Source organism: Sorex fumeus, unplaced genomic scaffold (genome assembly GCF_029834395.1).
Source record: "Sorex fumeus unplaced genomic scaffold, SorFum_2.1 ptg000009l, whole genome shotgun sequence".
Classification (NCBI taxonomy): Eukaryota; Metazoa; Chordata; class Mammalia; order Eulipotyphla; family Soricidae; genus Sorex; species Sorex fumeus.
Genome location: NW_026606066.1, coordinates 19,370,309 through 19,514,487, shown reverse-complemented (window position 1 = coordinate 19,514,487; position 144,179 = coordinate 19,370,309). Strand labels below are relative to the sequence as shown.

Here is a 144,179-nt window from a genome sequence, read left to right as displayed (position 1 = left end):
TATTTTATTGACAAATATGAATCCTGACTTTATGGATATTTCATGACTCAATTGTTTCTTACAGCTGGGTATCAACATTCACAGTGATTCCTTTGAAGGTGTGTGAGATTAATGGTAAAGAATCATTCAATGGTATTAGAGAATTAGTATAATGTTTATACTAAGAAAGCTTGTGTATTTATGCCCACTAATTTACAGGAAGTAGATCAGTATGAATCATGTATTATTCTATCAGGTCCTAGAATGGAAACAGATAGTTTTACTAATGAAGAAAAAAAATGAAGTTTTTCAGGGACCATGTCAGATGGAGGGATCAAACTGCTGCTAGGCATGTACAAAGTAAGTATCTTACATGCTCTACTATCTCTCCAGCCCTAGTTTATCTATATATATAGAGAGATATATATATCTTATATATATAATCTTATATATACATATATATAAGATTTTTGAATAGTTTCTTGAAAACCAGGTCTAGGAAGGAGAACTCAAGAAGAACAATTTATAGATGGCTTCTAGAAGATAAAAAATCCCTTCAGAACAATGTGATAATTCCTACCTTTAGCTAAAAATGAAATTCTTTAAGCACTTCTTCATAAATAAAGAGGAATGATGTATGCACCTAATGCCAAAAGCAGTGCTTCATGAGAAAGAATTAAATACTTTTAATGAGAAATAATTTGTTGAAAGATTCCTAAAACCACTAAGAGTCTAAATCTTCATGAGGGCAGCTATAACAAGAGGAATAAGCAGATTAAAGATATATCTGTGGAGCTTTATGCAAGAATAACTAATATTTCTGATAAGATTTACAACTGTTGTCAACTATTGAAGTAAGTGACTAGCAATTTTCCAAAGACATTTATTTATTTATTTATTTTTTAATTTATGTAGGAGTATTGCTATTTATTCAGCCACTGATTAGCTGATTGAATTGGACATGACTCTACCTTAGTTTTTTTTTTCATTTTTTATAATTTTATTTGTTAAATCGCCGTGAGAGCAGTTACAAAGCTTTCAGGTTTAAGTCTCAGTCATACAATGAAACACCCGTACCTTCACTAGTGCCCATTCTCTACCCCCCAAAACCCCCACATACCCCCATCCCACACCCTCCCACTACCTGTGGGGCAGATGATTTCCACATTACTCTCTCTCTACTTTGATCACATTCAATATTTTGACACCAGACCCACCATTATTATCTGAGATTTTACACCAAAACTCAGATCTGCTGAAAAGCCAATAGTAGACCATTTGTTTTCTATTGCTGGTTATGAATAACACATGCTGTCACGTGGCTGTAGTAGTGGCCACGGGATTTTGAAATTCTGAAATTTTAACAATTAAATCTGGAGGGATTTCTGCCAAAACCTGCTGGGTTTCGAGAATTGTTCCTGAGTCTCTTGGATCATGGCCATTAAGCAGGTTGATAAGGAGCCAGAAAGGCCGTTCATGGGCGCTGACTCGGGGTCTTGTTGGGGTGGAGAGGAAAGGGCTGGCTCCACTCCCATCCCATAAGGCCCCGCATGTCTCGTCACTGTGGGCCCAAACCTGATTGTCCATTGTCCTCTGGAGGATGGCGACCACTGGGCCGCCAGGGGGAACAGGCCAAGGCACAAAACCTATTCCCACCTGTGGTGGCCCAGGACCAGTAATCTACTGCAGGGATTGGATGCATTTCTGCTAAAAGCCGTTGGGTTCCATGATTTGTTTCTGAGTCTCTGGGATTACGTCCATTAGGCAGTTTGATCCGGAGCCAGAGAGGCCGTTTGTGGATGGCGACTTGGGGTCTCGTTGGGGTAGGGAAGAAAGGGCCGGCTCCACCCCATCCAGTGAGGCCCCATGTGTCTCGTCAATGAAGGCCCAAATCTGACTGTCCAGTGGCCTCTGGTGGATGGCGGCCACCGAGCTGCCTAGGGGGAGGAGGCGAAGGGACAGCACCCTTACCCCCCTGGGGTGGCCTGGCGACAGTAACCTACTGCACAGTCCTGACTCATTTCTGCCAAAAGCCGCTGGGTTTCAAGATTTTTTCTGAGTCTCTGGGATCATGGACATTAAGAAGCTTGACCAAGAACCAGAGAGGCTGTTCGTGGGTGGCAACTTGGGGTCTCATTGAGGGGGCATGGAAAGGCTGGCTCCACACCCATCCTGTGAGGCCCCACGTGTCTCGTCACTGCAGGCCCAAACCTGACTGTCCAGTGGCCTCTGGAGGATAATGGCCACCAGGCCACCAGGGGGAACAGGTCAAGGCACGAAACCTATTTCCACCTGGGGTGGCCCAGCCCCAGTAATCTACTGCAGGGACCGGACACATTTCTGCCAAAAGCCATTGGGTTTTGAGATTTGTTTCTGAGTCTCTGGGATCAAGGCCATTAAGCAGTTTGATCAGGAACCAGAGAGGCCATGCCTCCAAGTATATAGCTGAGCCCGAGGTGGTTTGTGGCTGTGTCTCCTACATACCTAACTTTTGGCCGTTTACTTTCTTGGTAAACTTTGCCCCAAGTTTTTGAGGTCTGGCCAAAGGCACAGCAGCAATTTTGGGGTATCTGCAAGTCTGAAGGTGCCATCAGGCTGCTGATGCACTTGCCTCACAGGTGCAGATTGACCTGCCAAAGACATTGATTTAATCTCATTAGATACATCCTTCATATTTCTGGAGTAAATATTTTAGGCAATTAAGGACTTTGTTCTAAAATCTTAAATTTTTAAGTTAATTGTATCTTTGGTACATATTTATTCAGTAATTTTTCTTACTGATATTTTTATTTGTCACATCACATCACATTTCCAGTCCCTTTTTAAAATTTTATTTATTTATTTATTTATTTGGTGGTGGGAAAGCTTCACCAGTTTTCTCAGGGGCTGGCCACTCCTGGTGATTCTCCTGGCCTTTCCTGGCCAATAGGATAACAGTTCAGTGTTAAGGCCCAAGAATGCGAAGCTTCTTGGGCTCTGAAGTGTGGAGGATTACTAAAGCTATGCCAGTTATTTTCAGGGGCCTCCAAGGCCACACCTAATAAGGCTTCAGGGACTGTGTATTGATATCAGGAATTGAGCCACCATAGACCTGAACCCTGTCTGGAGCTCCAAGTTGCCTAACCTTTATAACATAATTATAAAGTAGACATCAAAATATATCAAATTTCAGAAAATGTGAATTGCTAGAGGGCTGAGAATGTGGCACAAATGGTAGGGCATATGCCATGCATGTGTGAGGTCCTGAGTGCCACCTAGCTCCTCAACACCACTGTCACCCCTCTCTTTTCACACCCCCAATCCCACCCCAGAATTCCCAACACAATAAAAAGAGTTATCATCCATTATTTGGGATGGTAGAGTATTTTTTTATGACTGCTGATACTGTAACACCTAATTTCTTCCCTTAGAGAATAGTTGGATTCATTAAAATAAAAATAATTAAAAAAAGAGAGAATAGTTGGAGTATTCAGTCCTAGAGTTGAAGCTTAGAATCATAGCCACACGAGGAACATAGAACCTATTTCCCTTGCCAGAATACTTGAATTTTCTATATAGAAGGATATTTAAATTTTATTCTTTAATTTTTTTTAAAAATCAGATGGGCTGGGCATGTAATGAGATTTGGAGATGACTGCTGGACTAGAGCCATTCCTGACTGGATTCCACAGGAAGTCAAAAGATCGCATGGCCGCCCACCTATGAGACGGTCAGACTTCTTTGTCAAGACCCTAAATGATCAGTTTGAGGCTCTTTCTGCTCTTTGTGTTCCTAGAATGAGCAGACACCATTGGGCTACATTAGCACGTGACAGTGACAAATGGAGACGTTACGGGCACCTGCTCGAGCAACTCGATAAGTAATGGAATGTCAAGTGATCAAGTGATCAATTCTTCCAGATTTTTAAGTGTCAGATTCCCTTTGCCTATTTTATAACCAATCTGAATCAAACATTTTGTTGCACTTCTGGTTTTATTCTATCTTCTGAGAAACACTGAGAAGCAAACTGACAGGTTAGTTAGCTTTCAGTGACTAAAAACCTTGAGTTTCTTTTTATTTACTTAATTTTTTTCTATATACAGCAGGCATATCGTGTACAGCAGGTATACTTGCCTTGCATGTGACCAACAGAGGTTCTGTCCCCACTCTGCACACAGTTCCCTGAGCATCACCAGGAATGATTCCGAGAACAAAGCTATGAGTGAGCCCCTGGATACCGCCACGTGTGCCTCCCCCCGCAAAAAAAAAAGAAAAGAAAAATCTCTTCTCTGTAGTCCTTTTATCTTTTAACTCATGTAAGAGAGAGCAATACAATCAACACTGTACTGTCTTATATTTTAATGTATTTTATAACTTTTAAAAAATTAGATATTAACATTTAAAATAACCTTTTATGTTTGGCATATGAGGATCAATAAAATGGCACAATTACAAAAGCAACAAGTTGATGTGGTGGCGGGAACAGAAAGTCCAGATTGGTGGCACATATGAGAAACGTTAAGTGAAAGTTTAGCACCACCTAGTGTTGGATAGGAAGATCACGTCTTGGAAATGTAAAATGGTACTGAGAGTCATAATTGCAGCTAAGCAAGACTGGATACTGTGTCATGGCCGAATAGTCAAAGCAGTGATTACTGGCCTGAAAAAATAGTCATATTAAAGAAGTTACCCCCACAATCAAAATATCTATGAGAAAATTATAAAGTTCCAATAAATATAGCTTATCTGCTTTAAAAAAGAAAAGAGTGAGCAGGGAAGAAGCTCAGTGGCTGGAGAATATGCTTTCCACACAGAAGGTTTGACCCTGGCACTGTGTCATTCCCTGAGCACCAGTGGATGCTCAAGGTGTGAACCCCCCCAACATTTTTAAATAAAAATAAATTTAAATAAGAAGAGGATAATTTGAGTGAAACCCTGATTTCAAAGAAACAAGAAAGGGATGATGTTTTAAGTCACTATGACCGACACACTTTGGGAAAAAAGCTTATGCAGAGACCAGGAATGTAGTCCTGATTTTGAGTCCTAGAAAAACACAAAAAAATATATATTATACACATGTCAGTATAATTTTACATGAGTGAAAATAAGGTTATGCCATATATTTTCTTTAACATTAGAACATTTTAAATAAATAAATTTGGAGTTTGAAATAGGAGACCAAAAACAACAACAAAAAAGAGACATGAAAGCTATAACAAATGTGATTAAAATAGTTGATTATATAAATATGACCATCTCGTAGGTCTCATAGGTGACCTACAAGATGGTCAGACTTCTTCAAGACCCTGAACGATCAGTTTGAGGCTCTTCATGTTCATGGAGCGAGTAGATGCCATTGGGCTACACTAGCTCGCGACAGGGACAAATGGAGACGTTACTGGCGCCCGCTCGAGCAACTCGATGAGTAACGGGATGTCAAGTGATCAAGTGATAAATATGACTATATATGAAGGAGAAAATAAAAAATTCACAAAAACAAAAAATAATGCTTGGGGCCAGAGTTATAGTACAACAGGTAGGGCACTTGCTTTGCACAAGGCCACTCTGGGTTAAATCCCCAGAATCCCATGCGGTCTCCTGAATCTTTCCAGGCATGATCCCTCAGAACAGAGCCAGGAATAAGCTGTAAGCACTTCTGTATATGGCCCAGAAAAATAAACAAAGAAAAGAAAAAATATATATTTATATAACATTTATAAAAATGAACCATGTAGTTATTAAACATCTTTATGCCATACACTTACTATATAAAAAACTAAATAAAATATTTTAAAATATATCATTATTACTTGGAAATGAAAAAGCACACTCTTAACTCAAATTAAAAAAATAAATCGCAAACTAAGACAACATAATGTTTTTTGAAACATTATATTGAAAACATTATTTTGAAATATTATAACAAAAAGTAGGATGTGATTGAACAACAGAGCACTTGACTTGTATATGTAAAATTCTGGTTTAATTTTTGGCATCACGAAACCAAAATCACAAAAAAAAAAACTATAAGGTGAAAGGAGAATATTTTGTAATAGAACCTAGAGTGTAATGAAAACTCAAAATTGAGAAAAAAATTGTTCTCTCACATTATTGCATTATTAAGAAAAATGAAGAGTTGCATTTTAAATTATTAGAAAAAAGAAAGGTAAAGGCCCTCCCGTTGATCGTCGATTTGCTCGAGCGGGTCCAGTAACATCTCCATTGGAGACTTTGTTGTTACTGTGTCTGGCGTATCGAATACTCTCGGTATCTTGCCGGGCTCTCCGAGAGGGGCAGAGGAATACGAACTCGGGGCGGCCATGTTGGCCGCTTGTAAGGCGAACGCCCTACCACTGTGCTATCACTCCAGCCCCAAAGGTAAAGGCCCTCCCGTTGATCGTCGATTTGCTCTAGTGGGCCCAGTAACGTCTCCATTGGAGACTTTGTTGTTACTGTGTTTGGCATATCGAATACTCTCGGTAGCTTGCCGGGCTCTCCGAGAGGGGCGGAGGAATCGAACTCGGGTCGGCCATGTTGGCCACTTGTAAGGCGAACGCCCTACCCGCTGTGCTAGAAAAAAGAAGATATCTAAGAAACGAGGGAACAAATTAGTAAAAATGAAAAAACACTAATATTTTTATTAAGAAAAGAAAATATAATAAAAACTTTTCTATTTGTATCTACTTGATGGATCCAACTAAATTATCATTTTAGGTTCATCGAGAATAAGTTTTCAAAGTCTGGCAAATTAGAGGCCACTTAATATTTTTGTCATTATCTTTTTATTAGTATACCCATACTCTAATTTTAAATTTTTATGTTTATTAAGAATCAGGTTGGGCCCTTTTGGTGCTCACATGTTCCTGCACAAACATTATGCTTTTGGAGCTAGATGGTACCTACTCAGTACCAACTTCTTGATTCTGCCATTAATTTTCTTACAAGCAACCATCAACTACACATAAATAGATGTGTCTGTATAGATACAGTTGTTAAAGAAAAAAAGTTATTGCAGATGAATTTGACTTCTGAATTGTGCTTTTTGACCATGGGTTAAAATTAAATAACAAATTCATCAAGTAAATAGGCTTCATTGAGCTAACTGAACATATAAGCAAGTTTTATTAAAAATAAAGTTATTTATTTGAGAAAATGATAATAATGATAAAAATTTTCACACAATTATTATTATAAATGTCATAATCTTAAGTCTTTGTATAGGTGAGACACTTTGAACAGTGTCTTTCTAATTTCTAATTTAATGATTATACCAGCCTTGTAAAATAGTAATATTGCACTTTCCTAAATGAGGTAACATTGTTTAAACACTTAAGGCACTGGAAACTGAATTATTTACAGTTCTAATTGAAAGTGGCGGTTCGAAATTTAAATTCATATCTGTTGAGTCAAAGTTCCAAACGGTTTCATAGCTGTAGAAATAAAGCTGCCGTACACCAGCATGTAAGAGCACTGTTTCTGGGTTCTGTGAGCTGTTTCTCCAGACAGTACAGCAGGGAGGGTGTTTGCCTTGCATATGGCCGACCCGGGTTCAATTCCTCCCTTCCTCTCAGAGAGCCTGGCAAGCTACCAAGGCTATCCCACTTGCACGGCAGAGCCTGACAATCTTACTGTGACGTATTCGATGTGCCAAAAACAGTAACAATAAGTCCGTGTTCCTGGAGCTAGTAGATGCCATTGGGCTACACTAGCACATGACAGGGACGAATGGAGACATTACTGGTGCCTGCTCGAGCAAATCAATGAACACCAGGACAACAGTGCAATAGTGCTACAGTGAGCTGTTTCTCAAGATATATATATATATATATATATATATATATATACATATATATGTATATATGCATATATGTATATATACATATGTATATATGTGTATATATATATGAAAAACTTACTGTGCGTCGTATTCCCTTTTCCCACAATTCCTCTACTATGGGAGGTTCACTTCATAGTAGAAATCAAATTCTGATAAAGTGTATGCCCTGAATCATATTAACATGAAGTTATGCAAGTACTGTCATGTAGACAGCATCTTTAGTCCTTTTGAAGAGAACTGAACCCCGTGTTAGAGTAAATTGCAATTGGCTTGTGAGTGGGTTCCAAGGACTATGTGTAAAGTTAGTGCACAGCCACAGATGTATTCTTCTGCCTTCCATAGGCACAGGTAAGAGGTTAAAGAGAAAGTTACCTGACTGATGCCTTCTTTATGTCTTAATTCTTCCCTGCCCTAGTAAATCCCACTATGTGTTAGACGATCTACACCACATGCAGCTGAAATGTTAAAGGGCCAACTAGAATAACTAGATTAGGTGGTGTTCCTCTTGCCTCTCTCCCCATTTAGTTCCTGGTAACACAAACACAGCAAATACTCATGCAAAATTTAAGCATTTAAGAAGTTGGGGCCAGAGACTGAGGTCTCAATTTCTAGACTCAAAAAGTCCCTGCTTCCACTTTTCAGTCCAACTTTACTTGTGACATTTTAAGTCTGTTTTAATACTTTCTGGCGCCATGTAGGAACTTCAACTGGTTAAATTACCAGTGATGGAAAGAGTGATTAATTAGGCATATTCAAAATTCCTGATAATTAGAAGCCATCTAAATTATAGTACATGCCTGAAGCTTACTTGAGAGTAAGTCCAGGTTGTTTCTGGAATGTTCTCATCTGTCTAGAGACCTAAAGGCAGAGTAATTGTAAAACCTGCTGAATTTACCCTCACTTGACAGCTGTTTAAGAGTAGTCTTAAAATGATTGAGTATAATGAAGTCAATAGAAGACTAACAATTACAGTCTGATTGGGAAACAGGCTGGAACTGAGCCTAATGAGACAATGTGAAATTGCAAAGAACTGTTAAATGAATCACAAGGGTCAATGCCAGTCACCACTTAAATGAATTGTTTCACATGAGGAAGTTCATCTACAACATGAGATGACGGATGCAACAATAAGTACATAGAAGAAGGGGTAGTTACCAACTCTTCCCTGTTTTCCTAGAGTTCAAATACACATTTTTAAGAAAGAACTTTTTAACCTAACCACAAAAATATATTCCTTAGCAAAAATAAGTAAGTAAACAAAATAATGGTGGTAAGATGTAGGAAAACATTGTTTTGTCCTACCTGCATAGCCTCAGGCAGTTTAGGTTTATGGGGTTGCTCCCATCACAATGCTCCCATTCTTCTAAGTTTATTTGTAAACTTTGTGCTCTGTTGACTTGTAAATATTTTTTCATCTTCTCCATAAGTCCTTTGCATAGTTTATTCAGAGCAATGTCCTTTTTGTATGGACAAAAAGAAGACTGTATATGCTATGCTTTTGTAATGTGACTCTCAATGTTATTTTCCTCCTGGTCACCTGTTCTTTCTCTCTAAGACTCAGCTGCCCTTACTTCCTAGCACCCTCAAAAGCAGGTCCCAATTAGAGACTAGATGGAACTAAGATAGACGGTAAGTTATGTGCTACCCTGGCAACAAGATGGGCCTGGCCAAAGTGCCATAATGCTTAACTACAAGTTAAGAGCTTGGTCATGGACAAATGTTGTCATGATCCAAAAAGTAATAACTAGATTCGGACCCTGCTAGGATTAGGAATCTGGCCTGGGCTCTGTAGCCTGAGTCTGTGGCAAGATGTTCCCAGGAGAGCTGCCTTACAAGCCTCAATGTATCTCTTACTGTGTCCATACGAAAATAACTAGTATTAAGTTGATGAGGGTGAGAGACTGTCTGAGTTCATCATATTGACCAAGACCATCCATAGTAACTCACCATTCCAGAAGGCCAAATCTAAACATTGGACATGGGAGTCTCGCAGTGGACGGTTCCACAATGAAATAGACCACATCATATTCAATCAACAGTTTTGCCTGACCGATGTCGCTGTTGTCCCAGAATTCCAAATGGGATCGGACCACTGTCTCCTTCATGCAAAATTCTACTTCACAGGGCAGGGAATAGGGGCTGCAAAGTTTAAGAAGAGAACTCCCAGAACTGGGAGTTCTTTGGCAGTTCTTTGGCACCATTGCTGCAACATGGGAAGATGCTATTGTTGACAACATTGATGAGGAATACGATAAACTGGTTCAGAACCTCCATGATTGTGCGAGGAATGCCAAGAGAGAGATAGTCACAAAAAAACACCTGTCTTCGAAAACTCTTGAGCTTATTTGCCAGCCTGGTTTGGCGAATGCCTCAGGCAACTGCAAGCGAATGTCCAAGCTCACAAAGCAGTGCAGAGATGCGATCAGGGAAGACTTAAAAGAGAGAAGAGCAGAAGTTCTGGCAGATGTGGCAGAAGCCAGGAAAAGCATTCGTAATGCCTGCCTGTCCTTTGCCAACTACAAGACCAAGATGACTGCCCTCTGACTTCCTGATGGATCTATCACATCTTCCAGAAGGGCAATGGAGAAGATTATCCATGACTTCTATTTGTATCTGTTCAATAGCCATGTCCACCTGCCCACATACCAAATTCCACAGGATGGATATGTCGTTTCCAATGTTCTCCCTTCCGAAATCCGACATGCCATTTTGTCAGTAAAGAAATGAACAGCATCTGGCCCAGACAAGGTCAGACCTGAACACCTGAAGAACCTGCCATCAGTACTCATCAATATGCTGGCTCCACTCTTCACATGCTACCTGTCTGAATGCAAGGTTTCGTCCCAGTGGAAAACCAGCAGGACTGTACTACTGTATAAGAAGGGAGTCATCCACGACATTGGCAACTATCACCCAATATGCCTATTGTCTGTCATCTACAAGCTGTTCACTCGAGTCATCCTGAACAGGATTGGCAGAACACTAGATGAAGGACAACCATGCGAGCAAGCCAGGTTCCAAAAAGGATTCAGCACCATCGACCATATCCACACGATAACCAAACTCATTGAGGTTTCTCAGGAGTTTAAGATGCCGCTCTGTCTAACATTCATTGATTTAAGAAGGCCTTTGATTCTGTTGAGACGAAAGCAGTCACTGAATCCCTAGCCAATCAGGGCATTCAAAGTCAATACATCAGGATCCTCCGTGAGATGTATTGCGGATTCACTACCAGGATCTCACCATTCTACAAAGAAGTAATCATTGATGTCAAGAGAGAGGTTCGTCAGGGTGATACCATTTCATTGAAACTCTTCAGTGCCACCCTCGAGAACATCATGCGACTACTGAAATGGTAAGGAATGGGAGTGAAGATAGATGGTCGGCAATTACACCACCTCCGCTTTGCTGATGACATTGTTTTAATAACACCAAACATCAGCCAAGCGGCACAAATGCTGGCCGACTTTGACCGTGAGTGTGGAAAGGTAGGACTACAGCTGAATCTTATGAAGACAATGTTTATGAGAAACAGCCTTGTTCCTGATGCTCCTTTCGCTCTCAACGGAACGACCATCTCCGAATGCAACAGTTATGTGTACCTAGGTTGAGAAATCAACATGATGAATGACCTGGCACCTGAGTTGCGCAGGAGGAAAAGAGCGGCTTGGAACACCTTCAAGAGCGTCGAAGAAATAGCTAAGAGGATGAAGAACCTCTGGCTCTGGGCACATCTCTTTGATTCCACTGTTCTTCCTGCATTAACATACGCCTCAGAGACCTGGGCCCTATACAAACAGGATGAGAACGCTATTCAGGTCTCCCAAAGAGGAATTGAAAAAGCTATGCTTGGAGTATCACGTTTCACTCAAATGAGAGAAAGAATCCAGAGTTCTGACCTCCATGGACCATCAAGAATCAGGGATGCTGTCTCTTTCGCCAAGGTGTCAAAAATCAGATGGGTTGGACATGTAATGAGATTTAGAGACGACCGCTGGACTAGAGCCATTACCGACTGGATTCCACAGGACGTCAAAAGACCACGTGGCCACCCACCTACCAGATGGTCAGACTTCTTCATCAAGATCATGAAGGATTGGTTTGAGGCTCTTTGCATTTCTAGAACGAACAGATGACATAGGGCTATACTAGCATGTGGCAGGGACAAATGGAGACGTTACTGGTGCCTGCTGGAGCAAATCAAGGGAAGTCAAGTGATCATGTGATTAAGTGATTAAGTTGTTGATTAAACTTTTGGACTGAGGAAAGGAGAAAAAAATCCTTAAGAGGTATTTTGCCCAAGGCAGTCAGGAAGGGCTTTGGAATACCTCCTAGGTTGTGTTTTCTTTTAACCTGGTGGGCTCTCAGGAAGGGCTTTCTTTTTTTGTGTGTGTGTGTGTGTGTTTTTTTTTTTAAATAATTTATTTATTTATTGAATCACTGTGGGAAAAGTTACAGAGCTTTCGGGTTTAGGTCTCAGTCATGTAGATACCGAACACATTTCCCTTTACCAATACTCATTTTTAACCCCGAACCCCAATAGACCCCCACCTCCCACCCCTCCCAATTCTTGTGAGGCAGATGAGTTCTAGTTAATACTCTATCTACTTTGACTAGATAGATTATTTCGATAGAAGATGCACAATTATTGTTTAGAGTTTACGACCCACCCCCCACAATCAGACATGCTGAAACAGCGTTGTGAAATGATTTGCTTTCTACAACTTGGTTTAAGAATAGAATGATAGCGGCCGCGCGGTTTTGAATTTCTGCTATTTTACTTATTGGCCCTGGAAGAATTTCTATTAAAAGTTAGCTAGTTAAGAGATTGGTTTCTGTGCCCTGGAGTCGTGGCCGTGCCGGAGAGCCGCTCGTGAGGGGCAGCTGGCGACCTCGGTGGGGCGTGGGGGACGGCCCACAAAGCCCCCCTTCCCATGAGGTCCCCGCCGCTCCCCCGAGCCCGGCTCAAACCTGCTTTCCACAAGGCTCCCATGCGGCCGCCATCTTTCCTTCCAGAGAGGAGCGGGCGGGCCAGTCAACGCCCTTCCCCCTCCGGGCCGGCTTGGTGGCGTGGTTCAACACAAGTCCATTTGCTTTTCTGCTCCAAGCGGCTGGTTCTCTGTGCTAAGTCCTTGTGCCTCCGGGGCCGTGGCCGTGCCGGAGAGCCGCTCGTGGGGGGCAGCTGGCGACCTCGGTGGGGCGTGGGGGACGGCCCACAAAGCCCCCCTTCCCATGAGGTCCCCGCCGCTCCCCCGAGCCCGGCTCAAACCTGCTTTCCACAAGGCTCCCGTGCGGCCGCCATCTTTCCTTCCAGAGAGGAGCGGGCGGGCCAGTCAACGCCCTTCCCCCTCCGGGCCGGCTTGGTGGCGCGGTTCAACACAAGTCCATTTGCTTTTCTGCTCCAAGCGGCTGGTTCTCTGTGCTAAGTCCTTGTGCCTCTGGGGCCGTGGCCGTGCCGGAGAGCCGCTCGTGGGGGGCAGCTGGCGACCTCGGTGGGGCGTGGGGGACGGCCCACAAAGCCCCCCTTCCCATGAGGTCCCCGCCGCTCCCCCGAGAGGAAGGGCTTTCTTATGTTTATTTAGATACCAGACTGGGTGGAGTCTCAATACAGAGTGCTGGGGAGTTGGGGTGACAAGAGAGCTGGAAAAAGGGAGAGAGCTGGAGAGAGTGAGAGAGAGCAGGGTAACATAATGGAGTGAGGAGAGACTAGCAAGGGGGACAGAGGGAGAAAAATGTAGAAGAAGAATACAGGAGCAGGCACGTGAAGAGAGAGAGAGCCCAGGTTGCGAGATGGAGCATGGAGAGATGAGCGGGGAGAGACAGGAGGAGACGGGAATGAGGGGCAGTGTGAGACTAGAATGGGAGGCTCAGAGAGACTTGGGCAGGCCTATGGGGAGAATGGAATAAACGGAATCTGATCAACCAACCAGCTTGGCCTCGTTTCGTCCACCATCTGTCCCATGACCGGGTCTGCTGTGACTGGGCTAGTGGCCCGGAGACCCCCAGAACCCGGGCAGTTAGGGGAAGAGCAGAGCCATCAGGGCCTCACCCTGGCCGCCCGGGAGATGTTATACAGCAAGCCAGTAAGTTATTGAGACAAGGGAAAAATTTACCTATCTACAGTCATTCCTGCATAAACTACCTGGGGTATACATTTAAATGCTGATTTCCTTTTCCATTTGAATGCAGATTCTGAAATTCTGCTTGTCTGACTAGCTCCCAAGCTGTTGCTCTAAATAACACTCTGGACACTCACACAACAGGAAATTAAACAGTCTTACTTCTCTCTGGGGCTAGAGAGATAGCACAGTGGTAAGGCATTTGCCTTGTGTGCAGCCGGCGCAGCCAAGCCGAGTTCGATTCTTCCACCCCTCTCAGAGAGCCCGGCAAGCTACTAAGAGCATCTCGCCCACACGACAAAGCCTGGCAAGCTACCCGTGACATATTCAATACTCCAAACACAGTAACAACAAGTCTCAAAATGGAGACATTACTAGACCCTCTAGAACAAATCGTTGAACAACAGGAGGACAGTGACAGTGACATTTTAGTGTGCATTTTAAATGTCTTCTTACTTCAGAGTTCCAATTCTAGAAGTCTTGCATAAGAATTATGCTTTCAGTCAATCAGGTACAAATAGAAGATTCTCTTGACATCACCTAATGAGACCATAGCCTACCGGTTTGCTCTCTACAATTATTATGAAAGCAAAACATGGGTTTGTGAGAATTCTCCAACTGTAAGTGTAGGTGAGAGGGATGTATGGCAAATACATTTTTTTCTTGAATTACTTTGTACACTGAAACTTACAAATAACACATCACATTACAAATACATTCATAAGATACTTTAGAAATACTCTTGGCTTATCTAACATCAGTTATAGAGAGAGAATATAGTCCTTTATAGTGTCACTCTCAGTATAGGTACTCTAAGTAGCTTGCAGGACTCTCCAAGAGGGGCAGAGGAATCGAACTCCAGTCCGCCATGTTGGCTGTGTGCAAGGCAAACACTCTACTCGCTGTGCTATACTACTCTGATATATTTGAATATAGGGTTATATAAAGATGTTAATCCCTTCTGCTATTATTTTTGTTGTTTTCTTTTAGAGACATGTCAGGGTACTCGGTGTCTATTTTCAGCAAACTAATCTGAGCTCATTCCCAGCAGTGTTCAGGGGACCATGTGGTACTGCATTTCAGGCTCCCTGTATGCAAAACATATACTCCAGTTCTTTTACCTATCTCCACAGATGACCTTCATTATTATTTAAGTGTACATTCCATCAGCCTTGAAAAAGTTTTTATCAGTAGGTAGCTGGAGTAGGTGTGCAATAAATGGAAAAATATGAATATGTATTGATCATACACAAATAGAAAAGTATTTGTATTGTGGGTGAGATTGCACAATAGTAGAAAATATACAATTCTATTTTATGATATGGATAAAAGTAGCAATTAAAGCAAAATAAAATGTAAACTTAAAAAATTGCTGGGAGACATTGACTTGAACAATAAAATTTCAGGATACCTTAGGTAGATATAATAAGGTTTATATGTTAAACTGTGATGTGCTTGAAAATATCATTAGCCCTCAGGAGCTATTCTTTTCTTTCAATAATACTGTACAATGAAATAAAAAGCTACTTTAAAAATTAGGCCGTCTTCTAAATCAATGATAATATGTATTCACAGTTTTATTGCCCCTACTCCCCACTCTCACAATGAATTTCTTACTCTTCCAGCAATAGCTTCAAAACTCCTCTAGTTCTGAATAACAAACATATATTGAAGGCACTTAAATCATCTCTCAACAAATTTTGATTTTTTTTTAACTTTAGAGTGTACAAGAATTGCTTTGATTGTTTCTGTCCTAGGCAGTAGCAAAATAATTGACTTGTTGTGAATTATGTATGAGTTACAACTATCTTTTTCCAGATATGTAAAGGGAAGTAAGAGAAAATATTTAAAAGTACTTGACAGTTAAAAAATTTTATAAAATGTTTTTTTCTTACCAGCTTCATAATTATATTCTAGTCTAAGTTCACTCCTTTACAGGTACACTTTTATAAGTTTTAGTTACTAGGTGTTTTTTTCTTTCAAGGTTGTCCTCTGCCATTTTCCTGAAAATTGTTTTCCTTAACACATGAAACATCAATCATTTTGTTATTTCAGCCCCTTAAATCATGCCATTTTATGCAATAATGCATCAGATGATCAGTTCTCTTGTTAGTTCCCTAAACTGATATTTTATTGGCCATTTTCTGAAATTTGTGGTAGACATCATGGGAAGGAAAGTAGATCCTACCCATTATTTCCTAGTCCTTACTGTATGGACCATCTAAAATACCTTGGATAATCTTTTTCTTCTCTAAGGATTATATCCTAACTATAAATTCCCATGCCTAATTACAAATAAAGAGAAAGCTGAAAAGGGATATATGGGATTTGCTTTGGTTAGGCAATTCTCTTAGGAAATAATCATGGGAAGGAAAAAGAATCAGGGATGACCAAGCAGTATAAGGTCTAAGTAAAAAAAAAAGAAAAAGAATTTTCAAGCATAGCTCTTTGTAAGAATGTGAGTCTGTGCTTTAAACATTTTATAATAGAGTAGCACTGCACTGTCCTCCCATTGTTAATTGATTTGCTCAAGTGGCAGTGCCTGAACTGGAGATCAAACTCTTGTCTCACTTATGCAAGGCAGTTGCTCTGTCACTGAGCTACACCCTTTGACCCCAGGTCATTTGAATATTAATAATTATTTTAGTCTTTTTCTTTAGGAGTAATGGATTGATATCATGAATTCTAGCAGGAAAGGATTTTTTCAAAACAGTTCAAAATATAAGAAGGTTTGTGGATTGATTAGGAATAAGTCATAGCATTTAGACTAGGATGAGCTAATCGTAGGTACAAGTGAATGTATATGGATTGGAAAATACATGTATTGGGGCAGGAGATAGCACAGCTAGATTTCCAGCACTATGTGGTGCCAGAAGCACTGTATGGTGTGGCCTGGGTCTTCCTGGCACGACAGGGCCAGAATGGTATCCTCAAACCCTTGCAGTGAACTGCTGACTCAGTTTACCAAGAATTGCTGGTGGGAGCCTTGAGTCTCCTGACCACCTCTTGAACTCACTCTTTCTAATAACAAGAACATGTGTTTATCACTGCAAAGATAGTTTAAAGGGCCTGGGGACATGGTTTGCATGCAGAAAGCCCAGTTAAATTCCCAGCATTGTATGGTCCCCTTTGCACCCTGAAGAGTGGCCCCTCAGTCCCAGAGAGAAACACCATAATGGGAGCAATGCCCAAGCACCTCTGGGTATGGTTCAAAAGCAAAAGCAAACTAAATGTATTTAAAGGCCATTTATGAAACCTTCAACAATCTCTGTAATAACAATGGAACAAAACTGAGGGTCAAGGATAGGAAAGTGTTGGGACGACCTCTATATTTCATGCTTGTCAGTAGTTGAATAGATAGCAACTGTTTTCTTGAAAAGACTAGAAAAGTCTTTGGCATTGGAGTGTTTTTGTCTATGACAAATTTCCTTATGGAAGCAAAATTTATGTAAGTAAACTCATTACCTTAGAGGTTAGCCAAAGTACTGATTAACTATGAATATATAATATTGAAATTTTATATTACTGGCATGACTTGAGTTGTGGTTTAAAGAAAAAGTTGTTTGTTATGATCAAAGACAAAGAAAAGTTTTATATAATTTTTTCTTTCTATTTTTTGCTTGTAGTATTTACATAGAAAATCTTCTTTGTCATTTTCAAACTAATCTGCTTATGAATTTAAAAAGAATTTTCTCTGACTCACAAAAGAATTTTCCTGACTCAAGGGGAGACAGTATTTTGGAAGACCAGTACGAAGATGTGGAGTAATCTTTCTCAAAAAAGAAATCTGATTTTTCAAATTTCATACATTTTTAAGAATGGCTGTGGCTGGTTCTGGAGGTCTTTAGCTGCTGGGGCTCTGTTCGGGGCAGGGAGGGAAACTCAACCCACTCCCCTCCAAGGTGCCCTAGTGAGGACAGCCAGGCACGGGGCAGGAGACTGCACTGTTCTGTTCCGGGAGCTGGGTTTTATAGTCCCTGGGTCTTGGCAATTGATGGGATAACACAGCGCTGGGGGCAGTTGGTGGGTGTAACGCCTAGCTGCTGGAAGATGGGGGGAATCTGGTTGGAGAAGGCCCAGTCTCTATTCAAGAAGGCTTGCAGATTTCAGCTCCGGGTCATGCAGCCATGTGTAAGACCACTCTCCACACATTCAAACAAGCCTCATACAAGAAGGAACCAGCAGAGGAACCCAGGTGTGCAGGACCTGGGGCTGAGATCTCCAAGCCTGCTCGGATCGGGACTAGGCCTCCTCCACCCAGATCCCCCATCTTCCAGTAGCTAGGTGTCACACCCACCAACTGCCCCCGGTGCCATGTAATCTCAGCAACAGCTAAGACCCAGAGACTATAAAATCAAGCTCCCGGAAGCGACCTCTTATTGTCTAGTTCTCACTCTTGGAGTACCCGACAAGCTACCAAGTGTATCCTGCCCACACAGCAGAGTCTGGCAAACTCCCTGTGGTGTATTTGATATGCCAAAATCCCAAAACAATGATGGGTTTCATTCCCCTAACCCTGAAGGAGCCTCCAATGTGGCACCTGCTAAAATCTCAGGGCTAGGGCTAATGGAGATGTTACTGGTGCCTGCTTGAGGAAATTGATGAACAACAGGATGCCAGTGATACAGTGATACATTTTTAAAGTCTGGGATACCCATCACACTATAGTATGGTAGATAAATATCCCCAATTAATTTATTACTAAAAATAAGTTATGTATTAAAATTTAGAATCTATTAATATGACTAGCATTAATAACCAAAAGGAATACTCAAAGTTGATAACTGTCAGTTTTACCGAAGCTAAAATAGCCTTATTTGAACATATTTTTTTCATGTTTCTCTAGCACATCCTAGAGCACACTCCATTGCTAACCTTTCTTAGTACACTAGAATTTTATAATTCTCAGGCGTTATAAAATTTTGTGTGATGACGCAATGTGGACTCCTTTTATGTAGTTGCAAATAAAATTTACTACATTGTAAATTTAATTTAGAAATAAAATTTTTAAAAAATAAACAACATACTATACTGGTTTTATTAGTTGCTTAAAACTCTCTTATTATTCAAGTCACCTGTGAAATTGGATATTATGTTATATAAGAGGTGGCTACTTCCAATTCCTTTTAGCCTCTGTTTAATCATATTTAGAAAATGGATTAGAATTTAACTTGTCACTTATGGCTCTTTTAGTAAAGCTTGGAAAGAGATGCTTTCCAATGCTCTTCACTCAGCAGTCCCAGTGGGGCTGTGAGGAGTATTATGTTCTTCTGTCTCTTGGCATAGTATTCTAAGAAGATGGCAGTGCTTAGCCGAAACAGTTACATTAGGAAAAATGAGACTTGGAAGAAGCCAGCATCGCGCTTCTTGAGCAATACTGGAAGGGAGCCTCTGTTTTCAATATGGAAAACAGAGTGGCCCTGGAGGGGAGCCTGGCCAGAGCTGGGCCATTATGCCTGCAGGAAGCCGGGGGTAGGAGGCCAGGGCAGACTAAGTGGAAAACCTCACTCTCCCAACAGGAAAAAGCAAACAACTGACAAGGACATATGCAAAGAAACCTCTCTTATTGCAAACACATTTGCTGCCAAACTAGAATAGCACAGCACTTTAATATGTCTAAGTGTGTGTTTGAACTTGTGAAGTTAAAAATGCAGATGTCTGCACCTCACTCCACATCTACTATATTTGCAGTAAGTTCTTCAAGCTATTTTAATGAAAACTGGCCTGTGACAACTATAAGTGGACTCAATCTAAAAATAAAAGGCTATTCATTGTAGGTTGAAGGTATAGACCATGGTTATTGGAGATAGTACAGAAGGTAGTATACAGGCCTGGCATGTACCAATCTTGGTTGTATCCTTTATGTGGTCCCTGAAGCATAGCCTGGTGCAAGCGTAGAGTTGCCACACTTTCCAAACACCACTGGGTATGGCCCCAGAGGCCTCAGAGCACTGCCATGGTGGCCCAGGTAGTTCCCAGCAGCACTGCTTTTCAGGCTCAACATTGATCCTTTGACCTGGTTTACAGCCCTGGACCACTTGAGCACGACTCCAGGTCTAAAAAGAGGACAGGACCAGTAAGTAAATACACCTAGTCTCACTACTTAGATTGGGGTGATTTTCCTTATGAGCCTTTAGCTTAGGATAGAGTGTGTGCTCAATGACTGCTAGCTGTGGCAGTTGTCAAGGCAAAACTCTTTTCGGTGACTCTGGTCCTGTGTGCTGCTTTTTAACATACTTGTCCTTTAAGACTGTTCTGGAGGCTGGCCCTTCCCTCACCACCACCCTCCAGAGCCATAGTACTGCTAGTCTAAGAGGATTGCCTTGCACACTGTCAAAGCTGGTATGATCTTAGAGGAGGAGGAGCAGAAGGAGGAGGAAAGGAAGATGAAGATGAATTATTGTTTTGGTTTTAGTTTTTGAACCACACCCGAAGATTCTTGGGAGTTATTCCTGGTTCTGCACTCAGGAATGACCTGACAGTGCTCAGGGAACCATATGGGATGCCAGGGATCATACTCAGGTCAGCCTCATGCTAGGCAATTTCCCTACCAGATGTACTGGTATGGAATGCTGAAATACTCCAGCCCCAGATGTTTTTTTAATTTTATTGAATCACTGTGAGATAGTTACAAGCTTTCATGTTTGGGTTACAATCACACAATGATCAAACACCCGTCCCTCCACCAGAGCACATTCCCCACCACCAATATCCCCGGTATACCCCCCCTTTTCCACCATCCCCCAGCCTCCATGACAGACATGATTCCTCGTAATCTCTCTCTACTTTTGGGCATTATGGTTTGCAATACAGACACTGAGAGGTTATCATATTTGGTCCTTTATCTACTTTTTGCACACATCTCCCATCCCGGCTGATTTCTCCAGCCATCTTTATCTTAGTGATCCCTTCTCTATTTCAGCTGCCTTCCCCCCTTTGCTCATGATGCAGGATTCTAGCTATGGAGCAATCTATCTGTCCTGTGTATCTACTATCCTTAGGTGTCAGCCTCATGTTATGTTGTTTTATACTCCACAAATGAGTGCAGTCCTTCTATGTCTGTCCCTCTCTTTCTGACTCATTTCACTTAGCATGATACTCTCCATGTCTATCCATTTATAAGCAAAGTTCATGACTTCATCTCTCCTGACAGCTGCATAGTATTCCATTATGTAGGTGTACCAAAGTTTCTTTAACCAGTCATCTATTGTAGGGAACTTAGGTTGTTTCCAGATTTTGGCTATTGTGAACAGTGCTGCAATGAACATATAGGTACAGATATCATTTCTACTGTGCTTTTTTGCTTCTCAGGATATATTCCTCCAACTCCATCAGGAAATGGGGAGAAGAAATGAACAGAAGTTTCCTCAAAATAATGCAAATGGCCAAAAGGTACATGAAAAAAATGCTCCACATCGCTAGCCATCAGGGAGATGCAAATCAAAACAAAAATGAGATATCATCTCACACGACAAAGACTGGCACACATTCCAAAGAACAAAAAGCAAGCAGTGCTGGCGTGGAATTGGGGGAAAAGGGACACTCTTTCACTGTTGGTGAGGATGACCACTAGTTCAGCCTTTTTGGAAAACAACATGAACAGTCCTTCAAAACTAGAAATTAAGCTTCCATATGACCCCACGATACCACTTCTGGGAATATATCCCGAGGACCCAGATATTTTAAGAAAAAAATCTCTGCCCTTGAGGAAAAAAAAAAGCATTGTACTGTGAGTCCTATTTAACTGTATACTGTATTGTGCAATTTTCACAGTCAGAAGGAGCATAAAGTTTTCATGAAGGCATAAGGTTTGCCTTATGCCTAATACAAGATCTGAAGTATAGCTCGCATTCTGCAAATATATGTTTACAAAATTAATGAAGAAATTCTCTTTCTGCTTGCCGTTGAATAATTAAAAAGGAAAAAGTCTAAATCCTTGGGCCCATAGATCATGTGGTCTGGTCCTATTACATGACTGGACAGACGTAATGTATGCTTTTCATTTGCTTCTTACAGGCCATCTATCTGTATTTATGACCTTAAAATCATGTTTTAAATACACGAATGGAAATAAAACAGCTTCCCCATGCCTGGACGGTGGGCAAACCACATATAGGTATATCATAGGCACTCTATATCCTTGTTTTCTTATAAAATAATCATGAATTATACAATAATGAAGTCACATAATATTGAGAGGCCATTACCATCTCTGAATATCTAATAATATCTTATTTCTTCTGTCCTGTTTGTTTGTTTTGTTTTTGTTTGGGAGGCACACCTGGCAGTGCTCAGAACTTACTCCAGGCTCTGCACTTAGGAATCACTCATAGTGAACTGAAAGAGATAATATGGGTTCCAAGAATTGAACCCTGGTTGGTCATGTGAGGGTCAAGAGCCCTACCCACTGTACTATCTCTCTGGCCTCTCCTATGTTCTTTATAATTAATTTGGACTGGAAGGACAAGAAGAAGCTAAATTAATAAATAACATTCTTGGCAATCTACATGACTATAAACATAAAGGTGATCAATTAACGAGATAATGAGAAAGGAATTATTTTAGATGAGGAGAGAAAGTAAAATAAAGAGAAGGCTTACATAGACTCTGAAAATAGATTTTAGATAAGAATTATTTCGAATATAGCAACTAAATTGACTAAAAAGCATAATTATTGATATCACCAAAGTCACAGGTGGAATAGAAATACATCTATCTGAATTAGAGAACTGTACAACATCATGTCACAATAAGAAAAGGTTTAATAAAACAAACGGAGTGTGTAGAAGCAGGTACACTTTGGAGCAGATATGACTGATTTGATCACAAGGGGGCAGTACAACATTTTCTTATTTAAAATGCTATCATAGGGAAAAGTTAATTTGACACATTTTCAGTCACAGTCACTCAATATCCACCATCTGAAAAGACCCCTGAAGAATGTGTTGGGGGAATTTCTTAAGTACAAATGCACACATTTAATAAACATTTAAAATGGAAAAATTATATTAAATTCATCATTGGTTTTAAGCTAACCTTAATTGAGTCACTGATCCCTTAATTAAAACTAAAGCAGCTAATACTTATATGTAATGCAACGGCAAGCTATGATTTTTAAAATTAATATATAATTAACGCATGATATTCATTTAGGTATACATCAATTATTTTATATGTGTGTGTGCATATGTATAATATGAAATGATCACCCTGAACAAAAAAGTCACATATAGTTATAATTCTTTTTCTTGTGATGAAAACATTTGATATTATTAGGAATGAGACCAAATTTTATTTCTCTATTTTGTTGAAGCATAATTTATACATAACAATGATTTCATGTGTATGACAACTATATATAGTCATAATTATATCCATCATATCTCCATATCTTTGGATATATTTTCATAACTGGAAATCTGTGGTTTTTGATATCTTTAACTTTTAAATTAATTTGTCCCCATTCTTTCAACCACCAGTATATTTTCTGTGTCTATGAGATCTACTCTTTATATTTGAATTCCACATGTAAGGGGGATCACAAACCATTTGCAGTTTTCTGCCTGACTACTTCACTTAGCATAATACCTGCAAGTCTCATCCACATCACTGTAAAATTCAAAACTCCAATTTTTATGCCTGAATAATATTACTTTTTAAAAAACCATATTTCATTTGTTCATTTATATATTGATGGACATTTAGTTTCAACATCTTAACAACCATAAAATAAACTGAAATGAACATAAAGGTTCATGTATATATCTTTTTGAGTTAGTGTTTTAATTTTATTGAGGTAAATACAAAGAATTGTTAGATCAAATAGTACTACTTTTAATTTTTTGAAGATTCATATTGGTGTGGGTTTTGTTGTTGTTGTTGTTGTTGTTTTGTTTTAGTGTTGGATTTTGAGACCACAGCAACAGTGCTCAGAGATTATTCCTAATCTGCACTCAGAAATCATGTCTGGTGTGGCTTGGAGAACAGTAGGTGGTGCTGATGATCGAACATGTGTGGGCAATGGGCAAGGCAAGCGCTGTACTATCTCTCTAGCCCCATATTAATAGTACTATGTACTACTATTAGTACTATGTACCCTAATATATATATATATATATATATATATATATATAGAGAGAGAGAGAGAGAGAGAGAGAGAGAGAGAGAGAATATAAAGCACTGTCACTGTAGCACTGTCCTCCCATTATTTATTGATTTGCTCAAACGGGCACCAGTAATGTCTCACAACAAATGGTGAGACTTGTTGTTACTGTTTTTGGCATATTGAATATGTCACGGGGAGCTCACCAGGCTTTGCTGTGTGGGCAAGATATTCTCGGTAGCTTGCTGGGCTCTCCGAGAGGGGAGGAGGAATCAAACCCAGGTCGGCTATGTCAGCCACATGCAAGACAAACGCCTTACCCACTGTGCTATCACTCCAGCCCACATATCACGGTCACGCTCCTCCCGTTATTCATCGATTTGCTTGAGCGGGCCCAGTAACATCTCCATCGTGAGACTTGTTACTGTGTTTGGCATATTGAATACGTCATGGGGAGCTTGCTGGCCTTTGCCATGTGGGCAAGATACTCTCAGTAGCTTGCCGGGCTCTCTGAGAGGGGCAGAGGAATTGACTCGGGTCGGCCATATTGGCCACGTGCAAGGCAAACGCCTTACCCACTGTGCTATCGCTCCAGCCCTAGCCCACATATACATAAAAACATATAAATAAAATATATATAAATACATATATATTTTAAATGTCTAACACTAACTAAATTTCCACCAAGGGTGCAACCCTTTCTCCACATCCTTGCCAACACAGATATTTCTTGACTTTTATACAAGGTGAGAAGTGATACATCATTGTGGTTTGGGTCTGTATTTTCCTCATGATTAAAAATTTTGAGTAATTTTTCATATACCTGTTTGTCATTGCTTCTAGCAGTTCTTGGGGGAGCATATGGGTTTGGGGGTTGAACGCCAGTTGACCATGTTCAAGGCATATGCCCTAAACACTGACTTCTCTCTGTCTCTCTCTGGCCCTTCATCAAGATCTTAAGAGTTTCCACTGGACATGCCTTTCACCTCTTATTCCCAGTCATTTTATTCTTTTTAATGTTTTAAATGAGGCTTTAACTAATTATTCTTTCTAATAGTATGTTATTAGTGAATAGAATCACAGCAAGTATTTATTGATTTTATCTTCCAAATCTTTACTTAGTTTATTACTAACAATATTTTGTGGACGCTTTAGAATTTTATATGTAAAGTACTATGTACCCTATAATAATGGCAGTATTACTTCTTCCTGCCCAAAATGGATGCCATTTACCTATTTTTCTTACATATGGCTGGAGTGATAGCACAGCAGTAGGGCGTTTGCCTTACAAGTGGCCAACATGGCCAACCCGAGTTCGATTCCTCTGCCCCTCTCGGAGAGCCCGGCAAGCTACCGAGAGTATTCGCTATGCCAAACACAGTAACAACAAAGTCTCCAATGGAAACGTTACTGGGCCCGCTCGAGCAAGTCGACGATCAACTGGAGGGCCTTTACCTTGTATATTTTTATCCCACACTGGATACATCATGTTGATTGATTTGCAAATGTTGAACCCTTTCTATTTATTTATTTGGGTTTTGATGCCACACCTGGTGGTGCTGGGGGCTTACTCCTGGTTTTCTGTTCAGGGAATACTCTTGGTGGGCTTTCGTGACCATATGTGGTGCCAGGGATCAAACCTGTGTTGCCCTCATTCAAGACAAATGTTCCACCTGCTATACTGTCACTCAGGTTCCTGAACCCTCTTTAATGAATTTAAGTTCATTACCATACATTCTTTTTTCAACAATCAGTTAAATTCAGTTTGCTGTCTTCAATTAATAATATTCAAAACATATCTTAGGAATGTTAACTTCTAATTTTCTTTTCATATAGCTTTTTTTGTCTAGTTTTGATACTAGAGTAATATAAGTTATAAAAAATTAAATTTATGAAAGTTCTTTATTCTATTTTTTGAAAATTTTTAGAAAGAGTTTTTATTTTACTTTTGTTTCTACTTTATTTTCTTTTCCTTTGACCTTTGTTATTTCCTTCTAGAAACTTTATGTTTCTTTTGTGTGGTGTGTTTTATTTTCCTTTTTTTGGTAGGATGGAGGATCTTGGAGTGATTTATTTAGATTTTTTATGCTTCTTAAGGTAAGCATTTATTGTTATGAACTTCCCTCTGAGAAGTGCTTAAAATGTATTTTCTTGAAAAACATTCTACTTCCTTTGTGCAACTACTACTGGATAGATGCCAATAACTAATTGAGTGCTAATTCTTTTCTCCAGTATTCACAGTTCTTTAAATCTGAGAAAGAAAAAATTGGGGGATTATGTTTTCAGGAAATCAGCGTATTTATATGGAGGAATCTAATTAAAGCTTTAAAGTTAAAAAGGCAGGAAAAAGCATTGAAGCTAACCAGCCATTCTGACTCCTTTATTTTTGCAGATGAAGCAACTGGGAGACAAAAATTCCTTTCAAAGTCCACACTCTTCAATGATAGCCACTAACTACATGTCAACATTGGAATTTTAATAAATTATAATAAGTGTAATTTTATAATAAATTTCATCAATCCCTGATATATTTAAATGTTAATAGCTACATATGACTATTGAATACTATATTAAACAGGCTGATATGGCATATTTTCTAGGTGCGAAAGTTATTTTGGATAGCAGTAGATTATAGAGTTACTATACAATCAGGTATCTTCAGATGATGTGCAAGAAAATTTGAATTAGGAAAGGATGGTGCCTGATCCAGAGACTCATATATGAATCTCAGAACCGATCAACTTGCTGCAGAGATGTCTCCAGATCCCAATTATTTAACATTTTATAATTCCAGAAAATCTCAAACTAATATTTTTTTAACATTTTTGTTGAATCACTGTGATAGGCCCTTAGAGATATCTCATACTATTCATAACAAGAAATACAAAATAAACTATCTAGCACCTACTTGTAGGGCAGGATTGAATGGTGAGGGGAAAATTCAAAATAATGGTGGTAGGAAAGTATACAGTGATGAGATTGGTGTTGAAATATTGAATATAATAAATTGTTACAAACAACTTTATGAAAATAAAATTTAAAATTTTAGAAAAATGAAAGGATGTACCAGCAAACATAAGGTAATGATAAATCCAAAAAATAATAATATAATAGGTATTCACGATCACGATCATCCTGTTCGTCGATTGCCTCAAGCAGGCCCCAGTAATGTCTACTTCATCCTAGCCCTAAGATTTTTAAAAAGTGCCATATTCAAGGCTCTTTCAGGGTTAGGAGAATGAGACCCATCATTGTTACTGGTATTTGGCATATTGGGTACACCATGGGGAGTTTGCCAGACTCTGCCGTGTGGGCAGGTAACATACAGTAACCTGCCAGGTTGTCCAAAGTAAGAATGAAATAATAAGATGTCACGTGGCCTCATTTCAGGATCTGGGTTTTATAGTCTCTGAGTCTTGGCTGTTGATGGAATTACACGGGCGCTAGGGGTCAGATGGTGGGTGTGACCCCTGCCTACTGGAAGGTGGAGGATCTGGGTGGAGGATGCTCAGCCCCGATTCGAGCAGGCTTGGAGATCTCAGCCCCGAGACCCGCATGCCTTTGTTCCTCTGCTGGTAACTTCATGAGTGTGGAGAGTGGTCTCAGCATGGTGGTGGCTGGTTCTGGAGGTCTTCAGCTGCCAGAACTCTGTTCAGGGCGGGGAGGGAAACTCAACCCACCCCCCACCAAGGGGCTCTGGTGAGGACAGCCAGGCGCTGGGGCAGGAGACTCTGTGCTGTTCTCCTCGGGAGCTGGGATTATGGTATTAGGAGGTAGAAATTGTGTGCCAACCAATTCTAGCTTTATGAACTCCCCCCCAATAACTCCTAATTTCTAAAGTGCCCCTTAAAGACAAGATCTTTTGTTTATTTATTTAGTTTTGTGTTTGTGTTTTTGTTGTTCGTTTGTTTTTAACTACCCTCAGCTATGCCCAGGGTTTACTCCTATCTCTGTGCCCCACCCTACTGGTGAGGTTTGAGGGATCATATATGATGTGAAGGATTAAACATGGGTTTGCTTATGCAAGACAAGCAACTGATCTATTGTAGGTTACTTGTCTCTCCAGTCTCAACTACTGCCCAGATCTTACTATAGTATTGTGTATTATTAGAAAAGAAAAACAATAGTAATCCAAAATTGTAAGACTGATAAAATTTAATATTAATCTTATTGAAATATTGAATATAATTTGTGTAGCACAGACTTTGATTAATCTCAGGACTATGGTTTAATATTCTTATGTAAGTTTATTTGATTAAGACCTATGATTAAGAACTATACAAAGGGAAATATAGTGCAGTACAAGTTTAATCATTTGGATATATTTGGTCTATAGCTAATCTTATATTATTATTTTTATTTGTCATGAATTCCTCATCGAGGCCCCTTGAAGGGGTGCAGGTTGAGTTTCCCTCCCCTCCCATAGCAGAGCCCCAGCAGCTGAAGACCTCTGGAACCAGCCACAACCATGCTTAAGACCACTCTCCACAGGGTTGGATGAGCCTCATGCATGAAGGAACTAGCAGAGGAACCCAGGCATGTGGGAACCAGGGTTGATATCTCCAAGCCTGCTCTGATTGGGACTGGACCTCCTCCACCCAGATCTCCCATCTTCCAGTAGGTAGGCATCACACCCACCAACTGCCCCTAGCACCATGTAATCCCATCAATGGCCAAGACCCAGAGACTAACCTCCCGGAAGCGAACTATTATTGTCTAGTTCTCGCTCTTGGAGAACCCAGCAGGCTACCGAGAGTATCCTGCCCACATGGCAGAGTCTGGAAAGCTTCCCCTGGTGTATTTGATATGCCAAAACCCAGCAACAATGATGAGTCTCATTCCCCTTACTCTGGAAGAATCTCCAATGTGGCACTTGCTAAAATCTCAGGGCTAGGATGAATGGAGGCGTTACTGGTGTCTGCTCAAGGAAATCGATGAACAACAGGGTGACAGTGATACTTCTCATGGATAATTGTTTTCAGGCTTTTTCCAATGTGTCTAAAGCCATTTTTATACTTTACATTAAGTTGTCAAGATTCCTAAAAACCTAATTAAAGGATAATCCTATTTGCTTTCACCTCTCTATATTTTACTCTAAAGTAGGTGTTCAGAAATGGCACTGTTGCTCTTTTATTGTTCTGATTATTCCTAAATAATATGTAGTAAATAGGTCAATAAGAATAAATAAGTAAATAGGTCAATAAGAATAAAACCTTACAGTATTAAATTTAAGTAACTACTTTATCAAAAAGCCCTATATTCATGGCATTATTTGATAATCCCAATGACTTTAAACTTAGGTATGTTTTACAGATGAACATACGCAATGGTTCTTGAAACTGCCAAGCTGATAATAAGACACAGGGACAGTATATTTTCCAATTACTTAGAATATAGAGTCATCAAAGAAGATATAAAGTAAGCAGCTACTGAAATGATTAATAGCAATTACAGTAAGTAGAAAGTCCGTAGCTTGGACAGTTAACTCCTGTAAGAGGCAGAAAAAGGTTACCTAAGGATTTAAAGAAAAATAAAGGACAAATGAAGGGGAAATAAGCAAAAAGGCACAAATGGTTGAGCTTCAGTGGGAGAAGCTGCCTTGAAATGAAAAGAGTTTTATCTATCTATTTATTTATTTATCTATTTATTTATTTATCTATTTATTTATCTATCCCTGTTTTCCCTTGCTCAGCCAGTGGTGTAACATCTTTGAAGATATCATTAGCTTCAATGTCATGGAGGCTTTTGCCAACTTTGTCGTCAATGTACCTTATGGATTCCGGTCTGATGTTGAGGTCTTTAATCCATGTTGATCTTACTTTTGTACATGGTGTTAGGCAGAATTCTGAGCCCATTTTTTGCATGTAGCTGTCTAGTTTTGCCAGCACAATTTGTTAAAGAGGTTTTCCTTACTCCACTTCACATTTCTTGCTCCTTTATCAAAGATTATATGATCATATGATTGAGGAGAGATGCCAGTATATTCAACTCTGTTCCATTGGTCTGCAGCTCTGCCTTTGTTCCAGTACCATGCTGTTTTAATTATTAGTGCTTTGTAGTAGAGTTTGAAGTTAGGGAGGTTGATTCACCGAATACACATCTGACAAGGGGTTGATATCAAGGATATGTTAAGTACTGGTTGAACTCCACAAGAAGAAAACATTCAACCCCATAAAAAATGGGGCAATGAAATGAACAGAAATTTTCTCAAAGAAGAAATCTGAATGGCAAAAAGGCACATGAGAAAATGCTCTACATCATTAATCATCAGGGAGTTCCAGATCAAAACCACAATGAGATATCATTTCACAGCACAGAGACTGGCCACATCCAAAAGAACAAAAGCAACTGATGCTGGCATGGATGTGGCAAGAAAGGGACATTCCTTCACTGCTGGTGAAAATGCCTACTGGTTCAGCCCTTTTGGAAAACAGTATGGCCGATTCTCCAAAAATTAGAAATTGAGCTCCCATTTGACCCAGCAATACCACTCCTGGGAATATATCCCAGAGAGGAAAAAAAATATAGTCGAAGTTACATCTGCACTTGTTTGTTCACTGCAGCACTCTTTACAATAGCCAGAATCTGGAAAAAACCTGGGTGCCCAAGAACAGATGACTGGTTAAAGAAACTTTGGTACATCTACACAATGGAGTACTATGTAGCTGTTAGAAAAGATGAAGTCATGAAATTTACATACAAGTGGTACTACATGGAAAGTATCATGCTAAACAAAATGAGTCAGAAAGAGAGAGATAGACATAAAAAGATTGCATTCATCGGGGGGACATAAAGTAACAAAATAGGAGAGTGATAGCACAGCGGGTAGGGTGTCTGCCTTGCACGCAGCCAACATGGCCGACCCGAGTTCGATTCCTCCGCCCCTCTCGGAGAGCCTGGCAAGCTACCAAGAGTATTGGATATGCCAGACACAGTAACAACAAAGTCTCCAATGGAGACGTTACTGGGCCCGCTCGAGCAAATCGATGATCAATGGGAGGGCCTTTTAATACCCAAGAATAGCCAAGATCAGTACCAGAAGGATTACTCCATGGCTTAGAGGCCAGCCGGGCATTCTAGGGGAAAGGGCAGCTCAGATAGAGAAGGAAGCATCAAATAAAGGGTGTTTGGAGGATCCTTTCAGGATGGGAGATGCATGTTGAAAGTAGACTATGGACCGAACATGATTGCCGCTCAATGCCTCTTTTGCAGACCACAACACCCAAAAGAAGAGAGAAAACAAAAGGGAATGCCCTGCCACAGAGGCAGGTTGGGATGGGGGGCATGGGGGTGGGAGGGATACTGGGATCCATGGTGGTGGAAAATGGGCACTGGTGGAGGGATGGGTCTTTGATCATTGTAAAATCGAAACCCAAGCACAAAAATTTGTAAGTCTACAACTGTACCTCATGGTGTTTCACTTTTTTTTTTTCCCTCCCGTTGATCATCGATTTGCTCGAGTGGGCCCAGTAACGTCTCCATTGGAGACTTTGTTGTTACTGTGTCTGGCATATCGAATACTCTCGGTAGCTTGCCGGGCTCTACGAGGGGTGTTTCACTAATAAAAATTAATATAAATAAATAAATAAAAGTATAAAAAAATGAAAAAAAACTGCATCTAGATCTGAATCCTCTTTCACTGCCCTTTTCATGAAAGCACTCTTCCAGGATGGTTGTGTAGCACTGATTCAAACCACATCAGTTGTTTTCATAATGAGATTATATGGCCAAGGAGACCACTATAATCATATGTCCTGGCATGGATTTATTTCATTTTTCCTAGAGGCAATACTTGGATAAATTATCATATCTTTCTACTGTTGGCTAAGTATTCTAACACTGTTCAACATTCAGTAACAATATCATATGTATTCCATCTCCAGTATATAATGGGTTTTCTTGGAGCCTAGTGTGCATCTTGCATTCTGGCACATTCATTCATATCATTAGGAAATGTCTCTGAATTTTTCATATGTTGAAATCCTTTTTATTGAATGCCAGAAGCTTTTCTACATTGTTTCCTTTTTAGACTGCTCATTTTTTTCCAATAAGTCTTGAGTAAGAATGAAAACTGCATGAAAAATACATTTTTTAAAATTTAATATCTAAAAACTATTCATATATTCATATATGGTATATTGACTTAATGGTGTGGTTGTGTACAGAACACTAAACTAGAGATTATTTTTTCCTAGAAATTTGAATACATACTATATTGCTTTCTGTATTTCAAACATGTTATTTTACAATAATTGACTTGGGGCTGGAGAGATAATATAAGGGTAGGGTGCTTTCCTTCCACAAGGCCAACCCAGGTTCAATTCCTTATACCCCTGTATAGTCCCTGGGCCCCACCAGGAGTGATTCCTGAGAGCAGAGTCAGAAGTTAACCCTGAGAATTACTGAGTGGACCAAAAACAATCACACACAAAAAAATCAGTTACCATTTATGGATCACTTGTATCATTTGTCATCCCATTGATCATTGATTTGCTCGAGTGGGTGCCAGTAACATCTCCCTATCATGTGCTAGAATAGCCCAATGGCATCTGTTTGCTCCATGAACACAAAGAGCCTCAAACATTTTGTTCAGGATTTTGACGAAGAAGCCTGACCATCTCATAGGTGAGCGGTCAGGCATTTTTTTGACACACCGTGGAATCCAGTCAGTAACAGCTCTAGTCCAGAGGTCATCTCTAAATCGCGTTATGTGTCCAGCCCATCTGATTTTCGACGCCTTGGCAAACAAAACAGAATCCCTGATTCTTGATCATCGATGGTGATCGGAACTCCAGATTCCTTCTCTCACTTGAGTGAAATGTGATATTCCAAGCATAGCTCTTTTAATTCCTCTTTATGATACCCAATTAGCATTGTCATCTCCACCCCTGTTTTTGTGGTGCCCAGGTCTCTGAAGCATATGTTAGTATAGGAAGAATGGTGGAGTTGAAAAGATGTGCATGGAGCCAGAGGTTCTTTGTCCTCTTAACAACTTCTTCAATGTTCTTGAAGATGTCCCATGTTGCTGTCTTCCTCCTGCTCAATTATGGCACCAAGTCGTTTCTCATATTGAGTTCTCGAGCCAAGTACACATAACTGCTGCATTCGGAGATGTTCGTTCCATTGAGAGAAAATGGAACATCAGGGACTAGTTCGTTTTTCATGAACATTGGCTTGGTGAGATTCACCCACAGTCTGACCTTTCCACACTTACGGTTGAAGTTGGCCAGCATTTGTGCCTCTTGGCTAATGTTTTGTGTTATTAGAACTATGTCATCATCGAAGCGGAGGTAGTTGCCGACTGTCTATCTTCACTCCCATAACTTCCCATTCCAGTCATTTCATGATGTTCTTGAGGGTGACACTGAAGAGTTTTGGTGAAATGGTATCACCCTACTGAACCCCTCTCTTAATGTTGATGATTACTTCCTTGTAGAATGGTGAGATTCTGGTGGTGAATCCAAAATACAACTCAAAGAGGATCTTGATATACTGAATTTGGATGCCCTGTTTGGCTAGGGCTTCAATGACTGCTTCAGTCTCAACAGAATCAAAGGCCTTTTTTAAATCAATGAATGTTAGACAGAGCAGCATCTTGAACCTTCATGAAACCTCAATGAGCTTGATCACTGTGTGGATATGTTCGATAGTGCTGAATCCTTTTCAGAACCCGGCTTTCTTGCATGGTTGTCTTACATTTAGTGTTCTGCCTATTCTATTCAGGATGACTCGAGTGAACAACTTGTAGACGACAAACAACAGGCAGATTGGGTGATGGTTGCCAATGTTGTGGATGTCTCCCTTCTTGTACAGTAGTACAGTCCTGCTGGTTTTCCAATGGGACGGAACCTTGCATTCAGACAGGTAGTGTGTGAAGAGCCGAGCTAGCGTACTGATGAGTACTGGCGGCAGATACTTCGGGTGTTCCGGTCTGACCTTGTCTGGACCTTGTCTTTAAAGAAGTCTATTTGTTTCTTTACTGATGAAATGGTGTGTTAGATTTCAGGAGGAAGAACATTGGGAATGACATATCCATCCTGTGGAATTTGGTATGTGGGCAGGTGGATATGGCTATCAAAGAGATCCGAGTAGAAGTTGTAAATAATCTTCTCCATTGCCCTCTGGAAGATGTGATAGATCCATCAGGACGTCGGAGGGCAGTCATCTTGGTCATGTAGTTGGCGAAGGATAGGAGAGCATTGCAAATACTTTTCCCGGCTTCTGCCACATCAGCCAGCACTGCTGCTCTTCTCTTTGAGGTCTTCCTTTATCACTTCTCAGCAGTGCTTTGCGAGCTTGGACATTCACTTGTGGTTGCCTGAGGCTCATGCCAAGCCACGTTGGCAAATGAGCTCAAGAGTTTTGGAAGACAGGCATCTGTTTGTGGCTTTCCCACTCTCGGCATTCCTTGCACAGTCATGGAGGTGCTGAACCAGTCAATCATATTCCTCGTCGATGTTGTCAATAACAGCATCATCCCATTTATGAATAATCTTTGTTATTTTTTTAAATCAATAGACATTATATCAGTATCATTAGTTTTACTCCCAAGATCATTTTCTTGCTTCAGAATCTAATACAGAATTTCATGTAACATCTACTTTCTATTCTTAGTCTCCTATAATCATTACGGTTCCTTGATATTTATTTCTCTTTAATAACTTTTGAAGAGTACTAATCATTTGTTTTGTAGAATAACTCTCAAATTGGGTTTATATAATGTGTCCTTTCGATTAAATTAAATGTGTATATTTGGCAAAATATCACAGAAGTTGATGTATTCTTAGTACTATCCAGGAGGAGCACAATATCTTATAATGGTATAACGGATGATATAATAAATTATCATCAGATAATTTATTATATCATTCAGATAATTTATTATATCATTTCCCCCTTTCAACTAATACTTGTTTTATAACCAAAATTATGTGACTATGGGAATATCCCCAAATATTTTATCCCCAAATTATAATTATTTTAGAACATTTTATTAATAAAAGTATTGATGGTTTGGCATATCTAATACTCTCGGTAGCTTGTCAGGCTCTCCAGACACAGTAACAACAAAGTCTCCAATGGAGACGTTACTGGGCCCGCTCGAGCAAATCGACGATCAACGGGAGGGCCTTTACCTTTACCTTTTTATTGATGGTTAATTTAGAAAGCTCCCATATTACCCCCAACAGTTTTCCCTGATAACCATCTTACATAAGCATATGTTTCTTATAATAGCAAACCAATATCAATACATATAGATGACAAACTATAATAAACTTATATTTTTTCATTTTTGTTTTCATTTTTGGGTCATATCTAATGGTGCTTGGGAGTTATACCTGGTTTGTGGGCTGCTCCTGGCTTCGGGAGACTCAATTGCTGAGGAACAAAGCTGGGTCCTCCCATACAAAATATATACTGTAGACCTCTGATTTCTACCTCAGATTTCTTTAGTTCTGGAATTTATTCTAGAATCTTTCTGTTCCTGTATCTCATCCAGCCTGAAACATTAAATAGTCACTTGTTGCATTCTTAGTCTGCTTTTGGATGGGACATTTTTAGAATTTTCCTGTTTTGATGTCCTAAAAAACTTTGATAAACAGTGGTCAGATATACTGAAGTCTTGTTTTCTCTATTGGAATGGATCTGGTGTTATTTTCTTAGCTGGAATTAAGGATTTGGGCAGGATGATCACAGAAGTACAGGTTTGTTTTATATTAAGTCCGATCATATCAATATTGCATACTATGCACAAGATCTAAGCTGTTATTGATTGACATTGATCTCCAAACTGAGATAATAACTTGTTGGTTTTCTGCACCTAAAAATATTCTTTTTCTTCCTTTCCTTATTGTGTGTTTTGGAAGAAAGTTTTTGCCCAGTCCAGACTTAAAAGAATAAGGAGTTATGTTCACTCTCTTTTAGTGTGGAGAAACTACATAAATTATTTAGAATTCTTCTGCATGGGAGATTTTTCTCTTCTCCCACATTTATTAATTTATTAAATTATTTATTTATATCAGTTTGGACTCATAGATAATTTATACTTTGGGTTATAATCCAACACTGCTTTATTTTGTTGCTCAAATTGTTCCAGCTTTGGCCATTACTAATTTTTAAAGTTTATTCCCATGTCCCTTTGCTTTGACAAACTCATTAATGTGAGTGATTTTTTTTAGCACTACATTATTTTCTGTAACTGCAAAATCATTTAGACTCAACTTGTATTTTTTTCTAAAATCAGCCATTTCTCAAGGGAAACGAGATTGAACTTTTCTTGAAGAAGTATATTAGATTCTCTATTTGAGCAATAGATATGCTTAGCATGCCTGATTTTAACTTTTTTTTTCCTCTTCAGTAAGCTTAAAATTTTAAAATTGCATCTTTAGCTTAGTCTTCTAAAACTGCATGATCTGTTGTTTTCTTTTACTTGAGGGACTGTTTTTTTTTTTTTATCTAAACTGATTTATTTGTAGGGCCATTTAATTAAGAGACCTCCTTTAAATCTGAAAATCTTCTAGTATTACTTATTTGACAATTTACTTTCACTACTTCTCTTCATTCTCTGGATTTTCTCTCAGTTAAAGCCTAGAGTTTAAACTTTATTTTCTAATTTCATTTTTTCTAGTATATTGTACAAAGATTTTGCCTTTCTTCCTACTTATTATTTCAACATTCAGCTCTATCATCATCATCATCATCAACATTATCATCATCACCTCACTATATCTATAATAAATTAATATTCCCAGAGCTCTTTTATCTACTATTTCTACTTTAAAGTAGTTCATTCTGTTCCTGTACCTTGATATATTTGCTCTTATTTTTCACATTCATTATATTGTCTTTTGATTGTCTTCTATATCTTGCTGTCTCTATTTCCAAAGAATTATTTCTTCCAATGCCCAGGATGTGCTGAAAATATTGTTGAGTGTCCAGGGATCCTTATTTCATGACCACTAAATAATCAGTTGGATATGCTATACATTTTTCATGTTGAATGTTGGGAAAGTAAATCTTGCGTACAAGATTACTTTAACTAAAGTGATCTGTTTTGTTGATGACACTAAAATTTCAACAACAGTGGATCTATCCTGTGAGACAGGTCAGGTTTTTCCAGAGAATCTTCAAATATCAGTTCTGAAATGTAGCAAGTGACTTCCAAAATTCTTAGAGCAATTAAAGAATTTGGAAGAAAGGGTAAAGAAGAGTGAGCAATTCAGTAAACAAGATTTTTAAATGTTGTAGTTCTCAATCTCTCATTTCTTCTCTGTGTTTAAAGTTCTTATTTTAAACCACTATGATTCAAATTTTCCAGAGAACATACTCCCTACTTAAGTTGAGTTTGAAGGCAGTTATCAGGGTGGGCTATAACTGAACCTCCGCTGACCTAAGTTGTTCTCAAACAACTTCCTGTTTTCGCTCTCTGATTATCTTGCCCACTTGCAAATTTCTTCAATTCTAAGATTTTCTAGATAGGATTAGCGTTACTATCATCATTCTTACTCTTTAGAGGCATGCATTTTTTTTTTGCTTTACTTAAAATGTTATGTATTATTTTCCCTGAAAATTATGCAAATTTTATAAATCCTTTTTTGATTTTCAAATGTTTCATAGTTTCACTGAAGATCTGGTTGACAACTATCTATTTTTTATACATTCTTTCTTGAAAATTTGGGAAAAGGGATCAGAGAGATAGTACAGCAGATAGGGAAATTGCCTTGCACTTGACTGACTCAGGTTCTATTCCTGGCACCCTATATGATTCTTTGAGAGCTGTGCTAAGAATGATAGCTGAGAACAGAGCCAGAAGTGAGCACAGCTGGGTGTGGCCAAAAAAAAGGAAAGAAAAAAAGAAGAGAGTAGAGGAGAGGAGAAGGGAGAGGTGGAAAGAAGTAGAGAGGAAAGGAGAGGAGAAGGGAGAGATGGGAAGAAGTAGAGAGGAAAGGAGAGGAAAGGAAAGGAGAAAAGAGAAGAGGAGGGAAAGGGAAAGGAGGGGAGGAGAGGAAGAGGAGAAAGCTGACAGCTTTTTAACAGGGTTTTTATCCACTTTTAGGTGGAAGATCCTGTTCATTTTCTAGGAAGAGACTATGGTCTGTTTTTTCTTTTTATTTCAAAGAATCATTTAAGACAAGCTTTTAATTTTATTTCTTTGGCTGTTCAACCACTCTTTCTTGTTCTAGTTACTTATTATGATATTCAAATTTTTACAATAATGGAACATGGACAGAATTGTAGATTATAGTAAGGTTTTGTAACTGTTCTAAGGAATTTAAACATAAATAGAATCATAATTAGAATCATTATATTATATAGTTAAAAATAATGTTTCTAATTCAAATTAATTTTTTCATAAAATTCAGGGTTTTATTTAAAGAAAAGTTTGCAAATTCAGAAATAAAAAGTGTTTTAAAAAGAAAACAGAAAGAAAATAAATGGCATTGAAAGTTTGAACAGGCCACACTTGTAATAGTAGCTACCATGTCTTCTTGAAAGCCACGTGACACATATAACTGCCAGCAAATAAGAGAATAAGGGCCACTGAATGACTCAGTATTTTACAAAATGCGTCTGGACCTTAACATTTCACATGACTTATTGTTTAGGAAAAAGGGAGAGGTTTTGCTAAAAACAAAAAAGACTTTGTGACATAAAACGTTGTTTCTTTGAAACTTTACCAGAAAGTGGGGCCAGAGACATAGTATAGTGGAAAGTTGCATTTCTTGCATGTAGTTGACCAGGGTTTAAACCTTAGCATCCAATATAGTCCCTTGGAGCATCGCCAAGAATAATTCCTGGGTGCAAGGCCAGGACTAACCCCTGAGTGAGCATCTCAGGGTGTTACCCCAAAAAACAAAAATCTACTTAACCACTTTCCCAGAAAGACATAATTTTCTTAGATTGGGGACATTTAAAATGGAGGATGGGGACGTCTAAAGGGAAATAGAAAAGAGAAAGAGACACAAAGAAAGGAAAGACTTTCAATGTTGAAACAGTGACATATGAGTGAGAATTCCTTGTAAATTTACAGATTAAATTGAGCATTAGTTAAATCATCACAGAAAATATAAGGCTTAACACTGACTCAAAAATTTAATTACAGATATATTTATTCTGAGGATAAGACTATTCAGATTTGACAATAGGTAATTATGTAATCCTTTAAATTGTTTCTTGGGACAAGAGGAGAGAATAATAATGACCTTTCTCTCTAAAATAAAGAACATCTTATGCTCAAATGTTCTTTATATAAAATAGTTTCCCAATCTGTCAGTGTGAAATCAAATATCTTATTGCCAGAGGAATTTAAAATATCATATATAACACTTCACTTTCAAGAGGTTTTTTCAATAATCTTGGAATGTCAGTCACCTCTGAAAACAATTTAAAACTTTGGAAATTGGAACATATACTAGCATTATACATGTTGGTTTATGTCAAAAACTTCAAAATAAATAAATTTATCAAGTTTAGTATTTTTAATTATATTTAATGACCGTAAATGAAAACTATTTTTAAAATATGGCTGTATAATTAATACAGTAGATTGTAAACTTTGGCTGATGGAAGTATCACTAAGATCACTTTATTCTCACTTCTGTCTTGTAAATTTGTTAGTATATTAGTGTTTTACTACCTTCATGGCAAGAATTATACAAATTTTGAGGAAACCACAGGTCTCTAATACAAATAATAAGGTTTTTTGAAATTAGAAGATAAATTGTTATTAAAATAATGTTCCTTAAGCAAATATTTTAGTGGAATTATTAATAATATAAAATTAAATATATATGATAATTCTACAAACCCCACAGTATGCTGAATTACAGAATAAAGGGCATGTTTCCAGATGTTGCAAACCATAATTTTATGATATTTTAAAAAACTTAAATATCCTTTTAGGTAAAAATTAAATTAAGTCAAAGTTCAATAGGATAAACGGGAAAAAGATTTGGTATCCAGGAAAAATGTTCATATCCATGAGTTATAGAAATATTAAGGTGTTTAATATCAGGGTATTTGAAGAATAAAAGCAAATCAACAAACAATTTTCATGTGCCCCACATTCATATCATATTCATGGTACATGTACTAGAATTTTTCTCAGTAAACAGCGCATTCTTCCAGGAAGCACATCCTAGATAGGTGGCAACTTATTGGTTACATCTTCAGCAATTTTACCACCTCCATTCTAAACACTTCCTTATAGCAAGGACTTTACAAATCTGTGTTGTCAATCATCATGTGTGCAAGTGAAAGGAGGCAAAAAAAATAAACAAGCAGTTGGTATTTAAAAATGCTAAAGTAGTTACTTTAGCTATGGCCAAGCTAAATTATGTTACCATAGCTATGGACAAGTATAAATTTGGAAATTTACAGCTACAGGAAGAGAAAACTGGGCTTACTGGATATTCCATCCTCATGATTATCTACATTGAAACAGATAATAAAGTTGTTTAAAACAATAATAAGGCTTAAGATGGAGGAGAATTGGGGGCAGAATGATAATATAGTGAGTGGGGTGTTTGCCTTGCACATGGCCAACCTGGGTTTGATCCCCAGCATCCCATATAGTTTCCCAAGCACCAGCAGAAGTAATTCCTGAGTGCAGAGCCAGGAGAAATCCCTGAACATTGCTGGGTGTGGTCCCAAAACCACAATAAATAAAGGAAGATGTCAACCAGAAAAAAAATTCTTAATAAGAATTTCACAAAGTCAGAAGATTTTATGCTAGACTGCCATAAAAGAAGAAAAGAGTGACTCACACAGGGGATAAAGTTTCAAAGGAAAAGTTTTAGCTTTGTTTTATATTTGTAAAGACTTGTTCTGTTGCATTTTTATTTTCTTCCTTTTCCTTCTGACAATGGTTTACCAAAGAAAGACATGATGGTGTGGAATAGGAATAAAAACAGGACTATTAGTGCTCTTGGCATGGACATTTTGCGGTTAGGGTACAAAGTAATTCCCCCAGAGGACTAGTTGATTCAAGTGTTCTTTAGGACACACAGATGTAGAGTTTCTGCACACCTGAATAAATACTTGGGAAACATGGCTTTTAATAAGTGACTATACAGTTCTTAAAGCAGACCTGGACAGCTGCTGGGCCGTTCCACCACACACTCTTCCCCTTGATGAAAAATTCAATGGGCTCAGTCAGATTAGCTCATCATTATAAATACAATAATTGCTATGATTAAGCAAATCTAAACTAGTAATATTATCTAACAGTGGTGGGAGAAAAGTCATTCCTGAACATCATAAAATGGTTCATAAATCAGTAGACAAATACAGTATCATTGTTTCTATTATTGATTTGTATATCCTGGGATTAGCTGTTCAATACAAATACAAAGCTATACTATTACTGAAAATATCTTATTTAAGCTTTAAAATTTTTAATTCCATTTTTAAAGCAGTTAACTAAATACTAGATTTGAAAGTAGTGATTGATGCTCAGAAGGATTACCTAAGACAGGTTGGTCCAGAAATTTCTTTTTAAGTTTCACTAGGAACTTCACTTCTATTAATTTGACACCACAAAATGTGGGAAAGAGAAATTGATTATCCATTTGCTGTCTATTAAAAATAAACCAAAGAGTTGCTTCACACTATAAAATGAGTATTAATAATTTTTTAGCGATCATCATGGTATTCAGTTTCATGTTTTAATTCAGAAACATATTATGATGAGATTTGGGACAGAATGATATGTCTTGACAATTTTTAAATCAATCCCAGCTGGAAAGAAGAATATGGATAAAATTAAGTTGGCTACATTGTGACAGTATTGAGACTAAGCACATAGGAATTTATTATTCTCTTTTGTAATTTTATTTATGCTTTAGAAAATTTCCATAACAATGTGTAATTTAAACAACGAAAATCCATATACCTATTCTGTGAATTATTAGTAGACCATGCTGTCCCTAACCTGGTTTGCATAGAAACAATATTCAGTAGTTCTGCTTTCCTTGTGTCTGCTCTATCTATACCTTGAAAAATAGAACTGAAATCTAATAAATAAGCATGAATTTTAAAAAATCATAATGAGTTGCAAAAATCTTAATGGGTTGCAAGAATCTTTTTAAAGGAAAACAACTTCTTTTGAACAAGATAGGGTTATTAAATGATTTATGTTGTCGCAAATTTTCCTCTAAGGAGGAAGAAAGCCCATTCTTCTTCCCTTCATCCACAAACTATACCGTTGTGAACCAGAAAATGCATCACTGATTGCTCTGTGCCTTGTGTTTCAAATCAGAAGAATGGAAAAGAAATTAGTGGTTCCAGTCCATTCTTTGTTACACAACTACACCCCCTCCCCAACACACACACACACACACACACACACACACACACACACACACACACGCACACACACCTCTCTCTCTCTCTCCAGTTTTAAATACTGCTGGCCCCATCAATTGCCTCTAATAAGCTCTACTGGGCTAGCTAGGCAGAGATCAAGCAACTGGAGGCAAAGCAGAGTTTGCTACTATCCTCCATCCCCGCTCTCAGGTCCGGATCACATACCTTTTCCCTCCCCTCTCAACTACCCCGCTAACCCTTCCTCTCTTCTCTTGTACGCGCGCCGCGGTCGACCACACTCGGCATCCCCCTCCTCACTGATCTGGCTTCTCTGTCCCCCTCCCTTCCCGGGCAGCTGGTGGAGACACCGCAGCTGCCGCGGCTCCCGCTGCCGCCGCCGCAGCCCGGGCAGTGGCTGGTCTCTGTCAACATCACCCCGCCCACGCCCGGTCTGGATGCTGAAGTCGCGCACTGGCCGGGAGATGCGAGGGGGAAAGGGTGGCGCAGCTGGGAGCGGGGAGGGGGCTGGGAAGCACACAAAAACAGCTTGCTAGAGGCAGGCGCTGCTCCACTACGCATCTGGCAGGTGGGGGTCTCCGGGTCAGTGGCTGGGCAGCTGCCCAGGGCCACGGTTTCTAGAGGGCAGTACGGCGGGGCGCGTTTTCTGCGGAGCCGTCGTGGTCTGGGTGGGATCAGCTGGTGAAGGCACACACCAGCCTAGCAACACCTCCTAAGCAACCAGAGAGATCAGCAAAGAAAGAGCAGCCCAGGAAGAGAAAAAATCTCTCAGGAGCCCTGTTTCTCTGGCTTCTTTCAGGTGCCGGTGGAGACCCTTCCCACGGTGGCAAGTAAGTATCTTTTTTCTTGTTCTGCATCCAGTGCCAGGATAGTGTCAGCAGCCATAGACTGGCTACCAGTCTATCCCACCACCTGGCCTACCCCTCCTCCTCACACACTGCTTTAGGGTTCCCAGCAAGAGGTTAAGATTCTGGGCATGAATTAAGAGCTTCTTCGAGAGCATCAGTGGTCTGCGGATGTTTGCTCTGCCTGTATGTGTGATCAGCTCTGCTTTCTCATTTCACCAGGTAAGCTCCTGAAGCCATGATGCTCTGTTAGAAAAAATTGCTGGAAACCTTGTATGATAATGACTTTTAGATTACGTGACACAATGACAAACTACCAGGAATAAAAGTTTATGCAGGATGGGGTATACTCCTAGAAATCTTGTCTAGTGATTTCAAGATTATGCTGTTCTTGTAAAAACACTCAGAATCAAACTACAGGCATGGATTTGATGGAAAACAGTGTTCTCTGTCTAATTTTCTGGGTGTTTGGTATTATCTCCCTCAACAGGTTTGTTGTTGTTGTTGTTTGCATTGTTTGGCTTTGTTAAATGCATGCCACCTGGAGGTCCTCCTTGGAAAGTGACATGCATTTATTGTGATTACGGTTATATGATGCTTCTAACATTGATCAGCAGGATACATGATGCACTCATGTGTGCATGCAGGACAGCACACTGGTGTATCCTAAGTGATGAAAAGGATGGACCCAAGTTTAGATATTGGCCAGAAAAACCTCTTGAAGTAGGAAAAGCATGTTAATGCTTTTGGTGGAACATTTTTCTTCCTCTTATTCATGAGAATAGTTTATGGCAAAATGGAAGGATGGTAGACTCTGAAATAAACAGAGTCCTGAGCACCATATCTGCTGTAAGCTTCTCAATTTAAAGTTTCTATAATCCACCTGTATGTTTTATAAGTAAAATCATTAAGGCCCATATAAAGAAATTTTATGACATAATTAATAATGAGCTAGAAGTCTAAAGAAGAAGCTTTTGGCATTTAGAACAATCAAATTTTATATTTTTATGAAAATGATGTAAATTATTTAACTTTTGATTAAACTATTTTATATTTGTGAGTAATCCATCTGAAACATACATATACTGATTAGGATAAGTGACAAGGATTACATAAAGGATTTTGTGAAGGTACTATATATAACTGTTGCTTGTATAAGCGGTTGTACTGTGTTTTTGTCCACTTATCTTTATTCTAGCTCTCATTTTAATTCCAGTTTCAGTATAAAAATAAAAGAGGCTTTGACAAACCTCCTACATGACAGCAGAGAAAGTGAATTGCTTTAGGTACATGGTCTCTCATCACTTTTACAATTTAGAGTCAATTCTAGACTGTAAACCTCCACCATTCCCAAATTGTGTTTTTTGGCTAAGGAGTCATATTTAAACATTGCATATTCTCAAAATATATTTTACTTTATCTTTAGTTTTATATTTTCTCTAATGTTTGTGGTATTTTAGGGATGAAACTATCAGGAATATTGTATCTGCTTGAAATCTCTAAGCCCACTAATAAAGAAAAAGTCAAAATTTAGGCATACATATTCTTAACTACTGGAATTCATTAAAATCCAGAATTCAGGGCAAAGGTACTTCTTTTCCAGTGATATTTTTCAAAAGATAGGAGGAAAACCTGAAATTTGATATAGTTTGAGAAAAAGGAAGCAACAGATCCCAGATGACACGAGAAAATCCCAGTCTCCATGACTGCATATTGGTGTCCCTTGCAGAGCAGGAAGGTGAGCAGAGCACCTAGGAACTGGGCCTTCTGTCACCAGGCCCCCGCACTGGAAGGGACTCTGGTAGTATAGTCCATAGACACTCCCAGTGATTTCCCAGGTGGCATACATACAGGCTAACATACATGAGAAATGAAAACCAAATTCAATTCTTCACCCAACACCCCTCAGCCCCAGATACCCAGTGATCCACCATCATTCAACTCTAATTTATATGAACAGAACTCATTTCTCCTGAGTTGGTCCACTTCTCTTCTATTGGTGTAAACTAACCCAAGTCAAGCAAGGGTTCAACTCTGCAATAATGAAAATGAAAATCGTGTAAGGTGAAAAGAAACTTTGCGCCCAAGGAATTTTAAGGATGGTTTTCAACTGCCTTATCTTCCTTGACCCAGCTGATTTAATGATTTCCATGTATTTGTTTAATCATTGTTCTTTATGTACTGAGCTTAATCTGGCTATAATTCTAGGCTTATAGGAAAAGCCCTAGTACCTTAGCAAGCAAACATTCTTATTGTAGGCACAGCATCTCTGACTGGGTTGACTCAGTCCATGGCCGGCTAGGGATAACCAGTTCTGTGGACAGGTTCTTTGTGTTGACATCCAGGTGCCAGACAAACTGTATCCAGCCTTAACAAAAACTGGATGAAAATGCTAAGACTAAGACCCAGGGATAACCTAATTTTAAAAGTCTGAAATTAAGATATTTGGTATGTGATTGAAAAATAATGTATCGAGAGTGCTGATTTGGGAACCATATTCCCTAATTGAATTCATGGTGTTGAGAGGAATATTTCTTCCCTTATGATTCAAATGCCAGAGCAAGATTTCTTACCAACTAGTCTTTCTATGTATAATGTATTCCACTCTCCCCAGCCATGGTGTGTGTGGGAGGGGGTGGAAGGGTTGGTGTGAATGAGGGATTGTATCTATAGACCCAAGATAGGTTCACATAACTAAGCTATGTCCCTGACCCTTACCAACCTCTAATTATCTGAGTTCTAAAGGGTGTCTAAGCTCCTGAATATAGGCTATAACCTTGGCTATGAACATATCTATCTAGGCTAACCCTAGCAAGTCACAAGGTTTCCCTCTACTTGCTTTCTTATTTGAAAACAGGTTCCGTATCAGTGATTGCTTCTCCAATTGAAAAGCTAATTTTTAGGGTGGGACTAGATTCTGGAAAACAACATAAACTAAGCAATCAGGAGCAAATGTAATTAGTTATAAGAAGCCTCTGGGAGGTGTAGTACTATGTTCTGGGATGTTTAAAAAAGTATTCCACACACATGGTATCATCTAAACCTATAAGTTCAAATGTCTCAGCATTGCTGATGAATACCAAATTATCCCACTTATGGGGTGAGGCGATATCTCACAGTGCTGGAGTTCATGTTTACCATTGGTCTTGACTTCAAGTTTGATCTCTGGCACTAAATGGTTCTCTGAGCACCACTGGGTGTAGTGCAAGAGGTTTCCTGCTGAGACCACTGGGTGATCATGGTGGACAATGGCCCAAGTAACATCACGTCTTCTGCCTAAGCTTTGAACTATCCAGCTGTGGGAGAACCCCCAAGGCCCCCTGAGCATTTCTTGAGAGGTCCTTCACACTCCTTGCCCCCAAGATAAAAACAAAGAGAAGTTAAATGGATAACAATCTCTTCTTTGTATTCCTCTAACAGGGGCAGCAGTACATTCCTCCTTCTTGAGCTCTCAAATGACCTCTGACCAGATTATTCTAGTCTAGAGTCTGAGTAACTAAGCTAGTGTCACAAGAACATTTTGTTCTGGGAAGATTCTGGCCTTTCCCAACATTCTTGTTTTGGTGGACCAGACAGGCACAATTTGGAAGATGTTGTAATAGTTATAGAAACATGAGATCCTGCTAGTGAACCATGAGGTTGCCATAGAGAAGATTGAAGTGGGCATACTGAAAACCACAGAAGCTTTCTTTTATGTTACTGATACCTTTCCCTGTGCCATTGTTTCACCAATCCTAAAGATTCACACTGGTGCAATTTCTTTTCCCACAAAGACTTACTGTCCTGCATCCTATACTCTAGCATCTACTGAGTTTTCCCTAGGTTCATTTTAAAAAGAAAATTTTAAATATTCAAATATGTGCTATATGTGCAAACATATAGCACAGTCTTGAAACCAGGTTTTAAGACTGTGCTATATAATGCTCTTGTATAGAATTCTTTCCTTCAATATAAGTTGTACTACTAAATGTTTGTGACCTGAAATCTTCCTCCCAAGAAAACAACAGGGAAATAAAAGCAACAAGGGAAATAAAAGACTTCTTCAGATATCAACTCCTGATTATTTTAATGATATAAAGTTACCAAATATGGAGGAAAGATAAGATTTTCCTCTTTCAGTCTTGTTGGTGCTTATTTATATGCCATTTGTTTCCCTATTCTTTGAATCTAAAGAATACCTGGGTTACTCTTTTTAAGAAATATAGGCAGATCAAAATGGAAATCCACAATTAAGTTTCTAAGAGTTACTTATTTGCAGTTTGCTCTGCAAGATGACATATTCTAGGAATGTGTTGGTTGAAATTATCAGAGTTAGGGACTTGAGTCCAAAATTAAGTTAACATATTGAAAGCCAAAATAGTCTGACCTGGGAGCACACTACAGCTGCAGGCAGAATCCAGGCCCAAGGACAAAGGACAAAAAGTCAATTAGCCTGGCAAGATAAACTGCCTGAGAGAAGCTAACAAGTAGGAGTCAGATAATCAAATCTAAACAGGAAAGAAGTAAGCAACTCAAGTGGAAAATAATCCCAAAGCAGAAGTAGTTTGACTATGAAGGCAACAGACAGCTGCAGAACTCCAGGTGCCATTTTGAACAATCTGTCCTTTATTACCAAGCCTTCAGTTTGTAATATTTCCATTTCTGGATTTTAGTGCTATGCATATGCTATAAATTATGCTTAACTAACATAGAAATATTTAACCAGAAATCAACAGAATTAACTTCCCAATACCATTTCAGTCTCTCTTTTTTAGAGAAACTATAAGTAGAATTTACTTTGAGAGAGAAATAATTATTCTTGCACTAGTATATATAACAATGTATATAATCCATGCAATACATTTTATTCTCAGCACCACAGTCTTCAATCAATAATTTATTTGGAAAGTCCTCCCATGAAAATACAGTCATATCTATCTCATTATATTTTACTTATGAATAGAGGTTCATGTGAACAACACATTGGAATTTAGTGTATTAACTCAGAGTATAATGTTTTATTGATTCTAGTTTTTGAATTGGGCTGGAGCAATAGCACAGTGGGTAGGGCGTTTGCCTTGCATATAGAAGATCTGGCTTTGATTCCTCCGTCCCTCTCGGAGAGCCCGGCAAGCTACCGAGAGTTTCCCACCCACAATGCAGAGCCTGGCAAGCTCCCCATGGCATATTCAATATGCCAAAACAGTAACATCAAGTCTCACAGTAGAGATATTACTGGTGCCCACTCGAGCAAATTGATGAACAAGGGGAGGACAGTGCTATAGTGTTACAGTTTTTGAATTAAAAATAAGAATATTTATGGGCAGTTTCACAGATGGGCCAATAAGTAGATGTAACTTTATTTTGTAAACTGTTGTCAAGTAGATCTTCATGATAAGAAAGAAAAACTCACTAAAAATGTTTAGGGTACCTATTGCTTCCATATATCATCTGCCAAGTTTTTACTTCATTGAGAAGAATCTCAATTAAGTATCTAGAGCTTTATTGTTAAATTATTTTCATATCTTTCAGAATGCCATTAATTTTATTATTTTTTCATAGCCGACTCCTGCCTAAAAATATATTTTTGTATCCTCCAAAATAAAATAAACAATATACCTATTATGATTTGAATTTAAACCCAGGAGAAATAAATGTTACATATAGCTCTACAGGAAAATTTCCATCAGAGAATGTACCTGTGAGTCATTATGGAATGTGAGAAAGATGAAATATATGCTACCATATAGCAATGTGAACGGTGAGCAAAATATTCTTAATTGGCATTTCACTCTGGTAGGTGTAGTTTCTTTATTCTCTATAGTATATTGGTCACTTTGCTATAGTTGGTATAGATTCAACATTCTCTATAATGTGTTTTTTTTTTCTTTTGCTTTTTGTGTCACACCCAGCAATGCTCAGGGGTTACTCCAGGCTCTGCAGTCACTAATTACTCCTGGCGGTGTTCTTGGAACCATGTGGGATGCTAGGAATTGAACCCCGGGTGGGCCGTGTGCAAGGCAAACGCCCTTCCCTCTGTACTATCCCTCCAGCCCTTCTATAATGTGTTTGATGAAGGGAAAAAAGCTGTCTTTCCTTCACTTTTGCATGTAGTACATTGTAGCTCCAAGTTAATTTGTTTATCAATCTTGGCATTATTCTCATTCCTTTATTTTCTTACAATTATCTGAATGTCATTGTTATATCGAGTTGACATATTGTTCTTTTCTGATAAAGACATAATTATTTCAAAATAATTTGGAGAATAAGTGAATTTCTTTTTTCTCTTCTTTTTTTTTGAAGTTGATAATGATTTTTTAAAATTGAATCATAATGACACACAGTTACAAAGCTTTCATGTTTGAGTTTCAGTCATGAAATGATCGAACACCAATCCTTCCACCAGTGCACATATTCCACCACCAATGTCCCCACTATTTCCCCCACCCTGCCCCTCCCTCTGCCTCTATGGCAGAAAATTTCCCCCATACTCTCTCTCTCTCCTTCTCGGCAATATGGTTTGCAATACAGATACCGAGAGGCTATCAGGTTTGGTCCTTTATCTACTTTTAGCACACGTCTCCCATCTAGAATTATCCCTCCAACCATCATTGACTTAGTGATCCCTTCTTTATTCCAGCTGCATTCTCCCCTAGCTCATGAGGCAGGTATTCTTTATTTTCTGTTCCATGTCAAAGTGAAGTTACATTTGCAATATTATCCTTAGTCTATAGATCCATGTTCCTATTTTTGTTTCATTTAAATATTATTACCCTAAATAATGGGCTAGAGAGATAGCACAGCAGTAGGGCGTTTGCCTTACAAGTGGCCAACATGGCCGACCCGAGTTCGATTCCTCCGCCCCTCTCGGAGAGCCTGGCAAGCTACCCGTGACGTATTTCAATATGACAAACACAGTAACAGCAAGTCTCATGATGGAGACGTTACTGGGCCCACTCAAGCAAATCGATGAACAACGGGAGGACCGTGACCCTAAATAATTAGATAAATATATTTGAAGAATAAAATAGATATTATTTTACATTGAGGAAGACATTTTAAAGTTTTTTTTTATTCAAATCAAGTTATTAGTTTCTCATTCCTAAACTCTATGTCCCCCCAAAAACACAGAGGTTTATGACTTAGATGTTTTTCTCTAGGTTTCAATTCCCTAAAGTAGGAGAAGAATTCAATTGAGGGGGTTGTGGTTGCCCTGGCCAGCCACCTTCTTCCATGTGCAGAAGTTGTATTCACAGCCTGACTACATTACTGGCAGACCCTGCTCTGGGAATCAAACTGAGGAACAGGGGAAGCAATAGGGCGTGGGAGGAAGGGGAGAGGAAAACTACACTAACTGTTGGCTCCCCCTTCTTCCCTGTCCTTCATTTCTCTAAGAAGATGCAGCTGCAATTGCTGATACCGAATGCTATCTACACAGCCTCTTCCCTTGGAACTAAGATACAGAGAGGCCAAACATTGGTTCACTGATTGGGTGGCCATGTCATTCATCATCTAAATCAGGATGTTTTTGAAAAATAAAGAGAATGCCATTAATAATTCTCTCAAACTGTCCCCGGTACCCATGATTTTTAGTCACGCTACTTAACTGTGAGAATGCATACGTTGGAACAAGAGGAAAGAAATGAAGGGAAAATACAGGTCCATTAAGTTGAAAGGAACTTAGAAGCGTCAAGACAAGGAGGACATCTCAGATATTTCTTTGACTTTAAACTTTAAAGCTGTTTTGTATCAGGACATCTGTTATACAATAATAGCATTTGGGAAGGTCATTTCCAAATTGGCACATAAAGAATGAAGAAATTTTTGAACACTGAGGGAGGGGTTGCCCATAGAAGTGAAAGAATGTGAATATTACAGAAAATATGCCATAAAGCAGTTATTTTCTTTGGCAATTGTATTACATGCTCCATTTCTCATACAAAAGATATAAATAAATATGTATATGATATAAAAGTATCCTGACTTATGATATAAAGAAAATTGTTACACATACACTCACACACACATGTAGTTGTGTCTGCTTGCTTTTTAATTTCATTTCAGTGGAGTCTATTGCTCCAAGAACTCAACTCTAAGATTGAAGACGAATTCCAAAATTCCCCATAACAATCCTTTAGGAAGTAGCAAAAGGTATCTTCATTCACTTGTTCAGAGGTAATGTGACACTGGTCAGGAATTCTTGGCCAAGAATCTAAGAAATCCAAGAAATCTAAGAAAACCAATTTCTACCAGAAAACCAATTCTAAGAAGTAACTGGCTCTTTAACAATATGCTCATTTTTTTAGAGTAATAAGGGGTAATTAGTAGTCCCAGAGCCAACTTCATAAAGCAGTAGAGGTTTTTGAGAACATCTGGAGAAATTTGGTACATTGAGTAGTTTCAAATGTTGGATTAGAACACTTTCCCAGAATTATTGGAAGGGAACCAAATTTTGTTGTTTTGGAAGATTCAAGAAGAAATAAAGAAAGAAACAGTTTTATTTCTAGATTCCCAACAACCACACTGTCTATTGCCATTATCACTATCACTGTTTTATCACTTTTATAATATTTATTTTATATATTTATATTATGTTCATGGGGCAGAGCTATAGCACAGCGGGTAGGGGTAGGGCGTTTGCCTTGCATGTGGTCGACACGGCCAACCCATTCCTCCGCCCTTATCAGAGAGCCTGGCAAGCTACCAAGAGTATCTCGCCCGCATGGCAAAGCCTGACAAGCTAACTGTGACATATTCGATATGCCAAATACAGTAACAAGTCTCACAATGTTACTGAGCCCGAAAGAGCAAATCGATGAACAACGGGAGGACAGTGACAGTGACAGTGATATTATGTTCATTATAATCTGTAAAATTATATAAAATAATGTAACTGTTTTGTTATATTAACTATATTAATGTAGTTATTATTAAATTTTATTAATATTATTAGGCAGGACCCTATTTCATGTACTCTGCATTCTTTTTAGGTGTTCTAACTGTCACTATTTTTTCCTTTTGTTCAGTTTTGCTAGCAAATTTGTAATCAGGTACAGATAAGGGAGATTTTGTTATCTAACTCACATTATTGATCTTTATTTCTATTGCTATATTCTCTGTGTCATTCTGAAGCTAAATATCCCAGATTCTTCCTCTCAAAAGACAGACATTAACTATTCACATAATAGTGGAAAAATTAACAAACGTTCAAAAATTAAGATCTACCAGTATTGTAGATTATTTTAAGTCTTTGAATATAACAATTTTCATAGATAAAAGAGGTTTCCTGGTTCTTATTTGTTTACAAGTTCTGCCTTCAACTGTACTTCTAGCACTACTGCTTGGTAGTGTTCTTGTCATTAAGTACATGTTCCACAAAGAATGCTTTTTATTTATTTTAAATGAATGAATATTAAAACCAAACAACTTATTTAAACTTCTTGCCCTATATCACACATCAAATTGTAAGGGTAATTTTTTTTTCTGTTTGCTGGGAGATGGGGCGCAGTTTATACCCAATGGTGCTCAGGGTTTACTCCTGGCTCTCTGTGCACAGGGATCACTCCTGGGAGTGATTAGGGAACTGTTTGTGGTCTAGAGATTGAACCAGGTCAGCAGCATGTGAGGCAAGTGCCTTAACCTCTGTATCATCTCTCAGTCCCTGTAGCAACAATCTTAAGATAATATCTGCTATTGAAATGTCAAACTACAAAATTATAAATAAAAGTTACTATACAGGGAAGAAGCTACCGAGAGTATTCGATATGCCAGACACAGTAACAACAAAGTCTCCAATGGAGACGTTACTGGGCCCGCTCGAGCAAATCGATGATCAACGGGAGGGCCTTTACCTTTTACCTTTACAGGGAAGAAAGCCCAAAGGGCTAGTGTGGGTGCTTTGCCTATCCGAGACATGAGCCCAGTCCCTAGTATTGCATGGCACCCAGAGCACTGTTAGATGTGGCCTCAAAACAAAACAAACAAAAAAACCCAGCTGACTGGGTATGTGAATATGTACATTTTAATATATTTTTTATCTTGTGTTCATAGTTTAAGTATATAATTACATATGTAATTATGGAGAGATTTATTTGCTTACAATTTCTTCCTACAAGATAACATATTCCAATAGTGAACTCCAAGGAGTCTACAAGTCAACTAAGAAAGGATAGAGTTGAGCAATCAGGAAATCTAAAGTTGCCAAAAAGCCCAGAGCTGAGACTCAAAGTAGGTCAGTCCCAGGTCAGGCACACATATGGAAGAGTCTCAGCCAAAATTAACTGAACCCTGGGCAGGACACAGTTGAAGAGAATTTGAGGACAAAAGCCATAAATCAACAGTCATCTAAGTGAAGAAATAATAAACTCCAGAGGAAGAAAAAGAATTGGAATAAAGAAAGTGATAACTTCATTAGAGTAATGTGATACAAATACAAGAAGAATCCAAGAATAGAAATTAATTACACAACAAATGGGGTGTGAAGCTGAAAAGAGTTTTGGAGACTAAACTGAGTGTATTCATGGGAGTATGTGAACACTTTTTATCCATAATTAGGTCTTTCTAGCTGTCTGCTTTTTCAGTCAGACCTCCTACAAATAAATATTTTACACTTGTAACATAGATCATTAAGAAATAATTGTGACATGCTTTGAAGTATATTTATAATAAGAATTATATCACCTCTGTTGAAACCTGACCAGACAAATCTGAGACTCTTTGATAGGTGTTTTGCCAAATCTACTAAGGAGCAGTCATTATTCATTAATTTTGAGTTTTCAAACTATATATCAGGAAAAGAAAAGTAATGCAAGTGGGATCAAGAGATAAAGTAAGGCCAGAGTGAGAGTATGGGGATAAAGCACTTGCCATGCATGTGGCTGACCTGAGTTCAATCCCTGGCATCACATAAGGTTCACTGAGCCCACTGAGAGTGATCTCTGAGAGCAGAGCCAGAAGTATCCACTGAACGCTGCTGGTGTGGCTTAGAAACCAAAAAGGAGAAGAAGAAAAAAGAAGTGACTGACTCTGGTTTGATTGATACCCTACACTATTTATGATTTCTGGAATATACTAGTCATGATCCCTGAGCACTAACTCATGAGAATCAGGAGTAATCTTTAAGCACAATAGTTTCAAATCTCCTTCTCCATCCAAAATATAATGGGAAGAGGAATAGGTAAGGTTCTTAGAGTATTTTTCCAGCACTTTAGTGAACATGAAATTTACAAGTCTTAAGGAAACTGTTCTCTCAAATTCTCACAAATAAATACCATGTGTGTCCACTTATAGTCTGCTCCACAGAACAAAGTTTCCATCAAAGACAAATCACATAAATGATGTAGCCCCTATATAAGGCCTTGGTTTGCTTAAATCTATACTCTATACAATCTGTGCAATAAGTTGTTAGGGATTGTCTGACAATGCATTTCTCTGAATGCATCCATGGCTTTAAGTGACACATGCCTGCACACACACTCACACATTCATATATAGAGTTCACTCTTAATTACAGAGTTAGGGGTATTGACTTTTGACTCTCCCCAACTTCATTTAAAATATACTAGTTTTAACCTGAATCTTTATACATATAAATATTTTGTATACCTGTTAACTACATATTATACATACATAATCATATATGTATTTGTTGTGTTCAATTAATAAAACCAGAACATAGTAAATGTTATTAGGAAAATAAAAATATATTCATAAAACTACCATATTTTAGTAATCTATATTTATGCCATCTATTTACAAGAAAATCCACATGAAAGTGGACTCCTACTGTTTAAAGCTTGGTTGTTCAAATATTACTAATACTTGTCTATTTCTATAAAACACAGTTTGTCAGTATAAATAACCAAAACCATGTTTCAAACAAATTCTTAAATTTTTACTTTTGAATTATCAAACTCCTAAAATGCAAAGCACTCTATTTTCCCTCTACCTCTAAATTAATACTTATCCCCTATTCCATATTTTTATATGATGTAACAAATATATAGTCAAAACCTTAAAACCCTCACTGTCAGAATCTGTGACACATATATTGATAGGAATAAACTACTGCGCATTTTAATAGATAGTAAGAAGTGCATAATTTCCTAGTAAACAATCATTTCTATCTTTAAAATGTATTACATATATGTATTTAAAATCCATTTGATCAAAGAATCACAAAAACTTAATAGCATCTTTTATGAAGATGCACTACATGTATATTTTCTTATCAATTACTACTGAGATACATGCTTAGTGCATGTATCTATAGCTATAAAATGCTATTTTTAGCAATCTTTTGCATATAGATATAAGTAGTAAATTTTTATTGCTCAAATTACTATAATTTTAACTTAGAGAACTGGTGACAGATTTTCTTTTATAAAAATGTCTACCAATTTGCTCTACCAAAAAGTTTATTAGAATAATTATTAGAATATTTATTAGTTTATTATAATAATTATTTCTTCACATAATTTAACTCATCTAAGATTTCCACTTTGACTTATTTGTAAAATTAATTAATAAATGTTTTATACATCTTTGCTTGCTTTTCACATTTTAATTTTAACCATTATTTAAAAATTTAAGCCATCTAAAATATATTTGGGTACAATAGTGTATTGAGGGGTTGGAGTGATATAACACAGCAGGTATAGTAGCTTCCCTTGTTTGCCACCATTCTGGCTTCAATTCTCTTGGCATCCCATTTGGTCCCCTAAGTAGGGGCCCGCCCATGGTCAAGGGCAAAAACAGGAGTACAAGGGGTCCCAGGTAGGATGGGATCAGGGTGACAAGCTGACTTTCCCAGTTCCCTTCTATTACAAGATGCCTGTAGCACAATCTTTACCATTAAACACAATTCAGGAGTACTGGAATTGGCAAGATAGGAGGGGAACAAGCCAGGGGTTATGTATAAGCAAGCCAAGGATCAGTGGGTCCCCAGTATAGGAGTAAGAACTGAGAACTACCCAGTGTGGATCTAAAGTCCAAATCAAAAGCAAATCGAACCAAATCAGACAAAAAGTGTTTGGAACCAAGAGTAATTGAAACTAGTGCATACTGAATCTCTCCATAAATGCTTTATAAGTAATACAGAACTAAAAGGAAAACTAGATAGGAAGTCCAATGCTCTGCATGCAGGAGGATTGATATCAATCCCCAGGCCCACAAAAACTCCTAACATCACTGGGAACAATCCCTGATCCAGCAGAAGCCTCGGAACATCACCCACTGTGACACAAAAATCAGAAAAGAAAAACAAAAAAGGATCCAAATCCCACACTGTCAGCTTAACTGGAAGACAGAAGATGCCCAGACTCAAAATGTTTCGTAAAGTAAAACCAAATCCATTTGTGCTCTCTCTGGTGCTCCAAAGGCTCTATGAAAAATAGGGTCTAAATTTGATTTTAAATGATTGAAAGAAAATGCTAACCCTAATGGCAAAAGTACTGGGGGTGGAGGAAAACACTTTCCACAAACTTCCTTGTAGCCATCATTTTGATTTAACCAGTATGATTTGAAATAAACTACTAGCCTTTATGTAGATTCTATATTATACCAATGTTTCAAATTATGTGTAATGACAAGTAACAATATGCCTGTGAGAAATGAAGCCATAAGATAGGTTAAAAGTCAATGCTCAGTAATCCTCAATCTGGGCATCTACAGAATACAAAAAGTGGGGCGTGGGGAGGAGATGGGGAAAGAGTACCAATTTGCAGCCAAGACCATAGACAATGTCATTTGGCAAAACCTACCCAAAGTGCATCAATAATACCTCCAATCAACAGCAACAAAATAGGACTATATATCACACTGGTTCCTTTGCTGCCATTGTTCTCAGAACTACATAATGTTGAATGGAAACTGCTGAATTTTTCCTCCCTTGCAAAAATGGGTTATTTACTTCTCTTATTTTTGTGTCATTAAATCCAAATTATAAATTTTGATTGATCAATTTGATTGGTTTAGCCAGTATCATGAGTTCACTTCCTAGATCCATCAGGCCCTGGAATGGTAATTGTTTACATTAGCTTGTCCTTTCTCCTCAGTTGCAGGAAACTTACTGAGTCATAAGCTACACGATATAAAATACATCTATCTTTTTCTGTTTCTCTCTCTCTATTTATAAGATCATCATCCTGTGCAGCAGCATCTCCCAAAATTAATGTCAATTATGCTTGCTCATCTTCAGTTTTACAAAATATTTGATTTTAGCAACTTTTACATTAAACATATTCCTAGACTCTTCCACCTGACACCAACCTGTCAGCAATTCAGTGATACAAATTTATAGGTAAGTTATCCCTGTATTATCTTTGGTTTATGAATATCTAGATTAGATATACTGAGGTACTGTTTACATTTGTCTTAAAAAGTTACAAGGTAAAAGCTCTTTTTCCAATGCAGTTAAAAGTAAACAAATTTGGATTCAGATGCATTTGGGCTAAGATCTGTTCTTATCATCCTATTACTAGTATTCAAAAATGTACAAGTCTGGAAACTTACCAATATGTTTCTTCATTAGTGAAATGTGAAAAATTGAGATAACAGAATTAGAAACTACAGGACCAACTTCATGTGCAAAGTCTCACAAATAGTAGTCACTTAAATATGACTTAATATAATTGCCATAATTATTTCAATTTTATTATTCATGTTCAGATGCTTGAAATTACTTTAAAATTATTTTATAATAATGTATCTATGTTTTTTCACATTGATAGGGGTTTGCTACTTGCAACTGATATCTAAAAGAAATGATTTGTTCTTTAATCAACAAAATAAAATATTAGTACAGCTGGAATTTGTTAGAGTCTAAGCCTAGTTGGCTTTGATACGATTCCTGCCAAAATATTACTTTAGCTATTCAATTTTTTAGAAAGGCAGTCTAATGGACAGATTAACTATTAATCATTTTTTTTAATTTTTAGGTTTTAACTCTGTATTAAAATCACTCACTGGAAAGCATAGTGCATGAGCCATATTTTATAAATTCCCCCACATAAGTGCTTTTACTGAATTATTATTTAGTGATTAATAATTTACATTCTGCACTCAGCCATCTAGAAGTAGAATGAAAGCCAGTCCTATCTGATAAATGCTTAGATTTTCTTTATCATAACTCAGAAAACAGTGTTGTGTATTCATTCATTCACCTAGTCAACAACCTAGAGTACATTCATTCAGCATTAGAATTACTAGAAACATTTTCTTGGATTAGCTAAATTGTGAAGAAAATTAACACTGACAAAGTCAGTATTATAATGTAGATTTTCTGTATGTGACTGTTTTAATTTTTATGTCTTTATAAACAGAATATGCACAAACTATTCTAAAGTTTATGTAGGAGGAAATCTGGGCTCTGTCTATGAGATCTAAAAAGTTAGTAGCAGAATGAGAAACCAAATATACATTATTGTTCTATGGAGTGACAACACGCATACACACACACACACACACACGCACACACACACACACACGTGTGCACACACACACCAGATGACTATGCAATAAGAAGTTTGATTATCAAATACAATTTTGAAATTTCAACAAGGGCATCTAAAAATATTTTCATCAATGGCAGCATCTTTGCAATAACTTTACAAATTTACTATGTATCCAATGTTAAGAACTGCATTACTTGCATATATGTTTAATAATGCTTTGGCTATTGGAGTGGAGCCCTAAAATATAAGATATGAGAAGCACTTTTATTGTGATCTGTAACTACATAGGTAAAAATGTTCTTTATATTTTTAATGTTGCATAGATTTACTTTAGCTAATATTTTCCTATATGTTATATCCTCTGATATTCTGTGAAATTAAGTCCAGAGATTTAGATTGGGACATTCTAAAATTACAAGGTCCAACCAATCAATATTTGGATCTGTTTAAATAATTCTGTCAACTGTCAACAAGCTATGCTTCTCAATTGCTAGTTACAGAGAAGGAGTAATATCAAATCAATTGGTTTCATTTTTTGATGGCTATTTGAAAAGTGATGTAGTAGTGTATTTATCCAAATCTTTTCTGACATCAGCTTATTGATTTTAGTTTTCATTTTAAATAATAGATAAGTCTAATTTTTCTTCCACCTGAGTGTCACTCGGAACCAATGGTGCTCTAATATGCTTGAGTCTTACTGCTCTGTTTGCTCTGTGTGCCATTCCTAGGTAAGGTAAAAGGTAAAGGCCCTCCCGTTGATCGTCGATTTGCTCGAGCGGGCCCAGTAACGTCTCCATTGGAGACTTTGTTGTTACTGTGTCTGGCATATCGAATACTCTCGGTAGCTTGCCGGGCTCTCCGAGAGGGGCGGAGGAATCGAACTCGGGTCGGCCATGTTGGCCGCTTATAAGGCAAACGCCCTACCCGTTGTGCTATCGCTCCAGCCCATGTGCCATTCCTATTTCTTCTGAACTGATAAACAGATGTTGTGATTTTTTTAAATCAATATTCTAATTATGTTTGAAGTTCCTCCAGTTTATGGGCATTTGTGGTGTGATTATGGATTGCTATGGAATAGAGAGGCACTATATTCTCCATATTCCTTCAATATATATAAAAGTTATATTAGTTTTCTTGGCAGACTCCAATCAATATTGATCTATATTGTAGTTGCTATTAAGGAAAACTCCTTGGCATTTTTCTCTATTCAAAAACCTGTTTATTCAGTGCACTTATCCAAATTTAAAATCCTTACAAGCATTCCTACTATATATTCTATTTGATTTGTCAATTATAAGACATAAAAATCTTTTTACAATTAAATTATATTTATCAACACATTATATGCCAATTGCTATCCTAGAAACTTTTACCCATATTATTTTATCTTATCTATAATTAACCCAAAGATGAATATTAATGCTTTATTTGTCTTGGGGGTCATACCCAACATTGTATGGGGCTACTCCTGACTGTGTTCAGGAGCTTCTTCTGGTTGTACTTGTGGATCATGTGGTGCATGGAATCAAATGCAGGGCTTCCACAGGTAGAGAATGCACTCGAGACATTTGAGCTATCTCCCTGGTTCTTGAATGACAAATTTTATTATTGAAGGTTAAATATTATTAACTTATTTGAATGAGGAATGTAGAAGGCAATGAAAACTACCTTCTATAGTTTTGTAATCTTGTTTTATTTGTACTAGTACAAATAAATCTTGCAATCTTATAAGTATTAACAATATTAATGCTGTTATTTTTTCCCAAACATTATTTGAAACAGTGTTTAGTCTATGAGGAGAGCTGTAAGTAGATACATGCATATATTCCTGTTCCATTTTTCTGTCTTTAAAATTGTTTCACTCTCTATTCCTGAAAATTCCTTGAGGGACTTGGGCATAAGTAGCATTGCTATTATGAAATGTCTCTCTCAGGTTATGACTGAACCAAGGAGAAAAAAATGTTTTACGTAGAACAATTTGTATTTTTTTTTATTCCCAAAAGTACTTTGGGAAACACATTTGGTAAATTAAAGGCAACAAGCAATTGATGAGGACATAAAATTAAAAATCAAGTGAAGTTGAAGCTATTCTTAATGATTTATCAAAGAAAACATTCTGTAGATAGAATGTCATAGAAATGAAAAACTCAGAAAACTGCAATAGCATGAAAATCATAAAGGAATCATTCTTATATTTAATTTTCATTTTATATTTTCCAGAGCATAGAAAAGGACTCTGTTAAACCTCCTTTAATATGCTTGATATTTCCATTGATATATTTTATACCAATATAAAATATACTTAATATACTAAGTAAGTAGTGTTTTACTTAAGCTAGTGGCCAGAGTTTAACTTTTTCAATGGTTGGCATTAGTTATACTTAACTTATTTCTTCTTATTTTCCATTGGTAGTCATATAACATTTTTTTAAACAACCTAATTTTACCCAACATTGGAAAATTCTGGTGTAGAATTTGTGTGTGTGTGTCTGTGTGTGTGTGTGTGTGGTGTGGTGTATGATATTTTTGTCTTAGGAACATATAAGAAGGAATTCTGGCAAATCCAGCAATATAAGAGGACAAATATATATGTTGAAAATACCATAATATCAAGCACAAACGTTTTTAGTCTTAATTGCAATAATCAATTCACAAAGATATTTAAGGGAGACCAATAAAGGATAATCAGCCAGTAGTCATAGAGTGATATCAGTTGAATAGTATGTCCTCACAGAAACTAAGCTATAAAACATTAGCAAAAGAACATTGTTTTATGAGAAGAAATAATGTTTTTCCAGTGAGAAATTGATGCACACAAGTATATTTAATGATAATTCAATTGAGTATCCATAGAAGAATACACATTTAACTATGTTGTAGAAAATTAAAGGAATAAAATTGTAAAAAGACCACCAGATCAATGCAGCTAGGGATCTTTAATGACCAATACGTTCATGTTGTGGAAGCAATAGAAATTATGGAAATACTTCAAAAATAGTTTATATTTTCCCGTGACAATAGAAAATTTCATGAGTAATTTTCAAGGCAATAAAATTCACTACTATTTTTTATTATAATGGTTAGAAGAGAGGAGGTGAATTCTAGCTTAGAAGTGTGTGGGGGTATGAGGGAGCTATATATATTCTGATTTTAATAATAAATTGCTGCCTTTGGCTAGATTGGCATTAGGAAAAAGTACTTTGGGAAACACATTTGGTAAATATCTGCTTTTGGTCATTAAAACTCTATGTTTGCCTATGCATTTGAAAAAAACAAATATAATAGAGAGAAAGACATAACTTTAAAAGATAGCAAAGTTGAGGGGGCCTTTCCAGGGCTGCGGGACTGAGAAGGCCCACGCTCAGCCAGTTCCTAACATAGAGCTGTGATGACAATGAAGCTAAAAGCATCTTTAAGGATGAAACAGCACTGACAATGCAAGTGGAAGCAAACATAAACAAATGGGACTACATCAAACTAAGAAGCTTCTGCAATTCAAAAGAAACAATGACCAGAATACAGAAAGAGCCCACAGAATGGGAAAGAATATTTACCCAATACCCATCTGATAAGGGATTAATATCCAGGATATACAAGATACTAGTAGAATTGTACAAGGAAAAAAACCTCCAAATCCATCAAAAAAATGGGGAGAAGAAATGAACAGAAGTTTCCTCAAAAAAAGAAATACAAATGGCCAAAAGGCACATGAAAAAATGCTCCACATCCTTAGCCATCAGGGAGATGCAAATCAAAACAACAATGAGATATCATCTCACACCACAGAGACTGGCACACATTCAAAAGAACAAAAGCAACCAGTGCTGGCGTGGATGTGGGGAAAAAGAGACATTCTTTCACTCTTGGTGGGAATGCTGACTGGTCCAACCTTTCTGGAAAACAATATAGACAGTCCTTCAAAAACTAGAAATTGAGCTTCCATATGACCCTGCAATACCACTTCTGGGAATATATCCTGAGGATGCAAAAAATCACTGTAGAAATGACATCTGTACCTATATGTTCATTGCAGCACTGTTCACAATAGCCAAAATCTGGAAACAACCCTAGTGCCCTACAACATATGACTGGTTAAAGAAACTTTGGTACATCTACACAATGGAATACTATGCAGTTGTCAGGAGAGATGAAGTCATGAAATTTGCTTATAAGTGGATAGACATGGAGAGTATCATGCTAAGTGAAATGAGTCAGAAAGAGAGGGACAGACATAGAAGGACTGCATTCATTTGTGGAGTATAGAATAAGATAACATGAGGCTGACACCCAAGGACAGTAGATACAAGGTCCAGAAGGATTGCCCCCTAGCTGGAAGCCTGCCTCCTGAGCAGAGGAGAGAAGGCAGCTGGAAGAGAGCAGGGAACACTAAGAACACGATGGCTGGAGGAATTGGTCAGGATAGGAGATTGTGCCGAAAGTAGATAATGGACCAAACATGATAACCTCTCAGTTTCTGTATTGCAAACCATAATGCCCAAAAGTAGAGAGACAGTATGGGGAATCATGTCTGCCATGGAGGCAGGGGGAGGGTGGGAAAGGGGGGTATACAGGGGAGATTGGTAGTGGGGAATATGCACTGGTGGAGGGATGGGTGTTTGATCATTGTGTGATTGTAACCCAAACATGAAAGCTTGTAACTGTCTCACAGTGATTCAATAAAATTTAAAAATTTTTAAAAATAAATTAAAAAATAAAAGATAGCAAAGTTAAATTTTGGGAAGAATAATTAGGTCAAGAAAATTAATCAGAATTGTAAGAAGAGGTACTGAAAGACTGGATTTGAGAAAGAAAGGCCTAGTAAATAGTTAAATACAGCTGAGAATAAACTGGATCTATCACCCCAAAATCTGTAGTTCTTTAGAATTCTTTTCTTGCAAGGGTAAAAATGAAAGACATATTGTAATTTAAAAAAAAAGGATTCATGGATGACTAAAAGAAGCAGAATGAGTTATTCAACTCAAATTTCTAGAAAATTTCACAAATGTTTCAGAATGCATTTATTATGTTATATATATGGCTTTATTTGTATAATTTACATCTTTATATACTTATTTTTATATAAAACTGAAGAAAATACATTTCTTGCAGGTGAAAATTTAAAAATGGCTTCTCCAGAACCCAAGGCTCTTGTGCCCTTTACTAGAGAGTCTCTTGAACAGATTAAACAGCATATTGCTAAAAAACATGGTGAAGAACACAAAGAAAATTTAAAGCCAAATGCTGACTTGGAAGTTGGAAAAAAGCTTCCACTTGTTTATGGAACTCTTCTTCAAGAAATGATATCAGAACCCTTGGAGGATGTGGATCCATACTACAAGAATAAAAAAGTAAATATTAATTGAACTTATTCACACAGCATTTTTATTTTATTTTCCAATCATGAAAAATATGTAGATGAAATAGAATTACTTTTTAAGAAAAGAGAGCAAATGATAAATTAAATGTCTGTTTTAACTATAAAATTGGATAAGGAATCACACAAATATCAAGATTTTCTCAGAATTGATTACCTAGTAGGTTAATTTGTTTGGGTTTACTCTACTTTGTAAGAGTCTATACTCAAAATATATGCTTTAATGAAGACTGTTTTATAGGAACGTGACAATTGATTCCCTAAGGTTTTAAAATAGCTATAATTTAAAATTTCTATGATATGTACAATAATTATAAATGTCAAACTTGTTGAGTTAACACAGTACTTAAGTAAACAAAGCCAACCTATATTTTATTTATTGTTTTCATTTATTCATTTATTCACATCTACCCAGAGAATGAATCGAAATTCCTAATAAATATTTCAACAATTCAAGAACAATAACAGACTGATAAAAATAAGAATAATTAGTTTCAAGAAAGGCAGAGATCTTTTTGGAAAGATAAAATCAGAAAAATTGTCATTAAATTATGACTTACAAAGCATTTAATATTTTAACAACACAAAGAAAAGGTCTTCTATGATGTCAATAAAAGAATTAATTCTAAAATAGGAAAAAGACAAGGCATTGACAAAACTCAAATCCTGCAATTGTATTGCAAATTGTGTAAAGTAAAATGCTTAAAATTGTCTGGAAGAGACAGATTCAGAAAGCTAATACAGAAGTGAGTAGACCAGTCTCAAGTCTAGAGGCCTAGATTATAGGATGTCTTGAAGAAGATACAAATTCCAGAAGAGTGAGATCTGAATACTGAGTAAAATGACAGTTTTCAGTCTGGAAGAATAGTGTTACTAACAAAATAGGTAGAGAGAAGCCTATTGTGGACAAAATCTAGTTTGATACTATTGGAAAACATTCACTGGTATTAGGAAATTGATGAAATGAAATACATACATGAATACATTTATATGTATATGCACACACACACACACATATCAAGGATAACAGCTCCAGTATTTGAGAGCCTCCATGTGCATTATATAAGCTAAGTTATAACACACTGGTAAAATCTTGGTAATATTTTAGTGAAAATGTGGGTCATCTTTCCAGTTGTTTCAGCGTGTAACTTTTGCAATACTTAACCTATAGCTATTGATGCAGCTTATAGGTCACTCTAACAGAGCAGAGTTTGAGTTCTTTCATCTGTGTGAAAATGTGCTGGATAACCTAGACTTGTTATTAAAGTCAAATCAAGAACGCTAAAAAACAAATGCAAAACACCATGAATAAAAAAAAATACTCTTATTAAAGAAGAGTTGTGTACTGAATTTTGGAACTATATTTAATTTAATAGCTTTAAATTAGTATTGAAATTATTCTGAAATTAATTATTTTCAGCATTTAGACACTAACAGAAAATTATTATATCTGGATTTATTCATTATTTCCCAAGGCATATAAACTGTCTAGTTGCACTTATATTACATTTTGTGTGACATTTGAGATCGATCTAGAAAATATACAGAAAGCACATTTTTTTTGAACTAGAAGAGAATTTTTTTTATTTTTTTAAATTTTTATTAGTGAAACACCATGAGGTACAGTTGTAGACTTACAAATTTTTGTGCTTGGGTTTCAGTTATACAATGATCGAGTACCCATCCCTCCACCAGTGCCATTCTCCACCACCACTAATGCTATCTTATTACAATAGTGTACAAAAATATCAAATACCTAGGAATCAACAAAAGATGCTGAAAGGCCTGTACCTTGAAAACTATGAACTACTTATGAAAGAAATAGAAGAGTATATCAGAAAATGCAAAAGTATCCCACATTATGGATTGGAAGAATTAACATTGTCAAAATTACCATCCTGCCCCAAATATTATACAGAGAAAGCACATTTTAACTAACCAAGTCTATTTTTATTAACCCCACAAAATTTATTTTTGGATTCAAAATGGAGAAAAAAGTAACTATGATACAAATTAAATTTCCAGATTTTGTTAACTGGTTGTTACCCAGTTAATAGTTAATTGAGAGGAATCATGGCATAGCTTCCTTTCCATTTGGGACATAATTGATAAAATATCTATGAATATGTATTTCTATATTGTATGTAAAATTAATTGCTATCAGTTTGTGTAATATAAAAACCAAGTTATGATGTCTATTCCGTATACAGAATAAAAAAAATATACAGAACACTATAGTATATAGTAGCATATGCTCATCATATTATCATGTTATAAAATACTGCATTATATTGCTCTATACAATATATTAAATACTGCAAATTATAATATTAATATTTCTATATATTTTTGTGCAAACAATAAGGGAATTTTTTAAATAGATATGTATACATATGAGAGTTATGTAGATGTATGTATAAAGAAACACAGATATATAAAAATATATTTTTATGTATATTATGGACATTAACAAATATAGTATATATCTCATTTTAAGGTATTTATGATCATTAGTATTTGTTTCATTGCATTTTATCCCAACATATTACTTTTACTATATATAAATTTAAGATTTAGATATGTTAATGTAAAATACATACAAGTGATGTCCTAAAACAAGGACAACTATTAATAGTAACATAATATTTCAATGATTCATATTCGTTTTGCTACTATAATTCCACATTTTATTTTCTCTGATAGAAAGTTAAACTCTTTTGAACATTGTTTTGCAATTTGATCTCATTTAATAAATCTCCACAAGTCATTTGTTTTCTTCCAATTAGATTATTTCTTCAGAAAGACTTCAGGATTGGTATATGGCAAATGACTTTCTTAGAACATTGGCCAAAAAAACAGTTATAATTTCCATTTCTAAAATAGGGTGGGAAATTTTTTCATTTGATTCAGTCTATAAAAATATGTCAGAATATAAGCAAAGCAAATATATCTGTCAGAATTCATAACTAAAATCATCTTTGGCAATATGTTACATAATGATGTTATTATATTGTTTAGTTTTAATTTCACTTATTTTTCCCTCTTACAGATTTTCATGATTTTAAATAAAAAGAGAACAATCTTCAGATTCAATGCCACCTGGTGCACATTGTCTCCTTTCAGTTCACTTAGAAAAAAAGCTATTAAGATATTGGTACATCCATATCCTTCTCTATTGTCATTAGACTATACTAATTAAATGCAATTAATCTGTTCAAGTATTATGATAGTCTTTGTTTCTTTTAAATTGGCATCTTATTTTAGGTTTTATTTAAATCTGAATTATAACTGCACTGTTACTATTTGAAAAATCATTTAAAATATGTATTTATTTACTGTACACGTGTCAGTACTAAAAATTAACACTTAAGGAACAAGAATCTGTTTCATATTTTACTGTCACTGTCACTGTCTTTCTGTTGTTCATTGATTTGCTCAAGCGGGCTTAGTAACATCTCTATTGTGACACTTGTTACTATGTTTGGCATATCAAATATGTCGTGGGTAGCTTGCCAGGCTTTGCTGTGCAAGCGAAATACACTTGGTAGCTTGCTGGACTCTCTGAGAGGGGCAAAGGAATCGAAACTGGGTTGGCTGGGTAGGCCTCGTGCAAGGCAAACGCCCTAACCACTGTGCTACAAATATACAAATTTGCATATTTTGAAAATATTGTTTTACAGAAACATTTCTGTATATGACACTTTCTGTCCTTCCCTAATAACACAGAAATAGTGATTTCATCCCATTCACACTGTAATGTTGGTTCAGCAACACCTAACTAATCATCCAAACCAAAACTTTTTGTCAAGGCAGTGTTTTATAGAGACATAGTTTTAGTCAAAAGATAACTTAAGTGGTCTGAAGTGCAGCTCAGTGTAAAAGCATTTGTCTTGCATCTGTGAAGTCCCGAGTTCAAGCTGTAGCACAGTAAATCAACAACAGCAACAATAATAATGATATTTTTTAAAAAAAATATTTAAGTATAGTTTATGCTTTTAAAAGGTAATTGCAGTATTTGCAAAGACTAGTTTTCCAGTGCTCCAGTTTGGGGTTAACCTATCTTCCCCCAAAATTGGAGATGGTGTCCCTCAACATAAAATAGGGAAGCATCACAATATTTTCAACTAGCTTTGGAATGATTAGGCTTTAAGGCACAGGTCATTGTGGTTGTGACAGTCTTTCTACCAAGATCTGTTTTAGAGAATGTTTCATGGTGTAGTTTGTACACCACTTGAGACAATATGGATTTAGGACAAGTTATTTTGCCATAGCTTTTCCATAGGGAATCCATTGGACAATAAGATCTGTGCTAAAGCTGACACAAATCCTCTACAAGAAACCGTTCCCATTGACCACACTGGTATTTATGGTGTATGAAGAAATCATCAAGAAGCATGCATAGTATCTATGGTTGGTATAAATTAGCAGAGAATGTGATATCTGTCTACAAAGGAAAAAACAAAACTATTTTCAGTAGTCACAACCCTAAGATACTATTGTAGTGTAGATTGTTTTTCTGAAAATACATTTGAAAAGTTTAATCTTTATCCTCATTGTTTTCCAATGATAAGAACATTTATTTTTGATAATTTAGAAAGCATGCAATGTAATATGTATATATAGACATAGAAACATATTTCCAACATTATGTATTCTACAGTAGTCCTTGACTAAATGCTACATTATTTCGACTGTTCATTTTAATTAGCGTCCTCATTGACTGTGCTTTTATGACCATGACTACATTGCCAGAATGGGGATCAACATTACAGTAAGTTTTAAAACTTGTCATTTATAATCTCTTACAGAACTATATTTAATGTATTATAACACGGTCACGGTCACGGTCATGGTCCTCCCATTGTTCACCGATTTGCTCGAGCAGGCCCAGTACCGTCTCCATTGGAGACTTTGTTGTTACTGTGTCTGGCATATCGAATACATCATGGGGAGCTTGCCAGGCTCTGCCGTGCGGGCGAGATACTCTCGGTAGCTTGCCGAGCTTTCCAAGAGGGGCGGAGGAATCGAACTCAGGTCAGCCATGTTGGCCGCTTGTAAGGCAAATGTCTTACCGCTGTGCTATTGCTCCAGCCCATATTATAACACAGAACTTTATATTACATATTATGACACTATCTTTTAATATTTACATATGTGTATTTATTATTTATATATGTATATTTATGTATGTATATGTACATTTTATGGGGCTCCAAGCAGTGCTTAGGGTCCTCAATATTTAGAGCACCACTCAGCAAGCTGGACAAGATGGTTAAAGCAAAGCACCAAGGTTCCTCTGAGTCCACTGAGAGTGATGCCTGAGCGCAGTCAGGAGTTTGCCCTAAGCATTACTAAGTGTGGCCCCCAAACAAATAAAAAAGACCCCAAGAATGCAGTGCTATTTAGTCTCAGTGGTACTGGGGACCACCTGGGCCACACCTAGTGGTGCTCAGGGGTCTCCAGGCTTCACTGTACGATGCTTGATATGCAGGGCCTGCAATTAAACCAGGACCCTTTTCATGAAAATGGGTTGCCTAATTCACTGTGCCATCTCCTCTACCTCAATGAGTGTATTTATATGCAATGTTCACGCTATACATTTTATGTTTTCTATAATTATGATTTACCAAATGATGACAAATATGCATATGAATATGTGTCAATCCCTTTTAACAATTTTCCCCTTTCATTATTTGTATTTGGATTATTAATGACACTATTTTCCAATATGCCAAATAAGCATAATGTAAATGGTTTTTATGTCTATGACTTCCTGCAAGGCAATATTTTATTTTATGTTTTGTTTATTTATTTTGCTATATGGCCACACTCAGCTGTACCTAGGGATATCTCCTGTCTACTTGGGGATCACTCCTGACTGTGCTGGGGGATCATATTTGGCATAGGAGAATAAACCTAGGTCAGCTGTGTGCAAGGCAAGTGCCATACCCACTGTACTATTCCTCACATTTCATAATAAATACTTAATGAATATAATACTGAATCACCATAAAAGTGATTGTATATGCAAACAAAATTACTTCCCTCTTTTCCTCCCTCCCTCCCTCCCTCCTTCCTTCCCTTCCCCTTTCCTTCCTTCCTTCCTTCCTTCCTTCCTTCCTTCCTTCCTTCCTTCCTTCCTTCCTTCCTCTGTTTACCTTTTTTGGGCCACACCCAGATGTTTAAGTCTTACTCTAGATTCAGTGTTAAGGTATCACTCCTGCAGGTATGGAGAACCACATGGTGCTGGATTAGAACACAGAAAGCTGCATGCAAAGCAAGCACCTTATCCACTATAATATATATATTATATATATATATATATATATATCTGGTTTCTTGGTTAGCACTTTTTGAAAAAAAAAGTTCATCAAATTTTGTGGTTAGTGCCATAAGATATGCCCATCCTAAAGGCCTAACAAAACCCTATCTTATTTGTCAAAAGACAAAAGCTTTTTTAAATTGCTCTCTAGTTGGTTGGTTATTAGGTTATCAAATATATTGTATTTCAGTTAACAGTGTGTTATTATCCAGATAAAAATTTGTATAAAAAATTTTTGCAGAACTACTTTGCTTGGAATTTACACATTTGAAATAATTATAAAACTCTCTGCAAGAGGCGTGGGGGTAGGATCATTCTATTTCTTTGGTGATCCATGGAACTGGCTTGATTTCATCATAACTTTCCTTGAGTAAGTATTTTTTTAAGCCACAAATATTTAATAACTTTCTTAATATAAGGTACTTTTGAAGAAACATTGAGAATGACAGTTTTCTTTAAGCCATTATACTTCAAATAAGATTTAAACAATTTAAAGTGGTAGTTCTATAAGGCAGCAAGTACTGACTGAACTTGTTTTCAAACATATACTATAAAAATGAAAGTAGAATTTCTATTTTCTGCTGCCTACAAAAATATATAGCTTGAGTTTTTTATTTAAAAATAATTACTTAAAAAGAACAGAAAATATACTAAAGACTTAGGAGAGACTTCTAGCATATTTTATTCTTTCTCCACTCTTCTAAAACCAATAAATATAGTAGATGTAAGAGTAAAGCATTTTAAACACACACACAAACACACGCAAGTGTTGTGTTAAATTTTAAGAATTTATAGTTATTGTTCAAAATTTCTATTTCATATGTAATTTTTATGAGCTAGCAAATGACCACTGGCATTAAGCTACTGTTTAAAGTAGTATTTTATGTACTGCCTTTCAATCTCTTTTTTAAAAAAGATTCCTCATAAAGTGCATAATAATTGCCATATTAAATAATAAAAATATTAGTTAATGTTTTGAAATTATTATCATTAAGACTTCTATAATATGGTTTCTATTATTATTGTTAATCTATACCTATGAAGTCCTAAATGGGTCTGTTAATAATTTATTCATTTAAAATAAATCAAATTATTTAATTCCTGCAAAACCTCAGAATTGGTAAGTATTATCTCCACCTCACTAGAGAACTGAGAAAAGAATGATGAAATAATTGATCTATGCCACATCGTTAATAAATAGTACAGGACTACCACACTGGCAGAGGGGGCAGAGTCTGAACACTTAACTCCTATGTACACTTCCTATACTGTAATCGCCATCATTTTTGGTCATCGCCATGATTGCTTTTGACAAAATCACCATCACCTGGAGCTTAAATAGCTAAAATAAAGGCTATTTATTTGTTTAATCTATGTATTTTTCATATTTTATCTTAATAAAATACTTGTGAGTATAGTATAAATTAAAAATAATTAAAAATTTTATCATACTTAGGGGAAATATTTGATAAAATACTTGTGAGTATAGTATAAATTAAAAATAATTAAAAATTTTATCATACTTAGGGGAAATATTTGATAGTTTTAAAAGTAAGTTCTTAAGAATATAAAGAGCCAGAAATTTATATTATAGACTTAATATGATTTGTAAATAATTTTTATTTTATTTCACAGACTAGCAATATATTCATTTCAAGGATTCTTTACAGTGTTTATAGTTTTGAGAAATTTGAGAATTTTGAAAATCATTCCTTTAAATCAAGGTAAGAAGTGACAATTGGTTTTATTTTGTTCATTTAGTTTTATGTACTTTTTTGATTAATTTCAACAGCCATTATTGTTTGAAGATATATTAAATTGAACAAAGTTCTCCTTTGAAATCAATGAATTATCTGAAATTCAAATATATTTTAGTCATTCCAGAAAATATGAGAAAAATACAGCATTTCACTTTTGATTTGAAATGCACTCAGTTCTCATGGCAACACAATTTAAAGAGAAATTAAAATATAGTTTCTAGTTTTATTATCAATCTTATATATTAAATATAAACTTATAAAAATTTCCTTAGACTTTTAATATAGTGGTCTAAATATATATTTGATTTCTTTTCCTTATTGCTTTAGGAAACCAGATAAACTGAACAAAGTAGTATAAAATAATAAAATCTACTTTGTTCTGAATTCTTGAAGAAGATACATCCCACATGCCACAGAACTCAAGGAGGTTAGGTTGAATAAGGTAGAACTTTGACCAGTTGACTAAAGTTGAGAGCTAAGAGCTCCCATTCCCGAAGATAACCCACAGAAATCACCAACCTTGTTAACGCTAAAAGGAATAATAAAAACTAATTCCACTGAGAGAATTTTTGGCAGGAGGAAGGTGCTGTGGGTTACAATGATTATGAAATACTTGGATCTGTAAACTCAGAAGCAAGTATGATAAATACTAATACTAGGATCCTCAGGCTACTTTCATCTGTGGGATCTAAAGTCTGCCGTATGAATAAAAGTAATTCCACATTCATGCTGTACAAAAATCAATTTCCTTAATCATATAAGTGATCTAAAATTTTACATGTACATTTTTCCTGTTTATCTGCTAAATAAAATATTCAACAGTGGGAAGATTTAACTTAAAAAATTAATCCCAATGAAGTCTGAAGTTAAATCAACAAAGAGTGAATTTCAAATCATTGCTCATAGTGGGTAGATAAGCAGTGCAAATATTATAAATTAGAAGTTTTCAGCAAAAACATCTGTGGGTCATTTTTGAATGAGAAATACATTTTGTGCTTTAGAAAGCATTGTATTGATGCAAACTGTATTTTTAAGAATCTGGTAACTCAAACATTAAAATGAAAGTTAACTTGGATGAGTTTGGCAGCACAGATCTCCTTTCATTACTTCATGCATGACAATGCCAACTATAAATAAGGTCAGACATGCTCAACTGGGCCCATCCACTCACTGTGTTCATGTCTTTGTAACTATTTGAGGTTTCTTATTCCTGTAAAGCTTTAAGATAACACAGAATGCACATATTAGAAGATTTTCTGCTGCAATATTTCTTATTCTGTCTTCTCCCTTTCTGACTTTACATTTTTCTAAATAAAACTATTAACTGCACATGCACTATCTATACATAGATATAGGCTTATAGGTGTAGCTATATAATGCAAACATCTTTTCCCAATTTAAAGCTGCTTTTTTATTGCTATTAGTAGGTTTTTTCTTTGTATTATAGCTGTATATTTAATCTACATGTCATATTTTCTTTCATTTTGGGGTTTGGGGCCACACCCATCAATGTTCAGTGGATCAGTGGATACTCCTGGCTCTGCACTCAGGAATTATTTCTGACAGAGCTCAGGGGACCATATGAGATGGTAGGAATAGAATCTTGGGTTGGTTGTATACAAGGCAAGCACCGTACCCTATATTATCTCTCCAGCCCCAACGTGTCACATTTTCTTAATCTCAGAAGTAACTTTATTTAAACTCTATTCTATAAGACACAAGAAAGAGAGACATTGAAAAGGTCATTAAAAATTAAATTCTAGGGACTGGAGCAATGGTACAGAGGGTAGGGTGTTTACCTTGCATGCGGCTGACCTGAGTTCAATTCTCACCATCCCACATGTCCCCTGAGCACTGCCAGGAGTAATTCCTGAGTGCAAAGCCAGAAGTAATCCCTGAGCACTGCTGGGTGTGACCCAAAAAGAAAAAAAATTTAGATTCTAATTTCTGAATGGTGTGTGTGTGTGTGTGTGTGTGTGTGTGTGTGTGTGTGTGTGTAACAAGAAAGTATTAATAAAACTTATTTAGAAAGATGTGAGGGGAAAGAATGGGAGAAATACATGTTCTATAGAGAACACAGGCTTCTCCAGAGTGGAAAAAGGCAAGCGAAGAAACAGACAAGTAAACAAGAAACATGTTCAAGAGAAACCATGGGTTAGAAGAGTAAGTCTAAAGTCTAGTTTCTTATTCTGTTTGAGTTAGACACTATTATCTGTATTTTAGACAACAAAATTGAGGCATAAAATGTTTAGAATTTGGTCAGTGTCACAGAACTAGTATCATCTCCCCCGTTTAAATGAGCAGTTAATAGAACATCAAATATAAACATATACCAGAATAAAACAGGGAGGAAAAAATGGAAAGGAAGGAGGGAGGAGGAATGAAAGTCAACAGTTTAATTTATTAAGAGCATTTTTTTCTATTTTCTATGTTGTCTGAATTGACCAACTATATTTATTAATTACAAAAATTAATGTACTTAAAGCTCTCCTTAAGAGTGAATTTTGTTACATAAGTATTTTTTCATATCATTAAAATATTCATATTTTAGCTTTTAAAATTGAATTAATAAAAATGTGAAAGTAATAGTAAAGAAAACTGCTTATTAAAATAAAACTTTATTGTTTTAGGGCCATAGTGATAGTTCCACAGGTAGACCATTTGCCTTGTACACAACTAACCCGTGTTCCACACCTATATCCTATATAGTCTCCTGAGCATTGCCAGAAGTAATTCTTTAGTTCAAAGTCAGGAGTAACCCCTGAGTTTAGCCAGATGTGGCCCAAAAACAAACAAACAAGCAAAAAACAGAAAGAACTTTATTAATTTACCACTGGTTTAGCTGCACACATATATACACAAATAATAAATATAAAATCTTGTATTTGTAAAATTAGTTTGGGTTTTTATTTATTATCTAAATAATGATTAACTCTATTATTAACAAAAATCTATTGGTTTATATAAAAAATACATTTTCCATGGAAAACATTTTATTAATTCTACTTTAGAAAAAGTTTTTAAAAATCAAAACAACTTATTTTTCTTTTCAGGTATTAAGTCTTTTGTAAAGATCCTGATCAAATGTGTGAGGAAACTTAGTGTTGTTATTATCTTAAATCTGCTCTTTCTGCAAGTATTTTCTATAATTGGGATGGAATTCTTCATGGGTAAACTTACACATAAATGTTTACGGTGGCCTAAAGAAAATGAAACTGGAAGCCTGCACAATAAAACTGGTAACCCATTTTATTTTCGAGGTAAGAATCACTTGTCAAATGAAATTCCTTTTTATGTTTTTTGTTTTTGTTTTTGTTTTGAGGCCATATTTCATTACTCCTGGCTTTGCACTCAGGCATCACTCCTGGGTCTGCTCAGGGGACCATATGGGGTGTAGAGGATTGATCCTGGGTCAGCCTTTTGTAAGTACTACCTGATATATTACCTTCTGTACTCCTTGTTCTAGACTCCAAATGAAAATGTCTTAATGGTAGATTATTCTTTATGGAAATGTTGAGTAACAATCATGACACATTCAGGAAAACAATCATGACATGTTGAGTAAAATCAGAGATGTTGAATAACAATTAATTATTGAAACAATCAGAAGTGTTGAGTTTAATGACAAGTTCAGAAAAACAATCATGACAAGTTCAGAGTAACAATCATGATAAGTTCAGGGAAAAAAACATGTAAATGCTTTGATTATGCTCAAGTATTAGTTTAGATCAGTTTCATTTATCAGAAGGACAAAGTTCCAACTTAGACAGCTAAGTCAAAGTTGTATCCTTTACAAAATAAATATGGCCTCAATCTTATTTGCATTTTCACCAGAGGAGGATCTTTGTAATACTAGCCTTCGTTAGTAAAGTGGTTTGTTTAAAATATAACATAAATGAAAGTTTATTCATAAGAAATTTTTTGTGCATTAAACATGGTCTACATTACAGAAATTCTTACTTTGATTTCTATTATATTATATCTGGACATTTGAGCTGACCTTCTAGTGCTGGTTTATTGTTTTGTTTGTTTGTTTTATTTGGAGGCCACACCCATCCATGCTCAGGATTTACTCCGTGTGTTATTTAGGGGAATCATAGGGGATATCAGGGACCAAACGCAGGTCCATTGTGCACTAATGTCATGTGCTAATGCCCTACCTCCTGGACTATGACTCCTGCGTCTAGTGCTGGGTGCAGAGTAGATGAGGTCAAAGATTCTGCCATTCATTTTGAAAGGGGAGGCCCACAAACATGTTGGACTCAGAGCCATGTGGATGACAGACAGCCTTTGAAAGGAGCTACTTTGATGTGCACACAAAAAGATTCCGACTTGTTTGTTTTTGGTCTTTCAACAGTAGATGCATTTTTAAAGGATTGTACGATGGTTAAGAGACACAAGTTCAGAAGCCAAATCGGCTGAGTTTTCAGATGCCAGCATTTTCATGTACGGCTGTGTGATTCTGTACAAGTGTCCCGACCTCTCCATTCCTTCTTCATTTATGGGGTGTGAGGATCCACTTCAGGGGGATCTCAGGATCACATGGATCACGAGCATTGATACTGCAGAAGGCTGACCAGTGCCTGACCTGAACCTCAGACAGCTTGCTCTGTTCATGGTCCCCCCCTCAAACTGCTTTACCAGAGAGCTTTGGAATGTGGGATTGGACCACACCCAGTAGCTCAGGGGATACCCTCGGCTGGGCAAAGCGATTCAACTCCTTGACCTCTCGCCCAGTCCTTGACCATAAACTGTAGGATATGGAAAATGTAGTTGTCTGTCCAGGGATAACAGCTTGCATACATAAATAGCATTTATTGTCAGGGGCATAATCTTTAAATGGAAATAACCATGAATGAAGTAGTGAACACATTTGCCTATATTGAAGTATTAATATGAGTGTGTGAACACCAACTTGACATACTTTAACCAAAGAGGATAGTGTAGAAATTAGCTGTGTTGAGCTAGCAGAACCTTATCCTGAAAACTGTGCCTGGAGTCAGAATAAAGGGGGAACTGCAACCCTATACATTTAATCCAGGACTTTGTTGGTTTAATCAACCCTTCATTTCAACACTTTCAATTGTTATCACATCCAAATAACCAATCCTTATAATTAAATCCATTATTATACTGAAGACAGATGTGGACCCAGAAAAAGCGATTTCTATAATGTTCTATATGTTCTAAATGTTCAAAAAATGTTCTATATATTCAAAAAGGGCTGGAGCGATAGTACAGTGGGTAGGTCATTTGCCTTGCACACTACTAACCCATGTTCAGTTCCTCTACCCCTCTCTGAGAATCCTGCAAGCTACCAAGAGTGTCTCGCCCACACAGCAAAGCCTGGCAAACTACCAGTGATACATCGATATGCCAAACATAGTAACAAGTTTCGCAATAAAGACCTTATTGGGCCCACTTGAGCAAATTGATAAATAATGGGAGGACAGTGCTACAGTGCTACCCACTTTAAGTGCTAGAGCAATAGCACAGTGGGTAGGGCATTTGCCTGGCACGCGGCCGACCCAAGTTTGATTCCTCCATCCTGGCAAGCTACCGAGAGTATCTTGCCTGCCCAGGCAAAGCCTGGCAAGCTACCCATGACATATTCAATATGCCAAACACAGTAACAACAAGTCTCATAATGTTACTGGGCCCACTCGATCAAATCCATGAACAACCAGAGGACAGTGCAGTGCAGTGCTACCCACTTAAAACGTGTTCAAATTATGTTTTGGTAATGATTAGGCTTAAAATGTAGGCTTAAAATAGTTTAGATCAATAGAAATAATGCTAGAGACATGTTACTTAACCCCTTCTTCAAAAGATGTTTATATGCCTGATCATGTATCTTCACAATAATTGTGCAGATGACACATAAGTAATCCTCATCTTAAACAAGAAAACAGAAAATCAGAAAAGCAGTGAATATTTCAACATACAGCATCCATTTCGTGATAAAGCTAGAATTTCGACCAAGCTCAATCTGCCTTTAAAGCCCATTCCTAATAATTTTATAGGATAGTTTATTTTTGGCTGGAGTTTTTTAGAATCATGAGCATGCCATTCCACACCTAGCCTGGAGACTTTCCTCTAAGAAATGTGGCAATGTCTTGATCACTTTGTCTTTGTATAGTGCCCATTTGTTTTTCCTGAGTAGACTTTAATAATATTTTCTTTTATATTCATTAATAATTTAATAATATTGTGTCTTGATATAGGTAGATTTAGAAATCTGCATATTATATATATATATTCCCTAAACTTCTATGTCTAATTTTTGTTTCTTTTGGTTTGCTAAGATCTCAAGTATAATTTCTTTAAATAGGTGCTCTATTCCCTTGCTGCATTATGGTATTTCCATTATCCTTTTTTTAAATGCCATAGGGGTTTCTTTGGTTCTTTTAACATTTATTTCTCCTAATCCATTTGAGTCATTAGTGGAAATTATCTTCAATTTCATTTATTATTTATCTATAGAATGAGCCTCCTTGTTATACTTTCCATAGATTTTCACTTCATTCATAATGTTTTTAAAATTCCTCATCTCTGATTGAACTTATTTAATATCTTTAATCTCTCTGGAGAATGATCTCCCTCTGTTCCTACATTTACTTTCTTATTTCATTGATGTTTTGCTCTTTGTTGATGCTTATTTGATGTATTTCATTGATTACCTGCATAATAGCTGTTTTAAATTTATTGTCTATTAGACTCCCCAATTTAGCATACTAAGAATGTAGAAGAATTGAATTTCTTATGGGGTGCTCTCAAACAGTGCTGAGAGTTGGGGGAAACCCCTGACAATTCTTGACAAAGTGGTTCAGTGCTAGGGCCTGAGGATGTGACCTTGCTCAGGGCTCTGAGGTGCTATTGATTTCCTGAGCCATCCCAGAAATCTAGGGGCTGCCAGACCTATACCTTGCAGTTACCAGGGGTCTCCGAGGCTGCACCTGGCAATGGTTAGGGGCCCCTGTCGATAATCAAATCTAGGTTGGTTGTATGCTAGGTTTCCATTCTAACTGCCCCAGGAATTTTATTTCATTTTGTCACATAAATTAGAGTTTTTATGGAGTATTTGGGGGGGTAATGGTACCCACTCAACAGTGCTCAAGGCTCACCCCCAACTCATATCCAGGGATTATTCCTGGTGGAGCTCGCTGGACCATGTAAAGTTCAAGGGATTAAACCCAGGTTGGCTACATGCAAGGCAAACAGACTATGTACTCCCTCTCTGACCCCAGGATTTATCTTTTTTAAAAATTCATTTTTTGTGTGTTTCCAGTAGGAGAGACTGTGGTTCTAGTTTTGGAAACTGAGTTTGTTTTTCAGGGTATTAAGCAGGAGAGGGCTGTTTTGTCTAGGATTTCCTTCAGTCACCTCTCTGGGTAGGGAGTACCAGTCTGTCTAAAGCTTCTCCTCTAAGTGACCACTCATTTTCTGTTTGAACTATGGTACCAAAACTTTCCTCTAAAGTTTAGCCACAGGTATGTGCTGCTATTGGTGACTTGCTTTGGATACAAACTACCTTGAATTTTTCAGTGAGATGTGGAGAAATGGGGCCTCAGACTGATAAAATTCTCCCCTGCCTCAAACACTGCTATTCAGTATTGGACCACAGCTCTTTCTATAAGGGACTGCACTAATACGAATGGGATTCCTGGAAGTCTTGGAGACTAGCTTATTTCGGAATTTGGGTGGTGACTGAAGGCTTAAGGGGGAGTGGGGGTGGGGGTGAAGGGCTTGCTGCACAATGCCTGCTGAAATTCCTGGGACTTTATCTTTGGTTATAGCACCCAGTCTCTAATGCCACATGGGACCTTACTTTATAGTAGAGTTCACTGGAGTCCTTGAGACTTGTGTGTCCTTACCATACTTTTAGCCCCTTTCCTGCTAGGGTCTCAGTCAGAAGGACTCAGTTTGGCTAAATTGTAGGATCTGGTTAAATACCTGAGGCAATTGGGCTTTATCTAAGAAAGAAGTCCTTGAATCTGCATGTGAAAGAAGATTCAGCATACCTCCTAACACTGCTAACTGAGATTGAATTAGTTGACACTACTGATTTTGGGCTGGAGCAATAGCACAGCGGGTAGGGCGTCGCAGTCAACATGGCCAACCTGAGTTCGATTCCTCCGTATCTCGCCCGCACGGCAAAGCCTGGCAAGCTCCCCGTGACGTATCCGATATGCCAAACACAATAACAACAAAGTCTCACAATAGAGACGTTACTGGGCCCGCTTGAGAAAATCGATGAACAATGGGAGGACAGTGACAGTGACTGATTTCAGGGGCTGGAGTGATACCACAGCAGGCAGGGCATCTGCCTTACACACAGCTAACCCACATTCAATTCCTCTGTCCCTCTTGGAGAGTTAGGCAACCTACTGAGAGTACTCCTGCTAGCATGAAAGAGCCTGGCAAGTTCCCCATGGCATATTCGATATGCCAGTAACAGTAACAAGTCTCACAATGGAGACCTTACTGGTGCCCGCTAGAGCAAATCAATGAACAATGGGAGGACAGTGCTACAGTGCTACTGATTTCAAGTGGAGACTTGGTCTTTACCTGCTTAGGAAAGAAGTTCCCTGGAGTTCTAGATGCTTTAGTGCTCCCATCTCTCCCCCCTTTTAGCTTATAATTCAGCATTCTGCTTTACTGAGGTTTTGACAGGATCTGTGTATGACCTCTTTCTCCCCTTCAACCAGCATAACAAGTATTGGCCTCTTGCTTTCAGAAATAAACAGAGATTTGATTAAAGGATTGGTCTATCAAACACCCTGTGGTGATAAGCTAATGCAAATTACAGTCTATTCTGTCCCATTTTAATGGCTTTTCCCAGAATATCTGATCTCTAATTTTAAATGGGCTTCTCTCCTTTCAGTGCTGAGCTTTTTCACTTTGGTGACTGTAGAGTAGTTGAGTTCCCAGAGGTCCTTTGGCCTGTTTATTGGATGCTAGGATAATTCCTAGATTTAAAACAAAGGAGAGAGAAAGAGAGAAAGAAAAAAAAAACTAGGTTCTATGTTCTTCCTTTTCATTGCAGTGAGGCATAATTATCTTTATGCCAATCTAAATAAATTATTGTTATATTTTCTTCTCACTATTACCTAAACAATATTATTTTTCCTTATTTTTCAGAAACAGAAAATTTTTATTATTTGGAGGAAAAAATGTCTGCTCTCCTTTGTGGTAACAGGTCAGATGCGGGGTATGTATATATATATATGCAGATATATACCAATGTACTTTTACAAATACATTGATAACTTTACTTCTGTAAAGTTATTATCAGTTATCAGACATAGTTATTGAACATTTTTTTGATTTTGCTGACAGTTTTATTTTGATTCCATTATTTTATCCAAACTGTTGAGAAATGTAATTACAGAGCTAGTGAGAATTATCAAAAACAAACAATGCATTCTTTTCATTGGTTAGAAGCCTTTGGAGAAAAGTATTTTAAAATATGCCTTATTTTACTTACTTTAATGTCTTATTTGGGGACAATGGCGATGGTCTTCCCAGCAGTGCTCAGCATACTTGGGAGCCATTCCTGTGTTGAAATGGAACCTGGGTTGGCAGCATGCAAAGTTTACCCACTGTGCTATCGCTCTGGCCCCATAATGATATATTAATAAAAATCTTATTTTTAAAAATCATGCTTGTAAGTAAATCTTTAGAAAAATCACACAATTTTCATATGCTGTCTATAGTTTCAGATGGAGATATGAGAAACTGGAAATAGGGTTCTTAGCAGTGCTGTGACTGCATAATTGTTACATTTCTCAGCTGAAACAATTTGATAGTTATTCATAACATCAAGTTTTTCTTCTTCTGGGGTTCAGATTGGCAAAAGGAAATTGAGATGGGTATAAGGAAGAAGAGTATGAGTTTTGCAGTTTAGATGTATTATTATAATTGACATTTGTCTCTTGCTCATCTCCTTTATAGCCAGTTAATGCTATCAATCTATTCACAAGTCCAAATTGGGAATTCAGCCCAGGTGACTGTCTTATACCATGCCAACTTTTTATAAATGAACATCCAAAACTCATAATGAAGGTATCTGGTCAAGAATAGTCAGAATCCATGCATACTGAAGATAAGCTAGTCTGGTACAGTCAGAATCAAAGTGATATATTCAAAGATCAGAAGAGAAAATTATGCAACTATTCAGCAGTCACTGTCACTGTCACTGTCACTAGCCTCTCATTTTTTATTGATTTGCTCGAGTGGGCACAGTAACGTCTCCAATGTGACACTTGTTACTGTGTTTGGCATATCAATTACGTCACAGGTAGCTTGTCAGGCTTTGCCATACAGGCGAGATAATCTTGGTAGCTTGCCAGGATCTCCGAGAGGGTTGGAGCAATCGAACCTGGGTTTAAGCTTAGACACCACAATTTGCTGCATAGCAAACTATCCCAAAAGTTAATGCCTAAAATAAATGTTTATTTTGTTTGATTCTGTGAGTCATCACTTTAACAAACCTCAGGGCATAAATATTTTTATGCTTCACCTTGTCTCACACTTGTTACCCACAAACATTTAAAACAAGACCCCCAAAATAATGTGGGCAGAACTGGTTAAGAGAATAAATGAATAAATAGAGGGAAACGTGATTAATGAGCCAAAAAACTATAACTGACCATCATATAATGTCCCAGTAGAGGAAAGTATGAGACATCCATGAAAGAAAATGAAAAAATATTTTATTCGATTTTTCTACCAAAATATAAGTACTGCTTATAAATTATTAATACGGTAACTGTTTTCTCGCAAATAATGGGAATGAAAGTTTGAGATGAGAAAATTTGAAAATGAAACCCTTAACTACTGCAGCTTAATTTTTGTGAGTGTGATTTTTTCATCAGCTACACTTTCATCTTAGGAAAGTGAAGTACTGGGTAATAAAGAAATCTTAAGAAAGACTCGAAAATCACCACTTGTGAGGTTCACTTTTTCTTTTAGTTTAATTAGTCCTGTTCACTTACATGGCCTTAAAAATCAGACTCGCTTGCAGTTTTTCTACTAGGAATTGTTTGAGGAGTTACTCTTTGTGGAAGAAGGATCTATTCATTTATTATTCATGGGCAAATGGTCTGCATTTGTGGTTTAGTCGGAATCTGAATGTCTAAGAGTAAGCAGATTTTTAAATTTTTTTTTTCTTATTTAGTCAGTGTCCTGAGGGATATGTGTGTGTCAGTGCTGGCATGAATCCTGACTACGGATATACAAGTTTTGACAATTTTGGATGGGCCCTCCTTGCCCTATTTCGTTTAATGACACAAGATTTCCCTGAATTACTTTATCATCAGGTAAGAATATAGATAATCTTCCCTGCACACAGAAATGTTGCCATAAGCCTTTATTCTAAATGGTCAAATGTAAAATGTAATACATACACACACAGACACACACACACACAATGTTTTCTTTAAAAAGAGATTACCTGTTCATTCAAATATAAACATGAAAATTAACGCTCTCCCTATTTTTTTAACTTTTTAATAACCCATAATCTATGAGGATAAAGAGATGGACTATTTGGGGGGGCATTGCAATGTCTGCTTGTTATTTGATAAATCTTAGAATGTAGACATATTCATATTTGAAAATCTAAACTTTGCATTTTCCTATGCATAAGTGACTTCATTTAAGTAAACTGTATGATTTTTCCACATTTCCCTGAAGGCTTCCTAATCAATTTAGATATTCTTATAGAAATTGAAATATTTATGATCACCACCTCTTTGAATATGCATAGATTTCTACCTTGTTGGCTACTTTCTATATTACAAAAAGAAAACAATCTCCAAATATTCATACTCTGACTTTGTTAAATGTCATATATATATGTATATATATATATATATATATATGGTTTAACTTCAAACAATTGTATCCTGGGGCTAGAGCGATAGCACAATGGGTAGGGTATTTGCCTTGCATGGGGCTGACTTGGGATCAATCACTGGCATCCCATATGGTCCCCTAAGCACCTTCAGTAGTAATTTCTGAGTATAGAGCCAGAAGTAAGCCCTGAGTATAGTCGAGTATAACCCAAAAAGCCAAATAAATATGTTTTTTAAAATAAAATAATTAATATTCCATCTTTAGACTGTTATGCTCTATTCTGAGATATTTTTCTTCATTTTTTCCATTAATAAAACATAAAAATCAAATGCTTACTCCAAATTAACTAAATTGCTGGATTCACCCTTTTTAAAAATATAACTTTGATCACAATGATTTACTATACTGTCAGTGATATGGTTTCATGTATAAAATGTTCCAGTACAATACTCTCTACCAGACCAATTCCTCCACTATTGTCACAGGGATCTTCCCTCAATCGCTGCCCTCATACAAGATCTCTTACCACTATGGTAGGCTCACCTCTATAGATCAGTTCTCAGATTCCATTGATTTTGTCCATTTGCTATTTCTTTATTATACTTCTTTATATCCCACATATGGAGGTCTGCCGGACTACAGGGAGCAGGCAGAGGATCTCTGTTCCCGGGTCCATTGAGCCTGGAGTCCGAGATCACAGAGTTCCACTTCCCTCGCTCTGTGGGGCTTCACTTGTATGTGAGTCTTGGCCTGAGTGTCCGGAAAGCATCCTGGAGCGTGTTGGCGGCTGGGTAGTGGAGGTAGTGGAGGTAATGGAACAGAGATCCTCTGCCTACTCCCAGCAGCCCGGCATACTTCCATTACTTCCACTACCTCCACTACCCAGCCGCCGACAGGCTCCAGGACCCTTTCCAGACACTCAGGCTGAGACTTACGCATGAGTGAAGCCCCACAGAGCAAGGGAAGGGGAAATCTGTGACCTCGGACTCCAGGCTCAACAGACCCGGAAACAGAGATCCTCTGCCTGCTCCCAGCAGCCCGGCAGACCTCCATTGCCTCCACTACCCAGCTGCCGACACGCTCCAGAATGCTTTCCGGATTGTGCAGCCGTAATGCAGCTGCACAATATATCATAAAACACTTAATACAAGATTACCACACCATATTTGATTGCATTGAAATATGGTTTGAACCATGGGAACACCTGCAAGGATGATTAGAGGCCACCCTAAAAGCCTCTATCCCTTTCAGAGACTGGCAAGCTACTGAAAGTGTTCCACCTGCACAGCAGAGCCTGGCAGGCTATCCGTGGTGTATTTGATATGCCAAAACCAGCAAATACAATGAGGCCCATTCCCCTGACCCTGAAAGAGCCACCAATATGGCAGCGTTAAGAAGGATGAGGAAAGAGAGGCTGATAAAATCTCAGGACTGACCTAGGCTGCCAAAACAAAGGACAAAAATTACTGTCTGTACTTTCAATGCATGTACGCTGGCATCAGATACATCCATCGAGAACCTGAAGGTGCAAGCGTGAAAGATCAAGTACAAGATCATTGGTTTGACTGAGATGGGAATATATGAATCACATCACGCCATTTCCAACACGGGAAAAACTGTTCCTCGGAACATGTGACAAAAGAGGCGTCAGTGGAGTCGGTGGCCTTGTCAACACAAACTTGGCCATAAACATTGATTTATTTAAATGCCTAACAACCTGAATCAGATGATTACACTTGAATAGATGTGGCTCACTGCCGGCAGTTTCTATCTTCGTTGTCTATGCACCAATATCCAATTATGATGAAAGAGAAATTGAGAAGTTCTACAAGGAGCTGGAGAAGTTCTATAAAGAAGACCATACCTTCTACAAGATCATTGTCAGTGATTTTAATGCCAAGATAGGACCAAGAAGATTAGTCAAAGAACTCCACATTGGGACCCATGGCCTAGAATGGAACGAATGGGATGAGACTGCGAGTTCATCAGATTGACCAAGACCATCCATAGTAACTCACAATTCCAGAAGGCCAAATCTAATTGTTGGACATGGGAGTCTCCCACTGGTGGTTCCACAACAAAATTGATCACATCATATTCAGTCAACAGTCTTGCCTGATTAATGTCGCTGTTGTCCCAAAATTCCAAACGAGATCGGACCACCGTCTCCTTCATGCAAAATTCTACTTCACAGAGCAGGATGAAAGGGCTGCAAAGTTTAAGAAGAGAACTCCCAAAACGACCACCAAGTGGGAACTCTTTGGCACTATTGCAACAACATGGGAAGATGCCATTGTTGACAACATTGACGAGGGATACAATCTACTGGTTCAGCTCCACCATGATTGTGCAAAGAACACCGAGAGTGAGATAGCCACAAAAAACTGTCTGTCTTTGAAAACTCTCGAGCTCATTTGTCAATGTGTCTTGGCTCAAGCCTCAGGCAACTACAAGTGAACGTCCGAGCTCACAAAGCAGTGTAGAGAAGCAATAAAGGAAGACCTCAAAGAAAGAAGAGCAGCAGTGGTGACAGATGTGGCACAAGCCGGGAAAAGCACTTCACAATGCCAGCCTGTCCTTCACCAACTATAAGACCAAGATGACTGCCCTCCAATGTCCTGATGAATCTATCATATCTTCCAGAAAGGCAATGGAGAAGATTATCCATGACTTCTACTCAGATCTCTTCGATAGCCATGTCCACCTGCCTACATACCAAATTCCAAAATGCATATGTCATTCCCAGCATTCTCCCTTCCGAAATCCAACACACCATTTCATCGATAAAGAAGTAAACAGCACCCGGCCCAGACAAGGTCAGACTCAAACACCTGAAGAACCTTCGTTCAGTACTCATCAATACACTGACTCAGCTCTTCACATGCTACCTATCTGAATGCAAGGTTCCATCCCAGTGGAAAACCAGCAGGACTGTACTACTGTACAAGAAGGGAGACATCTACGACATAGGCAACTATCGCCTGATCTGCCTATTGTCTGTCATCTACAAGCTGTTCATTCGAGTCATCCTGAACAGGATAGGCAGAACAATAGATGAAGGACAACCATAGAAGCAAACCAGGTTCCACAAAGCATTCAGCACAATTGACAATATCCACACGATAACCAAGTTCATTGAGGTTTCTCGGGAGTTCAAGATGCTGCTCTGTCTAACATTCATTGATTTAAAGAAGGCCTTTGATTCTGTTGAGAATGAAGCAGTCATCGTGGCCCTAGCCAAACAGGGTGTTCAAACCCAATACATCAGGATCCTCTGTGAGGTCTATTGTGGATTCACTGCCAGGATCTCACCATTCTACAGGGAGGTGATCACTGATGTCAAGAGAGGTGTTGGGCAGGGTGATACCATTTCACCGAAACTCTTCAGTGCCACCCTGAGAACATCATGCAATGACTGGAATGGGAAGGAATGGGAGTGAAGATAGACGTCAGCAACTACACCACCTCTGCTTTGCTGATGACATCATTCTTATAACACCAAACATCAGCCAAATGGCACAAATGCCGGCCGACTTCGACCATGAATGTGGAAAGGTCGGACTACAGCTGAATCTCACAAAGACAATGTTTAAGAGAAATGGTCTCATTCCTGACATTCCATTTGCTTTCAATTGGACAAACATCTCCGAATGTGTACTTAGGTTGAGGGGTCAACATGACGAATGACCTGACACCTGAGTTGCGCAGGAGGAAGAGAGCAGCTTGGAATGCCTTCAAGAACGTCGAAGAAATAGCTAAGAGGATAATGAACCTCCAGCTCTGAGCACATCTCTTTGATTCCACTGTTCGTCCTGCATTAACATACGCCTCAAAAACCAGGGCCCTACAAAAACAGGATGAGAAAGCTATTCGGGTCTCACAAAGAGGAATGGAAAGAGCTATGCTTGGAGTATCATGTTTAACTCAAATGGGAGAAAGAATCTGGAGTTCTGACCTCCATGGATGATCAAGAATCAGGGACGCTGTCTTGTTTGCCAAGGCATCAAAAATCAGATGGGCTGGACGTGTAATGAGATTAGGAGACAATCACTGGACTAGAGTCATTACCGACTGGATTCCACGGGACGTCAAAAGATTGCGTGGCCGCCCACCTATGAGATGGTCAGGCTTCTTCATCAAGACCCTGAATGATGGGTTTGAGGGTGTTCGTGTTCCTAGAATGAGCAGATGCCATTGAGCTACATTAGAATATGACAGGGAAGAATGGAGACCTTGCTGGCTCCAGCTCGAGCAAGTCAATGAGTAAGGGGATTTCAAGTGATCAAGTGATCCCACATATAAGAGATTTCTTTCTGTATCTGTCCCTTTCCCTCTGACTTCACTCAAATATGGTACCATTCAGTTCTATTCAAGTAGAGTCAAATTGCACTATTTTCTCTTTTCTTATAGCCAAATAGTATTCTTTTGTGTGTGTCATAGTTTCTTTATTCAGTTATCTGTTCTTAGACATTTGGATTGTTTCCATATTTTGGTTATTGTTCATAATGCTGTAATGAACATAGGAGGGTAAATTTATTTCTTAATAGAGTTTTTGAGCCATTGGGATAGATAATGTGAAGTGAAATTATTGAATCATACGGAAACTCCAGTTTTAAATGAGAAGTCTTTTTTTTAAGAAGCGTTCAAATAGTTTTCCCAAGAAACTGAATCAATCAATTTTCCCAGAATCAGTGAATGAAGTTTCCTTTTCCCACATATCCATGCCAAAGTGGTCCCCTCCCAGCTTGGTTATGTGTGCCAGCTTTACTGTGGTGAGTTAATGTCTCACTGTTTTGGTTGTGTTTCCCTGATGAGTAGAGATGCAGAACATTTTTTAAAAAATATACTATTGGTCATCATATGTCTTCTTTGAGGGAGTATCTGTTCATCTTGTCTTCCCATTTTTGGATGGGATTTATTGGTTTATTTCTCGTTAAGTTTTACAAGTGCTTTTTGTTTTTTAGTTATTAACCCTTTGTCAGATGAATAGTGGACAAATATTTCCTTCCTTTTTCAGGGGTGTCTTTTTATTCTTGTCATTGTTTCTTTTTTGTTGCAGAAGTTTCTTATTTAATATTGTCCCATTTGTTCATTTTAACTTCCATTTGGTTGGCCAATGACATCGAATTTTTGAAGATGCCTCTAGAATCAATATCATATAGGATTCTGACTATATTATCTTCACTGTAACTTACTAATTTAGGTGTACTATCAAGGTCTTTAATCCATTTTTAATTGATATTTCTTCATGGCGTCAGATGACATCTTTTTTTTTCACATGTGACTCACCAGTTTTCCAAATACTATTAGTTGGAGAGACTTTCTTTCTTCCACTTAATACTCTTAGTTTATTAGAGATTAATTGTCCAAATACCAAATAGTATATCTCTAGGTTCTGAATTTTAGTTCATTGGTCTGATAGTTTATCTTTATTATAACATTGTAATTTCTTGATTACTATAGATTTATAGTATAACTTAAAGTTGGGAAAAGAAATAGCTCCTATCTCTTTTTTTTCTTTGCTTTTTGGCCATATATAGGGGTTATTCCTGTCTCATGCACTCAGGAATTACTCCTGGTAGTGCTCAAGGGACCATATGGGATGCTGGGAATCAAACCTTGGTCAGCCGGGTTGGCCTCGTGCAAGGCAAACACCCTATCCACTGTGCTATCACTCCATCCCCTCCCATCTCTTTATCTTGGATTGCTTTGGCTATTGAGGGTGGGTTGGGGGTAATTTCTCCATGTAAGTTTTAATAGAATTTAATCTCTCTATTTAAAATATATCATAGTTATTTTATAGGATCTGTGTATTTTGATAATATTAATCCTTCATATCCATGAACAGGATTCTTTGTTTCCATTTCCTTGGGTCTTTTAAAACTTCATTTGGTAGTACTTAATAGTTTTTTTTATATAGGTCTTTTCTCAGGCTGGAGTGATAGTACAGTGGGTAGGCGTTTGCCTTTCACGTGGCCAAACCGGTCAAACAGAGTTTGATTCCTTCGGCCCTCTCAGAGAGCCCAGCAACCTACCGAGAGTATCTCACCCACACAGCAAAGTCTGGCAAGCTACCCGTAACATATTTTATATGCCAAACACAGTAACAAGTCTCACAATGTTACTGGACCCGCTAGAGCAAAATTGATGAACAATAGGAGGAAAGTGACAATGACAGGTCTTTTCCTTTTTTTGTTGAACTAATTTTCAGGGTTTTTGTTTGTTTATTTGTCTGTTTGAGGCGCAGTTGTGAGTGGGATGGGGGTTTTAAATTTCTATTGCATTCATTTCATTGTTGGCATATAGAATGCTATGGATTTCCTTGTGCTGATTTTGTAGCTGTCCATATTACTCTGGAAGCTTTCATTTCTAAGACTTTTTTGTAGTCTTCAGGGATTTCTAAAATGCTGTGTATTTATGATAAATGCAATGGGTTTTTGTTTGGTTGGTTAGTTTTGGTCTTTGGACCATACCCGGAGGTATTTGAGGTTCATTTCTGATTTTGCAGTAAGTCCTAAATCACTCCTGGTAAGATTTTATTTTTAACTTTTTAATTGAATCACTGTGAGAAAGACCCTTACAAAGCTGTTCATGATTGGATTTCAGTGATGCAGTATTCCAACACTATCCCTCCAACATATCCCAGCTACTCCTGGTGGGATTTGGGGTAGTTTACCACCCCACACCATGAAAGAGCTTTCTGAGGGATTTAAATGAGTATTGTTCTTTTCATTCCCTTCCAGACCTATTCCAATAAAGTTTTGCTGTTTCTTTTTTACTGTTTTGAGCTACAAATATGGATTGAAGTTGATTTTTAATGTCATTAGTCTCACCTCTCCTCTTGCTGTAATTTAGAATTTTATAGTTTCTTAGTACCACCAAAGCCTTTTGAAAAATTTTTTGTAGGACAAGTGGATGGAAGTAGAAATGTTACTCTTAGCCTGAAGTGCATAAGGGCAGCCAAGGCTACACTTCAGTCCACAACTTCACTGCAGGAAGTATAAATATATATGTGCCCTGTGAGGTCTGAGGTAGAGGTCTTAACACAGTTCTGGAAACCCTGGGAAATCATTCAACTAGCAGAGTTGAAGATGTAGCACTAGCTAACCACTTATTGCTTGAAAAGTTAGAACCCTTCAAAATCAAGGGACCAGATGATGAAGGGGAAGCAGTGGGAAGATACAGGTCTCAGTACAAGACCACTGATCTATTAAAGTGCAGCCATTAAGATACAGGAGATAAATAAGCAGCTTTGGACAACCAGGATACCATAGGTTAAATGTAGAGGGGGCTGAGCAGAGATATTATCCCATCAAGCTGGCATTTGTGAAGCAGACTCCAAGTTGGCACAGAAAGTGGATGAGTGCATGAAAGGGTGAGACACAGGGGCGTGAGTTTATTTTTCAATTAAAAAGGGATAATATAGGAAAAGAAATTTTTATCCTCTTTTTTTGTTTATATTTCCCCTTAGATCCTTTATGCTACTGGAAAGATCTACATGGTATTTTTCATTGTGGTAAGTTTTTGGTTTGCCTTTTATTTGGCAAGTTTGTATTTGGGCAAAATTATTAAGTCCTACGAAGAGGAAAACCAGACAACTGCTGAAAAAGCGAAGATGGCTGGGACAACACAGACCACAAAAGATTGTCAAGAAGAAAATGAAGCCTCTGAGGTAAACATTTTTTAATTGCTTCTTAACATCACCAAATTTGAGTTATCTCCACAGTTTTGAGGTGTAGTGCTTTCCAAATGTTGCTCAGTAGCTGTAAGTATGTAATGAGATGATCAGGATAATTTTAATAAGAGAGCTAGTTTTTGTTAACTTCTATTGCCTTCTCAATGTAAAGTAGTAAAAATGACTAATATTATAAAGTTTTCTTTAATACATACTTTTTTTTTGCTCTTTGGGTCACACCTGGGTTACTCCTGGATCTGCACTCAGGAATTACTCCTGGCGTTGCTCAGGGAACTATTTGGGATGCTGGGAATCGAACCCGGGTCAGCCACGTACAAGGCAAACACCCTACCTGCTGTGCTATCTCTCAAGCCCCCAATACTTTTTGGTTCTGAGTATTCTAACTATGAATAGAATGAAGTTTATTTAGTTTGATTTTTCTTAATCAAGGCATAGTTTATTGATTCAGACTTGCTCTAAACAGAAAATCAGAAATTAACTTTGAAAAATTTCTGTTCTACTCAGGTGTGGCAGGACAATTAATTAATCATTTTTTAGTGAAGTAAGATAGTTTTTAACTGAATGAAACTTAGCTTAGAAAGATGTGAGAGGAGAGAAAGAGAGGAGATACATGTTCAGTAGAGAACATGCACTTCTCCAGAGTAGTACAAGTAAGACACATAGAGAAAAGCAAGCAAAATATGCATACGAGGGGCTTAAAGAGAAGCCAGGAGCACTCATAATTAAAACCTCATGAAGTATAAATACCAAATATGAAGATAAAAGTTACTTCACTGACATTTATAACATTTTAAAGGAAACTATACATTCATGATACAGGTGATACTATTATCCATGGAATAATTAAATCTCTGATTAATAGAATGCAATAAACTTTTGCTATAGTATTTTAAAGGTAAAGGTAAAGGTAAAGGCCCTCCCGTTGATCGTCGATTTGCTCGAGCGGGCCCAGTAATGTCTCCATTGGAGACTTTGTTGTTACTGTGTTTGGCATATCAAATACTCTCGGTAGCTTGCCGGGCTCTCCGAGAGGGGCCGAGGAATCGAACTCGGGTCGGCCATGTTGGCCGCTTGTGAGGCGGACGCCCTACCCGCTGTGCTATCGCTATAGTATTTTAAGAGATAGTATAGGGCTCCAGACACTGTTCTTGCACGTGGCAGACCCCAGTTATATCCCTGGCATTATATTTGGTTCACAGGAGTATTTCCTGAGCACAGAGCCATAACTAGGCTCTGAGCACCACTTGGTGTGGCCAACACCACCTCTACCCGCAATTTTCCTCTTATCTTTTCTCCTCAGAGTTTAATAAAATCTAAGATACTAGTGTGGTGCTAATTAACTTACTTCATGTTAATTTAAGTTTTTAAACTTTTATACTGAAGCAAAATCATTTTATTAAAAGAAATTTACTTAGAGAAGTGTGAGAGGACAGAAAGTGAGCGAGAGAGAGAGAGAGAGAGAGAGAGAGAGGTGTATAAGAGTGAATATAGGATTTTCCAGTATGGGAAAAGACCCTCTCAATTTTTAAAATTATGTTTGTATTTGGATTTATTTTTATGTGTTAGCTTAATAATAAATGATTTTATCTAGCAAATCTAGAAGTGTGCACAAATATTTCAATGAATAAATTGTAAAAATTTATCCTTAAAAATCTAATAAAAAATCTAATTATCCTATATACTTACTGAAAGGAAGCACAGAACCCAAGGAAACAGCCAAAAGTAACTTCTTACATCCACAAGACCTATAAATCTTCTACCTCTTTATCCAACTGTGAAATAAAGTATTTGATGGAGGGAAAAGAAAATGGACAGGAGCCTCTTAAATAAAAGAATGAAAAGAGATTGGGGTGGTTGGTAGTAGAGGACCAAGATACAATGTGGCATTATTGTCTCATAAGTGTATTATGTGGAAGGGTGACTACAAGGTCATTATTGCCAAAGGTCCCTTCTGAGTAAAAAAAGAAAAGGAAAAGGTTAACTTTCTTACCTAAATTATCATTTCATTAGATCATTATTAATGAAGAAGCCCTAGAAAAAATAAATTTTTCCAAAAGTGGGACCTGAATGACATAATATAGATCACACTAAATGACTTTTGGTGTGTCTGTGTCTGTGAGATCCAGAACATGCACACCATTGAAACAAGAAGCAATTATAGGCTGCATGAAGAAAACATGCATAAAAAGGGTCTATTGAGTATACCCATTATATCATTCATGAATAAGTCACAGAAAAACAAATCACAAAAGCTTTCTGTCTCCAAAAATGAGTCTGGGGTCCTTCAGATTGAATGATTATAGTCTAAATAGTATGTGGAATGTGTAATTTGTTTTGAAGTGGCATTTCAAATTCCAAGTCTACACAAAATGTATCCAAGAACACAATACTTCTCTTATCCCAAGATGAGATAATACCCTATTAATCCACTTATGAAGAACTTGGAATATTTCCTGATTTCCCAATATCTCCATTCATTTGAATAATCTGGAACACAAAAGGCCTCTCTGGTTTTAATTTAAAAATCTCTCAATTTAAAATATTTCTTTTCCTGAGAGAGTACTAGAACATTTTGTCATGCAAAGGTTTTCTGAAAAGTGAGAGTGAAAATTTTCCTTTTTCCAAATATGTGAACAGATGAAAACACACATACACCAAAAAAAAAAAACACCAGTAAAGAGAACATTTTTAAATGGAACCTAATAAATAACTTTAAATTATTGATCTGCTTTAAAACTAGTCATATTCTAATTCCAATGTGGAATTTTCTGAGAGATTGCCTTGAATATTTATGCTCTTATGTATCAGAAAGCAATAAACTATATTACCTAAAACCACAGTTTTGTAGTCTTTCTGAGAAATATAAATTTTAATTTATTTCAGAAACTCTTAAAGGATGCATGTTTGCCAAATCTATCAACATTTCTTTATGTTTTGTTTTGGGGTGATACCCAGTGGTGCTCAGGGTTTATTCCTGGCTCTGCACTTAGACTCACTCCTGACAGGCTTGTGGGACCACATGCAAGGCAAGGGCCCCATGCACTATACTATCTTTCTGGCCCAGAATTAGATCTTTAGTAGTGAATTTACTATAGATGATGAATGGTGACAATTAACACTTAAACTTATGTGTTTTTATAACCCAAAGCTACTTCATTAATAATTTTGAACAAAGAAATAATTAAAAATATCAAGTGTATGTTATTAACTGTGAGATTGATACTGGATCACTAGTAGTTTGGTATAGTATTATCTACTAAAGAAAGCAAATAAAATAGTGGCAAATATTATAAAAAAGAGAAAAGCATGATATTTGTTTGTAAGAGCTTAGAAGAGGCGTTAGAAGAGATTTTTGCTGAGGAAATGATAATTGAGCTGAGAGCTGTTGAAAGACTCCAAAGCTTTATAAGAAGGAAGCAACGGGATAGGTTAGAACATTTAAAATGTAAGTATGGCTGGAATAGATAAATGAAGCCTGTAAAGTAAAGTAAAGTAAAGGCCCTCCCGTTGATCATCGATTTGCTTGAGCGGGCCCAGTAACGTCTCCATTGGAGACTTTGTTGTTACTGTGTCTGGCATATCAAATACTCTCGGTAGCTTGCCGGGCTCTCCGAGAGGGGCGGAGGAATCGAACTCGGGTCGGCCATGTTGGCTGCGTGCAAGGCAGACGCCCTACCCGCTGTGCTATTGCTCCAGCCCCTGAATCCAAGAAAATCACTTCATATTTTTATCTGAAAAGTCTTGACAGATGTTAGAAATGTGACTGCTTTTTCCTCAGTTAGAGCAGTTAAATGAAGTTGATATGAAAAGTTAGATGAAGGGCTGGAAAGATAATACTTTGGGTATGGCATTTGTCTTGCACAGGCTGATCTGGATTTGAACTTCAGCATAACATATGACCTCTAGAGTCCTACCAGGAGCTATTCCTGAGCACATAGACAGGAGTAATCCCTGAGCACAGCCATGTGTGGCCCCTAGCCCTCTCCCCTGCAAAAAAAAAATAATAAAATCTAGATGAAAAATCTTAATCTCCTTCCCCATTGTAATCATAACATTAGATTATGTAAAATCCAGTCATATACCTTTCTTAGCCTTTAAAATACCCAAAAGGGGTAATTGCTATGATTCTCAGTTTGAGTAGCAGAGAGATTTAAAGCTAACTTTTTATGTTGCAATATTTTAAATCTCAATTGGTATACAAATTAGGCAAATATGTGGTTTATTAATTTTATATTCTAAAGTGCATTAACTGTATTAACAAATATATACTTACTCTCCCCACTACCCTTCCTCCACTCTCTACACAATTTTGACTAAATTGCTATTTGGTGTGATATCAACAAACACTGTCTATATCAGAACCTGTCTATTTTAAGAACACAATGAAGAGTATTATTTACTACATCAGAATGTGTCACTATTATAAAGATATACATGAAAATTTATGTCATGTTTTAATAACCAGAAAATTATGCTTTGCTGGTTTTTAACTCATTGAAATTTGAAATTATGTAATTATATTATTCTCTGAAATAATCATGGACTAAGAAAATGTTAGGTTGACATACTGAGATTCACCTTTACTCAAAAAATAAAGTTAGAGCCTGGCAAGCTACTGAGAGTATTCGATATGCCAGACACAGTAACAACAAAGACTCCAATGGAGACGTTACTGGGCCCGCTCGAGCAAATCGATGATCAACGGGAGGGCCTTTACTTTACTTACTTACTTTACTTTATCTGTAAAAGCTGCAGAATTTGCTGATGAAATTCAGTATGTAGAATACTTGCATTTTACCACTCTCATTCCAGTATTTTTGACAAAGGGAACTTAACTGTTTCTCAGACCTAAATATCTATTTAAATTATTGAGATAATAGCATATACTCTGATCTTCTCTGATCCTTAAGAGTTTAAATTCAAATTAAAAATTGTTAGTTGTCACTATGAAGATTTGGGACTTTTCTTGGTTTATAGGTGTATAGAACATGTGCCATCAAAATCAGAGTTAGAAGCTTTAAGTACTTTTCCAACACAGGGTAATTTTTCACTCTGTTTAGCAGAAACAAAACTCAACAAAGCATATGATTTTTAAAAAAATAATTACTTAACATTTTTTACTGAGGTTCAGTAATATATAATACTGCTCTTGGTGGTTTCCAATGCATATAATTCCAACACCACACCTATCATCAGTGTATCTACCTCCCTTCCCCACTCCAATAGCCCTCCTTTTCATCTTCCCCTCTACTAACTCAATAAAACAATTACTAAAGAGATGTAAGAACAAAAGTCTATTGCTTTATGTAATTATATATCTTAGTACAAAAAGTGTTTAAAATCCATTTAATTGCCTGATACTCATCAATATTTACTTCATTATTACAAAATAGAAAAATTCTGATTTGAACAAGAATTTACAAAATGTTGAAATAAAGATATCCTCAATGAAAAAATATAAGGTGTTAGAGAAATACTGTTGTTCAATAGCCTGTTTGCCGGTTCAATATTTCATAATACTCAACTATACATTACCCAACTACACAATGAATCCTTTGTCAGATATGAGTAATTCATTAAAGTTTCTCAGCGTTTGTTTCTTTTTTAATAGTATACAATAATTTATGTGCATTACAAGTCATGTTTATTCATTTACTAAAAAATTCTAAATCAATTTAAAACTGCCTCTAGTATATGAAACAGGTGATAGAGAATAGAAAGTCTCCTGTAGGTGAGAATTAGCATTTTTTAAAAAGTTTGCAATCGTCCAGCAGTTATAATCTTGGATTTAAAGCTTTAGAATCACAAAAAAATTTCTTCTCAGACCAAGACCACGCAAATAGAAATGAAGAGAAGATCACCAACTTCCATGGTCACCTCTCTGGATATGAGTAGCACAGAAGACACTACTCTTCAACATAAAGAGGGTAAAGTAAAAAAAAAATTTAGATACTGTGGAAGATATTACTTATAATATTCAAATTAAAAGAAATTCTAATAGTTTCTGAATTTCATATTACAATAGCCAAGATTTAGGAAACAGCCAAAGAATTTTAGGATCAACAATGCATAAAAATTCCCATAGGCTTGCTGCCTTAGCATTGAAAGGGACACAAAAGAGTATGAAAGGCTTTGTTCATTGGTTTAGCCTTGAAATAACAGATGTGTTACAATTTAAAATGAAGAGGCTGGAGATAGTACTGATGATAGGGAGCTAGTCTTGCACACAACCAACCAAGTTTTCCAGTCCTTGACAGAACCCATATGGTCTCCTGAGCCTCACCAGGAGTGATCCCTAAGTGCAGAGCCAGAGCATCTCTGAATGTGGCCTAAATACACACACACACACACACACACACACACAAACACAGATAGGAATATATGGTATTAATACAATTGTGTTGTTTCTATACTTGCCTATGCTTTTATAACAAACTCATTGTATAGATAACAGGTTTTTTTATAAATAATAATACTAAAAATTATATTTTATATTTTTTCTTGAGATATACTTCTTGGTTTTGCTTCTCATATGCAATTTTTTAAAAATTTCTTTGTCTAACTCAGCAAGCAGAAATAAAATAGAGAAAACTTACTTTATTGTTTTTTAACAAAAGTATTTCTATTTACTAATTCCAAATGAGGATTCTAGTTTGACTTCTCTGTGCATGTTAACAGTAACAATTTTCGATTTGTTAGAAATTACTTAATGTTTTTCTAATGTTTTTTCTGTTTTTATTTTTCAGAACTTAAAAAATCCAGAAAAAGATGCCCATTGTGCTGGTATAAGTTTGCCAAAACTTTCTTGATCTGGGACTGTTCTCCCTGTTGGTTAAAATTAAAAGAGTTTACCCATAAGATTATAACGAACCCATTTACTGATCTTTTCCTTGTCATATGTATAATTCTAAACATATATTTTTTGGCCTTGGAACATTATCCAATGAGTGAAGAAACCACCAGTCTTCTCAGCATTGGTAACCTGGTAAGATTATATTTAATATTATTTTCATTTACAATTTTAACACTCTTTTGTCATCAGTCCTGGAACAATTTTTAAAATGAAACATGTTCAAATGTATCATGTAAGTGCTAGATTAAGTATTGTTTTCTTGCATGCCCACCACACTATGCTCTGAAAATGTTTTAAAAATTAATTTTCATCAAAAATACTGTGATATACAAAGTTGTTTATTATACAGTTGTTTCAAGCTTGTTCCAACACCACCAGTATGACCTTCCCTTCACCAGTGTTCCCAGTTTCACTCCCAATCTCAACCTGCATGCTTTCTAGGTACATAAAAAATTTTCTTTATAATGCTTATTCCAACGAAAGTTTAAGAAATTACAAATATAATTATCAGAAAATAAATCAGTAAGTGCCAATTTGTGATCACTATGTGATTTTGTAAATAAGAAAATTAAAACCACTTAATACAATAAAATGCCTATTTTTATTCGCATTTATAAGTTTCAACTCTGGAATCAAAAGTATATTACATTAAATTTTATTTTATACTTGGATCTCATTATCATAATAATCATGGCTCATCTGTCTTTAATAAAACTTTTAAATCAATTCTATATTAATATATTTTGGAATTTACATGGAATAGGTAAAACCTAATATGTAAAATTTCCCCTATACTTTATATAAACAATATATTTTATATAAACACTGTGGTTTATAAAGTTGTTCATGATGATTTGTTTATATGTATTTAATATTCCAACACCAGTCCCATCACCATTACACCTTTTCTTCAACATTCAATTTCCCCAATCGCCCCTTAAGCCTGCTTGTTATCAATAATTTTGCTAGCAGAATGATCAAAAAATGTTTCCTTAAAAGAAAATTAGTGTAAATAATTTTTATCTCATTATGGAGGTATTAAGTACTTGTAGAGAAATTATTAAGATGTTGTTACAGGTTAAGCCTTCCATGCTTACATATTGTTAAGTGAGATTAGTTGCTTTCTGCATTACATCCCATTCAATCTGGTGTGTTACTACTAGTGTATTAGCATTGTAGAGATTGAGATGTCACTCCAGAAAGTCTGGAATTTTTAACGGAGTGGCATATCTGGAATTAAATTTATAACTGGGTAATGGCTTTGGGGTGTAGTTGTGGCTGCTGGGGGTTCCAGAAGTACTGAGAAGTGGAGGGAGGTAGCCCATCTTGGCTCTGAGAAAAGCCTGGAATTGCAAATATTTTTAAGTTTATAGCTAAAGTTTGTATATGGGAACATTTTAATTTGAAATTCCTACCTACCTGCTAGGAAATTATTTATTTACTTTTCCTTTTATATTGTCCATTTGGGTGTGATAGGGCAGAGGTAATAATATCAAACACAAGTTTTGCACTGGATTCTGATTCCTGACAGCCACACCTGACCATTAAATCATCTGTTTCAGCTTTGATTGAGAATTATAATTTTCATATTCTATCTTTGAAATTTTCCTTAACTTTCCCCATACATTTCAAAAGACAAAATATACTTTGCTTAGAAACAAAAGTGAAATGGGTAGACAATTCAAATGGGATAATACACATGCTTTGCATATAGAAGGCTTGAGTTTGATCCTAGTACCACATGGTTTAAAAAAAAAAAACCTGCTAGGCATGATTCCAGATTACTGCTGTAGTCCCTAAATACTGCTAGAAGTGACCCCCAAACACAAAATAAATATAAAAATAATTGGTCATTAAAGCAAAACAGTTCAGTTTTATTTGCTTTTATTCTTGATGTTGTTTAGATGCTCAACACTATTACAAACTATTACCCATTTTAGCTTATACATTGATATAATACCAAAAAGTAATTTAGTCATTTTTGTTCATATTTTCCAAGATACAATATTTATAGGTTTTTATCCCTTATTACATGTATATATATGCACCTTAACAGATTCTTTTATAATAAAAAAAAATATCCTTAAACACTCCTTATTATAACCACTACCACTTAAGATGAAAAACTTTTAAAACTCAGAGTCTAGAAAATGGCTCAAGTGATATCCTAGCACATGCAGAGTCTCATATTCAATCCCCTGTCACTGGATTTGTTCTAAGCATATGGCAAACTGTAGTGCTGGTGGCCCCCAAGCACTGCAATTTGAACACCAAACTGGCAGCTAACATCACAGACGTCACAGTGTTGCTGAAAGTGCTCCAGGCACTCAGAACACTGCTGAGTATTCCTCCAATAATAAAGAAAAAATTAGTTCTCAATTGTTTAACATTGTTTAATATTTTATGGGGTCCGATGGGGAATTGCTATACAAAGTGGTACGTGAGAGCTTCACCTGGTGTAATGGTAGGGGGTTGCTCATTGGTGATTTCATCAATGCATTTGCATAGATCTATACAGTGACAGAGAAGCATGCACTCAACCTATTGATCTTTCTCTCTGGCCTAACAAATTTTTTTATTTAAAAATGGATGAGACTGGACTGGAACAATAGTACAGTGGGTTGGGCATTTGTCTTGCTGACCTGGGCTCAATCCCTAGCATTCCATAGGGTCTCCTGAGAATTACTGGAATTTATTCCTGTGGGAAGAGCCAGGAGTAACTCCTGAGCATTACTGGTTATGGCCCCCAAACTGTACCCCCAACAAAAAATTATATGAGAATCTCTTTATAACACAGACTACAAAATTAATTATATCTTTAAAAACAACTGTGAAGAGTGTGACAGTGAAATAACATAATTTGTGTAGAGGATTCTGAAAGAACTATTGGGATCATATTCTCACTCACATGTTTTTCTTTTCTTTAGGTTTTTCTTGGTGTTTTCACAGCAGAAATGGTTTTTAAAATAATTGCCATGCATCCATATGGGTATTTCAAAGTTCGCTGGAACATTTTTGACAGCCTTGTTGTGTTCCATGGTTTAACAGAAATTTATCTAATGAATATTTATGGTTTTACTTATTTTCGAATATTTAGGCTGGTAAGTAGGATCCAAGATATAAATTTTATTTACTAAAAATTTAACTCAGTTTTTCAGATTTGAATGAGAATCAGTACATGTCTGTACATGGTCATCAAAAGAACTAAAGAAAAAATACCATTACAATGGCATTTATGAAAATGTAAAGATTGATATGTAGAATGATGTCACAAATTGAAGTAGTAAAGAGCAGCTAAATAGATTTGATCTTATCCTACTTATTCTTCAGAAATTTGTCTTAATTCATATCCATGACTTTTTAAAATTTATTGTTATAAAATTTATGGTTGAACAAAGATAGAAAATTTTAAAAAGAGTGTGATAAATGATAATATCAAAGCATCTGAAAGGCTAGTGATAAACCAGAATAAGATAATTAAGATTTGGGCTGGAGTGATAGCACAGTGGTAGGGCGTTCGCCTTACAAGCGGCCAACATGGCCGACCCGAGTTTGATTCCTCCGCCCCTCTCGGAGAGCCTGGCAAGCTACCGAGAGTATTCGATATGCCAGACACAGTAACAACAAAGATTTGTATTTATGAGTTTTATTTTTCTCTCCTGCCCCTGCGCCTGGCTGTTCCTCACTGGGGTCCCTTGGAGGGGAGCGGGTTGAGCTTTCCTCCCCACCCCGACCAGGGCTCCGGCAGCTGAAGACCTCCAGGACCAGCCACCACCATGCTGAGACCACTCTCCGCAAACATGAAGGTACTGGCAGAGGGACAAAGCCACGCGGGTTCCGGGGCCGAGATCTCCAAGCCTACTCGAATTGGAGTCGAGCATCCTCCACCCAGATCCTCCAAATTCCAGTAGGCGGGGATAACACCCACCACCTGGCCCCCTGGCGCCGTGTAATCCCATCAGCGGCCAAGACTCAGAGACTACAAAATGCAGCTCCCGGACGAGACCAGTGCAGTCAGTCTCCTGCCCCTGCGCCTGGCTGTTCCTCACTGGGGTCCCTTGGAGGGGAGCGGGTTGAGCTTTCCTCCCCACCCCGACCAGGGCTCCGGCAGCTGAAGACCTCCAGGACCAGCCACCACCATGCTGAGACCACTCTCTGCAAACATGAAGGTACTGGCAGAGGGACAAAGCCACGCGGGTTCCGGGGCCGAGATCTCCAAGCCTACTCGAATTGGAGTCGAGCATCCTCCACCCAGATCCTCCAAATTCCAGTAGGCGGGGATAACACCCACCACCTGGCCCCCTGGCGCCGTGTAATCCCATCAGCGGCCAAGACTCAGAGACTACAAAATGCAGCTCCCGGACGAGACCAGTGCAGTCAGTCTCCTGCCCCTGCGCCTGGCTGTTCCTCACTGGGGTCCCTTGGAGGGGAGCGGGTTGAGCTTTCCTCCCCACCCCGACCAGGGCTCCGGCAGCTGAAGACCTCCAGGACCAGCCACCACCATGCTGAGACCACTCTCCGCAAACATGAAGGTACTGGCAGAGGGACAAAGCCACGCGGGTTCCGGGGCCGAGATCTCCAAGCCTACTCGAATTGGAGTCGAGCATCCTCCACCCAGATCCTCCAAATTCCAGTAGGCGGGGATAACACCCACCACCTGGCCCCCTGGCGCCGTGTAATCCCATCAGCGGCCAAGACTCAGAGACTACAAAATGCAGCTCCCGGACGAGACCAGTGCAGTCAGTCTCCTGCCCCTGCGCCTGGCTGTTCCTCACTGGGGTCCCTTGGAGGGGAGCGGGTTGAGCTTTCCTCCCCACCCCGACCAGGGCTCCGGCAGCTGAAGACCTCCAGGACCAGCCACCACCATGCTGAGACCACTCTCCGCAAACATGAAGGTACTGGCAGAGGGACAAAGCCACGCGGGTTCCGGGGCCGAGATCTCCAAGCCTACTCGAATTGGAGTCGAGCATCCTCCACCCAGATCCTCCAAATTCCAGTAGGCGGGGATAACACCCACCACCTGGCCCCCTGGCGCCGTGTAATCCCATCAGCGGCCAAGACTCAGAGACTACAAAATGCAGCTCCCGGACGAGACCAGTGCAGTCAGTCTCCTGCCCCTGCGCCTGGCTGTTCCTCACTGGGGTCCCTTGGAGGGGAGCGGGTTGAGCTTTCCTCCCCACCCCGACCAGGGCTCCGGCAGCTGAAGACCTCCAGGACCAGCCACCACCATGCTGAGACCACTCTCCGCAAACATGAAGGTACTGGCAGAGGGACAAAGCCACGCGGGTTCCGGGGCCGAGATCTCCAAGCCTACTCGAATTGGAGTCGAGCATCCTCCACCCAGATCCTCCAAATTCCAGTAGGCGGGGATAACACCCACCACCTGGCCCCCTGGCGCCGTGTAATCCCATCAGCGGCCAAGACTCAGAGACTACAAAATGCAGCTCCCGGACGAGACCAGTGCAGTCAGTCTCCTGCCCCTGCGCCTGGCTGTTCCTCACTGGGGTCCCTTGGAGGGGAGCGGGTTGAGCTTTCCTCCCCACCCCGACCAGGGCTCCGGCAGCTGAAGACCTCCAGGACCAGCCACCACCATGCTGAGACCACTCTCCGCAAACATGAAGGTACTGGCAGAGGGACAAAGCCACGCGGGTTCCGGGGCCGAGATCTCCAAGCCTACTCGAATTGGAGTCGAGCATCCTCCACCCAGATCCTCCAAATTCCAGTAGGCGGGGATAACACCCACCACCTGGCCCCCTGGCGCCGTGTAATCCCATCAGCGGCCAAGACTCAGAGACTACAAAATGCAGCTCCCGGAACCGCGCGGCCGCATTTGCGGCCGCGCGACATCTTATCAGAATATCTGGACAAACTTGCAGGCTATCGAATATAGCCTGCCCACAGGGCAGAGTCTGGCAAACTCCCCGTGGCGCACCAAATATGCCGAATACCAGTAACAATGATGGGTCTCATTCTCCTAAAAAGCCTTGAATATAATCTCAGGGCTAGGATGAAAGAGACGTTACTGGGGCCTGCTCGAGGCAATCGACGATTAACAGGATGATGAAATGAAATGAAAAATGAATTTTTCTCTCAAGTTCAGAAAATAAATTATGTACTAAAAAAAGGTTTGCCAACATGTACATATATAAAATAGCATATGACTTTCATTTGACTAAATTCACTTCCACATTAGCAGCTAAGAATGTTACAAATACTTTTGTGCTATACCAGTAGAAATTAGAAAACCAGTGCTTAGGAAGAGACATAGTCAGACTAAGCCTAGAATGTTTTGTCTAGACTCTAATGGAATGTGCAGACATTCTCAATATCATACAACAGATGTGGGAAAATATTAAGCACAAAAACTGTAGATGGTTGCCCTAGGAAATATTAAAAGTAAAATTAGGATAGCTTTATTAGTATAATATTGAATGGGAATTCACAGATCTATAGAAGGGAATGAGTATCAAATTGGTATAAAACTATAAACTGTTGGGGCTGGAATAATACAATAGCACAGTGGGTAGGTCATTTGTCTTGCACACGGCCAACCCAGGTTCGATTCCCAGCATCCCATATGGTTCCCCAAGCACCTTTAGGAGTAATTCCTGAGTGCAAAGCCAGGAGTAACCCCTTGCATTGCCAGGTGTGACCCAAAGAGCAAATATATATATATATATATATACACATATATACATATATATACATACATAAACTGTTATATTAAGAATTGTAAATTAAATAAATTTTAGTAATGCTAATTTAGTAATTTTATAATACTCAGAACTGGATATTTTATTCAATACTGCATACATGAATGTGTTTATTATTGACAGAAATTTGAATATGCATTATAATAGCTACTGGTTATAAGTAGTTTTTAAAGTCTTCTAATACTGGTTTCTTGCTCTTGTTTTTGTATTTCTCTATTAGTTGCGAATTTTCAAGTTGGGGAAATATTGGCCAACATTTCAGATCTTGATGTGGACTCTTAATAACTCATTGGTGGCCTTGAAAGACTTGGTTCTCCTATTATTTATCTTCGTGTTCTTTTCTGCTGTGATTGGCCTGCAGTTCTTTGGTTCTAGTTACCAAAGTTATATCTGCAACATAGATGAAGACTGTCAACTCCCACGCTGGCATATGTCTGACTTTTTCCACTCCTACCTGAATGTATTCCGAATTCTTTGTGGAGAGTGGATAGAGACTTTATGGGATTGCTTTAAGGTTGCAAACATACCTTTTTGCCTTTCTTTTTACATGATGGTAATTTTAATTGGAAACTTATTGGTAAGTAATTTATAATTTTAAGTTTTCATTGAAACTTTGGGGTAAAATAGTCAAATATCGTTATGATTTGAATTTATGCAATCCAGTGGTTTATGTAATCCACTGTGATGGCTCTTGCCACTTGTGGGTATAGATCAGTTGAAAGACAACCCAGTTTTATATGAGCCACACATTAATATACACTGGATTTAAAGCCTTGCTCTATAATGTAATTATTATTTCACCAATAATTTTATCTTAAACACATTTTAAAACAATAATGGTTTACATAATATGAAAACATTAGTAAAATGAATTTTACCTGTTTTACTTATACATATGTGATGTACACTTTTTTGGTTGGCTCACACTGCTTATAGCTTGACCACTCAAAGTATCATTGGTATCCTTTAGGATATAGTTATTAATGTGACCTCAGACCTCATTCTAAACCTATAGAATAGAATCTAAATGTTAACAATACTTATAGATATATTTTAACAGTTTTACTTCTTTGAAAAATAACTCACATAAGAACATTTTTCTCAGATCAATAAAAGACTTGATATTTTTCCTTTACTTATGAGTCAAAGATAACAAGTTCATCTCCCAAAAGGCATTTAAAAAGCATGGACTAGATTCAATTATATTAGTGCCTTTTTTCATCACTTCTGTTTCACCTTGGACCTACTCCTGTCACACACTTACTAAACTGGCATATATTTATTTTTTATTTTATTTTGCGGTAGGGCATTTGACTTGCTCGCGGCTGACTTGGCCAACCCGGGATCAATTCCTCTGCCCCTCTCGGAGAGCCCAGCAAGCTACCTAGAGTATCTTGCCCACACGGCAAAGCCTGACAAGCTACCCATGATGCATATTCGATATACCAAAAACAGTAACAACAGTTTTCACAATGGAGACGTTACTGTGCCTGCTCGAGCAAATCAATGAACAACGGGAGGACTTTGCTACAGTGCTATTTTTTCTCCATCACTTTAAGATGGAACATTAAAAAGCTGTTCATGACTGGAATTCAGCCATACAATGTTCCAACACCCATTCCTCCACCAGTCTAACTTCCCAGCACCAATGTCCCCAATTTCTCTCCCACCAACCCCCCGCTCAAACCCTCCTAATCTCCATCCCCCACCTGCCTCCTCTATAGGCAGCAGATCTCTCTCTCTCTCTTTCTCTCTCTCTCTTTCTTCTCTCTCTCTCGTTGTAGGCATTATGGTTTGCAATATGCCAAAGGTTATCATGTATATCCCTTTATGTACTTTCAGCACTCAGTTCTTGCCCAGAGTGATCATTTCCAACTAATGTTGTCATAATGGACCCTTCTCTATCTTAATTGCTTTCTACATCCCATACCATTGTGATAATTTTCAACCATTGACCAGTCCTCTTTGGCCTTGGATATTAGTTTCATACAGTTTTTTTCATATCTCACAAATGAGTGCAGTCATTCTATATCTGTCCCTCTCCTTCTTACTCATATTACTCACATGGTACTCCAAAATTTTACAAGTCAAATTTCCTGACTTCGTTTTTCCTAACAGATGTATAGCATTCCACTGTGTTGAAGTTCCATCATTTCTTTATCCAGTATTCTGTTCCTGGGAACTCAGCTTGTTTTCAGATTTTGGTTGTTATGAATAGTGCTGCAATGAACATAGAAGTGCAGTGATGTTTCTGCTGTGTGTTTTTGGGTCCCCAGGGTATATTCAAGCTGGCATATGCTTAAGTGTTGGTGATTGGGATAAAAATAAGCACAGATATCTCCATACCTAATTCATACTATTGATACTAGCTAGATCTTACTGGAGTAATGGTGAGGTACGATTGTCCAAGTGGGATTGTGAGAGGCAATACTTCGTGCATATTAGATTGCTCTCTGTCTTTCTGTCTGTCTTGCTGTTGACTGGTAACTGGCAGTGTAGTTTAAAGGTGGCAGTGTAGTTTAAAGCTTCATGTGTTTATACCATATCAGATCTAGTAGAGCAGTGGTTTTCAAACTTTTTATACTGATAAAATTATGAGAAATATTTAATGAACAGTTAAGGCAGAAATATAAAAAGAAACCATTATGTATAATACTATAGTTGCAGGCTGGAGTAATAGCACAGCAGTAGGGCTTTTGCCTTACACGCAGCCAGCCCGGCCAAGCTGGGTTCGATTCTTCCACCCCTCTCAGAGAGCCCAGCAAGCTACCAAGAGTATTTCGCCCACACGGCAAAGCCTAGCAAGCTACCCATGACATATTCAATATGCCAAACACAGTAACAACAAGTCTCAAAATGGAGACGTTACTGGGCCCGATCGAGTAAATCGATAAACAATGGGAGGACAGTGATAGTGACAGTGACTATTTTGGGCATTAGTTTTAAATCTAATATAAAATGAAAATACTATAGTTGTTGGAAATGAACCGGAAATAAAATTGAGCAGTAAACAAAATTGTTAATAATTGAATGTCTTGAAATTTTGAAAAATCATTATTTAATTCAATGTTAGTGCAAAATCTATCATTGTTTCATTTCTAGAATATTTAATAATTATAAGTGCAGCATTATTTCAGACACAAGACAGCAGGAATTCAGTTCATTCATTTTTTTTTATCACTGACAGTGCTTAATATTCAAGCAGTAGTGATTTCAAGGATCGGCATGAAATGTCTAGACGAGCACTGGTTCATGCACCTGCAGGAGAAAACATTTGAATGGAAGATGAATTTTCCACTTCTTTCCTAAAAACTGTATCCATTATCTCCAATTGTCTCCAATATCATTATCTCTCAGTCACATTCACATAGCTGAACCAAACTCTTATTCTCAAGGTTTGGAATATACTTATTATCTGTTATCCAGGCTGGGGAAGAGCCCAGAATTTACAGGTTAAAGATCAAGCTGGGCTAGCACCTGAGATCTGCATGTCAAAGACCAGACAGGCTTCTGATCAAGCTGGGCTAGCACCTGGGATCTGCATGTCAAAGACCAGACAGGCTTCTGTGAGTAAAGGAAAATTGCCTTTACTGAAATTTATTAAATCATTTACTGAAGGTAGTTTAAAGGAAAAAATGTTCAGCTTCATTGAAACCAGTTAGGACACACAAGAAATCTTGCCCATTATTTTTTTTCAATTTTATTGAATCACTGCTTACTAGCAAGCTTGACAAGATGGGTGCTAAGAAGTCCCTTGAAAATATATTGGTACAGTTTGGGGTATCCCTCTGGCACAGCAGAGCCTGGCAAGCTCCCCATGGCGTATTTGATAAGCCAAACACAGTAACAACAAGTCTCACAATGGAGAACATTACTGGGCCCGCTCGAGCAGATCGATGAACAACGGGAGGACAGTGCTACAGCGCAGTGCTACCCAAGGTATGGGATTTACTAATTTACATTAGTATGCAAAGTCACTCAGAACCTTTCTGGCATCAATTCAGATACAATGCATATGTCTAATGATGAAATAAGAATTATTTCCAAAATAAATTCTAAGTTTCTAGTCCCCAAAGAAAGGACAATAACTGATGATAAAGAAATTCACCAACACCATGCATATAATATATATTGTGTCAAAAATCAAAGAAAAAAAACAAAGCAATCATCTAATTGAATTTCTTTGCTTTGCTTGTGGTCCATATTTCTCATTTTTCTTATTCCTGCTGATCAGAAACTTTAAGTCATACTTGAGTAATAGATTTAAGATTTAAGTGAAAATATATGGACTCTCATTTTTTTTGTTTCTGTGCCATACCTGGCAGTTTTGTGGAATAAAATCCTCAAGGGGGGGGTGGGTGGCATATGGGGAGACGGGGATCAAATTCAAGTGGACTGCATGCAAGGGCAAGTGCCCTGTTCTATCACTCTTATTTCTGAAGTCTCATTTCTAATTGGTAGGTCATCAGATGGCTTGGCATGTTGAATCATTTGTTTGAGCACACCCAGCAGTGTTCAGGACTCACTCTATGTTCCGGGAACACACCTGATGGTACTCAGGGATCATATGCAGTACCCAGGATCAAGCCAGGGGTATTTTCATGCACAGCAAGAACTTTAGGCCGTATGTTATTTCTCTAGCATCAATATTTTAAAAGCTTAATCCCATTCAACCATCACCCTACACTGCAGTGAGGTTATAATAACCCGAAAATAAGAAAATAAGTATAAAGGGGAAAATGCAAGGAAAGAGTTTATGAGGTTAAAGATTTCTTACTCTGAAATTTCACCACATTACATTATGATATTTATTATTATATAAAATTAACAATAGTAATAATACACTACAAATTGGTATTAAAATCATGCCACATTAAAATTGATATTAAAAAAGCATGCCACATTAAAACACTTAAATTGGAGGTGGTGGGGTAGGGCCACATGTGACAATGCTGAGGACTTATTCTGATGGCCTGCGAGGACCATATGGGGTGCTCATGATTGAATCAGGGTCAGCTGCATGCAAGGCAAGTACCCTGCCTATTGTACTATCACTCTGCACCCTTAAACACATTTTTTTTAAATTTTATTGAATCACTTTGAGATAGTTACAAGCTTTCATGTTTGGGTTACAATCACACAATGATCAACCACCCATCCCTCCACCATTGCACTTTCCCCACCACCAATATCCCCAGTATATCCCCCCTTTCCCACCCCCTCTGCCTCCATGGAAGATATGATTCCCCATAATCTCTCTCTACTTTGGGGAATTATGGTTTCCTATACAGACCCTGAGTGGTTATCATGTTTTATCCATTATCTACTTTCTGCACACATCTCCCATCCCAACCGATTCCTCTAGCCATCTTTTTCTTAATGATCCCTTCTCTCTTCCAGCTGCCTTCTCCCCTTTGCTCATGAGGCAGGCTTCAAGTTATGGAGCAATCTACCTGTCTCATGTATCTAATATCCTTAGGTGTCAGCCTCGTGTTATGTGGTTTTATACTCCACAAATGATGCAGTCCTTCTGTGTCTGTCCCTCTCTTTCTGACTCATTTCACTTAGCATGAAACTCTCCATGTCTATCCTTTTATAAGCAAAATTCATAACTTCATCTCTCCTGACTGCTGCATTGTATTCCATTGTGTAGATGTACCAAAGTACATCTACATCTACATCTACATCTACATCTACATCTACAAAGTACATCTACTGGTTCTTTAACCAGTCATTTGTTCTAGGGCACTTGGGTTGTTTCCAGATTTTGGCTATTGTGAACAGTGCTGCAATGAACATATAGGTGCAGATGTAATTTCTACTGTGCTTTTTGGCATCCTCGGGATATATTCCCAGAAGTGGTATTGTGGGGTCATATGGAAGCTCAATTTCTATAAACACTTAATTTTATCTCATCCCTTAAGTAGAATTCCAACAGTGGTTCAAAGGCATATATCTAAATGTGAAAAAAGAGTCTGATTATATACTAAAACAAATATTTGAATAGCCTCCTATGAAATATTGAGTTGTAAAAAAATCGTTTGGATTTGAGCATATAAATTCAAAGAGGAGTTGTGTTCTTTGTGTGATTGTGTGAATTTTAAACAATGCATTTGAACTTGATCATATTTAACAAGTGACCATACATGGTTTATGGATTATTTGGTGTGATTTAAAAAAAATCTTTTGGTACTTTTATCACTTTTATTTACAGCTGCCACCAAAATACCATGAATGAGGCTAAAGAGACAGTACAGGGTTTAAGGTGCTTGCCTTGCAATTTGCCAACTCAGGTGTTTTTCTCATCATTGCATGTTGGATACTGTCAGAAGTAACCCCTGATCACAGAGCCAGGAGTAAGAACTACAAAGCATTTTGGGTATAGGTAAAGGTAAAGGCCCTCCCATTGATCATCGATTTGCTCGAGCGGGCCCAGTAACGTCTCCATTGGAGACTTTGTTGTTACTGTGTTTGGCATATTGAATACCTCACGGGGAGCTTGCCAGGCTCTGCTGTGCGGGCGATATACTCTCGGTAGCTTGCCGGGCTCTCCAAGAGGGGCGGAGGAATCGAACTCGGGTCAGCCATGTTGGCTGCGTGCAAGGCAAACGCCCTACCGCTGTGCTATCGAAAAACAACAAAAATAAATAAATAAAACATGCTGTGTAGAGCTGGGTCAATACTCAGATGGATATGTGCACATAAGTTATACTTTGCATGTTGGACCCTTAGGTTCTATCCCTTGCCCTATAGCTAACACCTTATGATTCCACAAGCAACACTAGGAATAACCTCAATACTCCTGGATCAGAAGTAGACCCTGAACACTGCTGGGTATAACCCATAAAGCAAAATAATGATAGCAATAGAAGTAGTAATAATATATTAACCATTATTTAAACTAAATCTTTTAAATCTCAAATATCTGAAAAGATAAAAAATGGCACAATAGTTAAACCTCCCTAATTATTGGTTTAAGAGTATAATAAATATATTCAATACTAGAATCCAAAAGCATTATATACTGTAACCTAAAACAAAATTAAAATTTGATTCCTGAATAATAGAGATATGTCATGTAAATGTTACTTATATAATATCCTTGAATTTAAAATCCCAAAAATATTAATAGGTCTGCTAAAATACATGTCTTTGTTGTTTATGTAAATAAATAATCCTTATAAATAAATTCATAACCCCATAGAATCAATTGACACACCCAAGTTATATGCTTCCATATCATGATGGAATTTAGATATGAGCTCCAAAGTCAGGCATAGTTAATCCTCTCCTTGTGAAATTCCTTATGGTTTTTGCATAATCTGTGAAGATATCAAGTCCACATGTTCCCAAGACAACACTGAAGTATAATAGCCACCTGGAAAAGTGATTTATTTTCTCACCTTGGTAGACAGGCTCAGTGATAGAAAAGAATTTTGGATGGAGCCGGAGATATAGTACAGTAGGTAAGGCTCTTGCCTTTTATGCAGCTGATGCTGATTTAGTCCCTGGTATCCCATATAGTCCCCCGAGCTCGCCAGGAATGATTCCTGTGCAGAATCAGGAGTAATACCGAACCTCACTGGCCATGACCCCAAAACAAAACAAACAAACAAAAGAAAATAAAATTCAAAAGCAAGACAAACTTTTGTTCTGATGTATAAACTTGATATTTGACATTTGTATTTGACACATAAGAAGTACCATATTTGACACCTATGTCTTTTTTACCCCTAATGAATTAAATTATATTCCATAATATGCTTGTCCTTAAGACATATATTTGGCTATATATGCCCAGGATAGCTCATGATCCAGGTTAAGAACTGAAGAACACTGTGGTCCATATAACTTTCAAATACCAGGTCAGCTCATTTTATGAAATTTTATGTTTGAAAGAAAACAAAAAAATATATGCAATGATAATCATATGTGTAAATTTTACTTACTTTCTCATTTAGCTTCTTTACCTGTTTATGGCATTGGTGAGCTCATTTAGTTCATACAAGGCTGCAACAACTGAAGTCAATGATGAAACAAAAAATCTCCAAATTGCAATGACAAAGATTAAGAAAGGAATAAACTCTGTGCTGTCTAAAGTATTATGCAAAAATCAAAATGCTTCAAAGAAGAAAATGGACAATGTAAATGAGGTATATGTCAAAGAGAATATTTCTGATCATACACTTTCTGAATTGAGCAACACCCAATCTTTCCTCAAAGATAAGGAAAAAGGCAGTGATGCAGAGAAAAACACAATGACTGAAAATGAGAGTCAATCACTTATCCCCAGCCCTAGCATCTCAGAATCTGTACCAATTGCTTCAGGAGAATCTGATATAGAAAATCTGGATAATAAGGAGGTTCAAAGCAAGTCAGGTGATGGAAGCAGCAAAGAGGTAAGCTATCTTAATATCCTGATTGTACAGTTTTCTAGCATTGTTGTTAATTACAGTGAACCAGTGCTGAAGTCCCAGCGAGATCAACCATTTGATCCTAACTATACCATGTTTGATATTTTGTTCTAGATCGAGTAACAAACTTCCCCAACTCCAAATTTGCAAGCGGTATAAAGTTTTAGTACGGAATATAATGAAATGGAGATCTTCATTTTCAGAGGTCACTTAGTGCCTTAGCTTCATGCATTGAAATTCATTAGAAAAGTATCTCAGCTCTCAATGAGGAAAGGCACACAATGTATCTTTCCAGGTCTCCAACATCCCCTGCACTAAAATTTTTTATAGATCTTTAGGGATTTGGTAGCTTCTGTCTATATTAACTTCTTATACTGGTCTTCTAAAAGGAGTTGAGTTTCATCTGTTCAATGTCGTTTCAACTCCAGTGAAGGCAGTTTATTTTAGATAAACATATTCACTCTTCCTCATGCCCAGTGTTCTCAGGTTCATTTTCTTTTAGTTAATATTACTGCCACAAGAAAATAAAATTCTTCTGTGACATACTTTGTATGCCCACTTCTCTTAATCGATTTCTGGGTAAAAGAGTTATTTACTACAATATGCCTTATGAAGTTAATCAATAATTTCTTACTAATGTTAATAGAAAGAATAGATATGAAAATATATACAAATGATTCAACTTCATATACCTGTAAATATTGAGTTTGCAGGAGTTTCTATTCACACTATGTAACTGTTTGGTTCTGAGTTACACTCAATACTTACTTATATATAATTGTTTATATATTCACTTTGCCAAACATTTTTGAATTATGTACCTATGCATCTTAGGATACTGAGCTACTAAAATGCCAAAGAATATAAAATCACATGAAAACTACTGAAATTAATTGTTTATAGTTTTGAATTTATATTGATTTATAAATAAAATTAAAATAATATGTACTCATATAATGTAAATATAACATTAGTTTATGTTGATGGTTTCTAAAAACTCTAAAAAATGTGATACATCATTTTCAATTTGAAATTATTGATTATCCATAATATAGTAAATTTAATAAATGCCTATACTAAAATCAGTACATCATTGTCTTTTATTTTATTAAAAATAAATAAAATATAAAATGAATTGAACTATTCAGAAGAGGTTTGCTTATTTAAGAATAATGTCCTCCTGGATAGTTGTTTTAATCAGACTATATAATTTCTTACTAGCAAATCACCATATGAGGTTTAAAGCAAATAAAGTTTCCTAATAATGGTTACTTGACAATTACTGCTCATAAGATGTAGAGCAAAATATATATCATTTCTTTTTTTACATATACTACTTGGATCTTTTCTTAATGTTTCAATAAAATATTGGGTTATTTATAAATGTCTTAATGAGCCTACCTTACTTTTTAAGTGAGAAAATTAGTTTGCTTGTTACTAACTCTAATACATTCTTTAAATTATTTTATTTTTCATATTAATTTTTAAATAGAGTAAACTCAAGTGAGAACCTTTTTTCAAGTAATAGTAAAACATGTCAGTAGCATTATTACTGCATGTACAAAGTCATGATCAACTTATCCTACAGAGTTTAGAGTGATAGTCAAGAGCAGACTGGAGAGATATAGTAGTGTTATAAGTATAAAAAAAGGGACACACAAGGATTGCACTCATTGCAGCATATAAAAACTAGTATGTCAATAATAGCCAAAGACAGAGAAACAAGAGGTAAGAGGACTGGTCCATGGTAGAAAGCTTCTCACCAAGGGGAAGAGGGAATGAATGCAGTTAGGACAGGGAAGTGACTTCTAGGACAATGATAGTTGGAAATAATTACTCTGGACACAAACTGAGTGCTGAACGGTAAGGTGATATGCATGATACCCTTTCAATAACAGTATTGCAAATCACAGTGCCTAAAAGGATAATGAGAGAGAGACAGAGAAAGAGAGAGAGAGAGAGAGAGAGAGAGAGAGAGAGAGAGAGAAAGAGAGAAAGAGAGAGACAGTCTTTCATAGAGGCAGGCTGAGGCTGGTGGGGCAGGGGTGGCAGGAGGGAAACCAGATATTTAGGAAATGAGCAATGTGCACTGATGAAGGGATGCCTGTTGGAACATTTTACATTGTATTAATGGAAGTTGGTCATGAACAATTTTGTAACTGTATATTTCATAGTGATTCAACTTTTAAAAATAAAACAATAATATTAACATTATTAACTATTATGCCTCAAAAGAAAAAGAAGTAAAGAATGGGAGAGAATATTAGTTCCTACAGCTTTATTCTTTCATTGGACTGGCATCACTTTTCCTAGTCTATTCTTGGCCATATTCCTCATATCAATTCTTCATTTCACTTCAGAATAATCTAAAATAAATCCTCTTCTATGATGATACATAAGAGTATCTGGACTGGTTGAATATTAAAAACTATATGTATTTGTACTTGTGTCTGCCTACTTTTTAGCATCAAATAATTATTCTGTTAATGCATATATAGTTGAAATAGCATATAAAGAATCTTGTAAATGGTTTCAAGAAAGCTTGAGAATACAAATTCTTTTTGAAATTGAAAATAATTTATATATCTTTTAGCATAAGTGTTACTAACTAAATAATAATTTTAATCTAAATTACTTCCATTTAAATTAGACCCTTTAAATTAATTTGCAAACTTAAACTCTCAAGCATCAATCTGTTGTAAAGGTAAAGGCCCTCCCGTTGATCATCGATTTGCTCGAGCGGGCCCAGTAACGTCTCCATTGGAGACTTTGTTGTTACTGTGTCTGGCATATGGAATACTCTCGGTAGCTTGCCGGGCTCTCCGAGAGGGGCGGAGGAATCGAACTCGGGTCGGCCATGTTGGCCGCTTGTAAGGCGAACACCCTACCTCTGTGCTATCGCTCCAGCCCAAGATTATATACATCTTAATCTCAACTATTAAATTAGTCTAAAATGTTTAAATCTAATGGTTTGTTTTATGTATTTTTTTTCTTATTTCAAAAAGTAAAATTAAACTTTTCTAAAATTTGCAAATTAACATTTCCTTTTTGGTTGGGTTTTATTTTTTTAGAAGGTAAAACAAACCAGCTCATCAGAGTGTAGTACAGTTGATATTATTCTCTCTGAAGAAGAAGAAATACTTAATGAACATGAATTATCAAAGCGTCTTACAAAAGGTAAGAAAAATTTATTTCTTTTGCAATTAAATTTCTCTTAATATTTTCTGTATACTTCAGCTTTAAAGAATTTGTTAACTTGTCTTAAGAAAACAAATACACGAATAGATGTGTAATATGCATAGACCTAATATGCATAGACCTGCATTAACACAGACTATATATCTTCGTAGAAAAACAAGAAATATCAAAGAGAAAAAGTTAACATTTCAAAAATAGGGTAAAAATTTCCCCTTGGGAGTTTAATGTAGTAAAGATTGTTGACTCTATAACTCAACAGCCTTTATTTAAGCTCCAGTCTCCTATTTGCTGTTTCTCACTGCTTTCTTAATTATGTCTTAATATATAAGAATATTAAATTTAACAACAATAAGACTTAATAAGAGTTAATAATAACTCATGGGATTTAAAAATATATTATGTACATATTTATAATCTGTGAATAGAAAGAAAGAAAACAGATAAAAAGGTTTTTATGTTACACTAAATAATCATCATCAACATTTTTATCATCCTATTTCATTAATCTGATTTACAGAAACATTGATTTAGTTAATGAAGTAAACAACTCTTGGCATTGTTAGGTACATTGAATGATATTATTAAGGTTGTTTGCAAAATATATTTTCTCATGCTGTAATTAATATTGAGTAAATGATGCAAACATTCAATCTTAATTTTTATACTTATAATTATGTGGTTGTGTGGAGAGGCATAGAACATGATGAATAAAAAGAAAACATATAGTTAAAATAGAATCATAAAAAGTATAAATCTTGAAGTGAAATTAATTTTCTTATGACTTTTGAAATGGAGGCAGTATTTAAAATGATCATTTGAAAATATTCTCTAATTCACAAAGAAATATAAACCAAGCAATTGTTATACTTGATATTACACATGAACATTAAGAGATGTGTTTATAATAAATAAACTGACTGTAAAAATAGCACACAATTTGCCAATGACATAAAATTAATTTTTAAGTATTATAAAAGTTATAAACATTCAGAATCACTGAAAATTATTAAAGTGAAAATTGGAAAATGCTCAATTTTAGATATTCAAAACCAAACTCTTCCCTGTGTAACTTGAATTTTGGAAATTGTATGTCTATGGCATAGAAGAAAACATTTATTTATTTTTTTAACCAAAGATGACTTTAGACAAAAAATTCTAAAAGGAAATACTTTGACCTTAAATTCTATGCACCTCAATTTCTTTATTTTCTCACCTGTTAATTATCCCTTCTGAAGTTTCAAATTGACCACATTTTAATCCTCCCCAACTGAAGGTAATCTTTAAACCCAAATAAATTTATACCATACCTACAAAGTAATCAGTTACACTAGCTACTTCCTTAAATATCAAAATTCTCATTCTATGCCACTTTGATGATCGGGATCAATTTAATTAATTAAAAAATACTATACCTCTTAACATCTAATATACTTTTGTGTTTTTAAATGGTAATGTTTATTGACTCCTCAGAAGGAGAATTTTCAGACATTAAAATAAGTGTGATTTTGAGAAGGTTTGTGTGTGTGTGTGTGTGTGTGTGTGTGTGTGTATACTTCATAGGAGTGGGGAATATGTTTTATTTTCAGACTCTTTTCTTTCTATTTCACAGATTCTGTGCATAAGGTAACATTCTAAATCACCCCAGACTTTCCCAATATTTTTCCTCCTACTAATACTGTACTAAATTTAATTTTTTCTTTTTCTTTTTTTCTGTATTAAATTTAAATTTTACTTTTTGATTCCTCAATGATTTTAGTGCTGCTATAATAGGGGTAAAATAGAATATTTATATATGAGACACTACCTGTATTAGATTCAAAACATAAGAATTACTATAGCATATGATAGACTGTGATAATTATTTTTATGAATTTTCTAGATTTTCATTCTTAATAAGCTCATTATTGACAGGTTATGGACAACAATCTTCATTGGATCAAATCAATAAAAAAACCAAGAAAGGAAAAATTTGGCAGAATATAAGGAAAACCTGTTGCAAGATAGTAGAAAATAGTTTTTTTAAGTGTTTCATTGGCCTTATCACTCTGGTTAGCACAGGTACACTGGTAAGTAAAGGTACATGGTATTTTTATGGGGGAAATGTATCAGAAGATTGTTTATTTATAAAGACAACACTAGGCCAGATATTTGTCCGAGAATTTTTATTATGGCACCAAATTTCATGTGTGTTTTAGTTGGAAGGTACGAATTAAAATTTGAAAATCTGTAAATGGTTCACTGAATATTAAATGATATAATTTTTAAATATATGAAGAACAAGTGATTTAAGTGATTAAGTGAAGAACAGTAAGAAAAAGTATGTTAATAGATATATGTCTTGTTTTAACAAAGTTTCAAAATTTAATAATATGCTCATATAAATCAAATTTATTATACTAGTACTTTTCTACCTATTAAGTAGCAGTGTATGTAGCACTGTCCTCCCATTGTTCATCGATACTCTCGGTATACAAGCGGGATACTCTCGGTAGCTTGCCGGGCTCTCAGAGAGGGACTGAGGAATCGAACCCAGGCCGACTGCATGCAAGGCAAACATGCTACCCACTGTGCTATCGATCCAGCCCACCAATTAGTAATGATATAATTGATGTATAAGTTTCCAAGAGATTTTTGAATTACAAATGTTCTTACACATTGACATAACAATCTTAATCCTTGGAAATTATAAATATCTGCACATGTATTAAATATATTTGCAAGGCTACCCAGTGAAGCCTTGTAATTATAAGCCTTGTATTTCTCACAGAATAAGAAAGAACTAAAAGAGTGATTTACTAACTCTACACTTACTTATATTTTATATGTTGTATTATGTTTCCCCCAAATTCCATAAGACAAGCAACTGACTACAGTAGGCAGAATCACTTTTTCATTTGTTCATTTTATATATTCATATACAATAAAATTAATATAGTTAATGTAAAAAAGAAATTATGCCACCAGTTAATGATATTTGCTACTGCATCAACTCAAAATAACTCATGATGGATTATATGAATAAGTTCAAGAGCAGTAAATGAGCAGTTTCAATACAATAACCTGTTAGAGGAGATTTTATTCCCCCATGCCAGGACAATTTTTGTATAAATGATGTGTTTTTAATTTTTATTTAATCCACAGGCCTTGGAAGATATATACATTGATCAGAGAAAGACCATTAAAATCTTACTAGAATATGCTGACATGATCTTCACTTACATCTTCATTTTGGAAATGCTTCTGAAGTGGATGGCATATGGCTTTAAAGCCTATTTCAAAAATGCCTGGTACAGACTCGACTTCCTGGTTGTTGTTGTACGTATTTTAAAAACTTTCTAAAAGGTTATTTAACTTATTCCTCCTTATTTATTCTTATTCTATAGTACAGCGGTAGGGCGTTCGCCTTACAAGCGGCCAACATGGCCGACCCGAGTTCGATTCCTCCGCCCCTTTCGGAGAGCCCGGCAAGCTACCGAGAGTATTCGATATGCCAGACACAGTAACAACAAAGTCTCCAATGGAGACGTTAGTGGGCCCGCTCGAGCAAATCGACGATCAATGGGAGGGCCTTTACCTTTACCTTTCCATTATCTTATTTCTTCCTTTTTTCCCTCTGTACTTGTCTAATCACCAACACCCCTTGTTTCCGTCTTTTGCAAAGTTTAAGATCTACCCTTTTACTTTTCTTTCTAAAATTTAAAAATCTTTAACTCTTTATTCCTGGATTATTTTAACAGTAACCTATAAATTCAGGTTTGCAAACAAATGTGTTACAAAATATCTTGAAATGCATTCATCCTAAAGTCTAAATTAGTTTGCCACAATTTTAAAGTGGCACTGTAGCATTGTCCTCCTGTTGTCATCCATTTGCTCGAGCCCGCACCAGTAACGGCTTGTTACTTGTTACTTGTTACTGTTTTGGGCATATTGAATACTACACAGGGAGCTTGCCATGCTCTCTGAGAGAGACAAAGGAATTGAACCCAGGTCAGCCTCGTGCAAGGCAAACGCCCTACCCACTGTGCTATCACTCCAGCCCTGTATCACTGTCACTGTCCTCCCATTGTTCATCGATTTGCTCAAGCGGGCCCAGTAATGTCTCCGTTTTGAGACTTGTTGTTACTGTGTTTGGCATATTGAATTCATGCTTTGCCGTGGGGGTATCTCGGTAGCTTGCCGGGCTCTCCGAGAGGGGTGCGAGAGTCTAACCCGGCTCGGCCGGGCTGGCTGCGCGCAAGGAAAATGCCCTGCTGCTGTGCTAACGCTCCAGCCCAGCCCAATATATAAAATTTTAAATAATTTTTTAAGTATATATTTAAAATTAGATTTACGCCTTCACATTGATCCAAGCCCTCCAGGCTTCTCATTAGTATCACGGCAAAAAAGTTTTCATGTGAATGTCTTCTTCCAGCATGGCACATTTTTGTTCTTTTCCCAATATTCAACCAAAGTTAATGTAAAATGGAAGATACTCTTATTACTTATCCTCCTGAAACATTCAATAAGGACCACATTTCATGAGTGTAAAAGCTATAGACTATAATCAAATGTCTTCAAATATTTACATGATGCAATTTTACACTTGAACCTTTCCTTTTCCCCCACCCCTAGTCCCTCAACTGTGCTGCCAGCACTGGGCTTCTTAAATTCAGATATGCTAAGCTTACATCATCTTGGGAACTTTGCACTTGTTTTTCCTTTCACCTGAAATTTTTACTGCTCACTTCATTCCTGTCTTTCATTAAATCAACTGTTGAAATTAGGTCTTTTCTCACTACTCCATTAAATTATAGCCACTCCAATTCTCTTCCCCCCCCCCGAACCTATTAAGGTAAAGGTAAAGGCCCTCCCGTTGATCGTCGATTTGCTCGAGCGGGCCCAGTAACGTCTATTGGAGACTTTGTTGTTACTGTGTCTGGCATATCGAATACTCTCGGTAGCTTGCCGGGCTCTCCGAGAGGGGTGGAGGATTCGAACTCGGGTCGGCCATGTTGGCCGCTTGTAAGGCGAACGCCCTACCGCTGTGCTATCGCTCCTGAACCTATTATGTGAAATAATTTATTCATTTATTTTGCTTTTTGCCTGTCATCTGCCACTAAAAGATAAATTTTATTAGGGAAGATTTTGTTTTCTCACTTAAATGTCCTACTTTACCCACTGTACCCAAAACAACTTTTTTCTTTTTCTTTTTTTTAAATTTTATTTTCCCCTTACACTTTATATAAACACTGTGATTTACAGAGTTCTTAATGATGATTTGTTTCAGTCATTCAATATTCTAACATCAATCCTATCACTATTACACCTTCCCTCCACCATTGTCTCCAATTTTCCCAACCACCCCTTATTAATCCTGCCTCCACAGTAGGCCATCAATAATTTATTTCATATGGCTTGTTATCAATAATTTGTTAACAGAATGATCAAAAAATGTTTCCTTAGAAAAAAGTTAGATTATCTCACCATGGAGTCATTAAGTCCTTATGTAAGAGATTACTAAAATGCTACAGATTAAGCCTGGCTGCCTTCTATATTACATCCCATCCAATCTGGCATGCTACTCTTATTTATCAGTGTTGTAAAATTTGACATATCACACAGCTGCATTTGTGGCTGCAAATGTCCAAAATTTTTAACAGGCCAAAACAATTCTTATCACATAGTAAGTATTGAGAATTTTTGAATGAATAAATTTTATTTAATAAGCAATGGTTCAATGTGTAGACATTTAATATATAGTCAATATTAAATGACTTACAATATTTGATCTCTATCTTATAAATTAATTATTGCAAATTAAACTCCTCCTGTAAACAAACTGTACTATACCTAGAACCAACATCCTATTTCCTACTCATTGCTCTTTGGTGCTTAGGGTTTACTCCTGGCTCTTTACTTCTCAGGGGAAGCTATGGGGTGCTGGGGATCAAACCCAGGTCAGCTGCATGACAAGCAAGCACCCTATTCACTGTACTGTCTCTACTGCCCTTGATCATTTTTCTTTTATATCTATTATCCTCCATAGTTATGTAAACAAAACCAAGGTTTATAGAAAGTACAAACTCTTCATTTGAAGGCCATTCATGAATAGGATAAAAGTCTTCATTTGGAGGAAATATGAAGACAGTGAAATAAATGTCAATCACTTTGTTAAATCTTCATTAACATTTCTTATAAATTTGAAGTATTTTATGGATATATCTATATTCTAAAAATTGCTCCTTGACTCCTCTTTTCTGAAATCCTAATCTGTATTTTATTTTAACAATAATTACACATGTTGCACATGTAAAGATATCCAAATTTTGTTTTTTAAGTAATAATTTAATTATTACTATACTGCAAATAATCTGAATTTGATCCTTATTTCTGACCTAAAAAATAATAATAAGTGCCAGAGAGCTAGCATAGGAGTTATGATGCTTGCCTTTCATGCTACAGGCTGTGGTTTGATCTCTGAACTGCATATGATCCCCTGAACACTGCTGGCAGTGTTCCCAGAGTAAGGGCAGCAGTAATCCCTGAGCATTACCAGTTGTGGCTAACTCTCCCCAACACATATGGAAAAAAAAAAAAAGAAGCACTGTACATTGTTTCTTGATCATAAGTAGTCTCAAAAACTTTTTTATCTAATGTTTCTATTAACAGCAAATGTTATTGTTTTGTCTTTTATGATTGATTTTATTTATTATTTTTATTTATTTGTTGAGTTTGGGAACACATCTGGCAGTGCTGAGGGGTTATTACTGGCTCTGCACTCAGGAATTTCTCCTGGCAGAGCTTGGAGGACCATATGAGATGTTGGGGATCGAACCCTGGTCCATCTCATGAAAGGCAAGTGCCTTACCGGCTGTATTATCACTCCAGCCCCTATCATTGATTTTTAATATAAAATTCTTACATCTTTCAGTAGATCATTAAGATATAATGAAATATGTATTAAAAGATTTTTCAAATATTCTGTGACATACAAATATTTTTATTTTATATTTTCATATTTTATATTTTGTAATTTATAAAATACATTTATAATTGTTTTATTATGTTTAAAACTAAATTATATTTTCTCTTATTTTGCATGTATGTATCTAGGTGTTTTGTCTTAGCTTAATAGGCAAAACTCGAGAAGACCTAAAGCCACTTGCTTCCATTAAGTTTCTTCGAGCACTCAGAGTCCTATCTCAGTTTGAAAAAATGAAGGTAAAAAATGTCTTATGTTTAGAATTCCTAATTTTTATAAATTAACAAGTTTTGTTGTTCTCTAAATTATATTTTGACAATTTGATTTTAAAATTTTACATTCTATTACTTTAAAACATAAAGCTATTTATTTGCTTATTAAGAATTGAGTTCTGTATTGCTTTTCAAAATAAAAATCAAAATAGATAAGCAAAAGTCTCTAATATTGAAGAGAAAAATATGCTTTCCAATATATTTTTTGCAATAGTTTTTCAGTGCATTTAATTATTAAACCATTATTTTGTATATTAGAGACTCAGCAATGTTGTTTGACATTTGTATGTCAATAAAAAGCAATAACATTCTCAGTCACATGAATATATGTGATTATTAGCTGATTCTAGAATGTTTTTTAAAAACTAATAAAAAATGAAAGCGATAAAATAAATTTGAATTTTAAGAGAAATTGATTTTATTAAAAGGCTCACATCATGAATTACAAAATACCAATTTTCTTTCCTCATTTTAAAGCCCCTGCTGCACCGTATGAGGTAAACTATTAGGATGAACTATAAAATTGGAAATGCTCAATCTTTGAAGACTATAGTTGAAACCCCTTGTAGCTCAGACAAATTTCAAAATAAAAGTATAGCTATTGAAAAGAAGGATTATAATATCAAAGTTAGAAGAAAGTTGAAGAATAGTTGAAGAAATGTTTTAAACTTTTAAGTGATAGAGTCATTTCACAAACTTTTCACTCTATCATGGCTCACCATTGAGGAATAATGGCTCAATGAAGAGGTTTGACAATTTGAGTTGAACTCATAGGCCCATTTTTTGTTTGTTTAAGCAATCATGTGGCTTGACTTTATTGAGCTACCATCTTGAGATCATCCTTTTATTTTCCCCTTACTATCTCCTCATATATTTACAATCTCTAAGACATATTTCTGGTGCCATCTTCTCTCATTCTAGATGCATACCAGATAACCTCAAATATACATATACAATGGATTCTTATAATTTCTGGTTCAGTACAAAACGTTGGTCATATTGATGCAGTGAAGGAATTGCTCATTCTAATATTTATACTAATCTGCTCTGTAAGCTTTTAGTGAATTTAGTGTACATATTTTGCAAACATCTATATTTTTAATCTGTATTTTTATCAAAATTTAGGTTTATTTAATCATTTAAATGCCATATGTCACCTAATAAATCTTTGTTCCTACTTTAAGTTGTTAACTTTGTTAACATAACTGTGACATCATATTAACCAGTATTTCCAATTTAAATAAAAGTTTTGCATCTCTTAATTAACATTTATCTTTCTGTTTTTAATATACTAGGTGGTTGTGAGAGCTTTGCTGAAAACAACTTTACCCACTTTGAATGTGTTTTTGGTTTGCCTAATGATTTGGCTAACTTTTAGCATCATGGGTGTCCAGTTATTTGCTGGCAAGTTCTATAAATGCATTGGCCCAAAAAGTGGGGAAAAATATTCTTTATCCAAAGTCATGAATAAAAGTCAATGTGAAAGCTTCATGCATAATGAATCAATGTCATGGAAGAATGCAAATCTGAACTTTGATAATGTTGGAAATGGTTTTCTTTCACTGCTCCAAGTAGTAAGTATACTTTTGATATTTTATTAAATTATTTGTTCATCTCTATTGTAGGCGAGTGTAAAGGACAACATGTGAATAATTTATAACTATGATCATAAAATATTTTAGAGATTTTAGTATATACATGTTATCTACCCTACTATACTAATCTCATATGGAGATGAAAGTTATAGGTGTCCTTACGGTGGAGAGAGACAAGAGGAAATGAAGATAGGAGTGACAAAGGCAATGAAAGTAGCTGTCAAAACTTTTTTTTTTTCTACTGATAGATTTTTAAAAATTTTTATTGAATCACCATGAGATAGTTACAAGCTTTCAAGTTTGTGTTACAATCACACCAATCACACAATGATCAAACATCCATCCTTTCACCAGTGCACATTCCCCACCACCAATATCCCTGGTATACCACCCCTTTCCCACCCTCCCACTGCTTTCATGGCAGATGGACTGCACTCATTTGTGGAGTATAAAATAACATAACATGAGGCTGACACCTAAGGATAATAGATACAAGGTCCATGAAGATTGCTCCATAGCTGGAAGCCTGCCACATGAGTGGAGGGGAGAAGGCAGCTGGAATAGAGAAGGGATCACTAAGAAAGTGATGGCTGGAGGAATGGGAGAATCTCCCATTACTGTCAAAACTTTTTGTCCCAATCACTGAATAGTTAATAGAGTTACAGTTCTTTGGTTCAAAAGCACGAAGTAGTAGGCTATTTCTGTGTGTGTATGGATTTTTCATTTTGTTGCCCTTGTTATTACTTTGGCCTAGGTAGTGCTTGGGGATTTGCTCCTCAATACTCCATCAGGAGAATCATTGTTATCTCCTACTTTGTAAAGCACATGTATGGTAGGAACTGTTAGACTTGCATGTATTTTAATTTCTTATTTATCTAATATCTTTTTATCTAAAATACTTTCTTATTTATCTAATATCTTTCTTTAGCTTTTTTTTTTTTTACTTAATCACCATGGATTGCAGATTCATGATTGGGTTTTGGGTACTCAATGTTCCAACCACCAATCCCTTCACCAGTATCTTATTTACCTAATATCTTAAATTGCTTAAAGTCATTAAATAAAATTAAACTAAGACTTTTCAAAGGCTAAAAGACAACATAAATTTAACAATTAAAATAGTAAAGATCTCAATTACACATATATTGAAATGTAATTAGTCTTACTAATATAATGCTTTAGTATATTAATTAATATTAATGTTTCCTTGTTTTATGAAACATATTTCCATAAGAATTAAATTCATGAATTTTTTATAGGCAACATTTAATGGATGGCTTGATATTATGTATTCAGCAGCTGATTCCATTGGTGTAAGTATAATATAAAATTAGAGCCAGTGTTAAGATTTAAGCTGTTATATTTTTCTCTTTATCAGTTTTGTTAAAAAATGAATTTGTTTCAATCATTTTAATTTTAAAGCATACAGCAAAGTTGTTTGATGTAAGTATTTTATGACATGGCTTCAGTAAGTTTAGTTAACATCATTTATATACATAAATTTTGCTTTCCACTTTGATTTGGGGGGAGCACCTCCTAAGCAATGCTCAGAGACCTAGGACACTTCCAGTGATATTTAATTAATCAGATCACCAATTTTCATGTGATGGCTTGCACCCAGCAATGCTCAGGAGCATTAAGGGCTTTACCTGGTGGTGCTTTAATAATGCTCTGGAAATCATTTAGGTCAGGATCTAACTCATTTGCATATGCTCATAAAAATTTTTAACAATTTAAGAATAAAAAGGGAAAATTAGTTTTATAATGACAGCCTCGAGATTCTATCTGATATATATGTGTATAAATTTATATACTTACACATATATATCTGTATACATATATACATTATATATATATACGTACATACACACACACACATACACACATATATGGAACCCCAGCAGCACTCCCAGTAATTTATGGTATAAGGATCTTGTGTATGCAAGATGTATGCTCCACACCTTAAAAATCTCTCAGGTCTCTCAGGATTTTACCTGTTAACAATTTTCCTATTATTATATAGCATTGTTAGCTATAGATGTTATCACTGTCACTGTCACTGCCCTCCCGTTGTTCATCGATTTTCTCTAGCGGGTCCAGTAATGTCTCCATTGGAGACTTTGTTGTTACTGTGTTTGGCATATCGAATACCTCACGGGGAGCTTGCCAGGCTCTGCTGTGCGGGCGAGATACTCTCGGTAGCTTGCCGGGCTCTCCGAGAGGGGCGGAGGAATCGAACTCGGGTCGGCCATGTTAGCTGCGATAGATGTTATACCGTATGTTATATCCCTAGTACTATTTTACCTTATATCTAGAAATTTCTGCCTTTTGACTATTTTTCTCCATTCCTCTCTTTTCCCACCTTCTGCCATTTGTAACCATGTGTCTGATATTTATACTCAAGAGTTTAAGGGGTTTTTTTTTTGCTTTGATTTTTAGGTGTTATATATAAGTGAGATCATACAGTGTTTTGCAACATCTGATTTGTTACTGGATTTATAACACCGAACAAGCCAATAGAAAAAGAAACTTTAAAATCGAAATAAATAAAGCAATGATATTCCTTTATAAAATAACAAATCAGACACACTAAAAGTTATTGCAGCATCGACGATTTCTTATTGTAATTATTTTACTAATCTTTATATTTAAAAAAGCCCAACATCAGTGTTTTTCCTACTTTATGTTATTTCATATATGCACATATTTTAAAAACTACTTTAAAGCAATTCTGACAAACAGAAAAATTATAGGAAGGTCATGAGATTCCTTTGTCCCTCCGCCCTGGCACATGCATAGCCTTCTCAAATTATTTGCATCACGCACTGACCCAGTAGATTTTCTTTACCAAAAATAAACCTATAAGCATCAGGGATGTGGCTCAGCAGTAGAGCATATGCCTTTTATGTGTGACGACTTGAGTTCTGCTACCAGCACCACAAAAACAATTAAAAAAAAAACAGTGAAGAAGAATCTTACGTTAATGCACCACAATGAACTAAGCACCATATTACCTCAGTATTTACTTGATGCTGTATATTTGATGCATGGGTTTACATGTTAATAGATTAGGACAAATGTATAGTGTTTATCATAGTATCATGTGGAGTATTTTATTTACTCTAAAAAGAGTCTCTGTACTCTGACATTTTTGTGCTAATTTTGTGCTAATTAACATTTTTAGGTAAATATGCAGCCTATCTTTGAAGTCAACCTGTACATGCATTGTTACTTTATCATCTTCATCATTACTGGATTATTTTTCCCTCTGAGTATGCTGACTGGTGCTATTGTTGCTAATTTCAATAAGCTTAAAATAAAGATAAGTATATTTATTCTTTTCACCAATTCTTGGAAAATAACCCATATTTGATGAACATCTTGCTCTTAATAGTTTTAGATTAAACATATTTTTATATTAGTTTACAGAATGATTGATGTTTTTATATTAATATATATTAATTAAATTATTCTATTTGCATTGTTTTATATATCCAAATGTTTAAAACAAATATTTTAGTTTATAAGTTGCAAATAATGATGTGGTTAGAAGTATTTAATATACATATTTACTTTGCTGAATAAAACATGTTGGTAGAGAATGTTCTGCATTCTTTTCTCTCCTATATCTCAAAATTTCTATTTCAGTCATGGGAATGGGAATAATGATGCTGTATTTACTGCACTAGAAAACTAAAAAGAAAAATAAGATAGAAAAATAAGATAGATAAACCACTAGCAACATTCACAAAGAAACAGAGAGAGAGAGCCTTAATAAATCGAATCAGAAATAAGAATGGGGATATCACAATAGAAACTAAAGAAATTCAAGAGATCATCAGAGACTACTTTGAAAGTCTGTATGCCACGAAACAAGAGAACCTAGAAGAAATGGATAAATTCCTGGATTCCTATCATCTCCCAAAGCTGAATCAAGAAGATATAGAGTACCTGAATAGACCTATTCACATCAAGGAAATTGAAACTGTAATCAAAAGTCTTCCCCAAAACAAAAGTCCAGGTCCAGATGGATTTACTAGCGAATTTTTCCAAACATTTAAAGAGGACCTATTGCCAGTTCTTCTCAAGCTTTTCCAGGAAATTGAAAAAACGGAAACTCTCCCAAACAGTTTCTATGAAGCCCATATCTCTCTAATACCAAAAGGAAACAAAGACAACACAAGAAAAGAAAACTACAGGCCGATATCCCTGATGAACACAGATGCGAAGATTCTCAACAAAATACTAGCCAATAGAATTCAACAACTCATCAAAAAGATCATACATCATGACCAAGTAGGATTCATCCCAGGGATGCAAGGATGGTTCAACATTCGGAAATCAATCAACATAATCCATCATATCAACAAAAGAAAAGATAAAAATCATATGATCATATCAATAGATGCAGAGAAAGCATTTGACAAGATCCAGCACCCATTCATGATGAAAACCCTTGCCAAAATGGGGATGGAGGGGACTTCCTCAATATAGTTAAAGCCATCTACCACAAACCTACAGCAAACATCATCCTCAATGGGGAAAAACTGAGAGCCTTCCCCCTAAGGTGAGGGACGAGACAAGGATGCCCACTCTCTCCACTGCTGTTCAATATAGTACTGGAAGTACTTGCAATAGCGATCAGGCAAGAAAAAGATATTAAGGGCATCCAGGTAGGAAAGGAAGAAATCAAGCTCTCACTATTCGCAGATGATATGATACTATACTTAGAGAACCCTAAAACCTCTACCAAGAAACTCCTAGAAACAATAGGCTTGTATAGTAAAGTGGCAGGCTATAAAATCAATACCCAAAAACCATGGCTTTCCTATATGCAAATAGTGAAAGAGAAGAAAGTGACATGAAGAAAACAATTCCATTCACAATTGTGCCCCAGAAAATCAAGTACCTAGGAATCACCTAAACTAAGGAAGTAAAGGACCTGTACAAAGAAAACTACAAAACGCTACTTCAGGAAATTAAAGAGGACATGAGGAAATGGAAAAATATTCCCTGTTCATGGATGGGGAGAATCAACATTGTCAAAATGGCAATACTTCCCAAGGCACTGTACAAATTCAATGCAATCCCTATAAGGATACCCATGACATTCTTCAAAGAAATGGAGCAAACACTCCTGAAATTTATATGGAACAATAAGCCCCCATGAATAGCTAAAGCAATTCTTGGGAAAAAGAAAATGGGAGGAATCAACCTACCTAACTTCAAGCTCTACTACAAAGCAGTAATAATCAAAACAGCATGGTACTGGAACAAAGGCAGGGTTGCAGACCAATGGAACAGAGTTGAATATACTGACATCTCCTCCCAAACATATAATCATCTAATCTTCGATAAGGGGGCAAGAAAAGCGAAATGGAGCAGGGAAAGCCTCTTTAATAAATTGTGCTGGCAAAACTGGACGGCTACATGCAAAAAAGTGGGCTCAGATCTCTGCCTAACGCCATGCACAAAAGTAAAATCGAAATGGATTTATGACCTCAACATCAGACCGGAATCCATAATGTTTATTGAAGACAAAGTTGGCAAAACTCTCCACGATATTGAAGTTAATGGTATCTTCAAAGATGCCACACCACTGGCCGAGCAAGTGAAAACAGAGATAGACAAATGGGACTATCTTAAACTAAGAAGCTTCTGCACCTCAAAAGAAACAGTGACCAAAATAAAAAGACAGCCTACAGAATGGGAAAGAATATTCACCAAATACACATCCGACAAGGGGTTGATATCAAGGATATACAAGGTACTGGTTAAACTACACAAGAAAAAATCACCCAACCCCATCAAAAAATGGGGCGAGGAAATGAACAGAAACTTTCGCAAAGAAGAAATCCGAATGGCAAAAAGGCACATGAGAAAATGCTCTACATCACTAATCATCAGAGAGATGCAGATCAAAACAACAATTAGGTATCATTTCACACCACAGAGACTGGCCCACATCCACAAGAACAAAAGCAACAGGTGCTGGCGCGGATGTGGCGAGAAAGGGACCCTCCTTCACTGCTGGTGGGAATGCAGGCTGGTCCAACCCTTTTGGAAAACAGTATGGACGATTCTCAAAAAATTAGAATTTGATCTTCCATTTGACCCAACTATAGCACTCCTGGGAATATATCCCAGAGAGGCAAAAAGGTATAGTCGAAGTGACATCTGCAATTGTTTGTTCATTGCAGCACTCTTTACAATAGCCAGAATCCGGAAAAAACCTGAGTGCCCGAGAACAGATGACTGGTTAAAGAAACTTTGGTACATTTACACAATGGAGTACTATGTAGCTGTTAGAAAAGATGAAGTTATGAAATTTACATATAAGTGGTACGACATGGAAAGTATCATGTTAAGCGAAATGAGTCAGAAAGAGCGGGATAGACACAGAAAGATTGCATTCATCTGGGGAACATAAAGCAACAAAACGGGAGACTACCACCCAGGAATGGCTGAGATTAGTACCAGGAATTTTGCTCCATGACTTGAAGGCCAGCCACATTCAGCTAGGTGAAAAGGAAGCTCAGATAGAGAAGAGAGCACCAAATAAAGGGTGTTGTGAAGACCCTCCCAGGGTGGGAGAGACATGCTAAAAGCAGTCTATAGACCAAACATGATTGCCACTCAATGCGTCTCTGGCAAAACACAGTACCCAAAAGAAGAGAGAGAGATCAAGGGGGAATGCCCTGCCACAGCGGCAGGGTGGGATGGGGGGGGGTGGGGGGATGGGGGGTGGGAGGGATGCTAGGACCCGTGGTGGGGGAGGATGGGCACTGGTGGAGGGATGGGTACTTGATCATTGTATAACTGAAACCCAAGCACAAAAATTTATAAGTCTATAACTGTACCTCATGGTGTTTCACTAATAAAAAAAATGATTAAAAAAAAGAAAACTAAAAAGTAAAACTAATACTGTTTGGCTATCTTCACTAATATGAAAAGTTTATGAAAATGAAATTTTACTTTTACTCTCCACTATAATCAACTTCCTCAAAGTCAAAACAAACATAGATATCTTTGTCATGAAAATAGCTTTTTTTGCTCAAAGTAGAGAATCATAAACCTGATTGGATGCTTAAATAGAGGTGCTTGAAATGATTATTAAAGAAATCAGAGACAGTATTGAACAACCCCTATTTATTTCCATCTTCATACAAAGACTCCCTTCAGGGCTTCTACATTTGCAAATGATGACAGAGTTATACATGCTTGCTTATGTTAAACAGAAGAATCTATTTTAGTAGGTGTTAGGAAAACCTTTAATAAAAAGTCTAAGAAAAGAATAGTCATCAGAATTTATCCCTGTATAGAATCTGGTAAACAAACCCACCATGAGTTACCTCTAATTAGATAGATTTAGAGAGATCAGTGATCAAGTATTTCTTCCACTGTATGCTCACTTCCTAAATCACTTTATATATTCTTTTTTTCTGTTAATTTTTAATTTTTTTAAATTTTATTAATGAAACACCATGAGGTACAGTTGTATTCTGTGGAAGATACTGAAGTTAGTTGTAGAAATACAATGATGAATAAGTCTGAAGGTGTTGTGAAGAAGTAAACATAATAATAATAGAAATCTATTTGAAAAATAAGGCAATATGTGAATAGATGTTATACTATATTACATACATTAAAGAGTTTAGTCATAAACAAGGTATGCATATTTCTATACATAGTTTATAGCCTATAAAGAAATACAAATGTTTAAACAGTAAATTTTTATGTTTTATTATTAAGTGATTTTCAGTTATCAGTCATATCATATATATTCTATGTGTGTGTTGTGTATATTTTGGGGTAGAACGTCAGATATGTTCAAACAAGATTTAGTTCTTACTGCTAAGCTTTTTTTAAAAATATAAAATACTTGCCAAATGTCCAAATGAACATGGTAGAATTTAGATTAAATTTGATTTCAATATTTTTTCCTTTACCAGGAAGACTCAAATATCTTCATAACAGTAGGACAGAAGAAACAATACCGTTCATTGAAGAAGCTGATTCATGAAGACCCTGAAAAACTAGAACCCCGTCCACGGGTAAGGAAGCATCTAATTTTATAATGTTCCAACGTCCATCCCTTCACCAGTGAATATTATATGACTGAAACCAAATCATGAACAACTTCGTAACTGTATGTCTTATTGTGATTCAATTAAAATTTTTCTGGTTTTAAATTCAGACCAAACTTTAAAAAGAAATTAAAAGTTAAAGAAAAGCAAACATTTTTTTTTGTTGCTTTTAACGTCTCAAAAAAGCTCCTTATGTATATATTGTCTTTAAAATTTAAATATATTTTAAAAATTCTTTTGGGGTCAGAGGGAAACCTTCACTGCAATGCCTTGGGATACATGAGGCCTTCCCATGAGGCTTAAACCAGCCAGCACTCCTGCATTGACGCTAGTGCTCCAGCCTGGTGCTGTAGTGTGCTCTTGCAGTGCTGGGCTTTCTCAAGACTACATCTGGTTGTACTCAAGGAACAGTGAAGTGCAGGAGATAGAATTTAGATCCCCCACATGCAAAATATACACTCCAGCCCTTTATGCAATCCTCCAGACTTTGTTTTGAAAATGTCTTATAATGAATGCTTTTGAAAAAGAATTTAAACATGTTCCTGGCAAAGATTTTGATGGTGTTTTTTGTTTATTTGTTTTGCTATTAGCTAATGGTTTTAGTTTGGTTAAACTTGGACACTCATTTATTCTTCTATTTATGCTAGGGGTGGAAATCATAAATTTAAAGAATGGGCATATGTACATGTGCATATACCTGTGCACTTAACTACTACTAATATTATTATACCTTTCTTCTTCCCCACAGAACAAATTCCGAGGATTGATCTTTGACTTGGTAACAAGTCAAGCTTTTAATATCATCATTATGATTCTTATCTTTGTCTATGCAATAGTACCTATGATACAAAGTTATAAACAGAGTGCAAAGATGAACCTTGCTGTACTGTGGATTAACTTGGTTTTTATTGTGTTATACACTGGAGAGTGTGTGCTGAAGCTCATTGCTTTCCAATGCTACTATTTCACTAGTAGATGGAATGTTTTTGACTTCATTGTGGTCATTCTCTCTATTATAGGTAAGATCTTGTTTAGTCAACTTTTCATTTATAGTAATATTAATTTATGCAAGCACTTATAGGAAATGTTTTCTGAGATAGTGCTTCTTTATAAGAAAATACATAGGGAGTATTTTTATTTCCAATAGAATGTTTTGCATTTTTGCATTCAAACACATACATACACCTGACAGACATAATATTTAAAAATATTTTTAATTAAATACATATAGCATTTAACAGATCACCACATAAATGTTAGTTATCCTTTCATCCTCTTATGAACATATCTCAAAAAATGTATTATTTTTTAGGATGACATTTAAAGTATCTTTCAAGCACACTATAGTTCTTTCCTTCTACCATTTTACAACCATGTTTACAACCTTCACAATACCAGAATGTTAGGCACTAATTAATTTTTTGCTAATTTGCTTTTACTCTGAAAATATCAGTATTTTATTTAACAGATTACTTTAATTGCCCTCTTTGTGAATAGATGCTATGCTATATATACATATGTTTAAAAAATTAATAGTAAACAAGGTATACATATTTATATACATAATTTGTAATTTATTTAGAAATTCAAGTATTTAAACCGTAAATTTTAATATTGTTTCATTAAATTTATAATAAGGGGGAAATAACAGAGTACTGACAACCCAAGACAGTGAGGATTTATATTATCAGTAAGTAGAGGTGAGAAAAAATATAGAAGATGCAAAATCTATATAAATAGCTACTGATTAATGAAGTTGCCATGTACATAATCTAGAATTCAAGTGATTGATTCATAGAGAAATTTACATATTGTCTGCCTCACACTAAACGTATACTAGATTATAAGCTAAAGAATGGTCCCAATATTGGGACATTTATATAGTATTAAGTACTATTCTCTAGTTGTGCTTCCAGAAAAGCTCATTCTTTGAGTTTGTAGTGAAATCAGTGTAACTAACTACCAATAAGCAAGGACAAGAAACCCAATGGAAAAGTTCGTAAATACAGGAGGAGCGATTTTTGGAAGAAAATAAAGGAACACGGAATCAAAGAGACCTACTAAGTTGAAATGAGAGTTACTGATAGGAGAGCGGGAAGGAGAGGACTTTTCAGTCAAAGAGAAAGTTTTTGAAATTGAAATAGATGAGTTTGAAATTTAGTAATAATTGTGTATGACCACAGTAAAATGAAAATTATTTAAAAATAAGAAATCCAGTGACTAAGAGTTTGTTACTAGAATTTATTGTTAATGTTAGATGTTGAGATGGAAAGCGCACCAATGAACCAAGTACTAGCCTCTGATGAATAGGAGGGAAGAATTAGATCATAGAGCCAACAACGAGAGGAACCTCTTATAGCTAAGTGTCATGATCCACAAAGTTAAGAATGTTTTTTTCCTTATGAAAACACTAAAAAGAAAAAGTGTTTGGGAATCACATTTCAAAAACATTTACATTGATTCTCCTTTTCGATCCTGAGAAATAGAGAGTGGGAAAGAATGAACTCTCTGTACTTAAGAGTTTTACAAATTTATCTTCAGATAGCTTTTTAGATTAGAGTGGAGAGAGCACTGTAGCACTGTCACGTCCTCCCATTGTTCATGGATTTGCTCGAGCAGGCATCAGTAATGTCTCCGTTGTGAGACTTGTTACTGTTTTTGGAATATCGAATACGTCACAGGTAGCTTGCCAGGCTTTGCCATGCGGGTGGGATACTCTGGGTAGCTTGCTGGGCTTTCAGAGACGGATGGAGGAATCGAACCTGAGTCAGCCAAGTGCAAGGCAAATGCCCTACCCACTGTGATATCACTCCAGCCCAGAGTAGAGATTTAAAAAAAAAATGACTGATGTGGATGTAGAAGAAAATCTGCTATTAAATGAGTATGCTTCCATATAACTTAAGAATTTGAAATGTTGATGTTGAAGAGAAATGAAAATTTGAATCAGAATATAAATTTTACTGAGTCACCGTACAAATATGAAATAGGTAAATAGATCATCAGAGAGAAATATATGATTGACAATCCCCTAGTTGGCAGACATGAACATGATCCCTCCAGATACAGCAAAATTATGCCGCCTCATTTAGCAGTTTCTTGGAGTTCTCTCCTTCCCCATCTTTTGAAGTAAAAATAAAACTACTCAGGGGACCAAACAAGCATTGGCCTCATTCAAGGCAAGCACCGTACCTCTTAAACTATTTTCCTGCCCCCCTTAATGTTATTTTCCTAATTATAGTTTCACTTTGTTTTATAGTTATATCTCTAACTCCCACAGTTCTCTTATCCACCCACCATTGACAGACAGAAAAATTAGTTTACTCAACTCATGTTGAAGTTTCCTATGAGTCCAAATACTACTTATAAAATAATCTATAAATCACTGACTGTCAGATATTTTTGCAGTTATATTTCTCAAAGGATATGTCTGCCTTACATTATAATTCATTCAAATGTTTGCCTCTACTCTGGATTATTCTGACTTTACAAAGACACAAGATATGCTATTTATACTTGCATTAAAATGTTGTGTATATAGAGAATATTGAAGTAAATTACTTGTCTAACTGCAATCACAACACATATGACTACTCTCGTTTTACAGATTAAAGTCACCTTTGATTCCAAAATTATTTGATCTGTGATATGCTCATGATGATATAAGAAATTATCTTTTCGTTCTTGCCAGATACACTAAATATGAACAAAATTTATATTTGTCCTTCTTAAATTTTCAATATGCAGCAAATGTTATACAACAAGATTAATAAAATAATCATAACATATAAAATAATTTATATTTTTTCTAAATGCAAAATATTTTAATGATTCTGTTACTTTATTTTTTCTAATTCAAGATACATTCTTGGTAGAATACAACTCTGAGAGCTATCTAATTTTGGAACTGACACTTTTATCACGGATCATCCACTTCCTGCGTCCATCAAAAGGTCCACGAGTTTTAAATGAGCTTCTGCATCCTTTGATACTATCCCTCCCTGCATTGTTGAACATCAGTCTTCTCATCTTCCTGGTCATGTTTGTTTATGCAATTTTTGGAATGTACAATTTTGCTTATGTTAAAAAGGAGGCTGGAATTAATGATGTATCCAACTTTGAGACCTTTGGCAGTAGTATGCTCTGCCTTTTCCAAGTTACAATATTTGCTGGCTGGGATGGAATGCTTAATGCAATATTCAACAGTAAATGGTCTGACTGTGATCCTGACAAAATAAATCCTGGGACTCAAGTTAGAGGAGATTGTGCTAACCCCTCGATTGGGATTATTTATTTTGTCAGTTACATTATCATATCATGGTTGATCATTATAAACATGTACATCGTTTTTCTTATGGAGTTTTTAAATGTTGATTCTAAAAAAAATAGCAAGACATTGAGTGAAAGTGATTTTAGGAGATTCTTCCAAGTATGGAAGAGATATGATCCTGATCGGACCCAGTACATAGACTCTAGCAAGCTTTCAGATTTTGCAGCTGCTCTTCATCCTCCTCTTTTTATGGCAAAACCAAACAAGGGCCAGCTGGTTGCCATGGATCTTCCCATGGCTGCTGGGGATAGAATTCATTGCCTTGATATCTTACTTGCTTTGACAAAGCGAGTCATGGGTCAAGATGGGAGGATGGAAAAGGTTCTTTCAGATATAGAATCAGAATTTATGTTAGCCCACCCTTTTAAGATCACATATGAGCCAATTACAACTACTCTGAAACGGAAACAAGAGGCAGTCTCAGCAACGATCATTCAGCGTGCTTATAAAAGTTACCGTCTGAGACAAAATGACAAAAATACATCAGATATTCACATGATAGATGATGACAGGAAAGTTCCAAATACTAAAGAAGATGCTTTCTTTGACAAAATTGAAGAAAATACAACTATTCAAAGTCAGATTTAGTCCCACTTTTCATCCCTTCATTATGTTTGGATCTTCCACAAATGTTAAACCTTTAAATCAGAAATAAAAGCAACATTAAAGATAGTAAAGATGTTTAGTAAAATGCTAACAACACATGGAAGTTAGACTTATTTATGACTCGGTATCAAATTCATTTTATACTTAGTCTAACCAAGATATAATTCCACCAAGACAACTCCTTAATCTCTGCAATGAGTCAGATTTAAAATTGTTTACGGAGAATGCAATTATTGCATTTTCAGGCTTAGCTAGTTTGCTTTTCTGGAGGATGAGAAAGGTGGAGATATTACAAAGGGGGCTTCCATATATTCAAGTCATCAGTAATAAAAGTTAGTTACACATAATCAAGCATTTTCTCAATGTGAGAGTATGTTTATAAAAAAAAGTGTAATGCTATTAAGTCCTATACTTGCTAAGAGAGATGTCAACTGGCAAAGATGATGGGCAGTTAAAAAGTGTCTGATATCAGTTACAGAGTCTCTTGGGCTGATTCAAACCAAGCCTGAAAAGACTGGAATCTGTTTTGTTTTATTTTCCTTGTTTGTATTTTGGAACTAGTGCAATTTTACTGTTTTGTGTTTCTGCTTTACAACTCTTAGGCTTGTCTCCACCTACAGAACAATTCTCCAACATAAAAGAAATTAAGGAAATGTAGTTATGGCCGACATTTTCTTTTCTCATTTACACAGTTATGGTCTACATTTTCTTTTCTCATTTACACATTTTATTTTAAAAATATTCATTTGCTACAATTATACAATGCAGAATATGTTATAGATTGAAGTTTTATCTAATCATAAAGTTGATATAGTTTAACCATTTATCCATATATGTCATTAAGTATATGCATTCAGGCAAATGCATGTCATAGTATTATTTAGAAGAGTCTACAGTTTGGTCTAAGAATTCTCACATTGTCTTCATTTCTGTTTAAGAAATTGGCCCTTAGTATGTATTTTAAAATTCACTGTATTTTAGGGCTCCACTGAGCATCACCAGGAGTGACCCCTGAACTCAGAGTCAGTAATAAGCCCTCAGCACTGCCACATAGGGCCCAGATGTTCACTCCAAAAGAAGATTATCACTTAGAGTTGAAGAGACCTGGGTTTGATCTTTACCATTCCATATGGTCCCCCCAGGACCACTAGGAGTAATTACTGAGTGCAGAGTCAGGAGTAATGCCAGGCATCGCCAGTGTGGCCAAAATAACCCCAAAAAATTAATTTAAGAAAACACTAAAACCGAGGGGCTGTGAATTAGATAAAAATGTAAACTTGTTGTCCATGGTCTTTTATATCACGAATATGTATAAATTTTTTTTCAATTTTTTGTTTATCTTATTAAGATTTCATTTGTTTTTATCTAGTATGCTTGCTTTGTTATATTTGCTAATTTCAAGTTCTTATACAGTTTGAATGTCCTGAATATTAATTTTCACTATCGAAATTGTTTTAAAAAGGTAGACCCAATTTATTTTCTAATTCTTTATAAAAGTACAGTCACATACCCAAGTAGCTTGAAATTCTGGTGTTCATGCGCCTATATAATGATTTATTTTAATGTGCCTACAAAATCTTAAATCATTCAGAAAAAATATTTGTACACTGTTGGCTTAAATGACAGCTTTAAATATGTTTTATGATATTCATTATCACTTAAAAATATCAGTACTTGTATTTTATTACGAATGCATGATACTGAGCCTTAACTATTATAATCTAACAATTTCTGCTCTTCAGAAATTTATTTACTTGACCAAGATGCCTTTGGGGAATTCCCTAAGAAAATTTTAATTCCAAATTTTGTTTATTTCTACAAGTGTTCCTTCCCTTTCTCCTCTGAGTCTCCATTAAACAATGTGGACCAGTGAGGAATCAGTGTTAACTTGGTGATGTGGCAACAGTTGGTGCTTTATTGAAGCTTCTGCTTTTCTATTTCTTGTAAATGCTTTAATGTGGAAACTGCTTCATATATTTAAACTGATTAATAACTTGCTTCAGTAAATTCCATAAAGACCATAAACTAGATTTGTTGGAAATTATAGCTTTTACTTGTAAATATTATTTGCCACTACACATCCAAATATTGTGTAAAGAATTATTTTTAACAAAGTCTTACAATATGTTATAGTTTTTAGATGATATAGAGAAAAATAAATATAACCTATTAACCACTTATGAATTGTTTTGCTTTTTTATTGGTAAACCAGATTGTCAACATTGCATAAGAGCTTTTAAAAATTAGTCTAATGTGAAATTTTATTTATGTAGGACAAAAATAAAGCTAGAAATATTTGTGCTGCCTTTAGAGACACTGTATTTTGTGAAATTCATTTCATGAATTTTACCAGACTTCTACAAAAGCCCAACACTTTGACAATATATGATCAGCTTTCAAAAAATGTAATCATTAACGCCTCTCATCTGTGAATACACCGCTATTTTATTAGCTTTAAAATCACATATTTATCACACCACAGAGACTGGCCCACATCCAAAAGAACAAAAGCAACCGGTGTTGGCTTGGATGTGGTGAAAAAGGGACCCTCCTTCACTGCTGGTGGGAATGCAGACTGGTTCAGCCCTTTTGGAAAACAGTATGGAAGAGTCTCAAAAACTTAGAAATTGAGCTCCCATTTGACCCAGCAATACCACTTCTGGGAATATATCCCAGAGAGGCAAAAAAAAGTATAGTCGGAGTAACATCTACATTTATTTTTTCATTGCAGCACAGTTTACAATAGCAAGAATCTGGAAAAAACCTGAATGCCCGAGAACAGATGGCTGGTTAAAGAAACTTTGGTACATTTACACAATGGAGTACTACCTAGCTGTTAGAAAAGATAAAATTATGAAATTTACATACAGTGGCACTACATGGAAAGTATCATGCTAAGCGAAATGAGTCAGAAAGAGCAGGATAGACACAGAAAGATTGCACTCATCTGGGGAACATAAAGTAACAAAATCGAAGACTAATACCCAAGAATAGCCGAGATAAGTACCAGGAGGTTTTCTCCACAGCTTGAGGCCAGCCGCACATACTAGGGGAAAAGGCAGCTCAGATAGAGAAGGGAGCACCAAATAAAGAGTGTTGGTAGGATCCTCCCAGGATGAGAGATGCATGCTGAAAGCAGATTATAGACCGAACATGATTGCCACTCAGTGCCTCTTTTGCAAACCACATCACCCAAAAGGAGAGAGAGAGCAAAAGGGAATGCCCTGCCACACAGGCAAGGTGGGATGGGGGGATGGGGGAAGGGAGGGATAGTGGGATCAGTAGTGGTGGAGTATGGGCAATGGTGGAAGGATGGGTACTGTATTATTGTATAACTGAAACCCAAGCACAAAAATTTGTAAGTCTACAACTGTACCTCATGGTGTTTCACTAATAAAAATTTTTTAAAAGTTACATATTTACACAAATGTGATTTTTTAATGACATTTTCTTAAAATCTGCACAGTGAAATATAAGGAAATATAAGTCATCTGCACACTGAAATATAATGAAAGTGAATAGAAGAATTCGTTTCAAATCCTAAAGCTTTGAAAGAAAGCAATCAATGCTACTACCAAGGACAAAGGCCAATGAAGAGAATCTCGGTCACTACTGTTAAGTTCCCTAATACAAAGATTAAAGATAATGAAAGATGAAGAGAACACACCACTATAAAAACTCCATATTCCACATGTGGTCCACTGAATACCACCCCTGAGCACAGACCTATTAGGGTCCGCCAGGGATAGGATGATACCTGCCCACTTTGGTAAGTGTAATATTCTTTATGTAGTATACCCACTTAATTGATCACCCTGAAACTATAATATGCTACCATTTCAGTTGCCTCAATTCCACATCTCAGACCCTCTGCTTGTTCCTCCACCCTTCCAAATGAAGCTAAATTCCTAGCTGACATCTCTCAGATCTTTCTGGAAAAAGAATAATATTCCCCTCCCTGCCATCTGGCTGCCAATAGGCTCCACAGTTGCCCATTATCATTTCAGCAATCCCTCCTCCACTCCTCATGACCATGTGACAGTTTTCCTCATCACATCTCACACTGTTCATTTTTTTTCTGGGCCCTATTTTTTAGCTTTTTTTTTTAAATTGAATTACCATGAGCCGCAGTTACAAAACTTTCATGTTTAAGTTTCATCATACAATGATTGAACACCCATCCCTCCACCAGTGTACTTTTTCTACCACTAATTTCCCCACTATCCCTTCCCTCCTGTCCCACCCCTCTCCCTGCTCTGTGGAAGAAAGCTTCCCTTTCTCTCTCTCTCTCTCTCTCTCTCTCTCTCTCTCTCTCTCTCTCTCTTTCTACTTATTGGTATTATGGTTTGCAATACAGGTAATGAGAGATCATCATGTTTGGTCCTTTATCTACTTGCAGCAGACATCTCCCATCCAGAGCTATTCCTCCAACCATCATTGACTTAGTGATCCCTTCTCTATCCCAGCTGCCTTCTCTCTCAGCACATAAGGCAGGCATCCAACTATGGAACAATCTTCTTGGCCCTCATCTATATTGTCCTTGGGTGTTAGTCTCATATTAAGATATTTTATATTCCACAAATGAGTGCAGTCATTCTATGCCAGTCACTCTCTTTATGACTCATTTCACTTATCATGATAGTCTTCATGACCATCCACTTATAAATAAATTTCATGACTTCATCTTTTCTAACAGCTGCATAGTATTCCATTGTGTAGATGTATCAAAGTCGACTGTTCTCAGGCATATAGGGTGTTTCCAGATTCTGGCTATTGTGAACAGTGCTGCAATTGAACATACAGGTGCAGATGTCATTTCTACTGTGCTTTTTTCAGTATCAGGATATATTTCTAGAAGTGGTATTGCTGAGTCATATGGAAGCTCAATTTCTAGTTTTTAAGGAATAGCTATATTGTTTTCCAAACAGCCTGAACCAATCGGCATTCCCACCAACAATGAAAGGAGTCCATTTCTTCCCACATTCGTGACAGAACTGCTTGTTCTTTTTGATGTGTGCCAGTCTCTGTGGTCATACTGCACACTTGGTACCTCCTATCACTGAGTAAACACAAGTAGTGAAAGAAAAGCACAACACTCATCCTAATCCCTCAGAAACTTCTAGTGGGGCAAATTACAAAGATTTGCCTTCAGCATAGAAGGAACACAGCAAACACAGTGGGGAAGACATGGAGAAGCCACCAAGCTCAAGGAATAAAAATAATAAACATGAAAGACTCTACAGTACCAAATTCTCTGAGTGCTGTAAACTATCAAGGAATCACTTTAGTGACAGCATGTTGAAGATGTTTAATGAGCTTAAAGAAACAATAGTACAGTAGTCAGAAAAGCAAAAGAAAGTGTGGAAAGGGAAATAAGAAAACTACAACCAGAAGTAGCAAAAATGAGTATAGTAGGTGATACTTTAAAAAATCAATAGAGAATCTTGAGAAGTAGAGTAAGAAAGTAGCAAACTACAAGATAAGATTCAGGAAACTTCTAGAAAACAAAATATGAAAAAAATCCAT

General features: G+C 36.8%; 1 protein-coding gene across 3 annotated transcripts; it reads left to right on the top strand.

Annotated features, from left to right (window-relative positions):
- Positions 1–42,838: 42,838 nt before the first annotated feature.
- On the top strand, positions 42,839–140,833 carry SCN7A (sodium voltage-gated channel alpha subunit 7). Of its 3 annotated transcripts, none has more exons than XM_056110338.1 (25): positions 42,839–43,170; positions 63,726–63,964; positions 67,040–67,154; positions 68,674–68,761; positions 70,554–70,682; positions 71,948–72,036; positions 75,126–75,332; positions 81,214–81,283; positions 83,252–83,393; positions 91,403–91,603; positions 97,452–97,554; positions 98,374–98,612; positions 101,408–101,581; positions 105,414–105,770; positions 113,155–113,592; positions 116,679–116,784; positions 118,717–118,871; positions 119,947–120,120; positions 123,898–124,005; positions 125,334–125,612; positions 126,893–126,946; positions 128,818–128,955; positions 133,583–133,687; positions 134,469–134,739; positions 137,578–140,833. In XM_056110338.1, exons 2-25 carry the CDS (start codon positions 63,740–63,742, stop codon positions 138,633–138,635), a joined length of 5,025 nt encoding a protein of 1,674 aa, XP_055966313.1. In that variant the 5' UTR covers positions 42,839–43,170; positions 63,726–63,739; the 3' UTR covers positions 138,636–140,833. The 3 variants fall into 3 exon arrangements, with proteins under 3 accessions (XP_055966313.1, XP_055966312.1, XP_055966311.1); XM_056110337.1 differs by lacking the exon at positions 42,839–43,170 and adding an exon at positions 43,207–43,407 and having other exon boundaries at positions 81,214–81,271; XM_056110336.1 differs by lacking the exon at positions 42,839–43,170 and adding an exon at positions 43,207–43,407.
- Positions 140,834–144,179: the final 3,346 nt, after the last annotated feature.

Bases quoted from the DNA above. Each gene is read 5' to 3' on its own strand.
- SCN7A (XM_056110336.1), top strand. From the start codon at position 43,374: ATGTGTGATCAGCTCTGCTTTCTCATTTCACCAG. The intron at 75,333-81,213 runs GTAAGAATCACT...CTTATTTTTCAG, and splicing joins TAACCCATTTTATTTTCGAG to AAACAGAAAATTTTTATTAT. The intron at 116,785-118,716 runs GTAAGAAAAATT...CATTATTGACAG, and splicing joins ATCAAAGCGTCTTACAAAAG to GTTATGGACAACAATCTTCA.